The 141,216-nt window shown below is 47.3% G+C and overlaps 4 protein-coding genes across 12 annotated transcripts in view; 3 read left to right on the forward strand and 1 right to left on the reverse strand.

Moving 5' to 3' along the window:
• Window positions 1-8,711: 8,711 nt before the first annotated feature.
• Window positions 8,712-36,849, forward strand: RAVER2 (ribonucleoprotein, PTB binding 2). 3 transcript variants are annotated; one of them, XM_015870748.2, is made up of 12 exons: window positions 8,712-8,934; window positions 15,009-15,075; window positions 18,262-18,731; window positions 21,833-22,024; window positions 22,619-22,745; window positions 23,637-23,722; window positions 27,169-27,273; window positions 27,470-27,581; window positions 28,683-28,948; window positions 31,082-31,193; window positions 31,555-31,700; window positions 34,884-36,849. In XM_015870748.2, the coding sequence occupies exons 1-12, from the start codon at window positions 8,749-8,751 to the stop codon at window positions 35,028-35,030; spliced, it is 2,016 nt and encodes a 671-aa protein (XP_015726234.1). In that variant the 5' UTR covers window positions 8,712-8,748; the 3' UTR covers window positions 35,031-36,849. The 3 variants fall into 3 exon arrangements, with proteins under 3 accessions (XP_015726234.1, XP_015726235.1, XP_015726236.1); XM_015870749.2 differs by having other exon boundaries at window positions 28,710-28,948; XM_015870750.2 differs by having other exon boundaries at window positions 28,713-28,948.
• Window positions 36,850-37,140: 291 nt separating this feature from the next.
• JAK1 (Janus kinase 1) lies at window positions 37,141-87,971 on the reverse strand. 4 transcript variants are annotated; one of them, XM_015870746.2, is made up of 26 exons: window positions 87,818-87,971; window positions 63,882-63,969; window positions 61,922-62,001; window positions 60,678-60,876; window positions 58,325-58,448; window positions 53,913-54,066; window positions 52,623-52,786; window positions 52,044-52,386; window positions 51,754-51,927; window positions 50,890-51,047; window positions 50,068-50,191; window positions 49,296-49,482; window positions 47,334-47,440; window positions 46,231-46,377; window positions 45,730-45,817; window positions 45,063-45,190; window positions 44,716-44,851; window positions 44,226-44,377; window positions 43,020-43,170; window positions 42,051-42,145; window positions 41,349-41,541; window positions 40,953-41,077; window positions 40,098-40,270; window positions 39,548-39,665; window positions 39,108-39,218; window positions 37,141-38,872 (listed from the first exon to the last, which is right to left on the reverse strand). In XM_015870746.2, the coding sequence occupies exons 3-26, from the start codon at window positions 61,925-61,927 to the stop codon at window positions 38,771-38,773; spliced, it is 3,459 nt and encodes a 1,152-aa protein (XP_015726232.1). In that variant the 5' UTR covers window positions 61,928-62,001; window positions 63,882-63,969; window positions 87,818-87,971; the 3' UTR covers window positions 37,141-38,770. The 4 variants fall into 4 exon arrangements, with proteins under 4 accessions (XP_015726232.1, XP_015726230.1, XP_015726231.1 ...); XM_015870744.2 differs by having other exon boundaries at window positions 63,878-63,969; XM_015870745.2 differs by lacking the exon at window positions 63,882-63,969 and having other exon boundaries at window positions 61,922-61,997.
• A 10,286-nt stretch (window positions 87,972-98,257) lies between these two features.
• AK4 (adenylate kinase 4) lies at window positions 98,258-108,803 on the forward strand. Of its 2 annotated transcripts, none has more exons than XM_015870813.1 (5): window positions 98,258-98,489; window positions 103,389-103,508; window positions 105,013-105,185; window positions 106,033-106,151; window positions 106,768-108,803. In XM_015870813.1, the coding sequence occupies exons 1-5, from the start codon at window positions 98,345-98,347 to the stop codon at window positions 106,880-106,882; spliced, it is 672 nt and encodes a 223-aa protein (XP_015726299.1). In that variant the 5' UTR covers window positions 98,258-98,344; the 3' UTR covers window positions 106,883-108,803. The 2 variants fall into 2 exon arrangements, with proteins under 2 accessions (XP_015726299.1, XP_015726300.1); XM_015870814.2 differs by lacking the exon at window positions 98,258-98,489 and adding an exon at window positions 100,425-100,552 and having other exon boundaries at window positions 106,768-106,882.
• A 1,064-nt stretch (window positions 108,804-109,867) lies between these two features.
• Window positions 109,868-141,216, forward strand: part of DNAJC6 (DnaJ heat shock protein family (Hsp40) member C6) — a 37,281-nt gene continuing 5,932 nt past the window's right edge. Inside the window, exons 1-16 of one of the 3 annotated variants that reach the window (XM_015870812.2) lie at window positions 110,085-110,208; window positions 117,062-117,182; window positions 127,010-127,160; window positions 127,999-128,048; window positions 128,156-128,304; window positions 131,730-131,852; window positions 132,977-133,110; window positions 133,964-134,158; window positions 134,526-134,643; window positions 135,564-135,643; window positions 135,814-136,007; window positions 136,114-136,194; window positions 136,958-137,389; window positions 138,340-138,492; window positions 140,011-140,079; window positions 140,609-140,743. In XM_015870812.2, the coding sequence (XP_015726298.1) occupies window positions 117,170-117,182; window positions 127,010-127,160; window positions 127,999-128,048; window positions 128,156-128,304; window positions 131,730-131,852; window positions 132,977-133,110; window positions 133,964-134,158; window positions 134,526-134,643; window positions 135,564-135,643; window positions 135,814-136,007; window positions 136,114-136,194; window positions 136,958-137,389; window positions 138,340-138,492; window positions 140,011-140,079; window positions 140,609-140,743 (2,077 nt within the window). In that variant the 5' untranslated portion in view covers window positions 110,085-110,208; window positions 117,062-117,169. Of the gene's footprint in view, window positions 110,209-116,981; window positions 117,183-127,009; window positions 127,161-127,998; window positions 128,049-128,155; window positions 128,305-131,729; window positions 131,853-132,976; window positions 133,111-133,963; window positions 134,159-134,525; window positions 134,644-135,563; window positions 135,644-135,813; window positions 136,008-136,113; window positions 136,195-136,957; window positions 137,390-138,339; window positions 138,493-140,010; window positions 140,080-140,608; window positions 140,744-141,216 lie in introns of those variants that run through there. The other 2 variants (XM_015870811.2, XM_015870810.2) reach the window with 2 other exon arrangements.

A 141,216-nucleotide genomic window follows, 5' to 3' on the forward strand; every position in this document is an offset into this window, starting at 1 on the left:
CAGCAGCTGAACTCTAACCCGGGTTGTGCAGAACTCCAGGCGTTCTCATTGAAGCTCAGAGGTGAGATGTGACGCTGTATCCAAGGCTTGATTTGTTGCCATCAGTTGAACCCAAAGCTGTCACAGTGTTACAACAGCGTCCTTGGAAGTTACCAACTTGCAAACAGAGCCCGAATGTTACCTCCATCTGCCTATGGAGGAATCTCAATGCAGTGGTAGCTCCCCAAATTGAGTATCTGCTCCCCAGTTGTAGTTTTTTAGGGCAAAAAAGATTAGAATTGTCCCCCTACATGTGAGGCAGCAGTAGCAAAAGTGAGGGAACACCTCTGGCTTGATTTATACTTGGCTGTCTGCTCTGCCGCCAATTTTAATATAACCCAGATGAGATTGTGGAGCACATTTGTAGTGAGAAACAAATTAATTCCAGCTCTAACTAAATGTCTCAACGGAGAGATGCTGTTGTTGTTAGAATTATCTGCTGGGCAGAAACTGCCTGCAGTGCTCTGTGTTGCAGCTCTGCCAGAGAGATATCTAAGTGCTGTGTAGCACTGCTCTTTGAACAGCTATCAAAAAGTCCAAGCAATCACAAGCCCCTTGCTTTTATCTTGCTTTTATTTTTTTATGAGCTGCATCTCATTTCTGCCTCACCACTTCTGTTCTAGGACATACAAAGTGTTCCTGGTTCATGGGATCTGGACAGCCTTCCTTGTGCTCCAAGTAATGAGAAGAGCCAGAGCTGCTGCTATTAAGGAGTAATCAAGGAAGAAAAAGCTCAGACACCTCTCTAAAGGTGTGTCAGGTGGTAAATTCAAATGCTGACTGTGTTTCAGCACAAACCAATATAATGCTGATAATGAATCTAGAGTTCATTTAGAGCAAAACCTGATAAATAACAAAGGGAGCATTGACATAGTCAAGGTTTATAAGAAGCTATGTGATAGCCCTCCCCTTTTCATTGCAGGTGCAGTCCCACGGCCTTCCCTCCCCATTATTATTTTACTGTGTTGACTGTGGGACAAGATCACAAATGAGCAGTTGTTTGCCTGACTTGGATTTGTATCCTGTATGCTCCTTGTTTATAACAGGTAGCCTTCATGGCCATGAGTTACTTAGTTGTTTTAATGTCCTGTGTGTTTTCTTTCATTTTTCTGGAGGAAAAAAAAAAGTTATTTTCAGGTTTTTGCTTTTTTCCCCCTAAAGATGACAGTGAGCTTTGCCTTTGGTTTGCACACACTAGTGTTAAACAGACATAATGCTTTCAGTCAGAGCACTCTGAAGTGTATTGACTTTTCCTGTACATACCAAGCAGGTCACCCATCCATTTGAACCAAGCTAAAGATGGAAGCTGTTCATGTGTTTGGAGTATGTTGCTTCAAAGTGGAGGCTTTTTTTTTTGTTTTGTTTTGTTTTGTTTACATTATTGCCTTGATAAGTAATGTGTTTTGGAAAGAAGAGTGTGTTACAACCGGCCTATAAGCATTTAATAAGGCAGCTTACACCATGAAACCGTGAACCATCTTTACCCTTGGCGTGGAGAGAGAAGGCAGATGAGAATTTATCAGGTGTTCCGTGTGCAGTGATTGTGACTAAGACTGGTCAAAAGGAGACCTGTAGCTTTCATAGGCTTTATTTTGTAAAGTCGCCCAGAAACGGAGATGAGGAGAGGAAGTGTATTTGTCATTGTAGGAATGATTGCAAAACTGGCAGCAGGCTGGAAAGGGGGAGGAAATAGGATGCAGAAGTCCTGGATCACCTTAGGAGGGTGTAGGTAATCCAGAAGGCTGTATGCAAATGTAAAGGTTAATCTGCAGTATTCATAGCTCTTAGATAGCCCTTCCATTTGTTTTCTGAGAAAGAATCCCAGCTATGGCTGAGGTTTTAAAGGAGCCTGTGCTAAAGTTTCCCCTCTTTTGTCATTCAGTGCTGTTTGGGGTATAGGTTCCTGCAGCAGTTTAACTCTGTTTCTGTTGGGTTGTGGTTTTCCACACACTGTCCATTTTGCCACTGATCCCAAGCAGGAAAAAAGTAATATAGACATCAGAATATTTAAATTACTTATTTGTAGCTCATCTCCTTGACGAGGGGTGATTATTTTCTCTAGTTTATTTGCTTTGAACTGAGTCATGGAAGGACCTTGGCCCAGAAGGGCTCGCGTTTTGGAGCCAAGGCTACAGTGGAATTTGGACACTCAAGTCCAAGAGTGAAGTCCTCCAAACCCTGCCTTGTTAGCAGAGTGCCAAACATAACTGGTGTGTGTGCCAGTGTTTGTGCAGAACTGCTGCCAGTTCTATCTCAGTAGATGAAGCTGATGCTTCCCTGCCCTGACCAGCACCTTCTCCATAACCTGCTTTGGACCATGTGTTTTGAGGCTGGGTCGCTCCCATCCTCTGCCTTGGAGCCCAAAGGAGCCTGAGCTGGCAGGAGTTCAGGGCATGCATGGACAGCAGTTTCCAGAGTGATTTACTGACTGTGTAGCAGCCCACACTGTGACATGCACTTAGTGCCTGCTCAGTCCCAGGGTCAGGCTTAATTTCCTACATCTCTGCTGCAAACTTCCATGGAGATTTTCAGTGAATAGTGATATAACGAAAGAAAGCAGGTATCCAAAGTACATAAGGAAGAGTTTCCTTCAAACATTCAGATCTACTCTGTTTAACCAAGGCTTTTGTTGTAATGCAGAGCAATTGTGTGCCATCAGAAAGCGGTGATACCAGACTGCAATACTGATGACCTGAGCAAGGAGCAGGAGTTGGATGGCAGGCTGAACATTCATTAGATGTGGAATTTGTACTTTCAGCTCAAAGACAAACCATAGTGGCCTCATCTAAATTCTGCGGGGAAAAAACAAACCAATTTGTATTCCTGGGCTGGTTCCATCCGTGGTGATGGTGGTAGATGGCGTTACTCTAAAAACTCAGGAGCAGGTGGATACTGTTGTGTTTTGTTTTACATTTCTGTAGTTGACCCTGGAAAAAGCAGGGTCTGCCTGAACAATTGCTCTCTGCTCTTATTACCACATATGGAGTAAAAACAATGATAGCAAAGAAGGGAAACTGTTGGCCAAAAAGCACAGCCCAGGAACCTTTCTGCTCTCTACCAGGCATCAATGTGTGACAATGTCTGCTTGCAGATGAAGTGAATAACCTCCACTTCTGAGACCATCCAGCTGGTAATTTTTACAGGCAGAATGTCTGCATGAAAATAATGTGAAGGAAGAGCTATTTCCACACCACACTGAAGTTCTGGTCAAGCTGGCAGGCTGCTCTTTAAGCATAGGCAGCATCACAGCGGTTGAGCAATGGGTTGGCCTTAGATGAGGCTCCTGAGTGTTTCCAGTTTGGTCAGCACTGGTGTTCTCTAACTTTAATGCTCTTCCACCACACCTAGGGGTATAAAATCAGACACACTGGGAGAGGTTGGCACTGAGAGCAGCAGGAAACCAGGAACTTGGTTGGATAGTTTACTTTCAGTCGGCCTTTCTGTCAGGCTTCAACATTTGTTCTGCTTCAGCCGTCCATTCCTCCTGGTACAATGTATGCAAATCGCATGCAACTGGGAGAGATTAAACGCAGAGTAATTAAACTAGATTACCTAAATTCTGCAAAATAAAATCAACCTCTTTAATATCTTAATTTCATTCGCAGCTTAACTGAGGAGATCTCTATACACAAAGCAAAGTGTGCTATTATTCTAACAGGCAACCTGGATGGCAGGGAGTGGAGGAGGTTTTTTTTGCTCCACATCAGAGCAGAATGACCACGCACAAGTTAGTTAGAGCACTTCAGTGTGTTTATAGCGCAAAGTTGTGTTGCGTGACTGTTTCTATGGGAACCTTTTTATAACCGAATGGCAGAACACTTCAAGCTCATAAATTTTTTTAAGAACGTATTGGGAAAGTTGAGCCTGCATTGTGTCCTCCATGCCAGTTTTCCATATTTAACAAGTTCACTGTGTTTTTTAAGGAGAAAATATTGTGGTGGTATTTCAAACTTCCAACCTCTGCTGGCAGGGATAAATCATGGAACAGTTCATTGAGTCAAACCAAATTGCTGATGTGATGCCTGTTCCAATACACACCAGTTATTCAGTCGCTCACCTCCAGGATATTCTTCAAGTCTATAATCTGTAGAGGCTGCAGATGAGACAGTGATGGAGGTGGGTTGATTTCCACAGCGGAAGGCTTTGGTTTGGTGCTATGATTTTGCTGTGTTTTAACACGGAATGATTTCATGTTTTCCTGTGAGCACTCAGCATTCATTTTCAGCTCCTAGAAAATAGGCACTTACGGAGAAGCTGGGACACAACGATTTGAAATGACCATTTGCAGCACTCCAATAAAGGGCAGCCAAAAAAAAATACCCTGTGGGAGTGCTGGGTGGGCTGTACCTGCTCTTACTAGAAACCTAAGAAGCCTTTTTATTTGCACATTACCAAAACATACTTTCTGTCAATAAGCTATTACTAAATTTGAAATTGGATCTGGATGAGGGAAAATAAGGGCTGTGAAAAGAAGAATGGTGACATAAAGCAGTGGGAGGTTTGTTTGAGGAGGAGGAGTTGCAGAGGTCCCAGCCCTCAGGGCCAGAAATGAGCGAGGACTGTACGGACAGCTCTTTGATCTCAGTCTTCCATTCTCCATTACTAGTCAGGAAACTGGCTTTGTTTCATGGTGGTTTGTTGGCCGTTTTACTACACCTTTGCTGTCTTTAGATAAAACCTTCACGCTGGTTTGCTAATGATACACACGAAGCAACAAAGGTTATAAATTCTACTGCAAACACTCTGATTCCTAAAACAGCCCCTTGCATTATATTGCAGTGTAATGGTTTCCTGACAGTAGACACTCGCTCTGTAACCTCCATTATCTTCTGTTTACTTGCAAACCACTGTGCTACGGAATGGAAATGGAGATGTTGCTAACCAGTCTCTGAGTTAATCCATCATCCCTGACTCTCTTAGGAGCAGAGTTACACTGAGCTTAATAGCTATCAAGTCCCACTTAAAAAGAAAACATTCCGCTGTGGGCAAAGTCACTTGGAATGTTTCTGTGTCTATATGGAAGAGTGTTTCTAGAGTCAAGAAACAGCCCAGCTTTGGTCACACACTGCAGTACCTGGCAAATTCCAGTGAATGGGAGCTACATACTGTACAAATAAGGCATAATTCAACTGGGAATATCTGTTTATTGACTGCATCTCTGAGCGAAGCATGTGGCTGCTGCGAGCTCTGGAGCAATCTGTTGCCCATCTGGCATCTCTCAGACAAGATGGGCACTGCTGGGATGCGATTTGATCACCCTGAAGTCTGATCCTATATTACTGCAATTCCTCAGTGCTTGGAGAACTCAACCCAATCAAAAGATCTCTGGTATTAAAATGAGCTTAGCCATTAATTAGGGAGACTTACCGTGTCACAATACTTGTCTCAACAAAGTGTCAGCCTGGACATGCTGAGCTGTTCTGATGGTGAAGCAGTGTGTTGTCCAAGTGGGACACGCAGCTCCAGCATCGCCTCAGCTGCCAAGGGCAGTGGTGAAGGTTTTGTTCCATCAGGGCGCTGCTGGTATCAGTTACTTGTTGTACTGTGCTAGGTCGGGAATTTGATACAAAGTTCCATTTGTTTCTTAGGGATCCAAGCAGTTATTGCATGAATGTTACACCAAGAATGCCAAACGCATTCAGATTTGTAAGAAACAGGGCAAAACAAATTTCTTTTGGCATATTTGTTGTATTCTAGAGGTAACTGATCTGGAAGTGTGAGGTAAATGTGGGAGCTCCTTGTTGCTGTCACACCTGTGTGGTCGTTGCAGAACTAATATTGATGGCACGTGAGTCTACATCTTTGGGTTTCAAGATGTTGGCTTTCAAATGAAACAAAAGGAGCAGCAGGAGGTGGTTATAGGTTATTTGGGATAGCACAGGCTGAAGAGAATGGTATTGCTTGCACTTCGGCCATTAACAAAACACTGCTTGAAGTGATGCTAGCAATGGGGATTTTAATAGGAGTGTGGAATTTGCAGCTACTGATGGATTCCAGACACCTGCTATAGGAAAATGATTCAGTTTCAGGTTGTAGAAAACAGTTTGGATTCCTCTTTCATGTAAGAAATCCATTTTCTGAAGAGCTTACAGGTCCATTCCCTGTACCCCCCATACTCAGCAATCCAGCAGAGACTAAAAAACTTCTGCTTTTATCTGCACAGATCAGAGCCTGTTGGTCCATTTGAACCGTGCTAAGTTAATCTCCAGCTTAGAAGAGCTGCAAAAGCCACTCCTGTGGACAGGGCCGTTATTCTTAATTAACAAAGAATTTAGTGAGCTACAAATGAATTACTGCAAAGTGGCTTAGCTGTAATAGCATCAAGCCAGCAATGCAACCAAAGCTGTACTTACAGATCACTCTAGTTTTCCACAATATTTAAATAGTGCTTTTTAGCTTATGCAGCAGTTCTGAAACCTAATGGAAGTGCATCGGAAAACCAAAGACTGCTCAGAGTGCAGAGCATCAACATGTAGGACTTGTTTTGAAAGCAGTGAAAAGTGAGTAATTGTACTCATAGAAACTTATGTATACAGTGTCTGCATCTGAAGGACAGTCTGTAATCAAGAGCAAATCCTCTAAGGAAAATACATACACGCGTTGGACCACTATCGTCCTCCTGTGCTGGGTGCAGTGCTGCTGGTGGGGCTGTATCACTTGCACTGTGTGGTGCTTGCTCAGCAACTGGTAGCAGGCACAGAGAACAAAGCTGGGAGCTACAATGGCTGGTCTGAAGGAGCGATGGCCAAAACCAGCCCCCTGGGCAGAGGGAGGCTGTGCCACCAGCCTGGGCTTGGTTCTGCTGGCAGGAACCATGTGGTGAGATGGGAGAGTTCCTGAGGGCAGAAGATTAATTTGTGGACTAGAGGAAAGGTTGAGGGAACTGGGCTTGTTCAGCTTAGAGAAGAAAAGAATCCACGGAGACCTCATTGTGGCCTTCCACCGCTTGAAGGGAGTGTATAAAACAGGAGGGAAAATGACTGTTTGTGAGGGTGGGCAGTGATAGGACAAGGGGGAATGGTTTGAAACTGACACAGGGGAGGTTTAGGTTGGATCTTAGGAGGAAGTTTTTCACCCAGAGGGTGGTGACGCACTGTTCACAGGTTGCCCAAGGAGGCTGTGGATGCCCCATCCCTGCAGGCATTCAAGGCCAGGCTGGATGTGGCTCTGGGCAGCCTGGGCTGCTGGTTGGTGACCCTGCACACAGCAGGGGGTTGGAGCTGGATGAGCACTGTGGGCCTTTGCAGCCCAGACATTGTGTGATTCTATGATTAGTCCACCTGTGCAACAGCAACAGCTTGCAGACAGACAGAAATGACAACACTTGGGGAAAAGAGAAAAGAAATATGTTTTTAACCATAAGATACCGACTTGTAAATATGTATCACTAAGCAGGACTGATTGCTGAGTGTTTCTGGAGCTATTTAGGTATTTTATTTCTGCCATTAATACTGAACTGTTAATTCCTGAAATGCTTATTCTAGCGATGCACCACAGCTGGGAATGAGTTGCACTTGGGTGCCCTGCAGCCTATCAGATGGAGATGACAGCAGCTGTTGGGAAGGTAATTGTTATAGGTGTGATTAATTACCAACAACATACAGGTGAACCAGCATGTCCACCTTCAAACTGGAAGAATTAATGTGGTAATTAATTACTCTGCTTTCACGGCTTCATTAGCTTCATTGAACACACAATATTTGGGCAGATTTCTACTCTAATCGCTTCATCTGTTGCATGTTTCTGAGGAGGGGGCTCGTATTTGCACCGAGCACTGTGTCATAGGCCCTGAGTTGTTTACATCTCCTAATCTGAAGTGATTTGGATGAGTTTAGAGAAGGCAGTTTTTAGTGTGGCTTCCTTGGTGCCATAGTTTGAATCAGTTTGTAAGACTCATGCAGTCTTTAGCTTTTATGTATGTCACAGGTCGGGTTATTAATGGTTTATCCATCCTTAGGCACAGGTTATCCGTACCTCAGCCAACACTCATCAGCCTCACTGGGTCCTTCAGACCAGCTCTCACCCAAATCACTTGGTACAATGTGTTTTCCTGCTTCTGCTTCATGTAGGAAGGTGATGCTAACAGCATTCAGATAGCTTGAACCTGGCTGTGAGTGCACCAACACTTTGCCATGAGCAATACACAAACAGTGAGGCCCTCCTGATAAGGACGTGCCCACACACACCCCGTCTGCATTTCCAGTTTCCTTCTGACTGTTTTTCAGGCCTGGCTTTTCTTTCTCCCACTCTTTGCGGTCTGACCCGATTCTAAAACTGGACGCGTCTATTTATTCTTCATTCCTTTATCGAACTGATGACAGCGTTAAAAATAATAATAATAATAATAACAACCCGGAATTTACAGCGCTGTGAAAGCAGCGCGAGTAACTTGTGTGAAGCAGTGAGCTGAAGGGAAGCGCGGCTGTTTCAGCGAGAGATGCTGCTCTGTAGCAGCAGGGCGCCCATCCCGCTGCCATGGCCCTGAGGGAGGGATTTCAGCGGCCGGGCCGCTCTGCTCCTCGTGCCGTTTGTGATGAGAGGAGCGGCCCCGCTCCCCATCCCCGCCATTTGCGCAGCTCGAGGGGCGGCTCGGCCTGCTCCCTGCCGGCCGTGGGCAGGCCGAGGGCTGCGGGGCGGGGCCGGGCCCGGCTGCTGGTGGCGCCCCGCGGTTCCCCCCCCCCGCCCCGCTCGGCCGGGCGGCTCTGCAAGATGGCGGCGGCAGCCGAGCGCGGAGCGGGGCTGCCCGCAGAGCCGCCGCCTCCAGCGCCGCGCGGGGCTCGGCCGGCGCCGCTGGGCAGCGAGGAGGTGTCGAGGCGGCTGGCGGCCACACGGCGGGAGCTGAGCAACCGGCGCAAGATCCTGCTGCGGAACCTGCCGGCCGAGAGCAGCAGCCAGGTACGGCCGGCTCCGGCAGCCGGGCGGGAAGCCGAGGGGCTGCCGCTGCCCTCCGCAACAAAGAGCGGCCCCGGGGCTCCGATCGGCTGCTCCGGCCGCTTCGGGACCGCATCGCTTTGGGCGGTTCGGTGCTGCGGCGCGAGGCAGCACGGAGCGCATCGCGGGGTGGATGTGCCGGGAGGGCGGGGGGGGCGAGCGGCGGGGGCGGCTTCACGGAGCCGGAAAGTTCCGCTCGCGTTATTGGCGCTTTGTGGAACGATGGCGACTCACTGCACCGCTGTGTGCTGCGGGTCGGGCCGCGATCAGCACCTGCACGGACCGCTCCGAGCCGCCCTGCCCTCCGCCCTGTTCCCCATCGCCCCGCAGCGAGGCTCCGTCCCTTCGTTTCGGTGACCATGTGCCGCAGCGCAGCGCGCTGTGCTCCGCTGCTGGAGCCTTTGGGTTGGAGGCGATGGCAGGTGTGGAAATGAGGATTTCACGAGGTGCCGAGCGATGATTTACACGTAGAGCTTCACCTCTATTTATAGCAGCCCGAGGGGGTTCGCCTGTAGGAAGGGCTCGGGAACTTGCGGCTTGAGAAACGCTGTTAATCCCCGTGTCTCCTCGAGAAGCCGGCAGGAAGCTTACCGCCCTGATCGGGGTGGGAGCCTGCTGCTGGGCCATGCAGCCCCACCTGGGATCAGCGGGTTGGGATGGAGCCCCGAGGCCATCCAGGTGTGTGTCACACCAGGGGAGGCTGCTCAGGGCCCAGCTGTGGCATCGCAGGTATCCAGGGATGGGGCACCCACGGTTCACTGTGCTCTGGTGAAGAAATACAGCTGGTGTGCCTGGAAGCCATCGTGGTGCATGCTGCATAGTCGCACTCTCCCAAGGGAGCGGTGGCAGGAAGGGACAGTTTGGCAACCAGGCATTTGGGAAGCTTGGCTTTCTGTTTTGGTGACTTGCAATGAGTGCTGAGGGAGAAGCTTCTGTCCTGGCACAGCTTAAGTGCATCCCTGTCCTCAGCTGTTGTGTGCTACCACAGCTTAAGATTGCTCGAGTCAAACTAACACCCCTCGTAGGTGCTGTGTGGAGGGCTCTGCTGGGCTCTTTGCTTCTTGCTTAGCCAAGTAGTATTTTAGAGATAAAATACTGCCACCCAGCCGGTTTGTTCTGCAGCGTGGAGGGGGTGAACGTCGTGAAAACGCAGTCAGGTGTTCCAGAATGGGATTTCATCACTGTAATTATTCACCTCCACTCAGTGGGATGCTGGGTTTGCTGTCGGTTGTTGTTGCAGTGTGAAAGGTAAGGCCGAGACTTAGCAAAATAGTTTCCAAGTGAGAAGAAACTCTTTAGCTGGTGTGGATCCGATTGGAGGAGGTGCCTTTTGTCACAAGGTTCATCATCTTCAGTGATACAACAGCGCTCTGATTTTCCTTCCAGGTGAAGTTAGATAAGCCACGATCTTGTGCCAATTGTAGCTACATATTAACTTCCTCATTTATTATTGTACTTGCAATTTTCGGTCACCTCTGGAGTTCTGTGGGAGTTTAATAGTTAAAAAGCACTAACAAAATGACTCAAAGCTGCAGAATAATGTGCCTTAGTTGTCAGGTCACAGACAGATCTGAGGTTCAGGGTGGCTGTCCCTCAGCACAGCTAAGGATGTCCAGGACCAAAGGCAGAATCACACTGAGGAGCTTCTTTCTGCTTTGGGTTTTATAGTTCAGTTTGCAAACGCGTTCTTGGCTGGGTTAGTGTTGTTCCAGGCAGTTCTCTTGCGGAAGAAGGTATTTCTACAACAGAGCCGTGGCAAGAAAAGCTGCACTACAACTCGGTGTAGTGTTTGTTGTGCTTACCAGGCATTCTGTCTTCTCTCAATCTGGTCTTCCTGCTTGGGAGACATGGAGTCTGGTAACAAGCCGTGCCATGGGGTCCCCAGGGATTGTTCTGAATGCAGTTCAGTTCTAAAGGTACTGGGGCAGCAGAGGCTGCCAGTCCAGACCACAGTTTTCCCTCCTCCCACAGCCTTCTACAACGTGCTCCACTGGCTTCTATTTCTTCTTGCAGTGATGGGGAAGTGCTCTCGTCCCTTCACCTCCCCAGTAGGATGAAGGGCAGTAGGGAGGACCCAGGGAGTCGTGGCAGGGCGCTGGTTTGTGATGCTCTGTGTTAGGATGGGCAAGATTGTCCCAGTGGTGTCAGGCTTCTCAAGATGCCAATGGAGGGTCTGTCCTGGTGGGCATTGGTATTAGCATTAGATGCAGCGTTGTGGTGGGACAGAGGTTCCAATCAAGGATCTTTGCAAAGAGACTCCAAGGTAGGCTTTGCTGTAGGTGCTTGTTTTCGTGCTGCTCAGTGGCCAGCTGGCACCTCCCTGAGCCATCAGCTGCGATGAATGGGCTAATGCACGTCAATAACAAAAGCTACAATTGCAAAGGGAAGGTCCTTGAAGCTGTGTTCCACTGCTCTGAGTGCCCTGGGTCACAGCAGGAGGGAGGGAAGTGATCACTTCAGTACTTCATTGTGAAAGAGATGCCCGTAACTTCGGCCTGTGCAAGTGAAGGTGGGCCATACTAAACACAGGCAGCTTCATTCTGTTGGAGTTTTGTAAGGTAAATCAGCTTTTGTATATTTTGTTGTTTTGGATTATTCTGATTAGAAGAACTGTTCTTGATCTCCCCAACCCATTCATTTTTCAGGGTCACTGCTTTGCCATCTATGTCTGATTAACTCCCAGAGAAGCATTAGCTTCTAAATGAGATAGAAGCCAGCAGTGTGTCCAGTTAGAATCCCTTGGAACTGCTTCTAGAATTAGCAGGACGATGTTCTCTCTTCTCTGCTGGGGGTGGATGACCAAAAGGACCCTTTGCTCTTTGATTCCCCCTTTGCAGCTCAGGAATCAGTGGCGTGGAATGAGGTTGCACCTGTTTTCAATCAGCTCTTGGCTGCACCTGGTTGTCTTTGAATGCAGCTGTGTTTTAGTGGGGTTCTGCTTTTCTCCTTTAGTGTCTGAGGACACAAAGTGAAAGAGATGTTCTGCTGTAGTGCAGGACAGGAAGCAAAGTGGAGCTGCTCAATTACTTTCATGTCCTGTAGATTATGGTATGATGGAACCTAAGGAGGAATAAAATGTGTAGGTATTGATAAGAAACTGATGTAGTCCAACCCAGGTAGAGGTTTGATTTGTGTTTGGGGTGTGATGTTTTTGCTTTCCTTTAGCACCCATACACCGTGCTGTGCCCAGGATGATGACATTCATTTCCATTCCCATAGCATTCCTCTTATCAACACACCAGCACAACTCCTGGAGATTGGGAAAATATTCATTTCATTCCCTGCCCATCTCAGGTCTATGAAGTTGCTCTTCTCCTGTCCTAATGACCATATTTGTGTATATTATAGCATTAATAACCTTTGGAGGGCCTGGTCTTACTGATGTGGAAGTCAGTCCTCAAACAAAAAGGCCATTACCCCTTGTCCTGTCACTGCACAGCACTGAGAAGAGCCTGGCCTCATCCGTGTGCATCCCACCTCCCTTTAGGTATTTATAAAAATAATCAGATCCCCCCTCAGTCTTTTCCCCAGGTGAGCAGGCCCAGGTTACTCGGCCTTTCCTCATGCAGGAGATGCTCTGGGCCCTTTATCACCTTTGTGGCCATGCACTGCATCCCCTCTAAGATATCACTGTCTGATTTGACATGGGGAGCCCAGAATTGGGCTCAGTATGGGTACAGTATACAAATGTGGCCTCTCCAGGGCAGAGTAGATGGGGGGGTTCACCTTCCTCACCCTGCTGGCCACACTTTTTAATGCACCTCAGGATACCACTGGCCTTCTAACATATCATGCTTTAACTTAATTTGCATAACTTTAAATAACATACTTTAAAGTGTGTCTAGCCTATATTTATGGATGCTTTCTCTTAAACCCCCCTTGGATGTACTTAGCTTTGCTTTTCCTGCTAACTCTGTTTATTTTCTTATTACGAATGTGATTTTTCCCAGTGCTTAGATCAACCAGCTTTTCCACTGGTAGGGAAGCTGAAGGCTCAGTGACAGCTGGGTGCTGTGGGGCTGCCTCTCAGCTCGTGGTGCAGAGCTCCTGCCCCTGGGGACTGGCTGCCCCATGCCCTGCTCACTGCTGGGATGTGGGACTGGGACAAGATGCTTCCCCTGGGGGCCTTTGGTGTGTGCCATTAAGTGAAATTAAGATGGAAACAGCCTCCGTTCCTTTCCAGTTGAAAGACAGGGTAAGATTTAGAGAAGTGCCTGAGCTGCTCTGTTGCATTGGCCACAAGCTGTAAAGCTGGCTTAGTGCTTCAGAAAATATTATGAAGGATCTTAAACTGTGTACGCTGATATCTAAATATCTGCTGAATTTGAAGGAGCACGTATTAGTGTAAGAGTTTTGTTTGTGCCTTGTCTCACATGGTCCAGATGTGCGAAACACCTTTGCTGGAGTACTGCATAGGGAGGGAGAGCTGCTGTGCCCCCACCTGTGCATGTCACCCCTAAGTCCTGCCAGTGCTTTCTTTACATTCTTCAGCTTACTTTGGGTTCTCGTTTTAAGGCTTCATTGTGCTCTTGTTGTTTTCAACACGGGAGCTCACAGTTATCCCATGCAGATAAGTTTGCTGCAGGCTATTCTCCATCGCTGTTTTAATTTCAGACAGTTTTTGGGAAATCATTGAGCTCATGAAAGACTCACAGGGGTGCCAAGTTTCATATCCACCATATAAAACGTTCCACGTTACTCTTGTAAGAGAAGAAGTGAGAAGAGATAAACACGTCGCCCTTTGTCTGAGCAGGACAGAAATACTTGCTTGGCTGCCTCCAGTGCCACGGTGGAGCTGAGCTGCACGAATCTTGGTATGCAAAACCATCTCTGCTCACGGCTGAGTCGGGCTGCCCTCCAGTTGTCAGTGGGGCAGCCAAGCCTCCCACCCACCATCATCAGTCTCTGCAGTCTGCCTGGCTCGTTTTGCTGTTCAGAAACTGTATCCTCACCACATCTGATCAGGATGGCTGGTGGCTCAAGAAACACTCTCCTGTTTTATTAATGCAGAGCTTGACAGCTGTTAGCTAGTGAAACTAGAGACCGGCGTTCCCTGGACTAAAAGGTGTGCACCTGATAGCAGTCAGGAGAACCCAATTAACCTCCAGGCTGCAGGTATTGAATTAGTGTGCTGGCGGGCAGGCTGCTGTCCTGCCAGGGGGCTGCAGTGGAGCTTTCAGACAACATTTGTTGATTGTTTTGTTACTCAGCTGGCCTTGCTGCAGTGTAGGAGACCCAGTTGAAGCAATAAACATGTCTGAGATGCTGCTCATTTGGGGTGATTCATGCCCAAATCTGCATTCTTGCTGCTGAGTGTGGCATTTGTGGGGCATGTGAACTTCATGCTCATGCTGGGGAGCAGTGAAATCAAACTAACACAGCTCTTAGGGTCACTCCTACCCCCTTCTCCCTCTCCCCCGCTCTTTCCCTTTTATTTTATGGGAGCAAACAGTGCCCTTGGGGTTGATTCTCCATCAGATGCCTGGGCAGTAATTGGCAGAGGATCCTTTACACAGAGTGCTCTGGCCAGGATTCACTGCTGCTTGAAAGAATATTCATTATTAAGTGAGCAAAAAACTCCTGAGGTGAACCTGAGCAGTCAGAGGAAACTAAAGCAGCTGTTGCGTTTTGTGGCAGCGTTGTCTGCCCTTGGTAAGCTGCACAATGTGATGTTGCTGATATCTCATGTCTGCCTGAAACTGTAAAGGCAAAGAAAGACTTTCTCAAAAGTACAGCTGGTTAATGAACTGTGGTGTTATATGTCTTTACCCAAAGGCAAATCAGCACCTTCTGCTTATGTGACTGTACAAGGGAGAGAGATTCAATCACATCCAGTAAGGCAGCTCTTTGCAGGAGATAAAAACATTGCTGCAGAGCGTAACCAGCTCTTCTGCAAACAAATATTTGATAGCGTTTCTATGGTGAGATTTTATGTGTATTGGGAAAGTTTTGTTTAAAAAGTGAAGCTGAATTTGTACACTTATGCATTTGATCTGGTGAATTATTTAGCTGATGTTACTTGTGCTTTTCTCTTCCAGGAAATCCACGACTTATTTAAAGATTATGAAATAAAGTATTGTTATGTGGACAGAAATAAAAGAACAGGTAAGAACTTGAAATCTTCCAGTATAATGCATTTCAGTTCTGTGATGGAAGTAGTGAGGAACGTCCTCTGCTGTGTATGGAGCCACTGATGTGTCTGGTGGCTCACAGCCTGATTGCCTTTCTGGGTCATTTTTGGTTGAATGTTTTTTCAGCCTCTTCTGAATCCACTGAAGAATTGAAAACTCCACTGGTGGCAGTGAGAAACAGGTTGGCCCATTGTGGTCCTTCTCCTCAGGGCTGCTGTCAGGCTGCTCTCTCCCCAACCTGGATTTGTGCTTGGGATTGTTCCATCCCAGGTGCACTTGGCCTCCATGAGGTTCATATGGGCCCATGTCTCCAGCCTGTCCATGTCCCTCTGGATGGCATCCCCAGCCTCCTGTACCAATTGTGCCGCTCAGCTTGATGTCATTGGCAGAATTGCTGAGGGTGCACTCAATTACACCATCCATGTCACCAACAGGGATGTTAAATGGTACCAGTCCCAGTACTGACCCTTGAGAGACACCATTTGTCACCAGTCTCAATCTGGACATCGAACTGTTGACCACAACCCTTAAAGTGTGGCCGTCCAGCCTTAGCCATGAGTGTTCCATCCCTCCCATCCATCTCTCTCTAGTGTGGAGACAAAGATTTGGTGTGGGGCAGTGTCAGATGCTGTGCACCAGCCCATGTAGATGGCACCAGTTGCTCTTCCCTTGTCCACCAACACCATAATACTGTAATAGAAAGCCACAAGGCACAGTTTGCCCGTAGTGAAGCCATGTGGGCTGTCACCTCTCTGTGGTGATGGATGTGCTTATTTAGTGTGAACTGCTTGTGTCTCACTGTGTCCAGTGAACCTAACTGGAACCTTGTAGAGCTCTGTAGATGTTCCCCATGAGATCTGAGATCTTCCCAAGTAAAAACAAAGATTTTCACGAGAAAAACAAAGCAACGTTTTTAGCTCAAAAAAGCTAAGAGCAATTTTAAAATTAGTTGTCTTTTATCCCTATCTTCTATGGAACTGTTCCTAGAATACCAGGTATTGTGCTGTTACAGAAATATGTGATGCAGTGTCAGAACACTGGCTCGCAGAGTGATGTAGATTGCCAGGGAATGTTTTAATCTCTTTGAGAGCCAGACTGCCGATTTCCACGCCACCTCATCTTTATCTGATTACCAGTACTGCAAATTGTAAAGCCCATTGCAAATGTATTGCTCTGTTTGTTCAAGCTAACAGCTTCAGGAGGTGTAACCACGTTCCCTTGGGCTGACATCTCAAGTATTACATTTGGCACCTTTGCCTCACGGGTGTTTTCTAGTTTGTAGTTGGAGCTACAGCCAGATTAGAGCTTGCTTTAGAACACCCTGTGAATGTTTACATTCTACTTAGAAACCTTCCTTTAGATGGTTGTAACTCCTGGTTATTTAAATAGGAAAGAAAATATTAGCATTTCTGCCTCTGAACAGTGCCATCTTACAGCTCATTTGGGTTGGCTTTTTTTTCCCCCGCAAGTGCAGCGACGATGGTAGGAGAAACAGATGATTAATAGGTGATCTGGAATGAAAGATGTTTTCTGTTTAAAGAATAATCTTGCAACCAGAGCTTCCTGGAGTTGAATTTCAGGAAGCGGTTGTGTTTCAGTGCGGTGTGTTTTGCTGTGACTGGCAGAAATCTGCCTGGAGTCGCAGTGTGGTCACGGGTAGGAAAAGAGGCAGAACATTGTACTTAAAATGCCGTCTTAAAGAGGAGAAAAAAATAACTGAAAAGTATCACCTCAGTAACTGTGCTGGGAGATGTGATTTACAGCAATGAACTCTGTGCTGCCCCGAGGTTTGGGATCGCTTTGTGTTTTTTTGGCTTGTGTTATTCTTACAAAAGTGATAATTGTGCAGTGAGGAGGAAAGTGTTGTTTATACTCGATTCAGGACAACAGACTCCAAATTTGGATGTAGAATCAGAAAACGTGGTTAGCGCAGTTTTCGGGTTGTGGTTTCAGACAAGTTTCCTGGTCTGAGTATTGTTACTGTTGTTTCATCTCTTTGGACCTTTCTGACTGGGCTCCTTGATTTCCATCCTCATCCTGAGTACCTGCAGCAAACTGCAGATGGAAAAAGCTTCATGCTCTGTCTCCAAGAGATGCAGGGAGGGTTGTGTTTGCACCAGTTTGGATGCATTTTGGTGGCCCACATCCCACCAGTGCAACATTGGTGCTTGGCAGGCTGCGGGCCACCCCAGCCTGCAGCAAGCAGAGCTGTCCTGTGGTGTTTCTACCCCCAGTGAAGCTACTTCCAGGACCGTGGTGTTTCTTTGGTGTGGCACAGCCTCTTAAAGGATGGTATTTGAAGGATTGAGAATGAAACCTGAGAGGAAAATATGAATGGATAACCATTGATGCCTTCTGTGGGTTAACTTTCCCATTTCGATTCATTTTCAGGCTAGAATGTTTTAAAAATGTGGAGCTCTTCACAAAGAAGTTCATTCTAGACACATGTGCAGAATCAGCTTTCCATTTTATGCATCCAAAGGATGGGAAGTGTAAAATGTCCTCAGTCTCCAGCTGAGTGGTGAGGAGTGGGGGGATGGAAGCATTCTGCTGTGCGAACACATCCACATCTGAGGCTGTGGCTCTCAAAGGAAGGAGAAACAGCAGCCTGATTTTGGGTGCAGCCCGTTACCCTCCCAAAGGCTGTCCCAGCCTTGTGCCCCAGCTCCCCATCCTCTGTTGCCTTCACGACCAGTAGTTGGACAGCAAGGACCACGTCATCCATCTTGGAACATCCATGCCAACAAGGCTTAGCAGTGGTCAAGGTTGTCAAGCAGGCAGAGCAGCCACCCCCCATTGCCACAGGCAGCCCTGCTTCTCTGCCCAGCATTCCCCAGCCCCGTGATGAGGAGGCAGCCATCCTGGGCCAGCATCCAGCCCACAGCAGCATGGCCACATCACCAGGCCTTATGCCAGGAGCCTGTGTGTGGCTCATCCCATGGCTGCCCAGCAGAGAAGGGTGCTGACCTGCCTTTGCCCATGGCTGGGGAACAGGGGACAGGCAGGGACATCTCATTAGATCTGTCCAGTAGAGTGATGAGGTAGGGACAGGATTATGACTTCCGCTGGTGTGGTTTGTGTTGGCTTTTCTTAGAGGAGGTGGGCGACGGTGTTTACTTTCAAAGTAATAAGTAATGCAACATTTCTTGGTCTCTTTCAGCATTTGTTACTCTGTTAAATGGAGAACAGGCTCAAAATGCAATTCAGAAGTTTCACCAGTACTCCCTTCGAGGAAAAGAAATATCTGTGCAACTGCAGCCAACAGATGCTCTGCTGTGCATTACCAATTTGCCTATTTCATTTACGTTGGAAGAGTTTGAAGAACTCGTGCGTGCTTATGGCAACGTTGAGAGGTGCTTTTTGGTCTATAATGAAGTTACTGGCCATTCCAAGGGCTATGGATTTGTGGAATACATGAAGAAGGACTCTGCTGCAAAGGCGAGACTGGAACTTCTGGGGAAACAGTTAGACGAGAGCACTCTCTTTGCACAGTGGATGGATGTGAACCAGCTGACTACAAATCTAATACACTCCAAGTGCCTTTGTGTAGATAAATTGCAAAAGGACTGCTCTGATTCAAAAGAACTGTTGCAGGCTTTCTCTCTACAGTATAAACCTGTATTCTGCCAGGTATGTTGAGTTTATGCCTTTTGGGAGATGAAAGTTGTGATTTAAATCTCTCTATTTGCATCCTGCCTTGCTTTCTTGTCTTGTATTTTTTATTTAAGCTGTGAATGAGTGTGCATTGCAGTATGTGGAGTGGTACAGACGTTACTGGAACGAGCTTGCATTGACTGGATGTGCCACCTGGGAATTGTGCAGACCACTCCTGCTAAGCACCACTAAAATGTTTCTAACATCCCTCTCCCATATATTTTATTGAATATCATTTTAGAAATATTTTAAAGGGCTTTTAAAGTGAATATTGCTGATGGTTTTATTGTTCAGTAAAGCAAGCCTGAGAATGAATACCGTTAAGTGCAGTGTTTCGTGTAGGAGATGCATACGTGTGTATGTATGTATCCAGAAAGTGCTTTTCCCTAAATGGGAAAGCTGGAGTCTTGGAGCCACTGGACTTGCCAGTGATGGAAGTGCAACTTGCAGGCACAGAAGAGAGAGATCCTTTCTAGCCTTTGCAAGCATAAAGGTTTTCGTCTGAGATACTAGACCATGACATGTTGCTTGTAGAAGTGTTGCAGGCCAGAGCAGCATAGACAGGCCGTAGAAAGAAAGCTTTGTCTGTGGTCATGCACTTGGGTATGATTTCACTTGTTTTTTGTTTCCTTGAGTGTCTTGGAAGGCTGCTCAGGGATTAGCTTCAAGGATCAGTAACTAGAGGCTTTCAGTGTCTAAGAGGAGAAGGCCCATTAGGCTGTCTAGTCTGACCACCTGTTGGCCATCACATTTCCCTAGAGCTGTTTTGAGCCTCAGTCAGTTAAAGCATATCTTCATATTTGTTTGATGCAGATATACCAGGAGGTGAATAAATGGCAAATAACTGCCCATCCCTTGTTCTTTTGTACTTCTGCATGTTTCCACGGTTGAACATTTCCAGCTTCTGCTTCACTTCAGTGATTACAAGGTTGAGGAGCCTTTGCTCCCCACTATTTTCTTCCTGAGAGAATGCATAACGTGCTGTAATCCAGTCACTTGCTCAGCTTTCTTTTAATTAGCTGAACATATTGATGCTGTGAAGTCTTTTAGTTTGGGGCATATTTCCAGCCCTCAGATAATCCTGAGGCTGTTATCAGATCCCCCGGCAATTTCTCAATGTTCTTTTAAAATGAGGAAATTCAAAGACAAATATGCTTCTTTGATAAAGATCATCTTCAGCAACACCATTCTGCTGTGCAGCTAAAGGCAATTGACAATTGACATTTACCTTCTCTCTTTAATTATAACAATACATGAGTCACGCTTCATGTAGATGAGGAGCATATGCTTGCGTTTATACTATGTCAGGAAATGGCACTAAAAATGTGTTTCTATAAGGATAGGAATTAACAGGTATTTATTTCATAAAATAGACATCCAGACAGAAATATACCCAAGAAGGTATGTGTCATACTACCTAGAACTTGTATAAATTCACTGTGTAATAGATAGATAGTAGAAGCAGATAGCAGAAGAAAAGTAGTTACTTATGATGGTTTAAGATCTATTCCCAGTAACTCTCAGAGAATGGATGTGTGGTGTGTTCTGAGCTGTCCCTCGTGTCTCCTAGCACTGCTGATAGGTGAGAGCGGCTCTGCCCTGGCAGGGGAAGCAGCCCTATGGAGAGGGCAGAGTGGAGGGTGAAGGTAGAGCAAATAGAACAGATAGGTTGAGGTGAAAAACTATGCACTGAGACAGAAAAGGAACGTAATAGAAGTAATAATATGTATAATAATATACAAAACAAGAGATGCACAGTGTGTTAGCTCACTACCCACTGACTGATGTCCAACCAGTCCCCAAACAGCCCCTGGCCAGCTCCCCACAGCCCTGTTCGCTGGATGGGATGGAATATCCCTTTGGTCAGTGTACGTCAGCTGCCCCGGTTGGGATCTCCCAGCTCCTCGTGTCTCAGCACCCCCACTGGTAGGGCAGCACAAGGAGCTGAAAAGTGGAAATGTCCTTGGCTCCGTGCTGCCCTGCTCAGCAACAACTAAAACATTGTTGTTGTTTCTTTCCTAAAGCCAAAGCATAGCGTCCTACCAGATGCTATGAAGAAAATCAGCTGAAATCTGGATAGCTGTTTTTCTGATTTATTTCATTTTTTTCCTAAGCTATCATTTTTGTAGTCAACTTGATTTCTCCTGTGTTGCAAATAGAAATGTCCTATGAGGAGCAGCTGAATCCAAGTGCTGATATCACAGTTCTGTGTGATTCTGTGTGATATGTGGTTTTCAGACAACATTTCCTAGGACTTAGAGGAATGTGTTATCTTCTGCTTTGCTTCAGCAAAGTGCACAAGTAAAACTCATTCCTTTCTCTATAACTGCAGTAAGTTCTGTAGTGGCAAACCAATGTTTTCGTAGATGCTTGGTGTCTTTACCAGTGAAGCTAAGCTGTGGGCTGGATATTTTTGCCTAAGCTTTACAGCCTCCCTTTTCACCCTCTTGTTTTGTTCTGTTGGATTTAAATCTGCTCATTCTGCTATAAAAACTCTGCAAACAAAGGGCAGAGCATTGTTTGACAAGTAAGCCTCTTTGCAGCCTGCTTGATTACTCAGTCTGGCATCTTCTGTGTTGGCACTGTGTTCAACCACAGACTTCAGACCCTCCTACAAGGCAGAATACAGCAGCAGAATGCGCAGCGTTGCGTGGTTCAGCAGCTGTCATGTAGTCTAATGAATGACATTTCTGTTAGTGTAGTAAAGAGTCTGTCATTCTTCTCCTGCAAAGTGATAATAATAAAACCAAACAAAAGCCACGTAGCACGTGGCTGTGTTGAAATTCTCCTTCTCATCTTTTTCATTATGTAAATTAACTGTTTCATAACTCAGGTTCTCCACGAGATGAGATGAAAGTTATGGTGGTAATTCAAGGAGACACAACAAACACAGCATGTCTAATGAGAAGCCATGATGCTTATCTTATGCTTAGAACGTTTCAAAAAGAAACAGCACTAATTTGGGCAGATGTTATCATCCCTCAGCTGTTAGCAGAGCAGTCTGCAGGTGAAAACATTTCAAGACAGTTCCTGAAATTCTCCGCTTTGTTGAATCGTGTTGTGAAATGTTGTTGCAGTTTGCTCAGGATGAAGATAGTTGCATTGGTGACTTTGCAGTGATCGAGTATGAAACTGCAGAGCAGGCCGAGAAAGTGCAGGAGGCGATGGATGGCACGGTGATCAAAGGGAGGAGAGTGCAGGTGTCATACTGCGCCCCAGGAGCGCCGGGCAGAAGCACGCTAGCAGCGCTTATCGCAGCACAGAGGATGGTAAGGTTTTGCACAACTGTTTTCAGGATGGGTTTGTTACACCTCGAGCAAGCTGGGCTGTCTCTAAGGCGTTCAGCTGCTTTGCTTTAGGAAACGTAGCCAGGCCTTTGGAAGTGTTAGCTGCTTGGGTTTTGTTGTGTGTTGGCTTCTTTTAACCAGTCAGCCCAGTTCAGTCTCCTTCCTAAGCAAAACACGGCCATCTATTGCAAGGAGGCAAAGCTGGAAGATATATAAGGTAATACTTGCAGAGCTCTGGGATGTTATTAACTTTAGTTTTCTGCCAGAGAAATTGTTCTTATTTGGCTACTCCAAAAGACTTGAGATAGAGCGAAAGCATCCGGGTGCTGTTAGGTCTGTTAGAGAGCGATGGAGGACATGTGTGAGTAGAAACCCAGAGAAGTCAAGGCAGTGCTGATGCAGCATCAGTTAGCTATGTGGGACAAAAAGGAAGAGTGAATTGTTCAGGTGTGGGATGTGCATGTCCAAACTTCCCTCTTTAGGATACCTTGTTCAAGGAAACAGCATTTATTCAGGGATGTTGATGGATGCGTTGCTGTCTCCCGTTTTTAACATCTTTCTATCTCTCCATTTGAGATGAGGAACAATAGGAAAGGATTGCTTCCAGAGCCGAATCCGGTGCAGATTATGAAAAGTTTTAACAATCCAGCAATGTTGCAAATCCTGCTGCAGCCCCAGCTGCGTGGACACGCTGTCAAACCTGGTAAGCTGTGTTACAGTGGGTTTAAAACAAAACCCCGTTTTTAGTGAAAACTTCCAGCAGAGGAGGGAAACAGCAGCACTTTTAGAATCTGTGCAGACAGCTTCGGGGTGTCTGTGTAGATGCCAATTCAGAAGCCAGAGGTGGTTTTGGTACACTATGCTGTCTGAGTAGAGCAAGTGTTACCTAGAAAGGTCCTCACTGTCACTCTGAGGTCTCCCAGCATCAGTTAAAATGAGGCTTAAAACAAGCATCCTTCACAGACATCGTTACGGTTGCATGTTTAAATCTGATTGGAGATCTGAATGTTGCAGCCTGAGTGTTTCTCTTCTCGATTCAGGTCTAGAGGCCATTTCTCACCAGTGTGCTGCCATAGCTGTACCCAGCAGTAAGAGCAGCAACAGCCAGAATCATTTCCCTGCCTTCCATTAGGGTGGCTGTGGGCAAATGTAGTAAAAGCAGTTGCCATATTGCAGATAGAGAAAGTAGGAGGGGCAGCATAAGGAACAGGAGCAGATAATTTGAAGTCTCAGGTGGCGGACAGCTGAATTTGTTCCAAAAGCACTGTACTGCTTCTGCTTTTCCATTTTAACAATAACATCAGAAGATATAAAAACAAAAATAGCATGGGGAGTCCCTGCCTGGCAACCAGCTGCAGCAGTTCTGCCTCTCTGAGCAAAACATTAGCTCCAGAGTTCCATGCAAGTACGTTTGATCTCTGATTGCTGTTGACTGCAGATCAAAGATGACTGTATGGAAAGGTTCATTGTAGTGACCCTTAGTGTGCCAGAAAGTTTTGTAGGAACCAAATGTAAAAATTACAGAATAACTGTTACAAAGGCGATTACTTGCCTGACTTATAAAGGTGCTGCAACTCTTGTCTTGTTTCTGAAGGAGTTCTGGGAGCAGCAGCAGGTTTGCCTCACCTTATGAACACAGCAGTCAGCCCTCCTTTCCTGCAGCTGAACAAAGTCCACCAGGTAGGTGTCAAAACACACATCTCCAGAGATCTCGGCATGAAAATGAGTATTTCAGAATCTGGTTTCAAAAGCTTCCAGCTAAAGTCAAGCTCTCTTACTAAAGCAACCTTTCAAAACACGAAAGAATGAATGAAGCAACAACTTGCTGTCTGGTGGGTGATGTTAGAGCAGACTGTGCTTGCTGTCCACAAGTGACTTGGTTTATCTTACCTGATGCTTCTATCTGCTAACCCCTGCTGGCATAGAGACCACTGACAAAAAGCCTCTTAATTCAGAGGTCTGGGGTCTCACATCCATTTCTCTCCCAGCTGCCTGTATGTGCTTCATACAGAGACTGTTTTGTCTTCAAGCCAAGAAGCTTTGCATCGCTGGAAGTGTTTTTATTTTAAAGCTTGAAAGAACTGAAGTGTGCTATGTAGGCCATAAAAATAGGAATTGCAAATGTTACTCCTCAGTCTAAAAAAAGAAAATAAAACAAGGCTGCCGGCTGCTTCAGGTGTTTTCAGAGTATCTGGAAGTAGTGTAAATTAGATCAGACTTCCATACTGACTCCAGAAATTTTGCAAGGGTCATTGGGGATGAACTTATGATTGGAGCAGCTCCCACAGGCACAGCCCGGCCCTGCAGCAGTTCTTGTGGCCAGCAGGCTGCTTCAGGCTCTCATTTCTCCAGCTCTGCCAAGAGCCAGCTTTACCTTCAATGCCAACAGAGGGGATTGTTTTTAAGTACCTTTGAGTACCGCTTTTACTTACTCTTTCTGGTGTTTCAGAAATTCCCATTTAAAAGTAAAGTCTAGAGCCATATTAGTTCTTTTGGCAAACACAGCACAGATCTTAAAGAAAGACTTTTGTCCCATTGGATGAACTGTGCAATGAAAAATACCACCATGATTTGCTTGTACTTCTTGTATGTAAATGGCATTTTCCATTGGTATATTTAGTTACTGCAGCCCTTTCTTGGAGAATCTCTGCTTCCTTGGAAGGCAGTGTGAATGTTTTCTAATCACAGCTGGAGAGAGGCATGTTTTACACAGCTAACAGTGTGATTGATGATGATCCAATGGTTTTGGCTTAGAGTTCTGCAGCCAAACAACTTAGTGCTTTCTCTTTGGATAGACTTCCATGTCTTAATTCTCTTCCAGGGGGCTCCCTGTCTATTAATTATCTCCAAACCTGATCTGGTAATCGGAATTTTATTGGCAGTGATTTGATTATCTCAGTCCCTTCTATGAGACACATTTTTCTGTTATTCAGTTACTTATTTCAGAGTATTCTCAGTAGGCAAAGAACCAGGTCACTGTTGTTACTGTGTTGAAATGGAGTGTGCAGCATGCAGGAGCAGACACTGTCCTGACTTGACTCTCCCTCCACCCCCCCCCAGCTACACGCTGGTTGAGTTTCCTCTGTATCTTGTTCTTGTTTTGTTTTAAGAGCTGTGTATAGCGACTTAATGGATGGGTACAATATTCTTAGCGTATCTCTAGAACAGCTTTTTAGAATAGCTGATTAAAAAAAGAGATTGAATGGAGAGAAATGTGACCAAGTGGGTTATTTGTGCAGTACTTCTTCAAGCCCAGAGGTAGCGCGACTCCTAACTGGTTTGTTGCAAATTCTCTTAGTTCTGGTTATCGTGTGCCAAAACGATGCGGTTTGAACTTTCACAGTGATGTGTTTTCCAAACTCATCCAGCTGTTCACTAATTCCTTGTTAACCAAGAGGAGTCTGAGGGATCTAACCGATCTGATCCTTGTTTCTGAATGTCTTCCAGTTGAACTAATATGTCTTTATTGGTGTAACGAAGTTTAGAAGGAACATGCATTGGCATTGGTGATAGCGATCAGCCTGGAAATCACTGGCACAGTTAAAATAGCAGATGCAGAACTAATGTATATATGGGCTCTTTGTGTTAAACTACGTGTTTCTTACTCCAGTATCCAACACTGTAGCTCATAAGATACTGTATTTGGTGTAATGTTACAGTTTTTAAAGAGCTGAAGAAATTGAAGGATTTTTTTTTTTTTTAAGAGAAGGCTAATGGAAAGATTTGGCCTCATTACACAGAGATACAAGCAGAGCATGAAAGGAGTGTTGCAGGAGACCATAAGATATGCAAAGCCCGAGAGCTTCTTTTTGACTTTAGCTTCTTTACCTGGTCATGCTGAACATGCTGTCTAGGAAATTTTGGGCAGCAAGGAAGGCTACGCTGGTTGTGATTTGACACAGTCATGCACTGTCATACAGAAAGGTCTGTAGAGCAGCTCCTGTTCTGCCTGGCAGATCACTCTTGGGAGCTGCTGTCAAGAAATTCCAAGGCTGCAATACTGTGTGTTCTTGGGATTCAGAGTGGGCATAAGTTTTCCTTGGAGCCTAAGCACAAAGCATGGGATATAGCAGTGGCAGAGTCTGACCATGGTGCCCCCAAGGCTATCGGTGAGGTGTCTCAGCTGTGATGGCAACCAGCATTCCAGGAATTTTGACTAAAAAATACTAGTATTTTGTGAACTGTATAAATCATAGTGCTAACAAGTTGCCATCTTCTGAGCTGTTTATTGGAAGACATTCTTTTTAATGTTTCATGGAGAAGAGGTTTATGTAGGTAGGTCCCAATAGAAGGGGGAAAATAAACTTGTGGCTGTTGCTCTTTGAAAGTAATGATACTGTTTGGCAGCAGCAAAGTGAGGATTGAGAGTCCCTGCCAATTGTAGCGGAGTCCTGGGAGCTGTGCAGATGTTTGGTGGAGATTATGTATTAGAAACGCAATGCAAGGCACGATGCAAACATTAACAAACAATGAAGTCCTTATTCATACAGCTCGTAATCTGCTGCAGTCCTTGTCTCATCTTTCATATTGGCATGCTGTAGGTAGCTCTCCATCTCTGCTTTGTCTGTCTGCACAGGCTTCAGGCATGGCTAGGTTTCCTTGCTGGCTTAAAAGGGCATCAGTGGAGTCTAGATTCTATTTGGAGTACACTCTTGTTTTGTTAGAAGCCATCAGAAGACGTGTTTGTGTTTGTGGTTGTAAGGTGAAAAAAGAGCTAAGAGGCTGAAAGAACTTGAAGTCACTTTGTGTGAATGAACCAGGAGGGGCAGGTCGGGTGTTAGGAAAAATTTCTTCTCCAGAGAGTGGTCAGGCACTGGAATGAGCTGCTCAGGGTGCGGGGAGTCACCAGCCTGGGGATGTTGAAGGAAGGTGTGGATGTGGCACTGCGGGCCGTGGTTCAGTGGGAAATTCTGGTGGTAGGTGAGCGGTTGGGATGCTGGGGGTCTTTTCCAACCTCAGTGATTCTGATTTAGTTCTGTGGAGGAAATAGCTGCTTCCATTTGTTGTGTTCATTCAGAAAATAATTTGAATTTCTGTTAGCAGAACTCAAAACTCCCCATCTGAAAATGTCTGGGGAACATGCTGTTTTCCACAACTGCTAACTGACAATTGTGCTCATTTCACAGAATTCAATTCTGGGCAATACGAGTAACTTGCTACTGCAGAGCCCTGCTCACCTCCCATTGCCACAGCAGCAGCTGATGAAGATGGAGAACATCCAGGCCAATAGTGTAAGGTCATCACTTTAATTGCAGCTGTCTTTGAGCATTCTTAGAATTGATAAATAGTTGTATTCTGTTATTTTTTTCCATCTAGTAACATTGAACTGCTTAGTGTATGTAAAAAGATTAACTGAGTGTGAAAGTTGTAAGAACTACCTGCAGACAGGTTTTAGTCATTTACATGGCTTTCTATTCTTCCTTACAGAAACCAGGTTTGCTGGGAGAGCCTCCAACGATGCTGCTACAGACAGTGCTGGGAATAGGGGTAATGCCATCAGTGAATTCAGGCATGGGAACCCGTGGAGAAGCTCTCAAGTGTAAATGACCTTTTATTTCATACCAAATCAGTACAAATGCTCAGCTTGAAATGAAGCACCTTCCTTTCTCCCACACTGCCAAAAGCAAACTATGTTTGAACCTTGTTACTTGACAGGAAGGTAGGCTTAGAGCTGGACAATAGTCCAAGTCATCTAGCTATAGAATTACGCAGGTTAACAAGATATATTGCTATACAGCTGTCTTCTGCCTGCTGATCCAGCAGGTTATGGCCATTTGAACTTGAAATGCCTTGCTTTGTTGCCTGGATTCTCTCATATGTTTACTCAGGGAAGAAAGAGTACACTGTTGCATTTGTTGAATGTTTGCAGACAGTTGAAAACTCTGCTTGTTCAGTTACTACAGGTTTAGCACACGTGGAATATGCTTTTATTCAAAGTTCTGGGGTTTTCTGTTTCGAAGAAGATACGCCTGAGTAGCTGAAGGAGCACTGCAGATAGTTGTCTTGCATTCAGTTCTTTAGGCAGGAGAGCTTTAATTTCCAATCTGTGGCAGATACCAGCTCCGAATGCCACTTCCTGCACTAGTGATGCCCTCAGTTTCTATAAGGAAAGATGAGTTATGATTAGAACATCTTTCTTTTTCCTCACTGAGAGCCAGATACTCTGCAGTTTTACAGGCAGCTTGATTGATGGTAGTAGCCAGGAGCAGGGAAAAGCTTTCTTCTTTGGGAAACAAGAAGAAACACATTCTGCATGCCTGGATTTTAATCTCAGAGAGTGTGTTCTAGATGTTCTATGTGTGAAGAATTGTACTAACACAGGTCAAAGTTGGAGGCTTTTCCCTGCATTCCTGCACAGGATCCTCTAAGGATGTTGTTCCTAAGTTTTTTGAAGGAGTGTAGCTGGTTCTGATAAGCATTAATGAGAGAACTTGGGCTTTTCTTTTATGGAATTAACTTTGGATACAGTTTGCTCCTGAGATGGCGGAGGGATAAGGGCTGTAACCAGAAGTCAGTGTTCTGTGATAGCTGTAAAGTAGATCTCTACGTGTTTTTTGGATCACATAATAAAAACCACCAGCAAAAAGTACTGATGAATCCTGTCTAACAGAAAAGTTTCTCCATTTATGGTTGACTGCAGCTTCTAATCTGCCTCCAATTCAAACAGCAGCAGCAGCAGCAGGGATGGGCTTGTTGCCATTCTTTCCAAATCAGCACATTGTTGGACAAGCCATAGCAGGGCAAAATAATGCCCCGGATAAAGCACTGACTGCTGAAGGGGTCGTCTCGGGATCGCAGCCGTATCATCAGAGTGTAACCAACATCGCTGCAGGAGCCTTGCGGGCCGGCCACGCCAAGCAACAGAATCAACTGAACCAACTGAAAAGCACTGACACAACTTTGGGGGTAAGGAAGGCTGCGTACAGATAGTGCTGGTGCTCTTCTGCTGCTTCTCATCTCTTAACTTCAAGTGCTCTTCTTAACCTTGAGTGTGAACTGCAGCTCCTCCTTGTATTTCCTCACCGTAGAATCTGTTAGATCACAGGATCATTCATGAGACATTTTGAGGTCATTTCAGTTATGAATTATAGAGAGAGAACAATAATGCTCTTTGGTGGTCCAAATGAATTAACAAAGGAATCTTTTTACAGCGCTGGAGGGTTTATTTTGTCCGTGTGTATGCTTCCTAGTATTTGATGATGAAATTATCTCAAGGGTGGTGTCCCTTTTAAACACTGAAAACTGAACTTGTGGTTGAATTTCATGACTAATCAGGAGCAATTGCACTGGCACAGTGTAGGACCTTTGGATTTCCAGATGGTGTATATATACAAATGACTGTGTGTGTATGTTAATTTTCCATGTGAGCTCTGTATCCCCTAAGCCACAGCTGACACCTCCTTCATCTAAAATTAGTTTTAATATTCATTCCCATGAAGGCAGGGGGGGATGACACAGGATTTAACCTGAGCTAAAATGGTCCTCTGATGTTTTATCAGCATATCCTGTCATTAACAGAATCTGGTCTGTGCAGTTACATTTTTTCTTAATGATATACATGTGTATTTTGATGTTTTCTTGCTTAATTTGCATCCTATCTCACGTTTCCTTTGGTATTTTTGACACAACTGCCATGATCAGACTGGAGGCAACATTGGTGTCAGTTAGACTGCTTTGATCCTACTTCAGAAAGGACGCCTTTAAAATCCCGTTTTACCGTAACAAAGTGGAGTTTTACCTATGGTTGGATACACAGGGATAAAACACGCAGCACATATAAAATCAGGATGTTAGTTCAGTGCTTCCTTTAGTGAAATGGGAATGTGGTTAATTGATTAGAAGTCTAGATATCCCTGCCTATAGCTTGGGTGTGGGACTACGTCATCTTCAAGGACCCTTCCAATCCAAACCATTCTATGCTTCTATATTCCAATTGTTTCAATGAGCAAATACAGCATTTATCAGGAAAATCCCTGTAGATGTGATAGTTTCTTTTCTGCATCAGTAGAGAGGTGGCCCAATTAGCAAGTATCTCTTCCACAGCAAGTCACCCTGGTCCTGATCCTTGATACTGAGCCACCATCCCACCCCAAGCGCCTTTTTTGTGTTTGGTTTTTGAGATGGTGATTTAATACCAGTTTACTGAAAAGGGGTGGATTGTTTTTTTTCTTTAATGAGTTTTGAAGAAAGGAGCAGGCTAAGTGTAGGTTAGGATGCTGTGTAAACATCTCGGAGCCATGTCATCCCAGGCAGGCTATGCAGCTTGCCATCGCTGCTTGTCTCATCCTCATTTCTGCTGTTTTCCTGAACGCTGTGTGATTAATGTGATGTTTTGTCCCACCCAGCCGCTCAGTTATTGAAAACAGCAGCTGCTGGCAATGGTTTTTCCCTCGGAATGAGCTTTGCTTTTCTCCCATATCGCACTGTTTGTCTGTAGCTGCAGATGATCTCTCTTCTGAGAGCCCTTCCCTGGCAGGGGGATGCAGTGCTGGTGGGTGCCCTTAGTGGCCCCTCAGAGGGAAGAAAGCACTGCTGGCGGCATGGAGAAGTGACTCAGTTCTGATGCTTCATTTCCACTCATTAACATTTCCCTCTTTTCAAGTAAGGGTTTATAAATAGGGTGATGGGTAAGATGTGTTATAATGGCAGATTGAGGATGGTGTCATCTCTCCAGTCTGGGGTTCATTTGTCCTTCACTTGCTTTTGACTCCAGGTGACCAGAGCTGACTTTGTCTTGGCCACAGACAGAACGCTGCCTCCCTAATCTGGAGTGATTAGTGTTCATTTATTTGAATGCAAAAGGTGGTGGTGGCTGTTTAATATCCTTCAGTAACTTAGAGTCTGAAGGGAAACATTCCTACACAGTCATTTGTCAAGAAAAACATGTAGGCAGCACGTCCAGATTGTTGTCCCCGGTATTTGTTTTAAAAGTTTATCCAGAACAAGCTGAGCTTTGTTCAAAATCATGCTGGGATGCTTGTCCTATTTCTGACAGATGTTAGACTACAATGTGTACTGATCTATTCCATTATTTCACAGCCTCCTTCAAAGAAACAGACTTCTCTGCTAGGAGAACCGCCAAAAGAAATCCGCCTTAGTACCAACCCCTACTTGAATTTGGCAAGCGTGTTGCCTGGTATCTGTCTTCCAGGTAAGCAGACATTCAGCAGTTGTATTGGAACGTTTCCTCAACCAGAATGTGGCAAATCACTGTTGTGTTTAGCAGGCAGTTCCAGTGGCCACAACATAACAAAATCTTGAATTCTGCCTTAAAATTGCAACGTGATCTGTCCTGTCTCTGTGAGGAGGGGACATTTTCAGAGTTGATGGACAAGCTGATGTAGATAACCTTCTAGAAATCCTTTAAATTATTCATGGCACTGATTAGTTTTAAGCACAGTCTGATAGGAAGCAGCAGATTGCTGTTATAACCCCAGACCATTGCTGTATGAGAGTGCAATCCAATTTGTGCTGTTTGCATGAACTGTGCCTGTTCACTTTGTTACAAACAGCAATTGCCAGCAAAGCCTCGAGTCCACCACAGCAGAGCGGACTGTCCAACAACATCGTGGATGCTGCTGTGTCTCAGGGAACCGCATCACAACATGCAATGGAAAATTACTTTAATTACGCTCAACAGCACGGGGAGTACACGCAGGTACGTTGTGTTGCAGCACTTCCTTCTGATGAGTGGTTTGTCACCTGGAGCTGTGGCAGCAGGATTTGTGACAGGCTGCTCAGAGATCCCTGCCCGAGCTGCTCCGTACTCTCAGTGCACTCCTTTGGTATGTGTGGGCTGACAGCCCTGCACGCAGTTGAACAGCATTGCCCAATGCCATGAACCCCACTCGAGCTGTCCTTAGGCTTCCCTGCAGCCAAACCCACCCTTTTCCTCAGGGTGAACGCTCTAAGTCCTCATCGCTGATGGCTTCTCCCTTTTAGTGGTGTAGATTGCAGTCAGAAAAAGCCTCAGTGCATTCTGCTGCAGGGTCGTAACTGTGGGAACTTTGCTTCTTAAGAACCTGAGTTCAGTGCAGTCAACTAAACAGTTCTCATAAACCTCCTGGTTTGGCTTTTGTCTCTCTTCAAAAGTTTTTCCCTTCCCAAGACAGTTTCAAAGCTTTCTTGAACTTTGGCTTGATCCCAGAGAAGGGGATGTTCTGTGTGGCAGAGGTTGTTGTGTAGCTTTGGGAATGTCTGTAGCCTTTGCCTGCTGGATTCACAGCCTGGATTACTTCTTCATTCTTACCATTTGGTGATCAGAGCTGTTGTGATTGGAGGGCTGCTCTGGAGATCATTTTGTCCTAATTCTGAGAGCAATGCAGAATCACGGTGTGGATGAGGTTGGGAGCACCTCTGGGTTCATCTGCCCAGCACCACATCCAGGTTTGGAGATGTCCAAGGAGGAGACCCCAGCACCCTTCTGGTCCCAGTACTGCCCTGCTCAGCGGTGCTGCAGCTCACCCCCTGGTGAGCAGGGATTGCTCCAGGGCTCCAGATTTTGCCAACTCCTTCTGGGCCTGCACAGGGCACAGCTGGCAAAAGCCTGGCTCCATCCTCATTGTACCCTCCCTTCAAGTTCTTATGGACATGGGTGTGATCTGTGAGCATCCTCAAGATCCTCTAGTGGGATTTTGCAGACATTGGTACACCATGGAACAACATTTCTCTATTTTCATTGGCCATCACTAGTCAGTGTAGAGATACAAATATAGGTGCTCTGCATAGAAGTCTTGGGTGTGCAGTGAGATCCCCATCCTGTTTGTTCTTTGCTTTCCTCCTGCCCTGTCTCAGCACCTCCTCCCTTGAGTTTCTGACCCCTCGTTAGGCAAGCAGAAATGAGCTCCACTCCTTGGCTGGTGGCAAGGCAGTCTCTCACCCCAAACATTTTGGGGGTAACAAGTGAGTGGGCTTTGTCTGTTCTGTGGTAGGAGGGAATAACGTGTCAAGGTAGACACAAATGGCTCCAGTGATGTGGCTTAGGTCTAGAGATGCCACTTGGCATTGTTCACCTCTGCATACTGCCTGCCCCTTCCCTGTTACAGCAGGGATGTTGCACTTAAACCCCCTGCCAAGGCAGTGGTGCCTTGTGTATCTCCAAAGCACTTAACTTAGCTTTAAATGTTTGAGTTGAGCTTTATCATTGGTGTTAAACCTGCTTTGATGCTTCTTGGAGAGCATTGCCTCTGATTTATCCTCACGTCCCATGGGGCCATAGAAATTGTTTTCATTTGAAGTGATCTCAGTAGATAGCTAACGGGAAGAGGTTTTCTCCTCCTTTATAGGAGGCTGTTCAGCAGTGGTGTCAGCATTATGCTCAGGCATGTAACTCTGCCCAAGCAAGAGTCAATGAATTAGAAAATGAAGCCTTTGAGGTGAGAATTACTTTGCTTCTCTCCCTGTCTGTGTTGGCTGCTCCTCCCATTGGCTGTGTGGTGCTTCAGGACCCTGTGCTGGTGGGGTATGAAATGCTGCTACCATGAAACAGTGAGCCGGTGCTGCTGGAAGTGCTCCCTGTTTGTCTTATGCTGCCACCGAGTGGCTGCATGGGAACCAAGAGGCTCCGAAGCCCCAAGTGGGCCCAGGGAACAGCAATAGGCTGAGAAGTGATGGCCCCAAGTTCACATACAAGTTCTTGGTGGATGTGATGGATAAAAGCCATGGTAGGCAGGCCAAGGAGCTTAGGCTTGGTGTGAGGTTGTTGTACTTGGAGGAGATACAGAGCAGCTGTGGCAATCTGTGGCTTGTGGGTGGCCAGCAAGGCCTGGTGGGCTGCCTGGGGCACCTCTCAGGATAGAGGCAGGCAGGGCTTGAATGGGTGAAACTCCCCATGTGCAGGTTGTGCTTTCTGGTTTACAATGGTTGTGATGTGATGGAAACTGTTCTAACAGCATCACGGAGAAAGCCTGGGGTGAGAACAAGCTGCTGCCTTCCCATTTGTTTCCAGCTGGGAAGGAAGGCCTGCACTGAGGTGATGCTGAGCAGCTCGCTGTGCAGCCCCAGTGCTGGCTGCCATACAAGGCAGAGCGAGAGCAGCCCTTGGCACAGGCAGAGCAGAAGTATAACTTACAGTGAGGTGCTCCTCTCGTTCCTAGAACTAAAACATAAATCTTGGTGAGGAGGGCACACAGGCTGCTCCCAGACAGGCTTGGTGCTGTTAGGACTGTGTGCTTTTGTGTGTGATGTTGTAATATCCTGCTGTGAGACCTCCCAAAGAGCTGAATGTGAGCCTGGTGTCCCTGTGGGGCACTGGGCCTTTACCTACCCCAGAACTCTGCTCTGGGACATCAGTGTAAGGCACCTCAGTCCAAGTAGTGATTGAAAGCAGTATTACTGTTCTCTCCTTCTCTTGATTTCCACATGTAAATTCCTGCCTGCAAGTGGCCAGCAACACAAACCCACTTTGGCATGGCTGCACAAGTCCTCAAACACCCTGCTTGCAGTGCTGGGACACCTTAACCTGTTCAGCTCTTCTTCAAGAAAATCAAGAGAGCTTGGGGTGCCCCACTGGCAATGTGCTTTAAGGGGTGAAGATGGCCAGAGCATGGCTAGGGGGCTGCTGCCTCTCAGCACGCATCCTGCAGTGTGGGCACCAGCCCTGCCAGCCCTTTGCCCTCCCCGACATGCATGCGCAGCCAGGCACCTGTGCATTTACGATCGGTTTTTAGGGAAAGGGCACAACCACTGACTCATGAGCTGTGTATAACCAGACTGAAGCGAGAGCAGCGGGCATTTGGAGCTGGTTGCTGGCTCCTGATCCTTGCTGGTTCCCAGACCGAAGCTTTATTTATTGATGCCGTTGCTCTGGATCATGTGTCGCTTGTTTTCTTCTTGCCCTTAGGTGGCTCCTGCGAGAAGTGAGAAGCGAGGCTCCTCGTACCTCGTTGCCTCCCCAGAACCTGGCCCGGTGGAGTACCTTGGCCAGCACGCTCAGGGCTCCGCAGTCCGATACGCAGAATCCTCGCTAAAAAAGAAGCGCGTTTACTGAGACCCGACGAGTCGGCCCTGCCTTGAGAGGCGAAGGCAAGCCTTGCGTACCTCTGCTATTTATTGCTGCCTTAACTTCAGACAAATAACTTCTCTTTCTCCGTGGGTTACGAATATCCCAAGAGGAGCAACCCTGTGTAACAGGCAGGTTTGCCAAGTGAGCTGTAGGCGCCGATACGCCGTTAGCCATTTCTCAGTAGTCTGACTTGCCTTCTGGAAGGGTGGGGGGTGTCCTCCGTCTGCCACCAAAGCGAACAGTGGGGCTGAAGCCGACCCAGAGAGGTAACTCGCTGACTCAGCCATTCCTGGCAGCGTACAGCTGAAAGCAATAAAAACACTGAGGGGGGAACGCGGATCCTTTCTCTGGTCCTCAGGCGGAGGAAGTTAAAGACAAAGTCTTAATAGTAATTCTCTTTCTTATTTTTTTAACTCGAGACTGTGGGGTTGTTTGTTTTTTTTCCCTCAATCTTTCTTATCCCAGGATTAAGATCTCTGCATTTACAACCTTTATATTTTTAAGATTTCCTCTTAATCCTGGATGGAGATGATATACCAAATGTATTCCTAGAGTCGCTGTGATGTTTTCAATAAACGTTTGGTAGAAGCGCGATGCTACGCAGCGTGCTGCCTTGCAGAATGAGGTTTTATTCGGACAGCTGCCATTTGGCCAATGAAGTAACTTTTATCTGCTTTGGGCAAAGAAGCCGCAGCTTTTCCTTGGAGTAGTTTGGTTTGTGAACGGAGCTGTGTTACACAGCAAAGCACCAGCTCAAAAGAGCAAAAAGCAGCGGTCTCCTGAAAGCTCTGGAAGTGCACTTGGTGGTGTTCTGCAGCCGTCCTTCCAGCAGGAACGTGGTAGGTGATGGGTGGAGGTAACAGAGAGGGGGGAGCATCCACCACCTCTTTGGCTTTGCCTGAATGCGGATGAGCCACACATAGAGCAGAAGAGCCCCTACAGCTCTCCTTGGCTGCCTTCTTCAGTTCTGCCTGCTCTCCTCTCTATTTATTTTTTCCAGCCATCTTTAGACATTTGCTGCAATCCAAGCTCCCCTCAAGTGCAGCATCCTGGCTCCAGTTCTCTTTGCTTCTCCCATCTCTCCTGCTGTGTGAAGTTCTTGTCCAAAGGAAAAGCCATTCATGTTCAGGCATTATGGCGGTAGGTGCACGGCGCAGGCTCAGCCCTGCACTGCTTAGCAGCCGGGTGGATCTCATTGTCTTTTTATACTTAAAAATGACTCGGTATTTTTGGCTCATAAGTGAAGCACCTCCGGCTGGCCTTTCCTCTTTGCTGTTCCTCCTTGTAGCTGAAGAGTTAGCAAGCATTATTTGAAAACCACATGATGGGCAGGGGGCCCTTCGGAATCCCATTGCAGATTGATTTGGACCCGGTGCACTCACTCAGCTCTGCCATTAAGACTGAAAAAGCAGGCCTGAATCTCTAGTTTGGTAGACAGTACTGAAGACATATTTTTTTAATACTGATTTGTGTTTATTTTTTATGAACAATTTAAACTGTATTTCAAGCTTTAGTGTGTGACCAGAAGAGAGATTTTTCTTGGTTTTCCTGTTTGTTTTTTAACATCAAAATCTCTCCTCCCTCACCGGTGTTGGATGGATAATGGTGTGCACTGCACACAGGTAGTAAATGCCTCAGACAGCCAAATAGCAGCACGGTTAATGGGAGACACGACGTTGTGGGGGGTGGGATTCTGTATGTATTGATAAGTTCACTTGTAATATTTTGTTCAAACTGTTTGTATACGCAACTTTCTTAATTTGTTACCCTTTTCAGTGAAAATAAAGTGTTTGGTACACGTTTACAGTGGAGGTCTGTGGAGGAGAAGCACCTCTGCCCTGCCTTTAAGTAAGTGACCATTTAATGTAGGGAAAGGTTGTTTTGAAGGCAGTGTGGGTGTGTGGGAGACAGGCAGAGGTTGTGCTTGGGGACAGGGTGAGTGGGCACAGCAGTGAGGGCTGGGGTGAGGGGGCTTAGAGGTCCCTCCCAGCCTCAAGGCTGTTCTCTATTCTGTTCTGCTCTCCCCTCCAATACAGGTCACGTTACGAAGCCTTCCTGTTTAAAGGTAGAATGCAAAAAAAAAAAAGATATTCACTTGGAGGAAAAAAATCTTTATTAAGATTTGTTTGTATAAAGAGTAACAAAGTGCTTATGGATTTAAATCGGGGTCATACATGACATACATACAGGAAAAAAAAACAAGTAATACTGTAAAAATAAATCTGACCTGGTCGCCACTCTTAATTACAACTTCTTTTTAATATATATATATAGATATAGATATTTAAAGACGTCTTTCTGTTATTGCCAGAACTATTTCCACTTGAAAAATCCAAGTTTGGTGGAAAAACAATTTTGCGCAAAGGGTAGGACACGGGTCAGCCAAAGGTTTCCAGTTAAACCAGTGCTCCTCGAAGAGCCCAGCCTTACAGAACGGGGCCGCAGTGCCCTCACGCGGCTCAGTGGCGTTTCAATGCCAGCTCTGGTCCTGACAACACAACACGCGTGGTCCCAGGGAGCCTCACAGGGCTGTGCTCTCCTGCTGCTCAGCGGAATACTTCACAAGCACGGGGCTGGAGACTGTAAGTCAAATTAGACGACGGCCAATGCTATTATTTAAAGCAGTCATCTTACGCCAAGGGAGTGGCTTCACAGGAACAAACTGCTAAGATGCACGAGCATGCTGGCCAAGGAAGTCACCGACAGAAAACAAGGATCGTGCGCGCTCCTCTCCTGGCACTGCTGAGAGTAAGATGGTGTTTTTAGGGTCAGAGTGTCCTTTCCTTCTCCTAGGTAAGCTTTCCTGGTGCTCAAAACTCTGGGTTATTCTTTGCTGGGGGAGTGTTGCCCCTAAATCTGTACATGGCTTAATTGACTCCTCTCTCCCCCCCAAGTTAATGACTTTCCCACACACATCTCACAGCACTGTAGCTTGCTTAGTTGCAGTACAAGATCAATGTGTTCACACATTTAGTAGCTACATCACGGGCGGGACAGTTGTGTGGGGAAGGAAAGGTAAGGAGGGCGTGGAGGGCTGGCTAGGAAAAGCAAATACATTTATCCAGAAAGTGGACTTCTCATGAAATGCATACATATACATGCTCGTTCATGCCTTTGGTTTTTCTATTTGAAGTACAATAATCAACCAACACTTGAAAAGTATCTTTAAGAGCTGGGAGCTGCAGCTGGCTTCCTATCATCGTTTTCTTTTTCTCTAGATTTGTTTTTAAGCCACGTTGGTTTTTTGTTTCTGAACTGTAAGTGCGTGCACAAGGAGGGGATTCACCAGCCAGGATTCTCTCCAGACTTCCACAAAAAGTGAGGATGATTCTGTTCCATCCACTGCTTCACAGAATAAGGCGTGAGCAGCAGACTTGGTTTAAGTGCTGCAGGCTGCACCAAGAACTGTAGCAATTTTTGACCCTGCTTTCAGCTCCCATTCAGCAGGACAGTTGAGAGTGGAGCGAGACCATAAGGAAGAGAAAACCGTCTTGCAGTAACTGGTGCAAGAGGAGTCGAAGCTATTTTTTTTGCCATATCTTGCAATTAATTTGATCCAACTGTTGACTAAATTTGAAGAAGGAAAAGGAAAACTGCTGGAAAAAATGATCCTTTGAACACACAATAGCACAGTCAGAATACAAATTACAGTAGTTAAAAAATGAAAGGTCTTGGGCATTTATATTTGGACAAACCGTTGAAGTACTGACAGTATAAAAACTGAATCACATCTTGCTCATAATCGTTTCAAACCCTTGAATCAGGTTGTGAAAGGTTGTCCGCTTATCGTGCTTGAATATCCAGCATTTCCTCATCAGCTGGTCGATCTGGAAGAGGAAAAAGAGAAATCTCTAAGGGTCGAATGAAGCCTTTTTCCCTGCTAAGTACAGAGGGAAACTCAGTGCTGAAAAACATGCATAGATAACGCTTAACAAAAGGTGGGAATGCCTTTCTGCCAGCAGCCGTGGAGGTCTGAGTGCATTCACCCACATGTGTCCACTGCTTTTACTGCTTATTTGCTATAAAAGGAAGAAGGCAGTGATAAAAGTAGAGCTGTGTTACCTCCTCTGGGCAGTTGGGTGGACGTGGCAGACGCTTCTCTTCTTGTAGGACACGCACGAGTCGTGCTACCGTCATCTGTCCCTGTGTGGGGCCGATCATCTTCAGGAACTCCTGGGGGAAGAGCAGGAGTCAGTTGTGCCACCCCAGCACTGAGCCACGCTGCTGCACTTTGACACTGAGATGCCATTGCAATCTCAGTGTGAATGTGAGCAGCAGCTGTTTGTCACCACGTGCACCATATACACACACTGCAAGGCAAGAGTAACATCTGTATGTTTAGTTTCCTCCCTAAGATGTGTAGTTACCACAGTCTATCTCTGCACAGGGTCTTTGGTGAAAGGCAACCATAAGGGTTGTTTTGAGAAGATAAATTCTTTGCATTTCTTGTCTCCACAAAACCAAAATCATCTTTAACAGCACTTTCCTCCACAACCACTTACTGTCATTGGGCTGGACTCCGAGTCGCAGTAGGTGAGCAGTTCGTACAGTGTCACCCCGAACGACCACACATCTGAGGCAATGTAAAACTTACTCTGAATCAAGCATTCCGGAGCATACCTGTGGGCACAACAGGACAGTGTTAAACTGCATTCAGAGCTGCACAGATTTACCCATAGGTGCACAACCAAAGTGCATTGAACGTAAGCAAACTGGGGAGGCACACTTAGACATAAATGTGCCCATAAGGCTTGGGATGGCACAGCAAGAATAAACAAGGAACATCCCTATGCAGCAAAACACTCTGAGATTAAGGGAGACCAAAAGCAAATCATGGGGAAATGGGTTATTGAGTGCAGAAGGACACTAAACACAAAAGCAGATTAGGACGTGCCTCTTCCTTGCCAGGCCACTGTACCAGTAATTGAGGCCTCTCAGTTAAATGGGAAAAGCCTTCAGGACACCTAAAGGCAGCTTCTAAGCCTTGGAGAAGTGTTATTCTCACAGTGTGGTTAATGACAATGAGTTAAAGGAGTTATAGCTTCTTATTACCAAAATACAGGGCTGTCGAGGTCGTCCTTGACAGTGTAGTACTCCTTATCAGTCTCAATGGCTTTGGTGAGACCAAAATCCCCAATTTTCACTCTGTTCTCACTCTCAACAAGGACATTTCTTGCTGCTAAGTCACGGTGCACATACTGACGGGAGCCCAAGTAGTCCATCCCCTGTAACAGAAGGAAGCCTTTTATGTTAGTTTCTCAGATACTTCATATCACTGTTTTTCTCCCACCCTCCCTTCCAAGCACCCCCTTTTTCCTGCAGTAGGACTCCATCCACATTTCCCATGGTGAGTTCTGCTGGCACTTTCCAGGGCCCTTTTCTGGTCCGGATCCTTCCTCTAATCTCTGCCTTTGGGTTCCCCACCTGCTGAGTCAGGTTGTTGTTCCTGTGCTGCACTTTTTAACTTACAGCTGAGCAACAAACCAACTCTCTCAGAGCCTTCTCTCCATGGCAACTGCTCCTCCGCATGCTGCTAGGACTGACTGATATCTGTCCCTGTGCTGCTTCCAGCTGCCTCGTCCACCACTCACAAAGCTACAGGCTCTGACAACACACAGCTTCATATGGTCTGACTGCAGCGTGCACTTGCCTCTCATGCTGTCCTCCCTGTGTAATGCTTCCAGTTCTCTAATGCTTTCTTCTCATGGTCACTGTTTATGCAAGGGAACCTAATCATTGCTCCTTTTATAGCACCTGCAACACCTGTGAGACTGCTTTTTGGGGACAAAGCAATGATTCTGACCATAAAACAAGCCTCCTTTCTCCTCCTCCCTTACTCTGTTACATGAATACCAAACTGATCAAACACAAAGGATAGTTACAAGAAAGCTCTGGTTCCAGGCTCACCTTGCAGATCTGAACTGCGTATCTGAGAAGTTGTTTGAGGTTGATTTTGTTCTTGTTTCGTGGCAGATACTCCTTTAAGCTCCCAGAAGGAAGGAATTCCATGATGAGTTTAATCCCATTTCCTCCTAAAAATGAGTGCGTGGTTAATTTACAAACATGACCCTTCTCACATTATTAACATGGATTTGGTGAACAACTTCAGTCGCACCAAAGTTAGCTGAGAGTGAAAACGGGCAGTTGGGCTTCAGGCAAAAGTTGCTGCTTATTCCATGAAGAAAGACATCTAAATCCACATGATAGAACTGAGACTGTTTGGCTTTTTAAAATGCTTAATTTTTAAAGGAACATTTTTTATACTGTTAGTGTATATTTTTAGCATTCTTCCTGAAGACTTACCATCTTCCGTGCAAATTCCCTTATACTTGACGATGTTCTCATGATACAGATTCCTCAAGATTTCTATTTCCTTCTTGAGGTCGGCGATGTGATTCCCTCCACTCTCTGGCTTCAGAGATTTAACTGCCACTTGTTCTCCTGTATTGTCGCCTTCTGGATCGTATCTGCAGAGTTCAACCTTCCCAAAGTGGCCCTAATGGTCAAAGGAAAGAGCATAACTTAACAAACCCTTACCAGAGTGTCCCTGATGCTCCACTTGAGGCATTTACAACTCACACCTTCCTGAGGTGTTCAAGGCCAGGTTGGATGGGGCCCCGGGCAGCCTGGCCTGGTATTGGACATGGAGGTTGGTGGCCCTGCCTGCAGCAGGGGGGTTGGAGCTTCACGATCCTTGAAGTCCCTTCCAACCCAAGGGATTCTATATAAACCTCTTTTTTCAGCAGGATTAACCAAGAATTCCCCGGCACCTTTGTCCATCCCTGAGTGCATACACACCTCCTCCTCCTTCTCTAACACCTCCATCCCCCCCCCCCCCCCCCCCCCCCCCCCCCCCCCCCCCCCCCCCCCCTCTCTCCTTTACTGTGTTAAATGCTCAAAAATTATCACAGCTGCACTTCATGCTCAGTCTTAAGTCAGTCTGATATGGGAAAAGTCATAGTTCTCATTTCCAGTGTAGGGACCTAAACCTGATGTTCCTCTTACCTCTCCCAAATCACGGATTCTTTTTAAGAATCGTTTTTCAAAGAGCGTGGGATCGACCTCTGTAACAGGTTTCTTCTCTGAGACAATATCAGGGTCTGAGAGTGGAAAAGCACCAAGTTAGGCAGATTCCTGAAAGGACACCTTGGGTTTGATGGACACTTAGAGTGTCCTTGTTCATCTGCTGCTGTCAGTGCCTCTGTCCCTCCTGTCTCAACTTCTTTTATTTAAGTCTCGCCCATTTCTTGATAGGGAATTTCTTCCATTGCTATGTACCAGTCTACCACTTTCCAGACTGATTCAGTCTCATCTCAGCACTTCCCCCCCTGCAGTAGTTATTCAGCTTCTGTGGTATGTATTCCTACATATACAGAAGGTATGGTTTTGCCCTTATTATGTGCTGATTTTCTGGTAGCTGCTCTTTGTAACTACAACATCAGATGAAGCAGGAATGCTGTTAATGCCCTGATTCAGTCAAGAATCCTGTGGTAATGTCATGGAGCTCAAAGACTGCCTTGAAGCTGACTTGAGCTACTGGATAGTCTTGTTTCCTACAATGCAGGCAACACATTCCTTCTAATTTCTTTGCAGACATTAAGGGTGAGAATCTTATTCCACAGAGGAGCAGCAAGTGGGTACCTGACAAAGTATCTGTACATCACTGTGGAGATGAGACTGTTTTGTACTTAACATGATATGTTACAGTAAATGGTTTCTAAGAGCACAGCCCTGGGCTGCCAGGGCTCAGAGAGCACTTGGGCTCCACTCTCAGAGCATTTGAAGTTGGGTGGTGCTGAGTGGAGCCAGGGCTTGGGCTCAATGGTCCCTGTTGGCCCCTTCCAACACAAGATACTCTTTACTCTTTTGACACTGTCACTGTGCAAGAGTGCTCCTGTAAGATGTCTGATTTTAGCCAAATATCCCACACTTCCCTACCCAACTCTCCAGCCAACCAGCAAAACCAGGACTTACTTTGCTCCTCCAGTTTGTTGATGTCTCTCATGATAGCTCTGAAGAAGGGTCTCTGGTGGGGGTCGTAGTTCATGCACTGTTTCATTAGGTCAGCCAGTTCCTTGCACGATGGCGTTATCAACATGAAATGCCCTTCATAGAACCTTTCCTTCTGTAAAGCACAAATGAAAACTCCAGCATGAATTTGAGCTCGTTACTTAATCCACCTATGCTCTACATTAGAAAGGAAGACTCCTTTTTCTTAATTTCATCAAGTAAATTTCAGCGTTAACTCTAAATCGTCACCTGCCAGTAGAGAACTATTATTAATGATGAGTCTGGTGCAGCTCAGAGCAGCCACTTCCAACACAGCTTCTAGCAGCTGCTGAGCATTTTACCTTCCAGAAGTTATTTTTCTGCCAGGTGCCAGACTCACCATTTACTTACACACTGGGACAGATGGCCACATGGAAACATCTACCAAGGAAAGCCACCACAAGACCAGCTGCTCTTTGCAAACGATGAGAAGAGCATTGGGGCATAGATGGCATGAAGGTGGCTCTGTGCATTTTCTAAGCTCAGCAAAACCACCCCGGTTGTCTGCCATATGCAGCCAGGGCAGCAAGTTCCCTTCAGTTACCTCCTGTTAAAACAACTCAGGCAGTGACTCAAGTACTCAGTCATTTCCTTTACACAAACCTTGCTCCATTGCCACCCCAACACAGCAAAACTTCAAGAGAAGAAGCACATATGGAACCTATGCTGAAGGCTCTGTCAGTGATGAACAAAAACTGATTGAGCGAAGCAGAACAGCTTTTTTTCCCCTCTTTTAAGCTTCCAGAGCAAGCAATATGCTGCCCCACAGGAGAGCAGTTTGGAACCAATGTCCAGAAGAACTGAAGAACCACAGGAGCTTTTAAGCTGAGCCTCAGATAGTTTATAACTGGACATATGGATTAGGAAAAGAGAGGTGTGACAGCCTCCGAATTTTAATTGTTAGCGATTTTCAAAATGATTTTCAAAATAGCAAAGTAATGATTAGCAGCTCTGTAGTAAGGACAGGAATTCCTGCTGCAATCTGTGGCAATGCAGATGGAATCGGCCCCTTACCAAGTACAGCTGAGCTGGGATTGATACAAGACAAAAGCTACTTCAGTTATGGAAACTGAAGAGCTGAAGGACATGAATCTGAGTTGTCAAGGTAAAGTTTAAGCAATACAGTTTTACCTCTGCCAACGTCTTGTCCTTCAGCGGCGTTTCTCCATTATAACAGATTTCCCACAGCGTTGTACCAAAGCTCCACTTATCTGCTGCAATGCTTAAATTTTTGGAGTCTTCAACACATTCGGGTGCAATCCAGGGGATTCGCTCCACACATTCTTAGATGAAACAAAATCGAAGCAGTTTGGAATTAATATGAAAGTACTTAAAAAAAACAACAAAAGTCTTCCAACTTGTTCTCACCTAACTGCTGCTTAACAACAATAAACCCAAGCTGAAGTATTTGTCCAATTTCAGGCAATCTCAATGACTCCATCACCTCCCTGGGCAGCCCATTCCACTGCCTGACCACTCGTTCAGAGAAGCAGCATTTCCCCACATCCAGCCTGAACCAGAAGCTTTTATTCTAGAGTCAGTTCCAGTTGGTACAAACGGTACTTTTTCCTTTCCCTTTCTCAATCACAATGTAGAGAGAAACCCAATTCTTGTACCATACCTTGTCTGGACAGCACAGTTATTGGTATTCCTGGGTCGCTCAGCTTGATGAAAGGACCATATTCGGTGTCAATTCCCTCTCTTGCCAGTAGGATGTTTTTAGTACACACGTTTCCATGTACCAAATCCTTATCCTCCTGTAGTAGGGTAGGAAAAGAATACAGAGAGTGAGCAGTGCTCTGCAAGTGCCCCTGTGGTACCAATAGCATCAGGGAACATAATACTCCACACTGAAACCCAAAAATACAGCATTCCACCGCCCAAGGAAGGAGCTTCATTAGTAATAATGCACATGATATCTAGCTAACATTAGATTGCAGCAAGCTATAGGCGATGCTTGTATCTTACCAGGTAGCTCAGCGCACTTGCAAGTTGTTTGGCTACATTGAATTTCCAGGGAGTTGTCAGGAGTTCACTCTTTCGATGCATAAACAAATCCAGAGGCCCAAATTCAACGAATTCTTCAACCATGATATCTACAAAGCCAGGTGCACACAGAGTGAATTGTAATCCCCAGTGTCTGGATAAATCTAATAAGCTCGTTGCCACCTTCTTCCACCCCCACCCCAAGGCAAGCTGCTTCAAATGTCTTTATTTCACCTTCTTTGAAGTTTATTTCTGTGCTCAAAGACTCCACACAGAGAGACTTTACATAGAAAAATAGCAGTAAACCAGAAGCAAAGAATTTCCAGAGCCTTGCCAGGGAGATGACTGCTGTTGGAAGGCTGCTTTGTACTGACACTACTGCCATCCCTTTGGCTTTCTGACCTCAAGGATCATCCTGTAAGACAAAGTATTCAAAGAAAGCACTGCAAAGGAAATCTGATTAATGGGAAGGACCTTGCAGCTGCCTGGCTGTTCCAATTCTGCTTCTGTCTGCTCTGAAAAGTCAAGCAAGAGATGGCAGCAGTCAACCACACCTCCCTTGAGGCCAGCTCTGATCTGAATGGCTGTCTTGTCCTTACTGAAGCCTGCTGCTTAAAAATCCCACCAAAGAGATGTTAACTGGACTCACTTTCTAAGTCACGGACGCAGACTCCATGGAGGAAGACAATGTGCTTATGAGAAACCTGCCTCATCATGCTTGCTGCTTCAAAGAAAGCCTGTTAGAAAGGGAAGCAGATTAGCCATTAAACTGCTGATCACCGCGGCAGCCATCCACGCCATGAACAAAACAGAATAGCAGTGACATACACATTTGCAAAGGTAACTGCTTTCCACAACAGGGTTTGCCATCCCACCATAGCAACAGGGCTGTGGTGAGCTGCCATGGATGCACTCACTGGGTCACATAAGCAACCAGTGCTCCAAGAACTCAACCAAGCAGTCGGCTTTCTAGGTATCTCAGAGGGCTGATCCATGCAATTAGACTGTCTAAATTGCTGAGAGAGACCCCAGCATGTTCCCATTCTCCTATTACATTCACCAACCCTGTTTCTCTTAGGCACTCCGCAGTTACAATGTGGTGGGGCCCAGTGTTTACAGTTCAAGAGGAAAAAAAAAGAGAAACACTTGCCAAAGAAATATCTCTGTGACTGGGGTCCAAAACCTTGAGGAGCACTTTAATCTCTTTTTCGTTTTGATATCCTTCATTCTCGTCATCTTTGTAGTTGAGAATCCCTGAGTAAATCTGTGTCCTTGTCCCTCTGCCAAGGTGTTCACCCTAAGACAGAAAACATGACATATTTTGAAACCAGGGAGCGAAACAAACAAATGTAGATTTACACAAATAGTTGAACCTGCCTCTATTCTGCCCCTCAGAATTAGCCCTACATACAGGCTTAAAGTTATTGCAGAGTGAAAAACCAAGTGACAACGTGTTATGCTTCATTCTAGTAGTCCTTGACAGTTTTTACCACCGTAAACTCACTTAATATTAAAGGGCTACTGCATTTCCACTAACATCAAGCAGCTTCAGTGTAATTTAACGTCATTAGACTAAACATCAAATGAATAAATAGCAACTGGCCTCTGATTTACAATAAGCTGCTACCGAGCCAATCTTTCATGTGTTTCCAAAAGTTAAAGGAAGTAATATTTCAATAGAACACTTTGTTTCAGAATGTAATTTCCTCCTAAATACCAGAGGACTCTGTCTTGGGATATTTTTGCAGGAAGTCTGAGTGCTGACTGTTAATATACCGAACTAAAAACAATTAATGTAATCCATAGCTGCCTTCCTCAGTCAGTAATTCTTCTTTGCTTTAAATAAGAAGAGCTCATTCAGGTGAGCTGTCCCAGTAACTGCAAGTGACTTATCAGAAGATTTGGCAATGTGCTCCATCAGTTTGGCAAACAAGGTTTTGAATGCCAAGACTCTTCAAATCCTTTGGATACTTTGCTTTTATTTCCCCGTAGGAAAAGCTTCTTGTTGCTCCAGTAGGTCAGGATTCAAGAGATACAGGTATGTTCTGTGGCACAATCCAAGCAACAAGAGCAGCTCCTAAGACTTCCATGATTCTTTAAGAATAACATTACAAGCAGCTCGTTCCAAAAGCATTAGAAAATTGCTTCTATATCCATTTGTGCAACATCCAGCCAGCCAGAATGCGGTGATTTTACACAATCTGAGTACGGAGGGCTGCCACAATGGGGGGATTTTAAGACGCAAACACCCACCTGCATTATTTCTTCTTTGCGGATTCGATGGAAGCTCAGCTGCCCCAGGTGATAAGCAGGCTGGCACTCCTGAGCCTTCTTGGTTGCAACCAGCAAGTTGGAGATTTCTGGAAGGTGAGGAGAGAAAATGTTCTGTAAGGTCTGACAAAGAGAACTCCATATATTCACCTTTCTCAACCAGTTTCATTTCTGTATGTGCACACTGCAAAGTAAATCCCCAAATGAGAAGGGAGAAAGGAAGAAATCAGCTGAACTCCTGGTCAGGTAAATTCTGCTTATCCTTCCACAGAGAATTCACCAAAATAGAGCTATGTATTTTGTACTGTATATATACAATCTTATAGACAATATTTAGAGCAGTGGATATTGTATATAGTACACAGCTACTGCAACAGGTTGGGTAAAATAACACACATCTCCCTCTACCTACAGGTATGGCCCTTCCCAGTGTGCAGACAGGGATGAGATCACTGGAGCCTCATTTCTTTACCTCCTTGAAAGTTTCTTTAAAGTGCTCAGGGAGACACTAAGATCCAAGTTCAAAGCATCAGACTTAAATTAGGCAATGGGAAATGAACAGGAAGAAAAGACTCAAAAGCCTGCTGCTGCTTCCCTGCACGGCTTCTGGTCAGGGAGAAGCACGGTTAGACCTAAACAATTCATTAATTAATTGTTTCTTCCTGTTTTGGTGGCTGACATTATTTATGACAATATAATGGCTTCAATGTCTATGTGCATCTGCTCTCCTGTGACTGGGAGAACACGTGCATCTGGACTCAGAACGCAATCAGTAACAGACCATACGCTCAAAGCACCGTTTTCATACGTGTGAGAAATATATTTTCATGCTTGTGGAGAAGAGACGGAACATGGAACAGCAAAGATAACACCCTGAGTCCTATTGAGGTTCAGAGGTGCCACTGTCCTGACAAAGGAAACACAATGTGCTGACAGAACACTGAGGGGGGCAGAAAACTCCTTGGTCTGTTGCAACTATTCCAAATACAACTGCCACAGTTTAATCATCAGGTCAAAGTGTTTCACCTCTCCAGGCCCCACACAACTGTCAGTGTTCTTCAGAAGTGTGGAAAACTCACATGTGTAGCTACAGAGTCCTCTGCTCTAAGACCTAAATGAGCAGGTAATTAATGCAGCTCACTTATTCCCCTTATTTTAACAGGAAACCGTTATCTGATCAACCCAACCATACCACTGCATTTCCTCTTTCATACAACATACAGCTTCAAGACAATTGTGCCTTACAGAAACAGTTCTAGTAGGTGTTGGCAGTAGTAGTTGAATGAATGCACATTCGTCATCTAAAATCTGATCTCATAGACAAATCCACTGATGTGGGGCTGCTCTGCTCAATAACAGCTGCAGCCCAAGTCTTCCTCACTGCTTTGTGAACATTAATAAAGTAAATATCACATCACTGTAACAACAAGCAAGCTCTAACCCAAGGCTGCCACAGGACACACTGCAGGCCACAAGCCTCCTTTGCTGTAACACAGGCCGCACGGCCATGAGTACGTGATGTAGTGAAGAAGAGGAAGAACCTTATATGGGCTTCACTTTGACACAGCACTGCAGCCCATGACTCAGTCAGCTGTGACATTTTGGGTTTAAACAGATCTAGAGTTCAGCCTCTGCCATCGATACTGCAAGGGCCAGTTGTGAAGGTGCAAAAGGGGAAACCGCTGTCATTAGAAAGTACACACACAAACAAGGCTCTTGAGAAGCACCAGCCCATGAACATCCTGTGCTGACCTTATAACATTAAAGGGAAACCTCTAAAGCCCAGTTCACAGTGCTCGCTTTTGCTTTTTGACAAGGCTCCCGCTCTACAGAGAAGCAGTAAGTAATATAAAAGAGCTTCACCCACGAATAAACATAAGAAAAGACACTAAGAATGCTTCCTGTTGCTAAAGCTTGTTATTTCTCTTAAAGGGGAGAGGCTACCTCTTGGCTTTGGTTGGCAGCACCTCTTCAGTGTAAAGCTGATATTGTCTGTGCGAAGGATTTGTCCTTTCAGGTGATCCATCAACTCCTTTAAGGATGCAAAAGACCTGTTTGAGCCATGTAGGAAGTACCCGCCTTTCTTCACCTCAATCTGGAAGTTCTTGTACTGGACTGAATTATTTATCATCTGTGATTAAAGAGCAGAGGGGAGAAAACAAACAAAATACTGATCATTGAAGTGAAAGAACATCTGTAGGAGTTAATAAATCTATAAAGCCTTTGAATTCACATCCGGGACCAGTTAATCATTTGCTCCTATACTGGGCTCCTCTAAAGCTCCAACAGCGCAGGAGAAGACTCCACAATTCCTGCAGCCTTCAGTCCCAAGAAGGCTCACAGATGGAGTGGGAGAAGAGCAACATGAAGATGCAAACCTCTAACAAGACCAAATTTTACTCAGTTAAGAATTGCCAAATTTGGAGCATGGTTCCAAAATCTCAACTTAAAAACAACAAGAGGTGCCTTACACAGCCTGGGCTGCCCAACCAAGAAACAAGATTTCAGACTCTGGACGTAATCAATGATATTTTCAGAAAGAACACAAAAGTAACAAAACTATGAGTACAAATATTCTCCACTTGCTGCATCCACTGTTGGGAAAAGCTAAGAAGAACTGCCCTACACAATGCAAAGGTAACAATATGGATGATGGAGAACCTCCAGTCTTCAGCTCACTGCCACATCACTACTGGGAATTCTACAGCCAACGTACCTCCGGGCCTTCAAAACAAGTCACTGTCATGAGGATGTGGTTAAAGTTTGTGCAGCTCCACCTCAGCACATACATTCCTGCTTCATTCCCTTCCTGTCGCAGTTTGTTGATGGCATATTCAGTGCTGAAAGAGTCAACATGAAATCGAGGAAAACCATTAAGAGAGCAGAAAAAATTGCATCCAAAACCTATTAGTAAATTACACAGGAGAGTAACCCTATATTTGGAGTGGAACCATACACCCACAATTCAAAAATATTTGTACTATTATTAAAACATAATTAGAGTGCATTACACAAACTCATATATATATATATATATTTTTTTTTTTACATGAGAGAAAAGAAGATTTAATTCTGCTTCCATCACAGTGTATACGCAAATTATATCCTAGTTTTCTATATGCTGCATCTAAAAACGTAACAGCCAAGAAGTGGACGGAAAGGAGAATAATTCCTTCAGTAAAAAGATAACATAAGCATTGCACATCCAGCCACTTAATCCTAGAGCCAGTGTAAAGACAGATTATGTTTGGTTGCCTAAAATATTCCTGTCTGCTCCACTGATGATTAATGAAATGAGTCTGAAAATAGTCCTGCATGAGGAAGCATTGGCTTGATAGATAAGTTAAGCTGATGAGGAGAGGACTGGTGATTTTCTTGATGGAATCAGGAGTAACAGTAAGTTGTCTTACAGCCTTTTGATGACTAATTCTGGTCATTACAGAAACCTATCAAATGTCAGACTTCCTCAGTGTATTCAACATGCAGTAGAATTAGAAGACTAATTATTCAAGTGGGTAAAATAAACCAGTTCACTAACCAGATGGGTCCGTGGCAACCATTTTTTATGTTGTGTTCAATCAGTGGGGGAGCCACATCTGTGCAGAGATAGTGGTGGGCATCGGCTGTAAGTCTGAAGTATCCATCTACTAATGATGCAAATGACAGAGCTTCATCATGTGAGGACAGCTTTAATTCCTAAAAGAGAAAGATATTCTAGTCAAGAACACTTACAGTTCTGTTAAAGCATTGCAGGAAGGTCTCAATAGCCAGCAGTTTTTTTAGTGTGTACAAAATTGCCCAGAAAAATGTGACAGAAAATCACTCAGGAGGCCAACAGTGACCATTCTCTACCCTCCTTGCTTAATACTGGCTAGAAACCTTTATTCTCCTATGAGAACATGAGTCTTATGTGAGATCTGTAATGCAAGCTCTTGTGCTAATCTTTGTAAAGTCTCATTAATATCTTATATAATAAGAATAGGGCACTCAAGTAGGATGTGAAGTCTGGGGACAACCCAAGCAGCAGGACATTACAATTGGTTATCTATGAACTCACTCTCCCTCTCTCTCCTGTGGTCCCTCTGCCACCCTCACTGAGCTCATCTTCAATCTGCTTTTGGTAATCCAAGCTGTATCTAGGAAGGCCACAGGTTGAGAAACGTAGCTAAGGTCACCAAAAGCTTGGGAAGCTGATAAATGCTGATGGTATACAGTAACAAGGGCAGAGAAATAACCATCCTCATCAAGTTGCATTTGTACAGCGGTGCAGACACCATATTTAACTGTTATTCAAGAGTCTCATCAGAAAATGTTCCCCAGAGAGGCTGTCACCTCCTGCCCAACAATACCACGTCACTGGAGCCGCCCGCAGGAGGGAAAGCCACCCAGGTTTGTTTCTTACCATCTTTTTGTTGTCCTGCTTGTTAATGCTAACTGTAGACTCCTTGATGACAATGTGAGTGATTTCAGGAAAATAGGAGAAGTTGTTCCACAGATCTCGGGTTTTGTATCTATCTTCATCCTTTTTGACTTTGCCATCAGACTTTTTCTTCTTCTCTTTTTCTGTCTGTACAGACTGCAAACACATTTGGGATAAGAATACATTAAGAAAAGCAGACCAACTGTGTCTGAAAATCACTTTTAGCAGTTGTTTTGCTCCCATGATAACCCTCAAATTCCAGGGATACTCACACTTGGCTTGAGCCTCCACTGAATTCCATTGTTTCCCGTCACGATGACTTCATACAGTGGAATGATCTCACCATCTCCACAATTAAATCTGTTTATTTCACTCTCCGATGAAATAAGCAGAGATGAAGTCTCAAAAATTTCTGCTCCGTAATGTTTCGTCAGAGTCTCCATTGTTGATAAGTATTTAACTTTCAGATCGCGGGGAGAGACACTACTGTCACAAATGGTTTTATTGTTGAACTCTTTAAGGAAATGCTTGAAAACGTTATTTATCCGAATCCTGGTTAAGAAATTCCTCTGCCTGATGGTCTTGTTCAAAGTTTCAGGAATATAATGTTTATAACTAGAAGGAAAAATAATGCTAGGTGTTAATATGGTTGTTTTCTAAGTTTGTAATTCTAAAGCAAGCTAATTCCTTGCATTTTGAAAGTAATTTACAGAGCACAGGGCACAGCAAAACCCATGCAGTCGGTGTGCTGGAGCTTCTAACCCTTGCACAGTAGACCTTGGAATGTAAAATGCTTAAGATCCCTTTTGGAAGCCAAGTGCGGCATATCCAGCAGTGTTATCCCAACTGACCTGACATCTTTGGGCAGCTCTGGCAGCTTCACATTTTTATTGATAGCATAGTGAGAGATCGCAAGCACAGCCATTCCCAGACACTCGTTTTCAATTTCATGAACTTCTTGATCATTTTTAGGGTCACGGATCGGTGCCAGTCCCTTCACTAAGTCATACTGACCCTTCACAGGAAGCAAAAAGAAGAAAAAAGAAGTTAATTCATCTGGCGTTTGTCATACTAACAACCAATGGCACAATAAGAGTCATCCAAAAACTGAAAGTCATGACAAGAAGGGGCAGGGAAGAGCGTTGTGCAAGAGATGCCATCTTCTCTCAGCCCAGTCAGCGTAGCCAAGAACTTGTCACCCCACAAACCTCTCTGTGCCTTGTACCAACACGAGCACTTTTCTGTTTGTCTATTTTAGAAAGCGTGGTACCCAGTGATAACACTCATCCTGATCCAACACTGCGTGGAAATACTCATTTCTTTACTCATTGTGGATTCACAACAGAAAAACAGGTGTTTGCAGGAGCAGCTCCATGCCATCTCACTGCTGAAGGACACAACCGTATTTCAAAGCCTGAGAGCTCCATAGCTGCTGTACACAGAACTAACTACAATCATGTTTTTCTCTAGTGCATTTAATTTGCTCATTTCACAAGCCTTCATCAACTTTAATCTCTTACTTCCCTTCCCTTTGCCGAAACCACAGTGCTTGGTTTGCAAAACCATTGGTGTGTACGTAACCTTTGTTTTGATGGGGAACACAGCTTTCTGATATAGGAACCCCATGCGTCTGGAATGAGCAGCATGCAGCCAGCAATGGGGAGGCACAGCAGGAGAGAAGAACTGCACGTAGGCAGGCTGTGTGGCTGTGGCATTATGAGTCAATTCTTTAACACCACACGGTAAAATAGACTCATTAAACAGGCACAAAGTCATGGATTTAGTAATGATACCGTTCCTCTGTCCGACTATAGATGTCACAGTCACACTGAGCAAATATTCCACATAGGAAATAATAGCATTTCTATTATAAAATAGTTAATATTGAAGAAAGCATGCTGTAAAAACCTAGCCCTTCTTACACTGTAAGGCAGTTTCTTTACATGTTGCATTTAGGGTTAGATTGTTCTTCCTGTAGCAAATTTCTCCATTGTGGAAGTAAACCCTTACCATCACCAACACGTCAGGTTAAACACATTTTACAGTTGGAAAACAGCTTTTTAAAGAAGAGAATTCCTACTGGATCAATTAGTTTTCATGGGGGTGGAACTGCACGGACCCCCCTGCATGCGACCCCTTACCTGTGCAAAGATGTATTCCAAGGAGCTTGCATCGAGGATTGGGGTTCCTTCTGGCGCCAGCTTCTTGTCATAAGAGTTCTTTGACTTCCTTGGGGAATGCCTCCACACCGAGGGTTCATTTTCATTAGTCCCATGCCAGTTTGTGAAGTAATATCTTGCAAGAAAAAGAAGGATGAGCTTTAAAAATCATAGTGGGAAAAACCTCTATTTACATTAGATACCTATTTTAAACTTTCAGAAGAAAATCAGGTACACATCAAAACCCTTCACTCTTCTGCCTCAACGAAAGTCAATATGCCTCTATTGAGCATTGTTTGGTGTTTGTATTCCAAGATAAATGGCTCAGCCGAAGGATTAACAGGGCTTCAAACCTCTTCCTCTATAGACACTGAGTGCCTCCCTCTGGGCTGCAGCTGGAAGCAGCCATACACTGGAACTTCTGATTTCCTTTGGATGGGATGGAGATGGTGAAAAAAGAAACTAACTCCAACCATCCAGCTTTTAAGTTACAGTCAATCTTCTAATTGTATTGCAAATAAGCCTTTTGCTCATATCTGCACACAAAGCAATTTAATTAAAAACCTGCTAAAAGATTTGGCATCTGCTGCGAATTAATGATATTGTTGAGATGAAGCCTCTGTTAGAGGCTGATGAAAAATCTTTGCTTAAATTACTCTAGAAATTTGTTTTTCTCTGGGTTCTATTAAGATATTAAATCAAGTGAACTTCAGTTAAATCTGCTTTGAATCAATGTGCTTTTAGAAGAGTTCATGCCCTGCGCATGATGGTGACGTACTTACAATCTGCAGATCAGATTACTCAGCTCTAAGTAGGAAGGATTTCAGTAAGAATATGCCACTCTCACTCCAGAGAAGTACTCAGCAGTAGTGAGAACAAGCAGTGCAGAAGGACTTTAATACAATGGGGGGTGAAAAGGAGACATGCATAGAATTATAGAATGGCCTGGGTTACAAAGGCCCACAGTGCTCATCCAGTTCCAACCCCCTTCTTCCTATGTGCAGGGTTGCCAAGCAGCAGCCCAGGCTGCCCAGAACCACATCCAGCCTGGCCTTGAATGCCTGCAGGGATGGGGCATCCACAGCCTCCTTGGGCAACCTGTGAACAGTGCGTCACCACCCTCGGGGTGAAAAACTTCCTCCTAAGATCCAACCTAAACCTCCCCTGTCTTAGTTTAAAACTATCCCCCCTTGTCCTATCACTGCCCACCCTCACAAACACATTATCTATATGGAAAATTGACCAGTGAAAGGAAGCATTATGGATTAAATACACTGTATTGTGTTTTTGTCCTTTCTGTTCTTTTGAAGTCTTTCTAAGTCCCACAGAAGCACATACACAACACGGGCAGGAACACCAACACACAACTATGCCAAAACTCCCAACAAGGCACTGCAGAAATCCTTTGGTTCAAGCCCAAAAAGCAAAGGAAAGCAAATCTCTGCCTCCAGGAAATAAGTTTGATTTCACGTGCTCCTTTATAAGATGGAAGATAATTATTAATTCAAATTCTTTTGGTATTTCCTGAAAATAATCATGGGCATGGTCGTGTGTATTGTTTATAACCAAGTGGAGAACTTGTTCCTTTACTATTAAATGTCTTGATTAAGACAACCCTTATAAGTTGCAATAGAAATTGCCCCATTGTTTGTGGAACCACATAAACAAAGCAGGAAAGTCTCTGCCTTGAACAAACTCGTGGGCTTGTGGTAAAGAGGACTAATATTCCACTTTCACAACCAGAAATGGGAGCACTTCCAAATTCAGAAGTCCTGCAGAAGACCTGGAAAGGAGATCCGGGATCCATTCAGTCTGACCAAGGAATGGATCTTCTCTATTTCCTACAGTGACTCTGAGGACTCTTCTTTCCCACATGTCCAAAAACAAGCCTTAGGTCCCTTTGACATGCCAAGAAACGCTGCTACCACTGGCTTAAATAGTGTCCAGCTATGAGATAGTTAAACTCCTCCATCAGCCTGTGTGCTAAGGAGGCAGGATGTTACAAAATACTGTGGTTTCTTTTGTTGTAGACTCCTTTCTCACTCAATGCAAGTGAAAGAAACATGGGGCTTGTTGCAAATATTCTAGTGGAAAAGCAAAGTCCTTTTAAAATAAAATGAAAAGCATATTGGTGGGCATGGATTTAATGGGGAGAAGAGAGTGGGAAAAGCCCACACAACCAGAAACCAAACATCAAGCTTTCAGCAGTGGAAGACAAAACGAACATCTAAAAGCATTTCAAATACCTTCAATTTAGAGATCTATAATATTAACAGAACTTGGCTAAATCAGGTCTGTCAGTGCAATGACATTTCAGAAATGGGCTCTGAATGACTCCACACAATCCCATGCGCTGTTAAAGAATCCCAAGCTGTCTTCCTTTCTCAACAGGAATTCTGCCTCTCGCAGAGCTTTGAATCAACAACATTCATTCAGAGCAGTTTCACAATCCCGTGCTGTTCCTCATTTCTCAGCCCTACCCGGCTCAGGTGCCCAAGCCAAGGCACACAGTGACCATAAATGAAAGAAAGGAAAGCCCCACTTCACCGATGCACTACAGCACTGCTGGAAAGACTGAAATACTTAGATTTTAGCACCTTCATTTATATAATCTCTTTCTAAAAGCATGTGAAATTACTTTTAATATAAATTGTTGGCCCAGAGTTTGCCCATTTTCATGCATGAAGTACACCAGACAAAAGAGAGTCCCCTGCCAAACTTCAAATCCCAGCTCCAGAGCTTAAAAAAAGCAAACCACCAGAATTACAAATGCATTTTCCATGGCTTCACTCTGTGCTAATGTAGAATTAAAAACTAAAAAGATCCAGAACATGAAGTTCAGCGTCAAGCAATTCCACCCATGTCATTAACATCCGATAGGGCTATAACAGCTGCAGTGCCAATGGAAGGACCTGGAGCCAGCACTCCTCACCCACCTGAAGCAGAAACATGCCAACACCAGACACAGTAGAAACCATTCAATTAAGAATTAAGTGAATCAAAGCATCGAGTTCCTGATCACAGGATTACAGTTACATGTATTCTTTTTGCAGAGCAAAGCCAACCGCATCAAACATTTCCGTATCATGGAAAACATCTCAGATCCAGAATGTACCAAGAACCTTTTTTATTATCAGTACACTGTTAATCTGACTGCTCTTAAAGCAAGAAAGGGCACTTAATGCTCCGTAAGAGGCCATCAGAGTCCTCCCAGCTTTCTTTAGTGTCACTCAACCCCATTACTGTGTGCTGTTTATCTGCCAAACTTAATCACAGCTGTTTAAATCCAAGATTAGCTGAGATTAAGTCATTAATGCTGCTAATAGACAGTGGGACAGAAAAGGAAAAGACTATAGTATCCTCTTCCTCTTTTAGTGTAGGTATCAGCACCATCATTATTTGAAATGCAAAGATCCATTTGTTAACTGTGGGTAATTTTTCCCTGTAGCAGTTCATCCAATAATAACAACAATTCCGGCCTAGTACAGATTGCAATCAGCATTGGAACACCTCGCAGTTAAAAGACCATGACTACAAAGCTCTCTGCGTAAGGAGAGGGGCTGTTATCCTCTGACAAGCCTAAAGAACAGCTTGGATGTACAGCCTGAGTGTTACAGCATCCCATGAGGATATCAGGTACAGATGTACCTCCAGGAACAGACAAAGATATGATGGCCAGTGGGAAGCGCTTTAGGAAGGTGGGCAAAGTTTCTAGACTAATTATTGCTGGAAGAAAAGCTTACCATATTTCTTGCCTACATCACACACTTAAAGCTCATAATGACGTAAGAAGGAAAAGTCAGAATACAAAAAGGCAGTGTAATAATTGCAGAGTTGGATTTCTAACAATAGTATATTAAAATAATATCAAAAAGGAAGGAGAGCTTTCCTTTAGCTAGTGCATGTGCCAGCATTCAACAGCTGTCACACTGCTGCTTTCACTTCCCAGTGGATGATTCTGCCCCGCACATCTCAGCAAGGCACGTGCTATACTTTAACTCCGGAAGTTCAACCTGACAGTATGCATAAAGGACAACGATCCCACCAAAAAGGGTTTGGATTTTCTGGTGCTTTCTGCAGTCTAATAACTGCCACCCCCAGTTAGGCCACGTGGATTCCCCTACAGATCTACAGGAGAACATCAGAAGCGACAGCATGTTGCTTTCTCCTTTCAAGTGAATAGCAAAATTCCCATTGACTTCAGGAGGAGTACGGCTCGTTGTGAGTCCTTCAAATGGGAACAGAAACACTAACATGTAAAACATTTCTGAAGGACAAGCTGTCGCTTCTGGGTTTGCTTTTTAGCTTCTTTGGTGAGCTCAGTAGTACAAGTAAGAGCAACAACACTCTGTTAAGAAAAACCTGTGGTCATGTTCCACACGTTTTGCACTTACCTCATTCGATAATAGAGCCGATGTGATGTTTTTTCATCTATCTTAAAGACCTGGTTTGGTGCATACCAGAGCCTCCTGTTCTCATCAAACAGTGCAAAGAGATTATGGCACAGGGGAGATATAGCTGCCAGAGGAAAGTAAAGAACCATGTCAGTTCACAAGGCTACCAAATACACACACACACTGAAAATACAAATGCATAATGCAACCATCTGACTATGCAACCTATACCACACAAAGAAACCGACACTAGGATGAGCTTAAAACAAACATGAGAAAGATATGACTAAAGGGAAGATGCAAACTGCACACTGGCTGACTCCGCTGCTTTTATCAGGTATTAAACAGTCTGACGTTCCAGCTACTCCTGGCATGAAACTTGTATTGAAGTTGTGATTTTGCCAAGGTCCAAAGGTGAAGAGAAGTCTTAAAAAACTTCATCTTTTGCAGGTCACAGAAATGGGTGCTTTAAGAAAACTACAACTTTGCTCTCAGTTTCACCTGATTAATAAATTCTGCTCCCAGATAGAAACTGATAGAGAAGCTTCTAGGGAAATATTCAAAGCTGCTTTCTCATCAGCAAAGAGGCACAAAGCAGAACATGTCATTTGTCTATTCACTGCTAATTCAGCAGAGGGTTTTCCAAGAAGGAACAGATTTAACTGGTATGTCTAGGCTGACCTGCCTTAACCTCCGCATTTACACCATCCCAGAGAGAAGCAGGCTATGCTTTCCTTACAGAGGTATGGCTGTTCCAATTCCTTGCTCCTGTTTCCTGTTCGATGGAGGCAGTGCCTTTGTGCAAAAGCCCTGTCTGGGCAAGCAGCTCTGCTCCACACATGTGCCTAAGAGCCTTTCTGAAATGGGGCCAATGGCAGAGTCCTGCAGAACTCAGTGAAACCTTTTCTGTTTCAAGCTGGGGTCAGAGAGTGCGAAAGAGAAGAAGACAAGGAAATCCAACCTGAATAACTTAATGGCAAAGGTGACAGCAGGTGGGGCTGGGCAGCCGTGGCTTCCTGCAGGCCAACCAGCAGCATGCAGATGCCAGCAGTGGTGTAAGTACCCAAGGTATGACTTACAGCAGAGACCAGCATCACCAGCTTGCTGAAATGGGTGAAACTTCTGCACCTCACAGCATCTGCCGTGGGCTCAGCAAAGGCCAAGAGGAAACAGGTGGCAGTTCCCTTAAGGAAAGCTCACCTAAAGTCATTTCTTTAAAGGTTTTAAATTTCTAGCAGAAATTACTGGCAGCAATTGCACAGCGTATGGGTTGACAGCTCTATAAACAGCAGCAGCTCATAGATCTCACACACTGATACAAACAGGTGTGCCTTAAGCACTCCTCATTTTCATTAAAACTATTCAAAAGCAATACGAGGACTTGTTGGATGAGATCTGTCCTTCAGATTCCCATCATTTTTGGAATGGAGGAGAAGTAACTAGGGACATAAACTGGAGGATACTCAATGTCAGAAGAACCAAGGAGACAAGGGAAAGGAAAACACTGGAAGCCACACACACCCAGAAGCAGGCAGGCAGCCTGTTTGTATGGCCACCTTTACCACTCCCAGATCACTGAATAGTATTTGGTGTTCCAGGAAGCTTGGGGGAATATAACATTTGGACCTAGGGGGTAAGGGGGAGGAGGAATGACACAAAGAAAAGAACCTCAGGATTGTAAATATAAAAGCACACTGGAAACTTGATTCATAAGGTTTAAACATAGATTAAATCTGCAGATTGCAATCGAATAATTAAACATCATCTTGCTGGGTCAAGGAACACGGTGACAAAGCAAGACATTTTCATTATGTCTTTCTGCATGAGCACAGCTGTACAAAGTTCAGTAAACCTTACTGGAGAGTTATTAATATTGGAGATATTGTAACTCCACAAAGGAGCGTTAGGCAACAAATGAGAAAATTAGAACTGGGAAAGCAGCAGATGGATTTATTTTCTCTCATTAACCCTCTCCAAAGTAACACAGAACAGACCTCACAGGCTGACCAACTTGTGCCACAGGTAAAAACATCTTTATGTAACTTATTTGTATACCGTGTGCTCCTAAAAGAAGCCTGATCCCATCCCACTAAAAGAAAAACAATACCAATATCTGCCAGAAGCCAGGCTGGGAGATAATAACGTTACATGAATCTCAGGACAGCCTCTTCCATTTCTCCTACACTGAACAGCTTAAGAACTGCCAGAGCAGCCTTTGGCAAAGATTTCCATCCTAAATAATATACCATGCGTGTTTTTCCTACGATCCCTGACTTATGCTCAGAGAAGGATGTATCACTTGTAATACTGCCAGCCTTGACATTGAAAACTCATACAAAACCCATATACTCACAGCACTTCTGGGCAGCTTCAATGCACAGCTCCTCCGAGGTAAACTCGCCACTGGTGTAACAGATGGGGCTTTTATCTTGCAGGTAGAAAAGTATTTCTAAGCCCTGATGCTGAGCTTCCAGGTTTACTTCGCTCTTCTTTGTGCTCCTCATTTTCGCACAGAAAGCCATGACTTTGCAGTCTTCTTTTACGTTTAGATACTGAAAATAGAGGAAAAACAGTGAAGGAAAACATGATGAAGGAGAGTATGATTGATTTGGTTCCAAGCTTCTAGTTATTAGCTCAATGGCAAGTACTCCATGTTAAACCAAAGACAAAAGGAAATTAAAAATGGGACTGAAAATAGACTGTTCAAGTCACAGAATAAATAAAATGCAATTCATAGATAAGAGATGGCTCAAAGGCAAACAAATCAGAGCTACATTTGGCTCTAAGTTTTGGTTCATCCATGTCAGTGCACAAATCTGGTGCTAGACAACACTGTGACAGGGCAGGCAAAGCATTCCTCGAGCTTCTCATTTTGGTAACCTGATTATCCAAACCCAGCCCTGTTCATAAATGAGGGGAAAAGTGAAGCAAGAAATCTCAGTGGCTGTTCTGTTTCTGTTAACATTTTCTGGTAACAGCGTAAGTTCTGGCGGTTCCACAGCTATTCTGAAAGGTTTATTTTCTTACCATAAAGCAGGAATAACTTTCACATCCTTAAGCACCTAAACTGGCTGAAAAACAATTACTGAGCACTCCAGGCTGGCTAATATAAACAGTACCACGAACATTTCCCTTAAAAAAAAATCTGCCTCCTGTTTTTACAATCTGCTCTAACATGCAAATATTTCTGAGAGCTTTCTCCCCTCTCAGCCTTTGGTTTTTATTTTAATACACTTGAGATATCGCAGCAAAACGGGCTTTACTGGAGAGCTGTTTTTATAGTTCCTTCTCTCCCCCCAGTAGGTTAAAGTAGCACTGAGGAGGTTTAATGACATCCCTTTTACACTGCCAAGAAGGATCCAAGGGAGCTGTGACTCGAAAGGAAAGGCGCGTGGCATTTTGTGTCTGGTACTTAAATAGAAAGAGCAGAAAGGAGCTGGATGACCACAGACTTCAGCTATTACGGGGTCCGTGTTCCACTTTTTACTAAACTTCAGCTCAATCAGTAACAAAAGCCCAAGCCACCAATTCTGCAGTTTACAAACATAATCCTCCCACCGAAAAACAAGCAAAGCCAAACCTCAGAACCCAACGCACCTGCATTTATGTGTCTGTCTGATCCTCAACGCAACTGAAACAGATTACCTTCACGCTCTCCGAGAGTAACTTGTGTCTGTCTAGGGAAAAAAAGAAGCCAGGAATTAGTTTGCACAGAATTTGAAGCACCAAATATATGGTCAGGCTGACAAAAAGCCACCTGCAATACATTCAATGGGATCTTTCCATTAATAGACTCGAGTCAGGTTGGGTCTAATAGGGTGCATTCTGCAGCCCACGTATATCTGCTCTCCTCTTTTGTCTCTTTGGAGGCACAGATTGAGAGGCAAATAAACCCATTGGGAAAGCATCCACCACTTTAATATCTTCATATTTTCAGAGCATCAGCAGTCTGTTCGGTGCCATATCCACAGGAGCCCTCAGCAACAGCTCAAAGGAGCATTTTTCCCTTTGCTTCATGGCTTGACAAGTCAACTCCTTCTTCCTACTTTTAACTGAATACTGATAATTGTGATTCTCCCCCAACCCCTCCTTCCAAAGCATTGGGTTTTGTTCTTTACTGTTTCACTCTCCTTCACCCTGTGGATGATGCAGAGCTCTGGTCAAGTGATGGAGGATGATGAAGTATCAGTGCAAGGCTGTCACCTCTCCTTGCTCACATGGGACACCGCAGTAACTCCTGTGCTTCGGGCAGCAGGAACACCTTCCTGGGGTTTTTAAGCCTTTTCTAAGACCACAAATAACCTCAGTATTCTGGAGCTGGTTTGCAAAACTACTCCCACCCAAAGTTACAGCTCACTGCTGCTGCCTGATGTGAACCAGGGAAATATCAACCCGACAGTGACATTTTAATGCTAAATTTGAGGTTCCACACACATTTTCTTAGCAATGATATGGAGAAGAAGTAATTGTGAGTGTAATTACTGGAACCCACAAACAAGCTGGTAATTATTTCTGCACAGCACCAGAAAATTTAAAGGCAAAAGGTTGAGAAGGGAGCTGTAAACTAACTGAAAATGCTCCCTTTTAACCAATGCATCTATCTAGCAATTCAAACTCACTGCATTTTAATGTCTGTGTGGGCATAACATCACAAAGATTGCTTAGAGGCTTTAACATGCGAAGGGAAATGTAAAACTGCTGCCTTCTTGCAGATGCATAAATCTAAACTGCTGCTTTTCAACACAGCGCCCTTTGGGTTTGCTTAATAGCTGGTGCTGCTTCCCAATCACAGCAGCAGTTCCCAGAACACAAAAGAACCACGGGCACTGCTTCATCCCAATATTCTTCTGAGGATGAAGAGAACAAACCAATGTCCAATTTCTAGTTTACTGTTTACCAGCAATTCTTCCAGATAGCCTTGTACCCAGTGCCAGGAATGCGTCTTTTAACAAACAAAACCTAAAGAGAGTCCCAGGAGTCTCCATTGGGAAGCTGTGCTCCTTCTCTGAGCAGCAGCACATCCCCAGCCCCAGGCATTAACCCCACCATAGGCTCCCCTCGTATCCTGCTGGTGAGCTTAGGACAGCAGCCCCCCCAGCCCTCATTTCAGTTCATACCATGCCCTGTGGGCCTCACCCTGCATCTCCTAGCAGTCCCCACAGCAAAAGGCTGCTTTGGCCATTGGAAATGGCGATCAGTGCATGCATACATACTCATCACCCTTGTGAAATGCCCTATTTTGGGGGCAGCACAGCAGGGAGAGATGATTCCCAGCTTGGTGCAACCCCCAGCAGAGCTGGACAGCAGTCTGTCCTTCTTACATGGGGATCAACCATATGTGAGTGCACAAGCACATAGAAAACACCACAGCTGCCCAATGCCAGCACTGACATTTCATTTCTTTGGGCTGGGTCATCAAGCAGACCTGGACCCCATACAAATATTTTCTCCTCATACACAAATGAGACCCTCACAAAATTCTGCTATCAGGCTGCTCAGAACAGGTTTGCTTCTGGTCTTAAAGTGTTAAGACAAAGAAAAACTGACAAGTACCCACTGAGAAATTCCAGCTCCTCCCTACAGCTTGCTGCAGCCAGTTCTCCTCAGTAGACCAGAATGGGTCAGGTCCAAAACTCCTGGCATTTCTAAGGAAAAAAGACAAACATACAACACTTGAATTGCACCTTCCAACCTCTGCATGCCTCTGAAGTCAAGGACAGGAAAGGGAAACAAAAACAAATTAGTCCCTGACCAGAAGAAGACGTCCATATGCTGGCATGGATGGGGAAAAGCCACGACATCTCCTGCCAAGCTGACGTGTTCTGTACCTGCTGAGAGCCCACACCCTATCAGAACACTAAGATACACAATAAATCTCTCTTTCCCTTGAATAAGGAAACTGGAGATTAAGTTGTTGGCTGAGAAGCACTTCAAGATGCCAGACACTATATAAACCAACTCCAAGCTCCACTGAGCATTAAGAGATCTCATCCCACATGAGTTCAAAGAAAGCTATAGATTCCCATAGCTCCGGCTTCCTACGTTAGCAATAGATCTGTAAATCTAAGACAGGCCCTGGCAAAGGAAGCAAATGAAACCCCCACAGGCTTTGAGAAGTCACCCACCCAGTTCACGTCCACATGGAGGTGAAGCTGTGGTCTGAGATGTACTGGGCTCAGAAACCCAGGTTTGCTTCCTACCCATTTCGAGGAGCAAACAGGACACGAAGCGCCAGCATCAAGGTGAAAGCCTCTAAAATGCAAGGAATGGAAAACCTCAAGAGAGTGTCTGCCTAAACCAGAACCAGTTCTGTGCACCATGTTCACATTCTTCCTCTTTTTCTCTCTCACAGTCCGTGCAGTTTCTTGTTTCATGAAGAGGACATTGCAGGGGGTGTTGGTGGCTGCTTACGCTCGGAAACCAATAAGTAGGCAGTCCACAAGTGAACGGAGTGTGCCGTTTTGTAGCAATAATAGTTTATGTCAGCTGGAAACTTCTCAAATTATTCTTCACAATGCAGCAATGAAGAACCAGAGCACAGGCTGTACAGCACGGGGCATCCTGCTCATGTAGCATAAGCTATTAGATTGCTCTACGTGACGCATCTAAAACAAACCCGGGTGTTCTGCTTAACCACAAGGATAAAGGACAGGAGTACAGGCCAAAAAGCAGTGATCAAGCACATTGAAATCCCAAATCTGGGTAGAGCGCTGCTGAGCGCCATCCTCCCTGGACAGCCTTTGTCCTACAAACACCCCCAGCTCCCCTTGGGTTTTTCTATACCATTCATTCTGCGATATGACTGATGTATGTTGTACATTTTGTTTTAAACATCGGGCTGACGGAGCAGTGGAAATTTTCAGCAACATGTTAACGTTAACGAGCAGCAAAGTTCTTAGAACTGAAAGAGAAGGTGCCCATCATGGGGTACATAGGCCAGCCTTCACTACACGCACACTGACATTACCAGATGTTCTATATTTCCATTCTCAGCCATCTGCCTCTGAACTCTCACTCCTATCAAGTTCACATCATAACTCCTTCAGACCAGACCAAGCGCTTTATGAACCCACTCAGTTCACCGTCACGCTGAGAGCCAGCCGTGCTCATTTCCTGTGCTCTTCCAACTCAGTTTCAACAACTTCTCTGAATGTTGTGACCTCACGTACGTGGGAAGAACTTGTTCAGCTCGCCCATAAAGCTGTGTGCTCGTTTACCACTGCTATCGTCCTGCCTGTAAGTGCTGCTGTACATGTGTGTGTATGCACACAAATCAAGTCATTTTCTCTCCTTCCAGCCTAAAAACCCTTTGGAGACCCATTGGGCATGCACCGGTACAGGCTGGGGGAAGAGCTGCTGGAGAGGAGCTCTGCTGAGAGGGACCTGGGCGTCCTGGTGGACGACAGATTGACCATGAGCCAGCAGTGTGCCCTTGTAGCCAAAAAAGCCAATGGCATTCTGGGGTGTATTAAGAAGAGTGTGTCCAGCAGGTCGAAGGAGGTGATTCTCCCCCTCTACTCTGCCCTGGTGAGGCCTCATCTGGAATATTGTGTCCAGTTCTGGGCTCCCCAGTACAAAAAAGACGGGGATCTCTTGGAAAGAGTCCAGTGGAGGGCCACTAAGATGGTGAAGGGCCTGAAGCATCTCCCCTATGAGGAGAGACTTAGGGAACTGGGTCTGTTTAGCCTTGAGAAAAGAAGGCTGAGAGGGGACTGGATCCAGGTTTATAAATACCTGAGGTGTGGGAGCCACAGTGGTGAGGCTGGTCTCTTTTCAGTAGTGTGTGGGGATAGGACTAGGGGTAATGGGATGAAAGTACAGCATAGGAAGTTCCACACGAATGTGCAGAAGAACTTCTTTACAGTGATGGTGACGGAGCACTGGAACAGGCTGCCCAGGGAGGTGGTGGAGTCTCCTTCTCTGGAGATATTCAAGACCCGCCTGGATGCCTACCTGTGTGACATGGTGTAGGGAGCCTGCTTTGGCAGGGGGGTTGGACTCGATGATCTCTAGAGGTCCCTTCCAACCCCTACAATTCTGTTATTTAGCATACTGGACTACCAGGATCCTTCCGACCCTTCAAAAACTATCATTCTAATTCGCTCATTAGTTCCTGGTGGTGTGGCTGAGCAAGATGGCAGACTTTCTCCTGGAGATCGGCTTATGTTTGTCAATGATACCTGCTTGGAAAATGGCAGCCTGGAAGAAGCAGTACAAGCACTGAAAGGAGCCCCAGCAGGAACAGTTAAAATAGGGGTTGCCAAACCTCTGCCTGTGAACTCCAGTGGAGCTGGTCTAGCTGTTGAGCCCATCTTTGAATCTCAGTTTGCTACAGAGAATTTGAGATTCCCGACTTCGACTTCACTTTCACCTGCAGCCTTCTGTAGTGAGGATTTCAACATCAGCTTCCCTTTTTTATCATCAATTCCCAAGATTACTGGAAATGAATCTTCAGATTATGCAGATGATAATCATATATCTACCGAGGGGTCGTACACTATGGATCTGAGTGAGAGAGGGGCAGAACCAAGTACAGCAGAGGACAGAAGTCTGGAAACTACCTCTGTTTTTACTGACGTGTCACTTCAATCTGAGGATTTTATGATTCCCACGCATGATGCAGGAATGTTAATGGAATCTACCCTCTTATATCGTCTGCGGACAAAACTTCAGCAAATGCAAATACGACGAAAAACATATTTGAGGAAACCATCACTATTGCAAAAGGCAATTCAAATCTAGGGATGACAGTAAGTTCTGATAAAGATGGCACAGGAATGATAGTTTGTAGTGTCATCCATGGAGGATCAATAAGTCATGATGGAAGGATTAACGTGGGAGACTGCATCCTGTCCATTAATGAAGAATTGAGTGCTAACTTAACCAATGCACAAGCCTGAGCTATGCTAAGGAGACATTCACTTATTGGACCAGAAATAAATATTACATATGTGGTAGCAGAAAATTTACCGAAGTACAGAGCCAGTTTGGAACAACAGTCAGAGGAAATGGGATGAAACTACAGCATAGGAAGTTCTGCATGAATGTGCAGAAGAACTTCTTTACAGTGAGGGTGACAGAGCACTGGAACAGGCTGCACAGGGAGGTGGTGGAGTCTCCTTCTCTGGAGATATTCAAGACCCGCTTGGACGCCTACCTGTGCGACGTTGTGTAGGGGGCCTGCTTTGGCAGGGGGGTTGGACTCGATGATCTCTAGAAGTCCCTTCCAAACCTTATAATTCTGTGATTCTGTGAATCTTATGGATTAATTTTATAAAGAAGCACAATCAGCTTGGGGATCAGGCCTTCCTGCAGTGTGAATGGTCAGAATAAGCCCATCAAGTCCGTTTTTTGCTTGGTTTTGTTTCATTTTCTTTTCTATATTATCTGGTACGTTTGCAGATAATGCCCAGCTGTGTGATTCTGTGAAAACGTGGCAGTGATTTCTTCCTCACAGTCTGCCTCCATCAGGGAAATTCCAGAGCTTCCAGAACGTGAAGAGGGGGAAGGAGAAGAAAGTGAACTTCAAAATGCAGCTTTCAGGAACCGGAACCAACCCAGAAAAGTTGAACTATGGAGAGAGCCTGGCAAGTCATTGGAGATCAGCATTGTTGGAGGACGAGGGATGGGCAGCCGCCTGAGTAGTGGGGAAGTGATGAGAGGGATCTTCATCAAACACATCCTGGAAGACAGCCCAGCTGGCAAAAATGGAACACTGAAAACTGGAGATCGGATTGTCGAGGTGGATGGAATTGACCTCAGAGATGCCAGCCACGAACAAGCTGTGGAAGCCATACAGAAGGCAGGCAATCCTGCAGTCTTTATGGTACAGAGCATTATAAGCAGACCAAAGGCTTTCGGTCAGACTGATTTAGAGCCAGAAAAGACTTCGTTCTGTAACTTGCCTCTGCCTCCTCTGTCTGCATTTTCAGGAATAAGCTGTGATGTTGCACAGTCATCGTCCAGCCAAATCACAGAGGATATAAAGAAGGAGGATGAGTTTGGTTACAGCTGGAAAAAGATCACACAGCGCTATGGAAGTCTACCAGGAGAACTACACATGACTGAGCTAGAAAAAGGAAGGACTGGTCTGGGATTTAGTCTTGCTGGTAACAAAGACCAATCCAGGATGAGTGTCTTTATAGTGGGCATTGATCCAAATGGTGCAGCTGGCAAAGATGGCAGGTTACAGACCGCAGATGAGTTACTAGAGATAAATGGGCAAATACTCTATGGAAGGAGTCACCAGAATGCTTCATCCATAATCAAATGCGCTCCACCTAAAGTGAAAATAAAATTAGAAATAAACACCTCCCAGCTAAACCAATATCAACTTCATGGAACCATAGAAGAGCTCAGCTTGGAAGGGATCCTACAGTTCCAGCCCCTGCTGCAGACAGGGCTGCCTACCAGCAGACCAGGCTGCCCAGGACCCCATCCAACCTGGCTTCAGGCAGCTCCAGGGACGGGGCATCCACAGCTCCTCAAACCAACGTCACTATGCCTCAGGCCTCCTAACATCTAACCCAAATCTTCTGTTTTAAAGCTCTGCCCCTTGCCCTATTAGGCCATATATTAAAAAAAAAAATCAGTCTCCCTCCCACTGATGAGCTCCTTTCAAGTACTGTATCAAGTTCTGACCCATTTTGGAAAGCTCCCACACAACAACATGAGTTTTGTGTCACTACAGTGTAAGCCAATACTCCCAAACTTTCTACACACAAACTAGATATAAGTTCTCTATTTTCTTCCCATAGAACAATCACTTTTAAAGAGTTTTATTACTAAGATTGATGCTGATGGATCTGGAGGGGGATTCCAGGCTTAAAAAGGATGGACAGCTTGTTTTTATTTCTGCCTGGGGAATGACATTAATGATCCCTTTCCTATTTTATGCTCCCTTCCCCACCGCTCACTGCTGTCCCTCTGCCTGCACCTCTCAGAGGTGATGGAAGCACTCTGGCAAGGAGCCACGCCATCTTCCTAGCAATGCAGCACATCTTCAGGAAACTCAGCCTCTTCCTGGTGACACGGCACTGACTGAAGGGGTTTCCTGAAGTTCAGTTCTGATGCGTGGAAAAGCTTGCATGGAAATCAGTTGGCGTGGCAAAGATCTCCAGATCTGTGTTTTCTTGGGTGAGCAAGTAGTAAGGGCGTGCTGCGGAGGAAAACACACTGTAGGTGTTGCACAGATCTACCAAAAAAAGCAGGAGTGGAAATGTAAGAAAGAAATAAAGAATGGAAGGAAAGCCACAAAACCACGTGCAGCATTCCCTCTCTGCCAGCGGAAAGACTACAGGGCCAAGGTCATTGTGCAGCTCTGTGCTGTGGATGTCAGGGCATCTCAAAGGTACTGGGGGTTCCCAGTGCCCAGCAACGTGCTGGAACTTTTATAGACCTTCAGCGCCTCCCTGCTTCCTGCAGAAAGCAGCCTGGCAATCCAGGGCCCTTTTGCTCTGGAATATTGGTGTGGGAACAGCATTCCTACACAGCCACCAAGACGGGGGTGAAGCACTTGGGTTGTCCATCACCTCCAGATGGCCATCCCTTCATGGCCACCTCTATGATCCACTGGTGATCCTCAATAGGGAATATAACATTTCTTTTGTTTTTAAAGAAAGAAACCTTAGGTCTACAATGGCAGAAGCCAGACACCCGATCCTGCCTTAGATCTGTAGTAAGAAGCAAACCAGAACAAGGGAACAGCTGATGCCTAGCAAAAGTAAGACTGGTTTAACAGCATCCAAAAACTATCAGCATGCCTCTCCTGCAAGCCAAAAGAGGAGAAATTAAATTACCAAGGCAATCAGCACCTACATTAGCAACTAGAGTGGGTCTGCAACTTGGCTGCCTCTAACACAAGGCAGAGTTAGCAGCAGTTTCTCCAAACACCAAGGAGATGAGTAAGCAGGCTTCACACACGCTGCAGCTTTCTGGTTCGTGAGTACGTAAAGCATGCAAAGAGGCTGGGACTTAATGGTGACCACAGAGCTACTGCAGAGCTGCCCTTGGCCAACTGCCCCCGGCTGCTCTCAGTCTACTCAAGCAAAGCTCCCAGCGCAGGAACCACGCTGGGTCACTTCTCTTGCGGCCAGCCCTGTAGCCACTTCCTTGAGGCAGCTACAGACATTCTTAACCTTCTTCATTTTCAAGCCACAAAATGGAGCCCCTCGTCCCAGTTCTCTCAGCCCCTTCCTTCCTCCTGCCCTGAGCTTGAACTGCACATGGGGGCACCAAGGGGTACCAGCCCCCCCACGCACCAAATGCACGAGGGCATCTTAGATGAAGGGGAATTGCCACAGCAAGATGGATTTGCCCAGCATCATCCTTCAACAGGGCTGAGGTGCCCAAAAGCACCTCCAGAGAAGCAGGAATGGGCAGCAGGAACTCCTGGCAGCAAGGAGCAACCTCAAGACAATCATAGCAGCCCTCAGAAGGAACTAACCCATCAGCAACCCTTTGCATTGTCACCTACTGCAACTAAATCACTAATTAAAGCTTCATCAGTTTTAAATATCTGGTCAACAGCTGTTCTGCACATAGCAGGAACTCCCCAGATAGTTTTAGTTGCAAAGATTTCTGGTACTCACAGGCTTCCTGCGGTGGCTTTGCACTTTACTCAGTGTGTTTTGATGGTTGGTTTTTCTTTATTTTTTTCTTTTCTCTTTTGTTTTAATGTGGTGAGAAAATTTTAAAGCTCACTCTTAAGGGCCCACCATTCAGAACAGGCTATAAACAAAAGCAAACAAAACATTACTGGTTATCTTTGTCCTTCTGCACGGAGCAAAACCACCAACAAAGACATCTACAAACCAATAAACATTCTCTCTATAAAGCACTTGCAAAACCATCCAATTTCACAGCAAACTTTGGATTTGCTACCAACAGATAGAGTAGCTTGGCCTGAAAAGGCTCTTACCCCTCTCTGCGTTCTTTGCTCTCCTGTTTTTAAGCAAAAATCATCTTGCTGTAATGGGAACCCCAAAGATAAATAGAACACAATGCGCCAATCTGGATGGAGAAGACAGAACCATAGAATCACTTGGGCTGGAAGAGGCCTCTGAGACCCTCAATCCATTCCCACCTCACCTCTCTCCACCCTATATGAGCTGCATAATAATTTCTGTTATCTCATGCAAAACTACCACCTACGTTTGAAAACACATTTGCTCCACAACAGATTATTTCTGCTGCTGCTGAGATAATTTATACACAGATGTTTGCTTGCAAAGTAGCCCCCAAGAGGTGCTATGGGAACTATGTTAACCATCATAACTATTTGGACAGTGCATAGAAAAGATGTTCTAAGTTTAGACAAGCTGGAAGAGAGGGCCTGGCTTAGCACTCAGTGTTATAAAACACCAAAGCTAGGGACAGGGCCCAGATGCAGGGACAAGAGAGTGCTGTGCTGTCACAAAGCACCCACTTGCCATGAGTGACTGGAAATGACGGTCTGAACGCTGTTAAGACACCATTTTAATGAGTGGGAGATGCAGTTTGCTATTGCTCACCTGTTGTGATAAACACACACGTAGCAATTACTGTTCTGCCACTGACTGATGAGCAGAGTACATCTGTGAAATAGCAGTGAATGCTTTCATTGCTATTAGTCAGAGAAAGGAGCTGATGGGCTTGTCAGAGCAAAGTGATGGACAACACCAAGGTCTCCCTCCTCCTCCATCCACTGCTTTGTTCGTGCTCTCAGCCCTTGGCCTTGTTGGGGAGCACAGAGAGCGACTCAACCCCAGATCCCTGGCAGGGCTGCAGTGCTACATGCTGTAACCCTGCATTAAGGACCTCTCCTTTGAATAAGGCATTACAAGGGCCAGCCAGGGCAGCTGCAAGCATGGGGGAAACAGGAAGGACAGAAAACAGTGCAGAAAACGACCATTACGAAGAAATGTAGCTCCCTTTAAGAAGAGGAGATAAGTCCCAAGCATCACCTATAAGGGTGATAAACAGCTACAGATCTCGTTTCCAGTCCTTATTCTCAGATCCAAAACTGTAACAAAGAGTTAAAACTGGGGGGAAAAAACAAACACATTTTACACACATAAGATTATGTCTTACTAAAAGAATAAATACAAGTAAATGAGCAGAAGCCAGTTAAAATAACTGAAGCTCTGTTAAAACTTGAGCTTTGCCAAGTAATAAGGTGACCAAAAAGATGAGCCCAACCCGCAGCGGCTCTCTGATATTGATATCTCCATATCTCCAGTATGGAATAGCTGTGGTGTTATGAAGGCCAGGCTGCCAACAGCTGCAATTAAAGGCTCATCTAACAGTTGGTGTCAGTTTGAAGTAGTTGAACACCCTGCTGCTCACCTAGGGCTGTTTTAATCTCTCAGGACAACAAAAGCAACCAACAAATTAGTGTTTAAGCTGAAGCAGACCTTGCCACAAGCAGCTTGTGAGGCAGGAACATTGGCTGGAAGGAACCTGTAGATCAAGTCCACTCCCCCACCATCACCAAAGCAGCTGATGTCAGCAGCCAGCCCGCCTGCACACACCTGGGCTGATCAGTACCTCAAGATATCAGAGACATGGACTCATTACAGTGAAAGCTGCAATGAGTTTTTTCAGCATAGAACTTGATGAATGTCCACCATCCAACTGCACTGTGAGCACTGTGGCTTGGCAGGGTGAGCTTGTCACAATCAAGAGACTTGCTGGAGCACAGCTTTTGTCAACTACCAGCCATATCCCAGCATTGCCCTGTCAAGCAAATAAAGTATTTGCATTCTGATCATTCAATCTCTTGAACAAATACACGGGCTATTTTTAACTAGCCAGATAAATGGGGTAAGTTTTACTTGTTGACCTCAGAGTTGTGTCAACAGCGGTTCAAAGGTAGTAAGACACGTCACTGGCTCTGGTGTACAGCGCTGAGCTCTGTTTGAGCCCCGTCTGTGTTATGGATGTTACAGCTCACACTGCAGATCTCAGAACCATCTCATTGATGGTCTGGTCACAGAATGACCGAGCCTTGCCATTACACTTATTTGTGCTCAGATGGGCTCTACTGTGGCCAGCACCTGATACGGAGTTATATGACAGGATCCCACCCCACACAACAATCTCAATCTGGCAGCCTAATTATTTTCCTGCCTAGAAGGTCTTCCACATCTTCTGGTTTACCAATCCAATTTAACACTTCTCCCAAATTTTGGTAGGGCTGAATCATCTCACACTTACTTATGAGTCACTGATTTATCTCTTTAGGGAGCATCTGCTTGTCCCATTTGCATTGCTGTTGCATGGTAACTTGGTAGCCTCCCTATTAGCAATGAAACCATCCTACTATGAGTATCACACAACTTACAAAAGCTGTAAAAGAAATTGAGTCACATATACTTCATACTTCTGAATAACAAGTGGAACTCTTTGAAATCTAATGAGATAAGGTCTGTGGAAAGTAAAATACAAAGGAAGTTATATTATTCATCATGTCATAGTACGTTTTCAGGAGTCTACTAGCATTCCTAAGAGTACCTTTATAATACAAACATTTACAGCAGCTTACCATCAGCAGGAGCAATTTCATAACAGTTTATGGCCAACCCTCACTATTCACTTTCCAACCATAGCTTTGTTTCAGCCCTTTAGAAACACACAGGAGCAAATGTCACTTGGCTGCAGCCCGTCCCTCCCTCTTTGGAAGCTTTGGTTTTAGAAGCATTACATTGCTGCAGTGGTTTGACACCAACAAAGCAGCAGGCACTGCTTTGCCTCCTCCTGCTGAGGAGTCCCAAGGCAGAGCACACACAACAGGTCAGCCTTGCATCCCTATAGGCCAACAACCAGAAGTTATCTCAGTTTTCACAGCCCAAACAAACCCATCTTAATCAACTTCTTCCAAAAAAACCTCCAGCCTCAAGAACTGTGACCAAACCTCGCTCCTTAACTCCAGTGCCAACACACAGCTCAGTTAACCTGGCCCTGCATTGGGAACTATTGTGAGCAGCACAATGAGAGACTGCCAGCCAGCACAGGGGTTGCACTGCTGCAAACAGCACCTACACTGCAGCCATTCCTGCAGCCATACCAGGAGCTGAGGACGGCAGGGGGGCAGCAGCTGCAGAGCTGTACAGCAGCAAATCCACGGGCCATGCTCTTGCCCCTTTGTTGGCTGAAGCCCCAATCCTCACTGAGCAGCAGTAAACAGGAAGCCAGCACTGAACTCCATGACACACACATGCACCCCGAGCAACCTCCCTTACTTCTTCCTCCTGCAAATGCAGCTGTCAACATCTGTACAGAGAATACTTATGTCTGGCAAGAAGTGAGTCAGGGCTGCACCTTACTGGAAATAGAAGCTGTCGAGGTGAACGTGCTGCTTTCCCAGGAAAGGCAGCACTCAAAGGATAACATCAACTGCCATCAGAGTTCTCCTGCAGAAAAGCCATAAATTAGACATTCACTGCAGCTAAAAGCCAGAAACACTTTTAAAATAGGTCACACCCCTTACAACAGAGCTCTACCCAGTGAGGTGGAGAAGCATCCATAGGAACCAGCACACAACTCACCACCACCTGCCTTGTACTGCAGCTGAGCCTCTGCCCACTGGCTGCAATGACAGGTCTCAGCACCAATTTACACCTGCAGGGCCAGACTGATGCTGTGAATGCTGGGCTGCAGGACTTCGGAAAGCACAGTGAGTACAGAGATGATGGCAAGACCTAAACATCTCACAAGAGGCAGGACTGAAGACATCACTCCAAATCAATAAAATAAGCCATTGCTATGAAAAACAGCTCGAAGATCTAACTGCTTTTAACTACTTTCCTGTAAAAAAAAAGCTTAGTACAGTAAATGTGAGTAAGCAAATATTAAAAATAACTAAGCAGGGCAATCGCTGTTAGCAGTGAGTCAAACACTATGACTCACCCTGAGCACCTCCTCCATACCTACCTTCCCAGAGCTGCTCTCAGTGTACAGACTGGACATGTCACTGCCAGCCCTGGGACCTCAGAGATGTTGTTCCCACACCCCACACTCCCCCCTGTTTAGGTTTCATCAGAATTCTGTACAAATTCATTCCACCTTCAATGATCACTGATAAATAAATGACCCATGGGATTACACTATAAGGGACTAAAAGACAGCACTAAGAAGGATGAAAAGTTATTTAGTTCTCATAATTAAATCACCCCCCAAAAGTTCTACAGGCAACTACCAGGCACCTCAGTTTAGCAAATACCTTCCAATCCCTCCTTCCTCTCCAGCTGCAGCCATGCTGAGTTACTGAGCTGCTCTAACACAACCTCCAGAGAAGTCCTCACATTGGGAATGTGAATGCAGTGTGAATGCAGCACCTGTGGCAAGCTTTGTTCAAATCACCACAACCAAAGAAACAAACTCAAACAGTTAAAACCCTTTTAAAGCACATCTCTGTTTTACTTACAGGAAGTACTGGTCAGAGATGGGGAATTTCCATCTAGTGAAGTTCGTAACCTCTATGCTTTGACTGTACATTTACGATCAAAACATCAGAGGAGAAGGGAAAAGCCATCCCAGGAGCTCAGCAGCACCTGTGCAATCAAGGCTAATCAAGCTATTCACATCTACAATCCACTGCATGCACGCTGTAGGTGGCAATATGTCATTTGGACACTTAGATACATCAGCATTCCTCCACAGCTACCAATGTGCTAAAAGAACATACATACCAAAGCCTGATTTGCAGTAACATAGTGATGTGTTACGTATATTTTGGTGTATTAAAAGACCGCTAATAAAACAACAAGGGGAAGAAGAAAGAGGGGTCAATGGCAGCTAAGCAAAGCACAGTAAGTCCATTGGTATGCAGCCTCCAGAAGTGACATTGGGGTTTTTTTAATGGCATCCTTATTTCTCACTGACAAACCAACCATAAGCTTCACTTGAGGCTGAGCATTTTGTGAGGGGACAACATCAGGGGAGAAGCAAATGCACAAGTAGAATCACAGCCCTAAGGCGTGTAGGAGAAACACCCTTAATTATTTTAGGGAAACACAGGCTGTGGAGTGCTGTATCGGCACTACTCTGCCAGCTACCACGTACATTAATTCCTCCTAGTGACTTCTCCATCATACCGTGCCCATCTTAAAAATGACTCCTTCCAGCTCTTCTCCACCAGGACAAGTCTAAATGACCTGGTCTGGGGGCATCTTTGCTCAGAGGAAAGTAAAGACAGACAAGTATTATGCCCACACTGACCCATTAGCTTTGCTATCAAATGGCATTTGTCTGCTTCCAAACCTAACCGAGGCTCACAGCGATAAACTCTGAGCTCAGGCTGTCGAGTCAGAAAAACAGGAACTGAGCTCAAGAGCTGGGGTTTCGTATTTCCCCTTTTCTACTTGATACCAGAACTAACAATATATTTGGCATCTAGGACACCACTAGACAAAAAGCATCCTGAGTTTAGGGAGGGGAGGAAGAGGAGCACTTGAAATCAGCTCTGTGCTGTGAAGTCAGGGCTCTAGTTTTCAGTAGAGAGAGTGGATTCACACAGTGCTTACTCCTTTTTATAGTTGTATGATAATAAAATAGTTCTACAATAAAGCAATACACAGAAGAGTGAACACAGCCCCAAAGCAGGAGGGATGACGGGGAGGTCTTCCCATCTGAAGGCTGGGAAAGGGGATTGAAGAAGAGGAGTTAAGTTTGAGGAGGTTTCCAGCACACTTCTCCCCTGTTTTTGTATGCTGTGGTGCAACTCTATGCTTCACAATTACAAAGCCTGAATTTCAGAACTGAAGACTATTGAGAAAAGGGACTGTTAGCAGGCAGCTGGGCATCGCCTGCTTCCCTCCAGGCCTGCAGGCAGACAGCATGCAAACACTGCTGGGCTGCCCTTCTGGAGAAAGGCATTTCACTTAATGCTTCCTACAAAGTAATGCTCAGGGAAAAAAGCTTAGGGGTGCAGAACAGGCTGCACAAGTGCACTCCTGTAGAAGCCAAGAACTAAACCAGGAGGTGTCACAGAACACGTGGCACCAAACCCAAACTCAGCGCTCTAAGATGGCCACCTGAGAGTCAGCAGTAAACACTTGTAACCATAAAAGTACTTCCTTTTTTTCTGTCTTTAGAATTGCAGAATGGATGGGTGTCATTGGGAGGGACTTTGAAATCATCTCACAGCAACCCTCCTGCTTTGTGGTTGCCAGCCACTGGGTCAGGCAGCAGCTCGGGTGCCTTGGGCACCTCCAGGGATGAAACACACACAAAAGCAGCTTAGAAATTCAATTGTAATTAACAAAGCTGTCACATTCTATTATGCTGCTGGTTTATTCTAACATACAAATATCCCCAGCCCTACTTTGCTCAGACTCTACAAGTACCTGCCATCCCATACCAGGTGTTCCACATCATCTGGAACATGAGACAGACCAGAAGCTTCACCCCAAACCACTGTGCCAATGGGCTGCCACCCCCTGTAAAGCCAACTCGAAATGCATAAAGACTTTAAAAGGGCCATGATGCTGGACTAAATTCAGAATGTAGTTAAGAGTCAACCAGCCATAAGGACTGTCCATCTGTAACCTCATCCAGTGCTCTATGCTTCAAAAGGTTTTCTGACAGAGAAGACACACAAACACCATCTCTGTCTCTGGACACTGTGCTGGATGCTCCTGATACCACTGGCTGAGTGTCCTGGGGACCACAGGAGTCGCGTGCAAACCCAGCCTTATAAACCTACAGAATACCAACACATCCTTGCAGGACTCCAAAGCTGAAAGTGCTGAGGGAAGAGGGGATTTCAGTACTTCCCACAGCTTCTCCTTCCCACTCCAAAAGCCATCTTACAGCAACGTGCTGGGGGGAGTCACAGGCAATTGTTTCTGGGGATGTACCTGATGGTTTTGGCTCCAGCAGGACCGTCACCCACGTGGGATGAGGGTGCTCATGCAGTGCCCACCCCACCTTCACATTGCTCTACTCCATGCAAACCAAAGCCTTCGGCAGAAAAGAGGGTCTTGATAATGCTTGTCAATAGAGCTCATTAGCAATGCTGTTTCTTTTTTAAAGCATATGATACCCACAGCCATGAGATCATCAAATTTTCCCTTTTGTCACTGACCCTCAGCATCTATTTGCTTCCAAACAGTCCTTTTGTCCTTCCCAGCACTCAGTGCACAATTAGCCTCTCAGTATTAATCTCTTCTGAAAACATGAAAGTCTTGTAGAATAAGATCATAATCATATCATAGAACTACAGAACGGCCTGGGTTGAAAAGGCCCACAGTTCTCATCTGGTTCCAACCCCCTACTATGTGCGGGGTCACCAACCAGCAGAGCAGAGCCACATCCAGCCTGGCCTTGAATGCCTGCAAGGATGGGGCATCCACAGCCTCCTTGGGCAACCTGTGCCAGTGCTTCATCCTTTGGCAGAAGACATTCAAGAACAAATTCACCTGAATGCAAGGAAAAGACTAAGAGCTCTCTCCACAGAACTACTGTGAGAACTCAGTTCCTAACATCCGCCAAGAGAGAAACCTGCCTGCTCCTACTTCACTGCCAGCCATAACAAGGAAGGCCAAAGCACACCCAGAAGGAGCAGCTCCACACTTGTTTCCTACAACGAGAACAGAAGACCTCATTTATTGCATCAAATACCAGATCACTGCCTTTCTTTATTGTTTTTTTGCAAGTAATTTTGACAGCTAATGGGCTGTGACCAGAAGTCACTGAAATCAGGGCACAGGGTTTCATCTAGGCTGCTTTTTCTGCTTGCTTTTACTGCATTCTTAACCCGGTCACCAGAAAAATGCTCCATCAGAGCCTCTGGAACAGCCACCCTGTCATTTCAGCTACGAATGATGGAACTTTGAGAACTACAGAAGCCACAAAAAGTATTTTTAGCTCTTGTTGATTCTTTTCTATTTATTATAATAAGAGAAAAAGCAGGTGTGGTATGGGAACTGAACAAGCACATCCCAGACCAGGCTGTGAGCATCTGATGGAGCTGTGGGAATACCTGATCATTGCAGGAGAGTGGGACCAGATGGCCTCTAAAGGTCCCTTCCTTCCCTTCCAAACCGTTCTGTAATTGCTTTTTTAATAGATATTCCAGCACAAAATCATTCCTTACTCGCTACTAGCACTGATTCTTTTGAGGACTGCATCAAAAGAAACTCCAGCAACAAACCCAACTGCAGAACTGCAGGCTTTGTTCTGGGAAGGAATTGGGTTTTGTTCACATGTCAAAATGAAAATAGAACTGGTTGGTGCACAAAGGAAGCAGAGCTTGTTTTCTGAAGCATAAAGGTGGCACAAATGCCATTAGCAAAAATGTATCAGAATCAAATTACGGTTTTCTTTGCCAACATTGAGGGCCTGTGCCTTATAACTAAACCATAGCTACAAAATCATTATTGGAAAAGGGAAAGAGCACAGAACCATTGCAAAACTAATTGGTGTGAGCTCTTCCCTACCGCACATTACTCACACAAGAAAAAAATACATACAAGTTCATTTTTTCAGGTCACAGCTCCTGGAAATGAACAGGAACCAATTCAATCCGAACCACAGTTCACCTCAGCTGTAAAACACGAAAACCTGACGTGGGACTCGGGATGCAAGAAATCAAAACAAAGCCCTAAAACAGCATTGCAAAGTCAAAAACAGGTTGCAGAATGCTTTCATATATTCACAGAACGGCCTGGGTTGAAATGCTCATCTCATTCCAACCCCCTGCTGTGTGCAGGGTCAGCAACCAGCAGCCCAGGCTGCCCAGAGCCACATCCAGCCTGGCCTTGAATCCTGCAGGGATGGGGCATCCACAGCCTCCTTGGGCAACCTGTGAACAGTGCGTCACCACCCTCTGGGTGAAAAACTTCCAACCTAAGATCCAATCTAAACCTCCCCTGTCATAGTTTAAAACCATTCCCCCTTGTCCTACCGCTGTCCATCCTCACAGCCATTCCCTGTCCTGTTCATACACCCCCTTCAAGTACTGGAAAGCCACTATGAGTCTTCTCTTCTCCAAGCTAAACCATCCCAGTTCCCTCAACCTTTCTCCACAAGAGAGCTGCTCCATCCCTCTGATCAACTTAGTGGCTCTCCTCTGGACTCATTCCTTACCGAAGGACCCTCACCACACCAAGTTTCTCCACATTATGTGCCTTCTCAGGTCAAATTCCCAATGCAGCCTCTTTACCACCTGCTGATGAGCTCTGCTATCATGGCTTTCAGCAGAGCAAATGCTAGTGCCTGCCAGCTGTGCCTGTCTGTGAGCACCTGCTCCGTGCAGTGCCCTGCTAGAACCCGGAGCTGTGCAGGGCTCAGGAGTGCACTCATTAACAAATTAGAATCAGATGGTCCAACAGTGCTTATTAAACTACCCTCAGCTGTAAGTCACTATGAAAAAGGATTTTCTTTTAAAGCATAATGCAGTTAAGGCAGCAAAAAAAACAAAAAAAAAAATATCACACAAGCTTGTATCAAAGCTTTATCTTAAGGAGAAGAAAGTCCTCCTTATTTGGAGGCAATGCTCTGGTCCTCTGGAGCTTCATTTTCCTACCTTGATCATTGCACAAACCCCAACTGCTACAGCAGTGCAGCTGCCCACGCTGGAGCTCCCTTGACCTTCAATGCAGAACCAGCACTGCTGGAAGTGCTTTAAAACTGTGAGCTGAAGTGTGTGGTAAGACTTACTTCTAGACAAAGCCATTGGAGAAGATGCTGCAGTCACCAGCTTCAGCAGAATTCTCAGTTAGAACTGCAGTTTGCATCTCAGCTGTGCTTTAAAGGCTGAGCCCACTCCAAGAACTCATGCCAAGCTCTGTGGTGTGTAATTGCTCTGCAGATACACACCGATCTGCTTTGTGCTGCATTTGCTTCGAATTCTAACGCAAACAGGAGTTAGAAGGGTGTATGCACACAAGCAAGTATATCAATTCATTGCTAATTAAACTTTACCATGCAGCTAAGTAACAAACAATGGGTTGAAAAAGTGCTAAGGCGTTTGTTCAAAGAAAGCAGGAAACAATCTCCAGGCATGCAACCGTGCTGGCATTGCCTCCAGAGGGGAAGCTAATCCGTGCCCCAGAGTTCTTTCCCTATAAAGACAGTCCTATCACTCATTTACAGGTTGGCAGGTCTTGACCTCGTCATATAAAATTAATTTAGCGTACAGAGCAAGAGGGTGGTTCCGTGCACTTCCCTGCATGCTAAGTGATGCACTGTGTGTACATGGGTGCAAGTTAGCTCCAGCAGATACTACCACATGCATACAGGGCTACACAGAGTTGAACTGCTTCCACTTCAGGGCATGCCAGTGCCCCAAAAGCAGGATTTTCATGACACAAAGAGTTCAAGTTCAAACAGCTCTGCAGAAAACAGGGGAGGGAGCTGATGGGAAACCATCTGCATTGCAGCAGGCATCCATCCAGAGCACCTTGCTCAGCTGGAGGGGTGACAAGTCACAACAGGAGAGCATTAGGATAGGACCCTGTGACCTGCAATGTGAAACCAAGGTCTTACCAGCAGCCCTACAGCGCTGCTTCCCTCCTCCTACACACACAGCAAGCCAAGAAAAACGTTGCCTCATTTTTCTCTTAATTCTACAGCAAACTTGCAAGAACGTGGAGCAATGAGACCTGGAGACACCTTTACTGCAGGGAAAACTTCCAGTCAATACCAACAAAGGCAGAATAGTGAATCTGTACAGCAAAGCAACAGACAGGATCTTGGGTCTGAGGCAGTGCTCACATATACTCAATATCCAGGGATTTTAAAGTTGCTTTTCATTATTATTATTATTACTAAAGAGAAGCAAGTCCTCTGCTTGCCAGAGCCTTACTTACACAGCTTTAACTTGCCTGTTTTGCAGTCACACATACAGGAAGTTAAAGGAACTGAAAACCCACCAGGACTTTTTTCCCCTGTCATCTGGCAGAAGATTGCTGTTCTTATACTGTAAAAATGAGCATTTTAAGTCAGCTATCCCCAAGCCAGATATCCCCACAGGTGTTTCTAATAGAGAAACAGTTACAAGGCACGAGAGCGCTTGACTATTTCAGGTGGTGGCCTCTAGCACCTGTAGGCAGCTCTAAGAGCAAACCAACTCCAACCACTCCAGCTTTGGACGTGGTGAAAGGAAGAACGTGTTGAGTTCTGGAACTGCAGCCATTACTGCAACACAACCATCAGCTGCACCCTTCTCTCTCTTCAGTTTAAGTCCCTGATGTACAAATGCCATAGACTCTGAGGGGGAAAAAAAGACTGGATTAATGGGAGAAGAACAACTACTTGAAGTTTCCACTAGGAAAGCCAGAGGGGGGGATGAGGTGCTGAGGGGTGTTCACCCTCAGGGTGCTATTAGCACCCATTGCTCAGCTCTAAGTCAGCAAAACACCAGCTGGGGCAATTCAAACCACAGGACGGCACCATCAGCCAACACAGCTAAATGTAGAGCTCAAATCTAGGATAAAGCACAGCAGGAGCAAAGCAGCCAATTAGCTAAGCTGGGATTCAGAGCGAGGTGGCCGTGGCACCTGATGCTCTTTGTGCACATACTGAAAAGGCATCACAACGAGCAGAAAACAAGATTTCCCATGGCAAGATGAAGTCACCGTGTGCTTGGGAACTCAGGACTGCCCTACTGCAAACACTATCAGAGGGAAGAAAGGCATCAATCTTAGATGGACCTTTTGGAGGAACAGATGCCCCCATGGGGCAGAGAGCTCCAGGCAGGGAGATGTAAAGGGACAGGAGGAGCAGGTGCACACAGGTCAGACACACCAACTTACCCAGCTGGTTTCTTTTGAACTTTTAAACTCTCTGAATACATGGGCTCGGGCAATTTCAACATTATTAAGTACCTGTTTTGCCAAGCTCTGAGGAAAAGTGAAATACAGAAACACTCAGGAAGTGAAAGGTTATGCCTTGTGCATCTGCAGTAAACACAAAAGAGTGTACAAGAAAACAACGCTGTGAGCTGTAAACTGCAAATGGCAGCTTGTAAATATGCTTGATCAAGTCTCAGAACTGAGACTTCCCTTCCACACAGGAGACCATGGACTTCTGATGGGACAGACACTGACATTCTTGGGCCAATAAGGACAAAATTAAAGCCAACAAGAGAAGATCCATCACTCGAACCAGCAGGTTTCATTATAAAAGCGTGAGTCTAATGCGACACTTGAACTTGTTGGTACCTTTTGTATCTTTTTTTCTCCTTTCTCTTAAATAATTCATGCCCCACAAAGTAACAGAGCACCACCAAAAGCCAAAAACTTGCTTTGAAAGCATTAAAATGCTGGTAAAATCCAGAGCAGTGAACAGACGGGTATCTGCGGATGGCAAGCAACAGGAAGCTGCTTAGACTGCACAAGTGCCAAGGCCTGGAAGGTTTGTTTTGTTTAATTTATTGCTTTGTGCTCCTTCTGTCTCAAAACGGGTATAAAAGTTGGGCCTGCCAAATTCATTTCCTGAAGAACTGAATCAACACACAAACACATTTCTCACAGTGCTCCCCCTGCTCCCTCCCTCCCCCAAGCTGCAGATGCAGTATCTTGCTCTGCTCCATCCTCCTTAATTAAGGCACTAAAAGGCTCACTTAGGGGGACAGGAGCGTTTTTTAATATTTCAGAGTGAGCTGCTGAATCCCAGACCAAGAGCTGCATTAACAGTGATCCAAGTCTATACAGAAATCACGATGCAGGAGGTCTGGAACTACAAAAGCCAGCAGGTTTCAAGCTCTCTGTCTCTGCCTGCAAGCACCTGTGTACGCACAGCAGTCCCAGAGCTGGGCAGAGCTGCCCTCTCCATCTCAGGTGCAGCAGAAGAGCAGTGCTATGCACTGCCTGAGGCACAGGCCTCTCTGCTGGAGCAGCAGCCTCCAGAATCACGGCTTATAAGAAAGCAGCAGGTCATTGCACAGGAGGAAATGACAAACCTCTGTACCACTCCTCCTTTATTTACAGCTGGAAGATGTTCAGTACTTTGATCTGCAAGGAGCTGTGCTTGCCGCACCACTTGGGAGGTAATCCAGAGGCAGCAATTACTGTTGGACAGGAATTTTGACAAGAGTCAGTATTACCTTAATATAAGAAGAAGGAATTCAGCACATCCATGCAAGTCTGGGGCAGAAATGCATTGTAGAAACAAACAACCTGCTTAGCCAAAGTTAGAACCAACATAGAACCATAGAATGTCCTGGGTTGCAAAGGCCCACAGTGCTCATCCAGCTCCAACCCCCTGCTGTGTGCAGGGTCACCAACCAGCAGCCCAGGCTGCCCAGAGCCACATCCAGCCTGGCCTTGGATGCCTGCAGGGATGGGGCATCCACAGCCTCCTCAGGCAACCTGTAACCTGCATCCTTGGGCACAGCTGAAATTAAAACAAGGGACTGGGAACCCACCCAGGGCTCCAAAACCCTGCAATGCTGCATTATATGCTTGTCCACCCCATTCTTATCTCCCTGAGCCTTCCCATCTCCTCCTTGCATGTATGCATATAATGCAAGTCTTGACACACGGTAAATCTTACATGCTGCAATACCCAGAGATAATAGTACTAAACACTGAGCTGATTCAATTTAACGGCAGATCCTCCTTTAGGCAACAGGGCAGCTTAACATAGAAGCCTAGAGCACCAAAACTAACCAAAAAACCACATGTGATGGCTATTTCAAAACAGTGAGCATTAATAATCACCGCCACATAACACACACAGAGACCTTAGTTTTGCTATCGATACCAAAAGGATGGCAAAAGGAAAAGCAATATTATCTCTCCAGGCCACCCTGAGTAAGGAGCACTTTTCAAAGCTGTCTCAGTGCTTCCAAAGGATCAGGTGAGTGAGAAAAACAAAACGCTGGATGCTATACCTAGAGCCATTGACTGACACCACAGCAATAGCTTAATGCAACAATTTAGCTGCCAGCCACTCCAAAATGATACACTTTTCCTCCTTGATGAGGTGCCAGCATCTTTTGTTTCCTCCAACCTGCCCCAGTGAGCATTATCGGCCCTTGGAAAAGCTTTCCTTGCACAAGGCAGGCTGACAGAATCGTGTGCTGTGCAATAAAAGCCATTTTCTGTCAGTTTGGCAAGCGCTGGCCATTATCGATACCTGAAATCCAATTGCATCTTAAGTGCTTTAGAGACTCTGAGTGCATTTACAGGAACAATGCCCCATCGGTAAGAAACAACAAACTGCTGGACAGGCTACAAAAGAGCAAATTGCATCTTGCCACTTTATAACAAAATGTTTCATTTTGGATCATTTTTAGCTCCTGCTGTACCCGAGATGAGTCAGGAACCAAAACCAAGCAGCCTTCTGTCCACACCCCCATTTCTTTTCACATTCTCTGCTTTATGGGTTCTGTTACCGACCCTTTTCAGATCCAAATACCAGCCTCAAGGGTTTGCTTTCATCGCTAGAAGTTTTAACTTCTCAAAGCAACTCCAACACCTTCCTCTTCAGGTTAACACGCAGCTCTTCCTTGTGCAACCGATGCCCAACACATCACTCAATTGAACTTCATGTTGTGTTATGAAGCTCTTCCTCCAGGTGCCAGGAAACCCAAGGCTGGGTCTCTGCAGGGGAAAGCCGTGCTGCACTGCAAGCCAAGGGAGGACGGGGAGGAACAGGGTAGGAAGAGTGTGTGAAACCCTCCTGTCTGCAACAGCACATGTCATGGCAGGATGCAGCCGGGGAACACTCAAAGGTTTTGCCCCCCTGCACAAGAAGGGAAGCTGCCTTCTGTGCATTCAGGTGTTTATCTGCAAGGCTGAACCGCTAAAGAAGAGTTAGTCTAAACTGACCCCTCACTCCACCAGCCAATAGGCCTGGGTTACCTCCAGTCCCTCCAGACGTGAGGTAGAGTGAGTATGGACACGCAGAAAGAGCACGTTCCCAAACAGTTGTAAATTTACACAATCTTCTCAAAAAGGGCCAGTTCAAAAGATTTTCACAAAGCAGAGACTTGCAGGAGTCAACAGATTCATTCCAGCTCCATGTTTATATTCCAGAGCAAATTCAGACCCACTCAGTCTGATTTCTTACCAGTTTGTCACCTAACCATTCCCAAAGGTCAAACGCTTGCAGCTTTGCTCTGCACGAGCACAGTATGTGCTCTGTTCCACGGGGCTATGGGGCAAACAGCTCACAGACACGTAGACAAGCGAGATGTTCAAACAGAACAAAATCTCCACAAATAGATTTAGAGAAGCATAAGATCTGCCTGTGATCGCTCGCTTATAGCACTGCAGATGCTCCAGCATGGGCCGGCTGCAACCTGCTGGCTGCTCGGAGCATCCTGCCCTCACACAATGATATTGAACAGCCCAGGTTGGAAGGATCATCTCCAGCCCCCAATGCCACAGGCAGGGCTGCCAACCTGCACATTTAATCCTAGACCAGGCTGCCCTGGCCTTGAACACCTCCAGGGATGGACGGGGCACCCACAGCTGTTCCAGCACCTCACTCTCATGTTAAAGAACCTGCCCTCAGCCCACTCCGTTTCAAAGCACCTGTCCTGCCCCGTAGTGTCACCGAGCACAGACCCAGATCGAGGTGCGACTTCCTGCACGTTTCAAAAACAAGTGGCAGAAGGAAACGCCTCCCGCTCCTCATATATGGGCAAAACAGAACCCAGCAGCGATCTCCTGCTCTGGCGATCAAAGCAGCACCGGCACACACACACACACACACGGACATCTCTGAGCATCGCCTCCCAACAAGAGCCAAACCGGGCGGACTGGAGTTAAATATAAGCACTGATGCAATTTGGGAGGACTCCCATTCTCCCGCACACAACACGCTCCAGCCCCCAGCAGCTCCTGCTTTATTTCCAGCAGGGACATGAGGATTCGTTCCAGCACAGCCGGCCCGGCCTCACCCCACAGCGCCGTGCGGTCGGTCCTTCTGCTTCCACCGCACTGGGCCCGGAGGTGGTTTGGCTTTCGGACCCCTAATTCCCGGTTGTCCCGTATAAGAGCTCCGCACAGCTATTGTACAACCCCCGGCACCACAGGACGCACACAGACACACCGGGAAGGAGCACCCGGGGGTTTGTCAGCGGTCCAAGAGGTGCCTCCACCTCCGCTACAGCCCGAGGCCGGGCCGCATCGCCCGCCCTGAGCTCGCACGGAAGCGCAACGCGGCGTTATCAGCGGGGAACTCCGCTGGGCGCAGCGCGGCCCGTTTGTGAGCGGGAGCACCCGGCGATGTGCAGCCGGACTCAGCCCCAACCCGAGCTGCCCCCACCCGCTTCTCTCCTCTCCTCCCCCCCCCGCTCCAACACAGCCCGTTCAGCGGGGCCGAGCCCCCGGATCGCGGCCGTGCGGCTCAGCGGGGCCCGCCGCCCCCTCGCGGGCCGCTCCCCTCCCCCCGCACCCCGCCGTCCGCTCTCAGCCCAGCGGCCCCGAAGGGCTCCAGGGGAACCGGCCGCCATGTCCCGGCAGCCCCGCGGGGATCTCGCCGCCCCACCACCACCACCCTCTTCCCCACGCCAGGCCCGTCTGAGGGCCGCGGATCCCCCCCCCCGGCCCCACTCACCGCTCCCGTGGCAGCTGGGCCGGCCGTACCCCTCAGCCTCTCGCCCCACGGGGCCGGGGGTCGGCGCGGCCCGGGCTCGGTGCTCGCGGCTCCCGCAGCGCTGGCTATGGGCAGGGCGGCGGTCCGGCACGGCTCGGGGGCCGCCCGCGGAGCATGCGCCGGGCCCGGCCCTCCCGGGGGTGGAGCGGGGCTGATCCCGCCCCCACAGCGGGACCGGGGGATGCGGCACCGCGCCGCCATTTGCTGCCTGCGGGGAAACAGCGGGGCCGCGTCCCGGCTGAGTTTAGTGACTGAACGTCGGGGTCAGTGAGAGCAGAGAAGCGCTCCGAGCCCCCCAGCCCCAACCCCTGCCTGAACCCACCCTGCTCAGTGCCACATCCCGCGGCTCTGGGACCCCAACTCCCCCGGCATCCTGTGCCGGTGTCTCGCTGTGCTCCGGAGAACACGTTCCTCCTAACACCAAACCCGTTTGTCGTTGCTTGGCCTCAGAGTAGCCCGACCTCCATCCCAGGTCTGTGTGTATCTTCCCTGATCCCGACAGAACATCACAGAGCCATAGGATGGTTGGAAAGGACCACGGTGATCGTCCAGTTTGAACCCCCTGCTGTGTGCAGGGAGCCCAAGCAGAGCCTGCCTGCAGCCTCAGAGCTCCGTATCATCAGTGTTGGTGTAGATCTGTGTGTGTCTGAGCTCTAAAGCCCAGCCCCATCTCCACATACACACACACACACACACACACACACACACTGCGGTGTTTCAGTGTTTACACACCTTTCTCAGCACTGAAAAGAAATGTGTTTCTTCGTTGTGGTTTCAGACTCTCAACTCACAGGAAACAGGACGATGGAAGCAATGTCAGCAAGAGAACCATCCCCCTTCCCACGGCCACTCACCTACTTGATATTTTCTTCTGAGAGAAGAACCAGCCCACTGCTGTGCTTTGGGAGAACAGCCCTGACAGAGCCATCATTCATTGCCAGCCCTGCTGAGTGTGACAGCTTCCGACACAGCGGCAGTTTCACGTAATTCACGTCAGTTTAATCAGAGCCCGCTGATAGCATCTCTTTGTCACAGTCTTCTCATGCACCCGCAGCACGTGGGTGTGCAACACCCGGCTGCCATGGGGTGTTCAAACACCAACACGTGTCACTCCCTGCATCACGCCTGGGCTGTCCTGATCCTGCAGCCTTATCTCCTTATGATCAGTTTCCTGCGGTGGGTTTCCATGCTCAGTAACACACCAGATCTGTATTGGTTACGCTTCACATTCAGGACTCGTTTCCTAGAACACCTGTTGGTGCTGTAAATGTCCTTAAATCCAGCTCGGAGCTACAAATCAAACCACAGCTGAGGAGTCACAACAGCAGCGCTGCCCATATTCCACGGCGCAGCAGCACCCATTTCCATCCCTCTGCTCTTCCCAGCTATCAACGTCACAAAAATCTTCAGGAATTCAGTATTTCAATGCCTCTGTCTCACTGCTGAGCTGACTGTCCAGTTCAAAAGCTGTCAGTGAGGACAGACAGACCCACAGCAGTTTCAGTTTTCCTTGGGGCTCAATGCTCCAGGCCTGCACTCAGTGCAGCATACACCGTCCTATGTGAAGGATGTAATTTTGTATTAAAACATTTCAAGTCGTTTTCTTTGTGGAAACAATCACACATCTTTGTAGCTGAATGTGCTTTCATGTCTATGAAGAGAGCAGGCTTGCAAAGAGCTGCAGAAAAGGCCTTTGAAGCAAAGCCATTTTCCCTCACCCTGTAAGCAGCGTATGGGGTTGGAGTGACAGGTCAGAAGAATCACCAAATATCTCCTTATTTCTTTATTCTGCAGCTTCCAGGAAGCACTGACGTCCTCCAAGGAAAACAAATACAGCAAAGTTCCGCTAACAGGACTGTTCTTTCTTGGTATTCGTGAATCAAAAATCAAACAAAATTCAAGCAGATGATTCTCACAGAAGAGGGCAGGCAGCTACGTACTAATTTTCCCTTTGCCTACCTGTTTTGCAGTTCAATTTTCAAGTTTCCACAAGCCAAACTCCCCCTTGCCATCAGTTTTCTTTAGAAAAGGCGACGTTTTTCACATGGTTTCCAAGTATAAACGTTCTAAAAGCTTTTTTGTTTTGCTTTCACGACACTGCAGACTGCAGCAAATAGCCCTGAGTACGGTAAAGTGCTTTAAATCACGGACCCCATCAGCTTGGAATTGACTGGACCTTTACACAGATGTGATTTAACACCATCTAAGTGGTCTCAGTCTGTCAGCAGTCTGGTTCCTGGCAGTCTATCTAAGGCCTGGTTCTTCTCCTGCGTGCTGGTGAACATCAGGAGGAGGCCATTTAGTCACAGGAGCTGTGCGAGGTGGAAAACGGGCTGCAGCCTTTCAGTGATTCTTGCATCGCAATGGTACTACAAAGTACCCCAAGTACTCACACACTGCCCTGAGAAGCTGTTATTCTGCACAGGATGGAAGTATTTCCAAAACAGAACTCTACATTTTTTGTCACCCTGGGGACACATAGACAACATATTTTATATATGAAATGCACCAAACCTGCAGGCAACCTCAGGCACTCAGCAGAACATCAGCATGGAGCTTCACACGTTGGCTCTGCCCATTGGTGCCCAGCTATGGTGGGAAAGGCACAGACCCCTCCGCACCACCTCCCTGTGGAAGAACCACTTATATTTGGTTCCCTGTGGAAGAACCACTTATATTTGGTTCCCTGTGGAAGAACCATTTATATTTGGGTGCTCCAAAATAACCTCAAAAGGCACCTTTGAGTCCATGCCTTTGCTTCGCACCACCCCCAGGCAGGTCCCAGCAGTGGGGATAGGACCCACAGCCGATGTCCTCCTGAGAGCAGCGACATGATGGTGTTGGGATGGGGTCTGTGTCTGCTGTCCATCTGCTGGTACCTCGAATGAGAATTGTTTTCTTTCTCACAGGCTTATTTTTAGCCAGGAGGAATCTGAGGCTTGTGCAAATGTTTAAACATGTCTCCCTTGAATTATTCAGTGTACTCTGCCAGCTCCTGGAGTTAATTAAAATGGAGGTCGGTCAATAGCGAGCTCTCTAGCTCACCATGGGGAGAAGGCTAAGAACAGCTGTGGGGCCACTGATAACCACCTGCCTTCTCCTTCCCTCCCAAGCCCCACACAAGCACTTGACTTAACAGCAAAGTGTTTTTGCCTGGAGTCAGGAGCGACGTAACCACCAGCCACTGCCAGAGGTACCACCAAGGGGCTATTTTAGCTCAGAAGTTGGAACTCACAGAGCCAACACATCTCTGTTTGCGGGGTGCTCCAAGGACTTAGGCAGAAAGAGGCCCCTTCCCATGCCTACCTCCAGGTCACACCTCTTGTTTACCTCATTTCTGCTGCAGTTGAATGAGGCTTTTCCCACAAACATCCTCACGTAGCTTTAAAAAAAGCCCAAATGCAGCCCTCATCCTATTGATGACAATGAGGAAATGGAGAACAGAACCAGAATTTCACCCATCACCTGAAGAAAAGCACGTGTCCGAGCTGGAGCCAAAGAAGGTCTCACCTGTGGCTGTGGAAAGTGTAATACTGGCACAATCCAATCGCATGAGCTTGCATTGGAGTGTATTCATCCACACACACCTCCATGGCCCTCTCCTATTCTTGAGAACTGTTAGGAGCAAGTCCCACACTAAGTCACCCAGTGCAGACCTTATCATCTGCCTGCACACCACCGATAGCACTGACTCTGACATTACACCGCACGGAAGCACACAGTTCCTGTTGCACAGTTCTGTCCCCAGATCAGACATCAATTAGAGTCACCATTTCCCTCTGTTCATCACAATACTGCCCCAAACCCAGGCTTTGTTTCGACTCAACAATGCTCAGCAGCACCCAAAATCCTCCCCACCACACACACACACGGTTTTAGCACAAGCAACATAACAGAAATACTGTATGGAGAAGGGAAAAATGATCACAGCGTGCACCTGGGGGCTTCTTTTCCCAGCAAGAGGCACCACTCAGCAACTGTCTGACCTGACTGAAGCCACGTTTGTCATCATTATGTTCTGGTATGTCCAAGACTTGCCAGTACCAAGACACTGTAATTAGGTTACTTGATATACAAAGATGTTTAATCAAGATGTCCTGGACTAAAGTTCACGTGGGGTTGCTCTGTGCTCCTCAGAGACAATCTGAATGAACAGTAACTAAAACAGTGTCTGATTCACATGTGGCACTGCTGGACTTTGGAACAACAACGGCGTGCTTGGAACCCTGTTGGGAAGGAATCTTCTCCCTCTTAGTATAAACAAAATGGAGCCTTTTGGAACCGACGCTTCCTGCTGTATGGTAAGAGAAGTCACACCAACAAATAAACTGCTTTAACAAAATGGGAAAAGACAAAAGCTCCACCTGGTTCCAAGGTTCAGTGCTAGCAGACAATGGATGCCTTTCATCCCGAGCAGGTAGCAGCTTGCTTCCCTCCTTAGAAGGATGGCTGATGGATGAGAGCCAGGTGCAGAGCTGCTGCTCTGGGCTGCATAACCACAGCCCGGAGGAGGTATCACAGGAGCAGAACTGCTGCTCCTCTCAGGCAGAACGTGGGTGGGAAAGCAACAACCTCCAGATGGGAAAAGGGACTTTCCTGCTGAAAGAGCCTGAGAACCATCAGGGTGGAACAAATCCATCCAGAACGACAGCTAAGGCACGAGAAAATGAGCTTTAGTTGGAATCAAAACCAAACGTTACAAAACACTTTATCAGAAAATGGACCGTCTTAGGAGGGCTTCTTTTGGGGCAGAAAGCGGCGTGACACGTCACTGTGTGCAGGTTGTTTACATCTCGCTTTAACACAGTTGGTGGGAGGAAGCGTTTCACTGCCAAAAAGGACTCAGGAGCTGCATTGTTTGCATGCAGCAATATTTAGACACGGCAAACCCACGGGTATTTCTGTCTGATGATGATACCGGTAGGAAGCTGCAGGAAAGACGGACTCTGTGTCCATTAAGCCAGAGAGAGATAAAGGCTCCCATTAAATCTGATCACAGAGGTGCTGTTTTGAGGCACAGACGGCGTTTTCAGTTCCTGTCCCATGCCAGAACTCAAAGCTGTACTTATTTCAACAGGAAATGAGAATCACAATCTGAAGCCCAGAGCCATGTCATTTCAACCCGCAGTTTTGCTCCCTTCCACCAACATTTGGTGCGTGCTGCAGTTCTGATGTCTCATTAAGCAGCCCAGGTAGCTCATCACCCCAGAATCCCATCCCAAGCTAGGAAGGTAAGGAACCTTATTCCTCAAACCAGGTAGGCAGCAAAGCTCGTGTCTGTCCCTCCCACTTATCTGGATGCTCACAGGGAACAGGACCAGCCCCAACCAGCTGCTCCACGCTGCAATGAGCACAGCATGACAGACAAAGGGCAGCGAGGGCGCTGTGCTGCTGGGGAGGTGACCCCCATTTAGGGGCTGGGGGTTCCTCCTCTCAGGCTCTGGGAGGAGGCAGAAAGGAAGTCGAGGGTTGGCTCTGCTGTGATGTTAATCTATCTAGAACGTTTAACTCTTGGTAGCAGGATGGCTTTTTATCATCTGCACATCATCCGTAACAACACAGCCCTCCTCCAGATTCCAGCAGCCATCAGCACCAGTCATTTTCCCTGCTCAGATGATGCAGGCTGGCATGATGCTCCATGGCAGTGGTGCAGCACTGACTCTGTTGGCTCACAGACATCCAGCAGCACGGCCTGGCAGAGCTGCCTTCCAGTAAAGAGCAGAGAAAACATGAACTACGCAATTGCTGCTTGAGAGCGGCCGTGGGCTGAGGCAATCCTTGTCCTCCCTCTTAGGGAAGCACAGGGCAAGGCCCCGGCAGTTATGAATCACCCAGCCCTGAAGGAAGAGCTCTCTAAACACTGAGGGGTTAAAGAACTCAGTTCTAACTCCAGTTCAAGACTAAACAGTGAGCTCTGCTGAGTGCTGCAGCTCCTCCAGGCCTGCTGCTGCCCTGAGGCTGAGGAGGGGGAGGGGTGCAGTGCTGCCAAGGACCCCAGAGCCTTTCCTAGAGGTTTGGGTGGAATTGTGACAGAAATTACCTGAGGGATTTGCAGTCCCAGTCACAACCCCAGCCTGTAACAACCCAACTGCAAGCTGCCTGCAGCCATACGGCCCCAGACTGATGAGAGACTGGGATGTGAGCCCCAACCCAGAGTCTACATCCACATAACAGAGGGTACAGTCAGCAACTTAGGACAATGGTCAGCCAAAACCATGCTACCTGTAACAAGCAGCATTAAAATGCATCTAAAAAGCAGTTTCCGTACATCTACAGAGTAGCTTCCCTGTCCTCTCGTACCAAGTATACAACCCACACCTCACCTCCTCACCTCCCCACCCCAGTGCTCCCCAACCTGCACAGGACCCTCTCAGAATCATTTTTTACCCTTTCAGAACCATTTCCGAAGCTTCTCAAGCACAGCGTTTCTGGAAGATCTCACACACCAAAACATCTGAGTAAGAAGCAAACTGTCAATAAAGTGTAATCTTTATTCAAATAAACCTTTTCTTGACTTTCACATTATGTTCAGAACAGGGACACCCACCTCAGCAGGATGCTGTGCTGAATGTCCATCCATCAGCTGCAGACAAGGGCCTCTGAAGCTCAGATGGCTGCCATCCTTCAGTTATCACAGTACTGTACCTTTACAAGAGACAGCATCAGCACTGTGATAACTGAGCCAGGGCAGCCTGTCAGTCATCGTGGCCCTTCAAAACGCTGCCAGGCCCAGCAGGCGCTTCCTCCACTCCCCATCCCTTGCACGTCTCAGAGCCTTGGTGGGTTCCCCAGCTGCCAGGTGAGAGGCTCGAGGAACATCTAACAGAATTGCTTTGCATCTGGGGCTTCAGTGCAGGAAATTATCATGAGCATAGTGCTACCCAAACAGCCTTGCTAACTTCTGCTTGAATCACCATTAAAAATCCAACTCACCAATGCTAGACTGAAGAGAGAGATGTTAACTTATCTCTCTACAAATAACTAAAGAGAAAGAAGGCATCCCCCTCTCCCCGTTAAATTCATTGGAGCTTGAAGGAAGCATTTGTTTTCTGCTACTCAAGTGCTGAACACCACGAGCAACACAGCGTGTACACCTGGCTGAGGGCCAGGTGAGTTAATGCTGCCACACTGCAACAGCCAAGGGCTGGGATCGCTCACAGCACGAGTGTGAGGGCAGCACCACACCGTGACCAGGCTGCATACTGCACTGAGCGGGCCGGGCTCTCACCCAGGCAGCGGAGCAGGCTGGCGGGCGGTGGAATTTTACAGAACACATTCAGCTGGGCTTAATCAGAGCTGGTCACATGTGCTCAGAGAGCTGGGATGGCAGATATTCGCTCCTATGCCTGCTGATGGAGCAGCTCTGAACAGCAAGCAGCCAGCTGTGCTGAGAGACTGCAGCTGGAATGGGCAGAAGAGGTGCCTGCAGCCTCTAGGTGCTTCACTATGCAGCTGGTGTTGTTAGGTGGGGAGATCCCAACATAACATTGGGAAAAAAAACACCAGGTAGGGTGCAAGCAAGTTGAACTTTTGCCTCCCTGCATTTCCCAACTCCCCCCTCTTTGTTTTTTAATGGGGATTGCTGAAAAGATGGTGGGGCTCCATTCTATGTACACACACCTGGGGGAATCAAACACACTGAGCTCTGAACTAAGCAGATTTAAAAGGAAACGTGGAACAACTCATTTGCTTCTAGCGTATTATAAAAGCTCCGTTTACGATGCAGATGGACTCCATCAGTACAGGATGCTCCTGTATTTCAAACAGGAGGGAGAGGAAACTCCAGACGTGGGTCACTGCTGGAAGCAGCCCACTTACCTGCAAAGGGCACATCCAGAGACGTCAGGGAGACTGGGTGTAAAAGAGAAAGACTCATAGCACTCGGGTGGACCCAGCCATCAAAACGGTGCCTTTCAGCTTTCTGACTGAAGAGGGCAACAGAGAGGCCAATATGAAAGAGCTGAGCAGAAGCACGCAGTGGAAAAAAATATTTGTACCTTTTAAAACAAACTACAGACATACATTACATAAAAAGGGGACAGTCAACAGATTATGCAATGCTGATGTCAGACGGTGACACGAAAGCTTAAACACATCGCCTGAAACATGCGGGTTCGCCATCCACTGTAATTCATTACATCAGCAGCTGCTGCAGGAAAAACAAGCAGAACTTTGTAAGAAAAAGCCCCAAGCTGATGAAATGCTGCACGTAGAGCCACGGCTCCTGACAGGGAAGCAAGAAATAAGCTATTGGTTCTTACTCTGTGATGTTTTCAGGTTACCATTATTATCCCAGCAGGAAAACTCCACCGATTTCAGCTGAACGGAATGGAAGGAGGAAGAGGAATCCTGCATTTCAGAGGCCAATGTGACGGGAGAAGAAGCTGATCAGCTGCAGGAGTCCATCCCGTGCTCCAGCAGCTGCTGTTACGCTGTGCCAAGGGAGAAGCACAGCAGTAAAGGTGAGCTGCCGCTCCCAGCACAGCCACCATCCCACTCCAGCTGCACTAATGCTCACGGCCAATGCCATTTCCCCCAGAGAGGAGCTCACTCACTCCAATAGAATCCCGGCCCATAGCACTCACTGATCTCACTGCCTCAGCCAGGCCGGCTGCACATAGCTGTGCACAGACACACTGCTGAGCTCCCTGCTATTACCTGTGGGGCCCTCCCTTGTGTTGAAACGCCAACCTGCACAGCTCAGACCCCAGCACAGCTCTCAGACCCCAGCACAGCTCTCAGACCCCAGCACAGCTCTCAGATCCCAGCACAGCTCTCAGATCCCAGCACAGCTCTCAGATCCCAGCACAGCTCTCAGATCCCAGCACAGCTCTCAGATCCCAGCCACAGCTCTCAGATCAGCAACAGCTCTCAGACCCCAGCACAGCTCTCCAGACCCCAGCACAGCTCTCAGACCCCAGCACGCTCCAGACCCCAGCACAGCTCTCAGACCCCAAGCACAGCCTCAGAGTCCCAGCCCAGCTCTCAGACCCCAGCACAGCTCTCAGATCCCAGCACAGCTCTCAGATCCCAGCACAGCTCTCCAGACTCAGATTCTGTTGGAGCACTCCATGTTTCCATACGCTTTTAAAGGCGCTGGTTCTCAGCCCCATCTCACCTCTCCTCGCTGTCAGCCCTGCAGGCCCCTGTCCCAGCTCTGCTGTCTCCGCGGTACAGCTCCGTTGTGTCACACCGCGCTCCTCACACAGGTCGGTACCCGGGGCCGTAGCGGAGCCGACCCGCGATGGAACCTGCGGCAGACCCAGCATTGAGCAGCACGGAGCGCACCGAGCACATCAGCCCCCACAGCCCGATCCCGCCCGGCGGCTCCTCACAACAATTTCCCTGTAACGGCGGCGGGTCGGCCCGGAGCCCACGGATCCCCGCGTCCCCTCGGATCCCCCGGTTCCCCCCGTCCCCCTGTGGCCGCACCCCGCTCCAGGCCCCGCCCGCGTCAACCGCGCCGCTATCGGAAATAACAGTGCGCAACGCGGGAGACGAGCCCGTCCCGGCACCGCCCGGCACCGCCCGTCGTCTGCTCGAGCCGGCCCCTCGGGAGCGGGCGGCGGGGCCGGGCCGGACCCACCTGCGGGGCGCTCGGCGGGCCGGGGGCGGCGTGACGCAGCACGGGCGGGCGGGCGGCGTGAGGGCCGCCATCTTGGCGTGTTGATGGCAGCGCCGCGCGGCCATGTGACCGCGACTTCCGGAGCGGGGCGGGGACCAGCCTTGTACACACACACACACACACAGAGTTACACGCACATACACGCACGTACACACGCGTGGGTGCCCCATGTGTGTGTGTAGGTGTGGGGTTATGGAGGCTGCCTGGAGGTGCGGGGTCGCTCCGTTCCGTGCGGGGTCTCCCCGGGCCGTACCATCAGCGCAGGGTCCCGTCGGGCCGATCGGACCCAGCCCGGTTCGGTCCGACCCCCCCCAGCGCCGCCATCGCTGCGGGAACCGTCGGGCAGCGCCATAAATCAACACAAATCACACAGAATTATCATATACAAATCACCAGAAATCACTACAAATCATCATATACAAATCACTACAAATCACCGCAGATCATCATATACAGATCACTACGAATCACCATACACAACCCGCCCCAAATCACTACAAATCCCATGGTGCCGCGGCTCTTGGGGCCGTGCTGCAGGCGGGTTGTCTCCCCGTCTCTCCCCCGGTCCGTCCCTCCCTCCCCGTGCTGATGTGTAAACCGTGTGCGGGCGGGGGGCGGCCCGACGCGGCCGGCAGCCCCAGTGCTGTGGTGCCGCTGTGTGCGCTGTATGCTGGGATGCTGGTGCCGTCGGGGCGCTGCCCCCCGTCTCGGCGGGTTCTCCTCCTCCTCCTCCTCCTCCTCCTCCTCCCACATTTGCGGGCTTCCCCCGCTCCGCAGCTCCGCGCTGCCGCCGCGTAACGCGCCGTGCCGCCCCGCACGGACCCCCCCCCCCCCTCCAACCCGGCCGGCTCCGGTAGGCGGCCATGGCCTCCAAAGTGCTGCGGGCGGTGGTGTTGGGCCCCCCCGGCTCGGGGAAGGGGACGGTGTGCGAGAGGATCGCCCGCAGCTTCGGGCTGCAGCACCTCTCCAGCGGCCAATTCCTGCGACAGAGTCTGCACGGCGGCGGCGGTGAGTGCCGGGGGTCGGGACGGGGCCGGGGGATGATGCTCCGGGTTGTGTCCGTCCCGTTGAGCCGCGGGGTCCCCGAGCTCCGCCGCCGAGTCGGGGCCGGCTGTGAGCTGTGGGCTGCAGGCTGTGGCGTCGCTGGGTTTCGTTTATCGTCTCCCCGCTGTATCTTGAGGTTATGGGGTGGCTGATACGATGGAGAGGGTTCTGTCCCAGCCCTGGGCGCTGCTGGGGCTGCACCGGTGCAAATAGAATCCAAACAGATCCCGAGTTGGAAGGGACCCGTGGGGATCGTCACGTCCAACCCCTGGACTAACCCACGCGGGAGTATTGAGTTCGTTGGATTTGGCAAGAGTAAAATTAGCCATTGGAGCTGTGTGATCTTTCAGGTGCCTTCCAGCCCGAGCCGTGGAATAGGAACGTTGCAGTTTGACAGAGGGCGGATGCTTGAAGTTGTGCAAGGGATGCAGGCGTTCATAGGGATCCCATTGGGACGCAGGGTGCTGCAGCTGTGCCCTCCCTGCAGGAGGGCTGGGGAGATGCTGCAGGGTGCCCGTGTGTGCCCCCACTCATGAAGCTATTTCTACGATCAAGGAGTGTGGGGGGACAGCAAGCCTCAGCCCATCCTGCATTTCATATCCTAAACCTTTTGCAGAGCTGATAGCGTTCACTGTGCCCGCTCTATCAGATCCCCCAAACTTCAGGTGCCAGCAGCCGGTGGGGTGGCTGTGGTTGGGCAATAGCAGCTTGCGGCAGCTCCTGTGCCCTGCTGCTGAGCGAGGGACCGGCCCAGGAGGAAGCTGACTCAGAAGAGCCGTGGAGTGGCATCCATGCAAAACAGGAGGGGGGGAAATAGGAGCACTTTCCCTTTTTAGAGGTGTGACAAGAAGGGAGGGTGAATGCTGGGAGCTGTGTGCGCCGCGGGGCGTTGCTCACCACCCCGCCTCTGGTCACGCAGTTAAAAAGACCCAGATTTCCTTCTGTAAATAAAAAGCACAAAAATATTTCCTTTGGAAAAGAGGCTGAAAAAAAATCAGAAAGTCCGGCTGACTTTTGGCTGGGCTGCAAAGCACCTGAGGGCAAAGCAAGGCGGATTTGCAAGGTGTGGAGGTTTGGCCGTGGGTGGGAAATGCTCCCGTGGGCATCAGGTGTGCAGCGCTGAGCTGTGTGCGCCCACAGGCTTCCCTGGGTTTTGTTTGCAGCTCTTTGTGTAGGTGTAGGAGAGCTCAGGGGATGCTGCAGGAGGAGGGAGCTGGGAGCTGGGTTAGCCAAAGCCTTCCAAAGTAAACTTGGGCTTCCAAAGGAGACAACGCTGAAACGTGGATAAAACTGGCCAGAAGTAAAGCAGCCTCAATTTGGCACAGCTGATTGTCCTTTCAGATGCCACCTCTGGCGTAGCCTCTGGTCACAGCTCTCAGTAAGGTGCAGCTATTTGCTTTTTTTTTCCGCTGTTTGCTTTGGACAAGCTGTTACATGAGCGTGCTGCCATGTGCCAGCTCTGGAGGAAGCTAAATGGAAGTAAATTCCCTCCCTGGGTTTATCATCTGTGTCCTGACATTGCACTTCAGGGCAGAGGAACCACGTTACAGCACCTAAAGGGCTGTTGGGGGGGACTTAGAGCAAGGATCATAGGTGGTTTTTGTGCTTGCTGCTGCAGGACATGGTTCATAGGAAGCCAGTTAATCAGTGTCTTGTTTAGCGACTGCCCTGTTGTACAGAAGTGCTTTTTGTGGCTCTTGGTTGAAGAAAGGTGCTTTTGGTGCTAGGCAAGGCGTGACGGAGGATGCTGACTGCTTTATTCATCCGGTTCAGGCCTCAGTGCCCAGGGCTTTATTTCTGGTCTGTGCAACATCCTGAGGTCACAGCAGGACCCAGTTAATTTGCAGTAAAACTGCTCCAGGCGATGCCCACGTCTGTCCTCTCTCCTGCTCTGTCCTCTCTCCTGCTCACTGTGCTGCTCGGGATGCAGCAGTGCTTTTAAGAGCCATCTGCCTGTGGATGTCCTCAGATGTGTGGCTGTGCCAGGCTGCAGCTCCCCAAAGCTGGGTCCTGCCTGCAAGGATGGGGTGAGTGCCCTGGGCTGGGGAAAAGCACCGGGGCTCTGAAAACTAGAGGGAAATATCTGGCCTTGGATGGCCGGGGTTGTTATAGCTTGGTGCACAGATAACCGCGCTCAGTGCCGCATTAACCACTTGGAGCTTCTCCTTCTGTTAACTCCAGATTGCTCTGTTGGAGCCTCTGTAAGAAATCATGCAAAAGGTGGCCCCAAGGGACCAAAAGTCCAAGGTTATTTTGTAGTGTCTGGTCAGGAGCTGCTGGCCAGCAAAGCTGTTGTGCTCCATGCCAAATTCCTGCACCTTGTGCTTGGGAACAGCCTTTCCTTGAGCCCCTGCAGCCTCTCTGCGAGCCCCAGATTGTGCTGCTGCCATTGCAGGAGGTGTCACAAGGCTGGGACCTGCCATGTCACTCCAATAAGAGTTGGGAGGCACAGATGAACTAGGGTTACAGCAGGGGCTGAAGTCCTGTGTTAAACCTGCGGTCATTAACTTAACAGGATTAAGTGATAGCAGTGTGGATTTTGGCCCTTGTTTTGGAAGGATGAACCCCAGATCATCACACAGCGGGATGGGGATCTGCAGGGATATCCATGCGTGGGCATGCCCAAATCCTGCTGTCTCTTGGCTCAGGGCTGGGGCAATTTCACCACAGAAATGCATAGGATAGATTGAGAAAACTGGAGACAAAAGTAACCCAGCAGGGTTGTGCTGCAGGGGGGATGTGATCCAGCACATCCCAGGTGCTGGGGGCCAAGGACCAGGTAGCTCCATGCATCCTTTGCAGGAACTATTTGCCCATTCTGCAGTATGAGCAATGCCTTGAGAGCTTGGGAGGAGGCTGAGCAGGGGGTGGACTGGCTGAGGGGCTCCAGTAGAGTCTGAAAGCATTGCAACCCTATGCTGGTGCATTGCCCCTCATGTCAGTGCATGCACTCCTATGGTGGTTCGTTGCCCCCTTGCTGATGTGTCTCCCCCTGTATGCCAAAGCACCAGGAGCAGCAGAGAGCTGTCTGTTTGTATTATAGCCCTTTGGTGCAGAGCTATGGCCTTAGCTGGACATGTGAGGTGCATTTCCAGCCTTCCCAGCTGTGTGTTGGGGTGTTTGTCATCAGCAGCTGGTCCTGTAGGTCCTTGGGACAGGACTAGGACCTGCAGCTACAGCCTGGGCTCTGCTCCCTCAACCAGCCACAACCCTGCAAAAGCCTTCTGGCAACGTGCAGGCCACATGAAGAAATATTAAAAAATGTAGGTGGATGCAATAATATTTATGCCCTAGCAGGTCTCTGTGCTGGTTGCATAAGACATAATGTATTCTTTTCATCCTCGTGTGCTTTCCCGAGCAGGAGGATGACATATGGGCAGTGACAAAGAGCTTGTCATTGAACAAGGTATTTTCTGCAGCCCTGGGGATGCAGTGAGGCTACATTGGTTGCAGAATGTTGGTGGAGCGGAGGGAGGGGACCACCATCATGCCCCTGCTGACTCATTCCTGCAGCCTGGTGACTCAGCGCTTTGTGGGCAGGTTGCCAAAGGGGCAGCCCCTTTCATGCCCTGCTTCATCCACACACGTTGCTCTGGGGAGGTTCCCTGCAGCCTCACACACCCGGAGCTGTGCTGCACAGGCTGCTCCAGGCTCCATCCTCTAGGTGAGATGGGCTCTCTGGGAGCCGTGCTTCTTGTATCAGACCCTTCTGTGTGTCAGCAGTTCAGCCTGTGCTCTGATGCAGGTGCCTGACCAGCTTCTACATCTTGCTACAGTTTGGCCAGCTGAGCCTGGAGAGTCCCTTCTCCTTCATCCAGCATCTTTCAGCTGCTTCGTTCCAAAATCCACCAGTGAGGGGTACTGAGACTGTGTGTTGTCTGGCTCAGACAGAAGGAGGTGGTGGGTCCCTTCTGGAGGGGGAGATCAGCTACAGACGGTCCCACTAACAGGAGGATTCTGCAGGGAACTTTGTCCTGCTGTGCCTCCCTTCATGCCCAGCCACCCATGCAAAGCCCCAGCAGCTTGCCCTGAAGGTGCAGCATGGCTCTCAATACTTCACACAGAGAGAGGACTCGTGCTCTGGGAGGGCTAAAATCTGCTGTCCAAGTAGAAGACTTGCAGAAATGGGCTGCAAAACCCACTGTAGTGACAAATGCTGTTAGGTGCCTTGGGAGGGGGGGGGAGGGGGGGGATATACTCAGATTTTCTTACCTGAATGTATTCCGAGTTGAGGCTCAGAAACCTGAAAAGCCCGTGGCTGGAAAGCCATGTTCTCCTTTCAGCAGCAATAGCAGATGCTCAGGGATGTGGGTTTTCAGACAAGCTTTCTGATGATGCCTATTTACTGTTGCATTTTACACGTGACATTGGGTAATGTGTGCAATGTGTGCATCCCTTCAGATAACTTATGAAAGATGGTGCAGTGTCTCACAGTGTACACGGAAGCAGGAGGAGGCAAACTTGGTTTGTCTCAGTCAGGTTACAAGCATTACCCAAAAGCATCATTTGTCCCTATAACTTTATGGGAAGCTCCTCTGAGGCACAGTGACTGCAGATGTAACATTGGGTATATAGCAAGGGATGTTATGATATACAGTGTGCAGAGCAGGAGGTGAGCCTGGCTGCTGAGCAGAGCTGCAGCCGTGCAGTGTCTTGGTGACATCTGATGCAGGTGACCTTGCTCATGTTACCCCTCACCACACGTTCCCCAGCTCCAAAGGAGCTCTGTGTTCCCTGATGTGCTGCATGAAGGGTGAGCGATCTCTGAGGGCAAGCAGAATTTGAGGGGGAGCGATACTGTTTCATGCAGAAATGTCATGCAGTTTTAATTCCCCTTTTCCCTTTTTTTTTTAACATGAACAGAAGTTGGCGTCTTGGCAAAGCAGTACCTCGAGAGAGGCCTTCTGGTGCCCGACCACGTCATCACACGCGTGATGATGACGGAGCTGGAGAAGCGGCGAGCGGAGCATTGGCTGCTTGATGGTGAGTGCATCTGTGTGGGCAAAACACAGCCACCTTTACAGCATTGCTTTGCTCCTGATGCGTTTGGGAAGACCAAAGGTGCCTCTCGTGGTGCTGCTGGCAGTAGTAGTGCTCTCAAGGATAGCATGCGGTACGCCTATTAGTTGCAGTAAATCAAGAGCTTGAGGAAGGACTCCATCAGTTTGAAGCTGCAGAGCTAAAAATAAGGAAAGGCCCTTACTGTGTGTGGGTGCCATCAGCTGGGCTCAATGGTCCTCTCTGGCTCTGGCAGCAGAGCAAGGAGAGAAATGGGTTTGTGGCTGTTGTTTCCCTGAGCCCTAAGAAGCAGCATGTGTTCATGCAGTTGAGCTCATCATGTGCGTGGGGAAGGGAGAGAGGTGTTTCATAAAACAGCCCCCGAGGGCAGCGTGCAGAGCGGGGCTGGCCAAGAAAAACTCCTTCACAGCTCCATCTGCATCTGAACGAGCTGTGATCCCAGGCCATGCATCCACCTGGGGTAGAGAAATGCTCCAAGCAAAGTGTGGGAGGTGAGCAGCTCTGAGGGCAGCACTGAGAGGAGCTTGGGCTTTGGGCAGGGGAGGGGATGGCGGCACTTGGTGGGGGGCAGATACCTGGGGTTTGGGCAGAGGCGGGTGTGACATGGGGAGGAGCAGCCGATCTGGCTGCTTTCAAACAGCTTGTTACTAATACACTTCAAAGTAAGGACAGGAGAGTTCCTTGTCTTGTTTTCTAGTTACTAAGTTGCAAACTGAGGAAAGTAGGCGGGCAAAATACCCCAAACTCCATCTCCACTGTAACATCTCATTACTTTGATAGTAGCACTACTCCGTTCAGTGGAAACACAATGATTGGCAAATGTTACAGCAAGTAGCGCTGTGCAGTGTTTCCTATTACAGCTCTACTGCTTCTGCATTCAGGAGTGTTTGTAGCCCAGCTCACTCAGAGCCAGGTTTGCCTCCAGGGTGAAGCGTGTCCATGGGTTTTGGGCATGGAGCTGGGGAGCCTCCTGCTTTGCACAGTGACCTCTGACAAGGAGCTTGCTTATTTCAAGCAGTCCGTTCAGTAACACAAAGAACAGCCCAGCTTGACTTGGTAAAGCAGATAGTGTGTATTCATTCTCATGCTGACTAATCCATTAGGTGTGATGACATCCTGGTGAGCTCGCAGCTAATAATGCTCAACTGGGAAAAGGCCTGGGGTGTCTCCTGGGGCTCTGCAGGTGTTTGCTGAGCTTAGTGGTGGCCTGGAGAGGTGGGGAAAGTCCTCGTGCTGGGCGCTGCCTCCCAGGAGAACAGGAGCCTGCAGAGATCTGTGCTGTATTTTGGGAGCTGGTGCTGGAGGAGCTATTTTCTGCAGCAGCCATCTGGTGGATGGCTCTTTCGCACCACGAGCGTTGCAGCGAGGAGCTGTGCTATCTTTGCAGCATCTCTGCAGCACCTTTGCAGCAAGCGGCCGTGTGCTTTCCTTCCAATCACCCTGCCGTGCTGTGGGTTCATGCCTGCAGGTTTCCCGCGGACGCTGGGGCAAGCTGAGGCACTGGACAGGATCTGTGAGCTGGACCTGGTGATCAGCCTGCACATCCCCTTCGAGACGCTGAAGGATCGTCTGAGCGCCCGATGGATCCACCCAGCGAGCGGACGGGTCTACAACATGGAGTTCAACCCTCCTCATGTGCACGTAAGAGCTTGGAGCAGCCCTCTGCTGCGTGAGTGGGATGCAAAAGCTTCAAATACCACTGGGGAAAAATCCTATGTAGCAAGACCACATCAAAAGCAGCATAGCCAGAGGATCAGGGTAGCTGATCCTGCTTCTCTGTGCTGGTGAGATCTCACCTCAAGTACTGTTGTCCAGATGTGAATTACTCAGTACAGGCATTGACCTCTGGACTACCTTCAAAGGAGAGCCACAAAAATGCTTCCAGGGATGGAACACCTTCCTATGAGGACAGGCTGACAGCTGGGGCTTGTGCAGCTGGAGAAGAGAAGGCTCTGAGGAGAGCTGAGAGCAGCTTTTCACTATCTAAACAAGGGATGTAGGAAGGAAGGGGACAGACCCTCGAGTGGGATCTGTGGTGACAGAACAGGGGAAATGGTTTCATATTAATGAGGGGAGATATAGATTGGATAGAAGGAAATAGGTTGTTTCTGTTGTGGTGGTTTTGTGTATGTATGTGTGTTATATATATATATAATGTAATAATATAATGATAAGGGCAGTAGAACACTGGCACGGGATGCCCAGAGAGGCAGTAATGACCCTACAGACCCCCGGTGTCAGAGGACGAGGCTCTGAGCACCTGATGGAGCTGTGGGTGTCATTGCAGGGAGTGGGACCTGATGGCCTTCAAGAGTCTCTTCCAACTCAAACCATTCTATGGTGCAATGAAGACCCTGGAATGTTGGGGCCCCAGATGGCTTTGGTCTTTAAAGCTGTTCTGCAGAGTTGTGCACAATGCCTTCTGGTAAATGAGGGTTATGCTAAGTGCTCAATGAAAATGCTCTTGACAGTGTTTGCCTTTCTGCAGGGCATTGATGACGTGACTGGTGAGCCGCTGATCCAGCGTGAGGATGATAAACCTGAGGCTGTCACTGCCCGGCTCAGAAAGTACAAAGATGCTGCAAAGCCAGTGATAGAGTTATACAAGTGAGTTCAATCATGTGAATAAAGCACAGCCCTGCTGCATTCTGAGGGCAGATTACTGTGCAGTACACCCAGGGCCATGGAGGTGGTGCCCTGCAAAGGAGGGTTCGCTTCACTCACCAAACCCATAGCAGCTTTCTGTGCTGCTCCAAATAGCATCAATGAATGGGTTTATTAAATAATCCCCTGTGCTGTGCGGGTCTGAAGTGGTATGTTTGCCTTGCAAAAAGCAGTCTGAGGCTCCTGGATTTGGCTTCTAAATGAAGTACTGGGCAATTAGCAACAGGGCAGAGGAAGCAAGGGCAAAGGGTGGTAGGAAACACATGTATACACCTGAGGGGAGATGAGAGGCATCCTCCATTCCCCTGCACACAGACACATGGGGAAAAAGCTACATTGTAAGCATCTCAGGAGCTGCATGTCTCTAAAGCTCAGAGCTGTCGCCACTTTGAGCTGTGCATTGCTGCACTGATGCCCCAAGGCTGGCTGGGGTGGGTGTGCTGTAAGCAGATGATCACACTTCAGGATCTGACCCTGCAGTCCACGCTGTCACTTTGGAAATACACTGAGAAATGTCTTGTTCTTACCCTCTTGGCATTAACTGCTTGACTCTCTGCAGGAGCAGGGGTATCCTGCACTCATTTTCGGGGACAGAGACCAACAAGATCTGGCCGTACGTGTACGCTCTGCTGTCCAACAGGATCCCTCCCCTGCGCTCAGAAGAGGAGCACTAAGCAGCTTGGGCCAGGGACCAGGAGTTGGTGTGATCGCTGCTTGGTTTCTCTGCACGGTGCTGGAGCTGTGCTCAAATTAGGCAATCATGCAGTACCACCCCCAGGTGTGCTGGGAAACAGCTGTGGGAACACAGTTAGAACCAGTATCCAGCTGAAAAGATCTATGCTTATAAGGTCAAGACTGCTAGAATAAGTGTTATTTCTTCTGAGGCTAGAAAATATTCCTGCCTGTGATCCAACCACACAGATCAGTGATGCAAACCTAGGTCATGATTCTTTCAGGTTTACACAACTTGCTGTGATCTCCCTGCCATCCCCGTATGAAACACCAGCCTCTAAGCCTACAATGTGCCATTCCATTGCCCGACAGTACTGTTTACCACAAATCTCTCTGTCGTCGTCTTTTATTAAGAATTATTTTCTATTAAATTTATTTCTTAGAGAAATAAAGCTCTAAAGTGCAGGGCTTCAGCCTGGTGGGAACTGGTGAGGAATACAGAAAACATTTACAGATCAGAATGTGAAGATCACGTTTCCAATAACAGTAGAATAAAAGAGGGAAAACATAGGAGGTAGAATGCATACTTCGTGCTTTTCCCATAAGGAGAGATGAAGAGAACAGTAGAAAAAGCTGCTACATGTTCTACTTGTCATGAGCAGGTGTGATGTAGAGCAGGAAGGTGAGCAGGCCTTGTGCTTATTTGTGCTTACCTTGTCCATAGCTTTCTATACCACAAAATATGGTCCTGTTTCAATAGCTTCTCCCAAAGATTTTAACGTGTTTTGGTGAGAAACAAAGTCATTCCTTGTTTTCTGCTGCCTTTGTCCTACTGGGAAGGGGCTGTCCCAAGGACGTGCCTCCTGCGGGGGGTTCACCTGCAGCAGCTGCAGGCTCTGGCAGTGCCGTCCTGCTGTCTGTCCCTGATGTCTGTGAGGGCTGCCAAAGTGACCGCACCCCTTTCAGCAGTGCTGTGTGTGAACCTGCATCTGTCTGGAACAGCTTTAGAGTGCTCCTGCTGCCCAGCAATTGGTTTGCAAACAAGATAAAGGCCGTGCTGGTGCTGTTCCAACCCCTGCACACAGGAGCTCTGGGCACAGGTCTATGGGGACGCTCCCCCGGTCTCCTCCAGTTGCCTTATTTTATAGACTCTATATTTAAGAGAATAAAAGAAAGCAAGGTGTGTATTTTTTAAAGTTTAAAAACTAAAACTGAATTTTAGCATCTGCTTTGGAGAACGCTTTGCTGAGCTGCTTGCTGCAGTCTGCCAGACCGTGGGCAGGGATGCAGGGAAGCTGTCACTGTCCTCTATCCGTGCAGTCAATTAGAGCAGCCTGGGCAGGTTCCTGTTGCTGGAATGTCGCTGTGTTGTTGCTTGGAGAGCAGCTCCTGAGCAGGGCAGGGCGGACCAACTCCTTAGGGAAATATTTCTTTTAGGATTTCTTTCTTTTGCCCTGGGAGTGCTTCTCTGAGCCACCAGCAGTTCTGCTGCTCACTGCTTGAGTTGGAGGCAGCTTTGCCCTCGCTTTCTCCTGATAACACAGCCAGAATCCATTGCAGTCTCTCGCAGTGACATCTCTGCCACTTGAGCTCTTGTTTCAGAGGCTCCGAGCTCTCCTGTAGATGCAGAACCCCGCGGCCACGCATCCCTCCAGCCCTCAGGACAGGTTTTTCTATGAGTTGTACTGTGCACTTTGGTGGACCAAACCCTGGGCAGTGCAGCCCTCGCTCTCCCCTGCCCCTGTGCTGTGAATCTCGTGCTTCCCGCAGCCTCAGCCGCACTGTAGGGACCAAAGGGCAGTGGGTGCCCACATCCCAGTGTGTGACACTGAGTTTTGCCCCTGGAGTTTCCTCCCGGGGATTCTCCTTTGCTGTGCTGCCGCTTGGAAGATGTAAATAAATTTTTTCTCCTGCTTATCCTCAGCTTGGTGGTGTCTGTTTGTGAGCTTTGCCCTGTGGCCACTGAACCTTCCCACACACTGAGGCAGCAATGGGTCATATTTGACCTAGGGTTTGTCCATGGGAGGCTGGCACCGGTGGGCACAAGAAGGATGGAAGGGAAGAAGAGCTACAATATCCAACTCAAACTGGAGGAAACATCCCCTGTATGGCTTTTGGTTTGAACATGATGCTGCTGTTTGAGTGTTGTCGCAGCCATCTCCTTTCATAGAACCATTCAGGCTGGAAAAGCCCACTGTGCTCCCCCAGCCCACCTCCCCACCCCCACTGCCCACATCCCTCAGTGCCACATCCCCACGGCTCTGGAACAGCCCCAGTGACAGTGACCCCCCACCCCGGGGTAGCTGTGCAGTGCTGAGCACTCTTTGGAGAGGAGATATCCCCTAATATTCAGTCTTCATTTGATACAATCCAAAATTAACAGAGCTAACCCAGGCAGCTCTGAGATGCTATGGGTGAAGCTGGCTGTTCCTCTCCTGCCCTCACTGTGCATGGAGCAGTTCTGGTTTTCCTGTTTAATTTCCTCCAGCAAAAGCAAGGCAGGGCATGAGGCACCGCAACACACACAGCTCTCTCTGGTGCCCCCAGTAATCCATCACGTGGGTTTGGGCACAGGGAATTAAGAGCTGGAGGTGCCCCCGCTCATGGCTGCAGATCTGATCACTGGTTCTTTTTAATTACCAACCAGCAGCTCTGGAGGCTCAGTCTGCCCTGGACTCCAGGGTCCAATAGGTGACACTGTCCCATAAAGCGACATTACCCCATAATGTGACACTGCCCCAGAATTTATCACTGTTTTCTCAACTGTGGGTCTATAGAGGGGAAAGCAGCCTGGGCATCCCTGTAGATCCACAAGCAGAGAGCAGCTATGTGTTCCTTTGAGCCTCAGAGCACTAAAATCACTACAATTCCAACCTTTCTGTACAGTGCCGTATGTAGCAGCCCAGGCCGGGGGCAGGCAGTGGCTGTGTGTGCGGCATCACCTGCTGCCCAGCTCCCTGGCGGCCCCAATCCCTGCGCATTGCTCCTATAACCTCCCTGGAATCGCACCGGTGACCGACGCGGTGTTTGGCGTGAGGCTCAGTGCAGAGCCAGGAACACAACAAAAACAGGGGAAAAAACAACCAACAACAACAACGAAAAAAAACAGAAGGAAAGGAAAGGAAAACGCACCAAGTTCCCACTCGCTCCCGCCCGTCGCTGACTCCGGATCCCGCTCCGTGCCGCATTTTGGGAGCCGTGTTCCGCCCGCCCGCACCCTCTGCCTGCACCCTCCCAGATCGCTGCCGCCGCCCCGTCTGTCCGTCTGTCCGTCCGTCCGTGCGTGGCCCCACCGGGCGGGGGAGGATGGAGCCGGCCGGGGGCCCAGGTGAGCAGAGCGCGGGGAGAGGGGGCTGCGCCGGGGGGGTCTGCGGGAATCCCCCCCACACGGAGCGGGGCTACGCGGGGCTCGGGGCTGTGCGGAGCCGCGGGGTCGGCAGCATCCCGCATCCCGCATCCCGCATCCCGCATCCCGCATCCTGCATCCCGCATCCCGCATCCCGCATCCCGCATCCCGCCTGGGCATCTTCCCAGGCACCCCGACCCCAGCTCGGCGCTGCGGGAGCCGTCGGCGCGCGGTGCCGTCCCCACAAGGGAAAGGGAACGATTTTTAGGGTTACAGATCAGATCTGGAGCCGAGCTGGGAGTGCGGCTCCGCTGCCCGTTCCCCGCAGCGGGGTGCTCGGGGGTGCGTGGGGCTCGGCCCCGCCGCCGGGCTGACCTTCAGCACCGAGCCACGCAGCGCTGCCTTCCCCTTAGCAAAGCTCGGGGAGAAAATAAAAGGGTGATTGCGTGGGGTTCCACTTGCTTCAGCGCTCCGGGGGCAGGCAGCCCGCTGAGGGAGCAGAGCCCCGCTTTCCTGGTGCGCTGGTGGCCGGCATTGCTGCAGCCTTCATTTGGGTATTGCTGAGGGAAAAGCAGCAGCAGGAGGAGGAGAAGGAGGGATGTTTTGGTCAGGTCCCCGGGTCTGCGAGCTCCAGGCTCCTATCAGCTCCTGCTCCCTGCTGAGGGCCTCCATCTTCTGCCATCTCTTCCCCAGCAGATTCCTTAGTCATAGCCTTCCCAGAGCGAGAGCAAACCAACCCCGGATCGCTGCGCCCGGCGATCCCATGGCACAGGCAGCGCGGAGACAACCCGGCTGCTCTATATTTAGACAGCAGTGACACAGCTCATGGCCCCGGCAGCGCTGGCAGCCCATGGATGCAGCATTTCGGGGCATTACGCGTCGCCCTTGAAGCGCTGCGCCGCTCTCAGCGCCAGCCCCGGCGTTTTGCTGCTGACCCCACTAATCTGCCCCGCTGCGCTTAACCTGAGGCCGTGCTGTGCCCGGAGCAGGGCACGCTGTGGGCTGCCCAAGGGCTGGATTTGGGGCTTTGGGGTGGGGGGGTTTGCTGCAATCCGACCCCGTGCGTGCCGCCCCATAGCAGCAGATTGGGAGAATAAAGCCCCGGGGCTGAGATCCCAGCTGGCACCGTGACGCTGCGGCTCCCGAGCGCCGCAAATGGGATTATGGGCGCTTCCCAGCGGCGGATGGAGCGGCCCTGGGGAGAGCTATAAATATCTCCTTAGATTTCTTATAATAAAATACGAATATTGATCTAGGAACCCTTATGGCAGTTCACCTTACGATAGTGGATGGAACCTTGTGTTGACAGGTAGACAAAATACAGATTTTTGCCTAAATAAGTTCTTTCCAGGAACCTAAAATAGGAAGGAAAGTGAAGCGGTGCCCGCTTGGGTCTGCATCCCAGCTGGGAAAGTGATCCAAGGCAATAGGATGCGCTAACAGACCCGCAGAGGGGCACAGGGAAGCAGGGCCTGCGGTGGGGATATGCGTCCCCTGCCCACCCTAGCAGCTTTGGGAGAAGCAGCCAGGTGCCTTCAGCCTGCTCTCGTCCTGCAGGGCTCAAGCTTTTGGCTCAGGCTTTTCATCTTAATCTCTATTTCTGCAGCGTTTTTATTTCCTGGTGAAAGCAAAACCCGGCCTGAGCCGTGGTGGGGGTGGACGCAGCAGCTCCCGCAGCACCGCTGTGTCTTTGAGGAGCTGTCTGATTTCCCACTTGGAGATGTCTTTTCTAACCTTAACGATTCTGTGCTCCTACCAGTTTTTCCCCTTTATTTACCACTGGCCTTTTTCAAATGCAAACGGTTCCCTTCGGAGCAGAAATGCTGGCAAGCACTGGGTTTTGCACAGAGGATTTTTCTAGGGCTGTTGGGCAATGGGTACAGTACCACTGCCATGGAGTTCAGTGTGTTTCTGAGCTCATCCCTCTCCTTCACCTCGAGATCACACACAACACATTCTGAAGGCTTGCAGACAAGCTCCTAAAGCCCAGATTTTCATGGCATTGGGCTATTTGTAACATACACGAGGATGGGGATAAACAGTGAAAGGGGAGCAATGACAGCAGTTAGGCACCAAAATACCTGATTTTTTACCCAAATCCCCACTTGTTGTCTCCATGCAGACAGTCCCTGAGTGCAGGATGGGTGGGCTGTGCACTGTATCAGGGTGGAGAGGCACAATACAAAACCCCACAGACGCAGCAATCCCTGCCGTGTACCATCACAGAGGGCAGAAGCGGACAGGGAGATAACAACAGTCCCATCGCAAGGCACTGGAAAACAAAATAATGATAAGCTGTGTAGATAAAGGGGAGGAAGGCAGGGAAGGAATGCGAAGGGCTGACTTGTGTGTGCTGGATATGACCCATGGCCAAGTGTTTGCCCCAAAGCAATGACCAGCAGGAGAAAGGAAAAAAAAAACAAAAACCAGGCTGCTGTCTTTCCATCTTCTACGTTTTTGAACCTCCTGGCGAGGTTCAGTTTTCCTTCATAACAACAATCCCAAGCTGCTCTTTTTCCTTCCTCCCTGTGCCTGAATTGCTTTGGTTGGCCTGGCTGCCATGGAAGCTGCTCACTGGGGTTCTTGGTGTGCACCCGGTGAGGCTGTCCAGCCCAAACTCCCCACATGCTCTTGGGATGACTGTGCTTCACTTCTGCTGCTATGATCAGAACTCATGCATTCGTGTGAGCACTGTTATTACCATCAGCGTTCAGGGCAACTGGTGCTTCCTCTCTAGGTGCTCCAATGGGGACCACAAACAATGTGAGTTTATGGCCATTGACTGGCCAATGCTTTTGTATCCCATCCGGGATCTGAGCATTCTGGCCAGGCCTGGCTGCTGCAGGGGCTTGCGGTGCCCTCGGCTGCAGTAAAGCAAAGGTCCTGGTGATAAGGCCATGTCTAACACAAACAAGTCTAAGGCTTTCTCAGGGCCATGTGTTCTTTTCATCAGAGACAAACAAGGCAGGAATCACCAGGTCAGAGGTTCCAAAATAGCAGATGGGGCTCACACAGGGTTGGATCCTCTCACCACCCTCTCTACCCAGCTCCCTAAAGATCCCAGTCCTGTGGCAAGGTACACAGCACCGCAGTGTGACCTGCTGCACTACTGAGCAGGCTGTATTTCTTCATCATGTCTAGGCATAGACAGGAGATGGAACCACATGGTTGTCCTTGACTCCAGCCCAAACATTGCTTATTTATCCTCAGCACAATCCCGACACTGCTCTGAAGTCCTCTTTCTGGCTCTGGACCAAACACCTTCACCCACTTTGCTGTCACATGCCCATTCCTGGAGCAGTGCAGGGGAAGTGGTGCTCCTGACCAGCTCATGGCACTGACCAAGTGATGAAGGAAAGCCCAGAGGTGAGGGAAAGGGGTGTCCTTCCCCCTGCACCATTTACATCCTGATGTCATTTGGAATGGAACCCAAAGACTGAGCCTGATGCTGCAGATAACACACAGGGACATGGGAGGGCCCAGCTACCCCATGCAGGTGTGCCCCACTAGGGACAGGCTGCTTTCAGGGAAGATGGGTGTTTAGAAGAACTCTTGCTTCTGTTGGCTTCAGGGAAGATGAGCAGCAAGGTAAACCCTTTGGCTGTATGCAAGGACATTCACTTGCTACCCCTTGCAGAGGTAAAAAATGATCTGATAATTGCCACATCAGTGGGGAGGTAGGATGAAGCATTGTGGTTCTCAGGCCAAGAAGCAACAAAACCTCAATCACACGGACTCATAATGACCTACAAATCTTTTCTGAGGTACAATTATTTCTCCCAGTTGATCAGTGCTGCTTGCTGATGGGAAGGGAGGTAGAACTAACCCAGAGGTTAGGGGAGGGTTGTTTTGGGGTTTGGTTAGGAGTCAGGTGTTCTGTGGGTCAATGTGATGCTGCCATACATGGTTCTGGCAGATCTTGTAGCAATCCAATTGTTTTTGTTCCCGCTCTCCATGGGGTGCAGGATTTGGTGCTGAAGGGCTCTCCAGAGAGTGGCTGCAAGAGCTTTTTTTCCCTCTCTTATTCTCCAGAAAGCCAATTTTGTAGAATGCTCATTAAAGAGCTCTTGAAGGGAACCTAAATCAGGAGCTCTGTGAATTGAGGTGGTTTGATTGGGATTTGAGTGCTTTGAAGATAGGGAAGGGCAAAATGCTAATTGCCTGGAGTACGTAGTGGTGGGCCAGGGTCCCATTGCAAGGAGCAGAGTGAGAGTGAAGGGGAAGAGGGAAGTCCTGTCCCTGGGGCTGAAGGGCTTTTTGGAAGTGGGATTATGAAGTCCAAGCTCTGTATGTTTATTTACAGTCAGTGATAGCATGATCTTTCTTGGGGGTAAGATTAAAGGAAACTTCTTGATTTGAATTTAAGAAACAAGTAATGAAGTTCTGCTTGACTTTTCTTTCTGGAGTAGAGTGACTTGCTCCCAGGCCCAACATGTGAGGGATGAGGAGTTAAGCTGCTTGAACAAGCCTTGTGTTCCTTAACAATACGTGCATTTTTCAGCCCACGAGAGCAGCCTCAGCACAGCCCTGCTGGTACTGTGTGCCCTCATCTGTGCAGTCACACCTGGCTCTGGGCCTCCTGCAGAAACACTCTGTGCTGAGAGGGTTCATGGTTCACAGTGGAATGCCTTTGAACAAATGTTCAGCTCATTGAGTTTTAGCGGTATCGCCCTGGATGGTAAATTAATTTTCAAGCTCTAGTTGTAGTTCTTACAATGCTGCAATGTGTTCATGGGGAATTAAGAGTTTAATGTTTCACCTTAACTGCTTGGCTTGTTAGGGAAGAGCTGGAAGAAAATGAAGTTGCACCTCCAGATATTTGGTGCTTGATTACAGCTGCTAACACTGACTTTTGCCCAGGAGAGCTGCAGCCCAGCTGGCAGCACAGGGCTGGGGGCTGGGCTACCAAGTGACCCTGGGAGGTCAGCAGTGGGGAAGGAGCTCTTCCCTCCCTGGCCTTTAGCTCCATAGTGTGGATGGTGCCTGCCAGCCTCACCGTGTACACATTAAAAACACCTGGATTATCTGGTAGCATCATCATCCGTGACTCAATAAACCTTGGGGGGTGTTGGATTATTCTAAGCAGATGTTTCCCCTTGTCTTTTTGTTTTTCTTTCTTTATTCATGCTTCTGGAAATCATTCTATATTTTCTTGACTAAGGTGTGGCAAATGGGTGATGTGAGGGAAGGGAGCGCATTCCTATTGGTGAGCATTGCTACCTACACATAGACAGCAATGTATTAACAGCCCAGTAAGGAGAGGGCAGCAAGCTCAAGCTGCTACTGTGAACCATTTATGTCAGGTTAACTCATTTGAGTTTGTTTGCATATAAATCTGCTTGGGTCTATTTACTGAGAAAATTCTGGGTCACAGATGTACCTTGTTTGCAGCACAGTATAAAACTGCTGGAGTTACATAAACAAAAACATGAGATGAGATATGGCTGCACCAGATGCCCGCTGCCCTGCACTGGGGGAGAGGAGAGTTTAATCCAAGTGTCAGAAATATTTCAAGTTCTGGTTATTGCTTTCAAAGCCCTGGTGGGGGATGTGCTTTGTGTTGGTCTGTAGTCTGTGCACATGTGAACAGCTACAAGAATACTGGAGTGCTAACAAGATAAATGGACTGGCAGGATTTTGAGGTGTCTGAGAGTGATAGGATGAAAGGGAGTATTACAGGTTAGGGGCTAGTGTGCTGGCAAGGAACTCTGCAGAGAAGGATCTGGTTGACTTCCCGTGCAAGTGGCTGGCCATAAGGCAGCAGTGTGCCCTAGTGGCCAAGAAGGCCAATGGGATTAGGGGTGCATTGCCCAGTGTGTGGCCAGCAGGTCAAGAAAGGTGATCCTCCTCCTCTGCTCTGCCCTGGGTAGGACACAGCTGGAGTCCTGTGCTCAGAGCAGAGATGCCCAGTTCAGGGCAGACTGGGAACTGCTGGGAGAGCCCAGAGGAGGGTGCAGAGATGGTGGGGGCCTGGAGCCCCTCCTGATGGGGACAGGCTGAGAGCTCTGTGGCTGTTCATCTAGGGAGGAGAAGGCTGAAGGGTATCTGATCAGTACTGATCAATATCTAATGGTGGGAGTCAAGTGGGTGGGGATGGGATCTGTTCAGTGGTGCCCAGAGACGGGACAAGGGGCGCAAACTGGAGCATATGAGGTTCCACCTGAACACTGGAAAAAAACTTTATTCTGAGGAGGCAGAGCTCTAGCACAGATGCCCAGGGAGAATTGGACTGGGAGATATCCAGAAGTCCTTTCCTACCCGTGTTTCTCTGAATGGCTTTAAACCGTAAGAGGGGAGATGTAGGTTATTTGTCAGGAGGAAATGTTTTGCCGTGAGGGTAGCGAGGCCCTGACCTGACACTGCTGCCTGGAGAGCTGTGGGCCCCCATCCCTGGAGGTGCCCAAGGCCATGCATGGGGCTACGGGAGCTGTCCATGACAGGAGCTGGGACTGGATGGGTTTGAGGTCCCTTCTTACCCATCCGGTGATCCTGTCTCAAGAACCTCCTGATACACCCTCCTCCTCCGAGCGTAGCGGTCGCGCTGGGAGCGGGCGGTGCTGCAGGGTGTACGAACGCACCATTTTCCGCTCAGATCTTTCTTTCCACGGCATCCCGGATCGCGGCCTCGTCTCTCCGATTGCTTCCGGGCCCGCGGGGGCGGGCAGAGCTCAGTGGCCGCCCCGTCCCGCCCCGTTCCTCCCCTCGGGGCGGCCGGAGCGCTCATCTTCCGTCCTGCCCGCGGCGGCACGGCAGGCTGCCCGCCCGCCTCGCCCCTATGAGCCTGCTCGGCGGCTACCGCAAGAAACCCGGAGGTGACGGCTATGAATCTTTGCAGCTGGTGGAGAGCGGCGCTGAGGGAGGCGGCGGTGGGCCCGGCGCGGTGGGGGCGGGCGGCCGGAGCCCCGCGAGGCAGCAGCAGCAGCACCGCGCCGACGGCAGCACCATGGACAGCTCCGGTAAGGGCCGCGCGTGGGGACAATGGCAGCGCGGACAATGGCAGCGCTTTGTGCCGGCCCCGCGGGGCTGAGCGGGTGGTCGGGGTGGGTGGAGGGAGAGACGGGGGTTGCACAGCCCTTCCAGCTCGGGGTGCTCTGTGAAAGCAGCTCTTGGTTTCACCCTCGTTGGAGGAAATGGTTATTTGGAATGTAAAACGGATGAAGGGTGTTGGGGTCCTTTCCCCCCGGTGCGACCAACTGACCTATTTCCTGGAATTGTTGGTTTTCTTTCCCTCACCCAAAAAGCATCATCCAACCAAGGTGTGTTAATTGTGCTGGGGGATGCAGTGCATGCAGCGTTTTTATTCAATCAGGGAGCAGGGGACCAGATGGTCTTCGGGGCTGGTAATGGGATAGAGAGCTCTTCAGCTCTGTATCACAGGTCTGAATTTGCCTTGGTCACCAGCCTTCGGGCATTCTCATCCAATAGCTTCTCAATGAGCTGCTGGATGGAGCAGCTCTGCTTCTGGTTACTCAGAGGCGCCCATCCCCACCAACATCTATAGCCCACGCAGGGGGCTTCCAAAGGCCAAACCTGGGCAGGATATGCCTTGTCCCATCGCGGGGGACCGACCCATTGTCTATCCATCATAATGGAGCGATGTCGCAGAGATACCTGCACTGCTCCATGAAAGAAAGGCGTGGGCCTGGGGCACTCAGAAGCATTCCATTCATTGCCTTTGTTTTAACATGGTAACCTCCTCCAGTGGGAAATAAATCCTCCTGACCCATGTCTGGATGTGGGTGAGGTGAGCCATACCTTGTATTCATTTCACGTTTTCTCTGATACAACGAGAGTAATGTTTTCCTCTTCCTCATTGCCATGTAAATGTGCTTTCTAAAGATCTTCTTAAGGCTGTCTTTGTTTTTTGTTTTGGTTTTTTTTTTAACTTTTTTTTTTAAACTTTTTTTTCTTTTTTTCCCCACTCCTGGACTTTAGAACTGCATTTTAATTTGCTGCTATGATACCTTTGCTATAGTAGCTTGTAATATTAGTGTTTGTCAGTAGATTCTTATTCGCAGCAGGCTGCCGTGTTACAGTTGTTTGGATCTATACAGTGGCATATCTGCTGCACTGGTTAGATATTGCAGTTGGTTTAACCTCTGTCATTAAGGCAATTATCTGAATGAGTTTCCTAGAACTTTCAGAACCACTTACCCCCAGCCAGGCGTGGGCTCACGTCAAGTCACAGCTTTTGTCTGGTGTCAGCTCGTGGTGTTATTTCAGTGTTGCTGCTGCAGTCGTTCTGTTCTGTTTCTTCAAGCCATGCCGCTCCCTGCTGAGCCAAAAAGAGGTGTTTATGGATAGCCAGACAATACCTTTATTTACGGCTTCTGTGCAATATTCACCCATTCCAACAGTTTAGCTGCAAATACAAAGACATCCCAGAGTGTTAATTGTACTAACTCCCCCAGCCTGCTTCTGGGATGCTCTGCTCTTAAATACATGGGGCTGGGAAGGCTGTGGTCTGTTTCATGCTCTTAGTGCTCTGGATACCCACCTCAGTGTCTCTCAGTCTGCCCAAATCTTACAGCCACGCTCTGGACAGCAGGGAGTCACAGGCCTGGTTGTGTGGCCTTTGAGTTTAGAGAGTTTTTGGTTATTGTAGTAAACTTGAATGTTGTGCATATAAGTACATATTTTTGGAGGGTGCCAAAGTCTTCACGTGAAGTTCAAGTACCCAATGTGATGCTCTGTTTCAAATGTGAATTCCCAGCTGGTATCTACCTTGTTCATTTAAACACTGGTTGCTGATAAGTGGCAAATTATCAGAGGTTTTTCTTTGCCAGAGGTGAAATTGTAAAAGCTTCAAGAGCCGTATCCATCCCTCAGGTGTGCTTTTGGCTTCTGATCACTTAGGAGTAGAACTGTGGGGCAATTTATCTCCAGTGCTGTGTGAAGATGTGTCATTCTGGGGGGAGATTAGGTGGCAGTATAAGGGAAAGACAGGGCGATAAAGTGGCTGTGGTTTTGGTTTACTAGAGCAAGGGGGGGAAAAAAAAAAAGAAAAAAAAAGAAAGCCACAACATTTTTCTTTAATAAAAGAGACTCCACCACCTCTGTGGGCAGCCTGTTCTAGTGCAGTCAGTCTTATTGCAAAGATCATGTGTTAGTATGAAAAATTCTCTGTGTTTTATGCCATTACTCCTTGTCCTATTGCTACGCAGCACTGAGAAGAACCTGGTCTCATCCATTTGCCTCCCACCTCCCTTTAGAAATTTATAAACATTTATCAGATCCCTTCTCAGTCTTCTCCTCCCCAGGCTGAACAGACCCAGGTTATTCAGTCTTTCCTCATGTGGGAGATGCTCTAGGCATCTTACATTTAAGTTATGTGAGGCACTAACACTATGTGTGACTTCAGTGTGTTCCTCTAGCTGCTGAGCTCTTAGCACCTGATGCAGTGCTTTTCACAGCCCTGCCACGTGTGCTGGATGCTGTACAGTAGCAGGGTCTCAGAGCCTAGGTTCACCCATGCACTGCAGCTCACTCTTCCCTAAAGCTGCAGGGTTCAGGGATGGAGGAGAGGTGAAGGGAGAGTTGTGCTGGAACTGGCAGGACACAGAACACTGCATGTCCAAAACCAGAATCCCAAGAAGAGCATCTGTGTGGTTCTCCCTTTGTCATTTTAACCTGTTAATTTCTGAAAGCGCTCAGAAGAATCTCAGCAGTGGAGATTCAATCGATTTTGGCTTTTGCTGTGGCATTCAATCATGCTTGCTTAGCAGCTTGCTGTGTGCTGGAAGAGGAGGAGGGGGCTCGAAGAAACACAGGGAGATGAAACCTGTTACAAAATGAGCCAAGCTTTTCTGTGCCCCTCTGGGATGTTTACAAACTCCCTGATCTATGAAATGGCTTTGGGATAGCCCGACTCATGCTGCAAACTACCTCAGGCAGCCTAACTGCAAAAGAAAATGGTTTACATCAATTGCAAGTGTACCAGTCGAGGTTTCTTCCTCTGCTTCACACCTGCAGACCTGACCTCTTGCACATTGGTGATTGCTTTTCACTGAGTCAGGAGAGAGACGTCTCCATGTCACTGGCATGGGGACAAAGGCCGGCTCTGACAATGTTGTCTTGTCTTCTTTTCTGCCTGCGTTTTCAAACAAGGAGGCTCTGCTTAATGGTGCCTTTGTTTGGTTGTGTTTGGGACACTTGAATGGTTTGGTGTTGGCAGTAGCTTTTTTAATCCTTTTTTTTCCCTTTTCTTTTTTGGCAGAGGGAGAATGTCAATTCGAAGAGCAATTTCACAGTTGTGCTGAAATTTCAGTGCTCCAGCCTCAAATACATTTTGTCACCGTAGTATTACTTTCATAAATAAAGGAGACCATATAACAAATGGGGGAAAAAAGTCCTGAGGAGGGGATATTCCTTCCCCTCCCACCATTACATCTCTTTTAACTGACAAAACAAAGTTCCCTTTCTTCATTGTAATATTACCTATTGCTTTGTTAACAGTATGAGCAGTATTAGTTAATTTCTCAAGCAATAGCAGAGATAACGTAATTCTTAAATCTCTGTGAAGTTTGCATTTAGGCAATCTCCAATGAACCTTAAACCAGGAAGCTTTGTGCTCCCACTCTGTTACCTCCAGAACTGTATCCAGAAGGACTCAGAAGGGGCTCCTGGGCTCCCTCCTTGTTCCAGGCTGCCCCAGGCTCTGAGAGCTTCACCACTGTGGCTGATGGCCCTGTCCTGGCCCACGCACAGCAAACTGAGCACAGAGAGGGACATAGTGCTCGTGGGAGGAGGAATGCAGCTTTTCTTTGCAACTCTGAGAGGGAGGCAACGGTGGATATTTTGCCCAAGGTCAGCAGAAATGCACTGCAATGTCCCTGTGCCAGTGATCCCTTGTAATAAAGCCCAAAGCTGGAACTCTACAAAGCATCTCATGTTAGCATCCTTACGGTTCATAGACTGACAGTGTGGTTGGGTTGGAAGGGCCCTTAGAGCCCACCCAGTCCCACCCCTGCTGTGGGGGCACCCATCATCCCCTCCCTGGCCATGGGCATCTCTGGGCTGAAGATCCATGTGGGTGCAGTGCCAGAGGACTGCAGGAAAGCTGCAGTAAGCGAAGAAATGAACAATGAAAACAGCCACCACAAACAACTCTTCCCTCGCTGGAATCAATAATTAAGATGCATCAGTCCCACAGCCCATCCTCTCCCAGCTTTGGCTGCTGTGCTTGTACACTTGTGGCGGGGGTGTTGCTATTGATTTTGCAGACAAACACTTGAGTTTTGAGATACCTGTGCTCACTGTGGGAGGGAATCTAATGCAAGCAGGAATCTGAGGCAGCTGTGAGGAGGGGGTGAAAGAGCCTGGTAGCCAAATATTAGCAGAAGCATCAGTCTGTGGGGCCTCTGAGACTCTAAAGATCTTTCCAGTGGGTTGTGCAGGCAGCAGTGCCTTCCATCCTGGTGCTGTTGGGTGCTTGTGCCCTGCTGCTCTCTCCTCAGCCCTTTCTATCCCCCTGGCAACCCATGCAGTTCTGTTAGTAAAGATGAGGCTGCCCTGGCTCTCTGTGGTCTGGGTATGTGTGAGAGCAGGGATGCTCTGGAGTCTATTCAGTGTGCTGGGAGGAGTGGGGAAGGTGGCTCAAGGCTCTGGGGCTGTGCTTTTCAAAAACACAGCTGGCAAGTGAAGCACTCAGTCCTGAATGCTATTGATTGCCACTAGATGCAAAGGAGCCACCTGCCTGGACATCCTCCAGTAGAAACTTGATGCTTCCCCCTTGAAATGGGAGCGTGGACTCTTCCAGTGATGCCTGTGCATTGATTTCAGTCCCTGTGCTGAGTGTGGGGATAGGGCAGCGTGACGCTGCGGAGGAGCTCCTAAACCCGAGGGAGTCTGGGCTGGTGTCCCCTAATGCTGGTGTTAAACACGTCCTGCCCTAGGCTGGCTTTGCTGAGGGATGAACGTGAGCAAAACAGCATCGTGTTTTGCTGGGTGCTCCTTAAGAACAAATAATTTTTAAAAAGCCATAACAATTTAAGCATTGTTGCTGAAGCCACAACAACAGCGTCTCAGGCTCTCTCAGATGGGAGCCTTTACAAGGGCCCTTTCTGCCCAGCTCAGGGTGCCTGCACTGTGTCTCTGGCTCCCCACTGTGCCCCACTCCATCTGGGGGGAGCGACAGGCAGCCCCGACCCAGAGCTTCCAGAACACCAGGAGGAGGCTGCGTATGAGGCAGCTACAAGCTTCTTCTCAGTGTGCGGTCAGGCTCTTGTGGCACCATGGAAGCAGAACACAGAAGAGTATCTGATGTTCCCAAAGCTGCCCCCACTGCTTTGACTTGAAGGAGAGATGAAATAATGGAATTCTGGAGTGGTTTGGATTGGAACAAATCTTGGTCCCTGGTTTGGATTGTGCCAGGGGAGCGTCAGGTTGGATATTGGGAGGCATAACTTCTCTCAAAGTGTGGTCAGCACTGGCACAGGCTGCCCAGGGCTGGGGGCTCACTGTTCCTAGGGGTGCCTCAGAGCTGTGGGGATGTGGCACTGAGGGATGTAGGCACTGGGCATGGGGAGCTGGGCTGGGTGGGCTTTTGGGTCCTGGAGGGCTTTTCCAACCAAAACGGTTCTGTGGTTCTAAAGGAAGCACAATCAGCAGTAGCTCCCTAAGCAAAAGGAGTGTGACCTTGGAGATTGTGTTGCATAGCATGGGCAGGCTGAGGCGAACCTGCTTTCTTTCCTGTGGTTTCATGTCTGCATTTTGTCTGCCCTTGGCATGAAAAAAGGGATTGTTTACCCTTGCTAAGTAACCTACAACACATAGCACTTAGCTGCCTGATCCTCCATTTGCAGACATCTTGCTTTCACCTCCAGCTCTCAAGCCAAGTATTGCTTCATCAGCACCGACTGACAGAGCCTTAAATGCCTCTTAAATGTCGGCTCGATTCCCGGCAGGGCTGGAAGTCACAGCCTGTGGCTCTTAGCAGTGTGGATTGCTTGGGGGTCTGGTGCTTGGAAACCCAACTAACAGTTCTGATGTGCAGGATAGGCTTCCATAACAGGGAAGTGAGCAATGCAGTGCCATCCATCAGCTGTCTGTCTGGATGCAGTTTAGTTTTGTAGTGTGGCTAATAGGCTCCTGTTGCTGGTTTTGTTGTGCTGAGGGCAAACAGACTGCAGAGGGTCTCTTGGTGGGATTCAGTCTCTCCTGATGCATCAGCTGATGTGGTGTTTTGGCTGTTTGTGCTGGGAGAAGTTCTCCTGCGCTGCTCATCCTTTTCCTAACGCTCTGGAATTAGCTGGAGGACTAGGAGAGATCTGAAGTACTTTAATAAAATATCAGTGCTCTCCAACTCCCATCCATGCTGCATGAGCCTGGTGCTGTGCAGCAGCTCCTTCATCTGCAATCTGTCCAGATGTGTGGAATCCTACGAGTGGCTGCTGATGAGATGGGGCTGTGGCAGAGTGCTCCTGCCACTTGAGCTCTGCAGGGAGGCGCAGCAGGATGGTGCTTTGGTGGTGGTTGTTGGAGGTTTATGATGAACTTCAAACAGTCCCTTCCTGGGGGAGGCATCAGCTCAGAGCAAAGAGCTAATGTGTGAAAATGAAAAGGGGAGAAGGGGAGATTCAGGTTGGATATTAGGAGGAAATTCTTTCCCATGAGAGTGATAAGGCCCTGGCACTGCTGCCCAGAGCAGAGTGGGTTCCCCATCCCTGGAAGTGCTTGAGGCCATGGCTGGGGCTTTGGGGCTGTGGATGGTGTGGTGTCCCATGGAACAGTCCCATGTCCCATGTCCCATGGCTGGGGCTGGGACTGACAGGGCCCTTCTAGTCCAACTCATTCTATGGTTCTGTGGCTCTATGGAAGTTGTCTCGCTTCCACAATGTTCCATTGGCCCAAAGCACATCATGCAGAGATGATTGCTACCATTCCCCAACCAGCCAATGAGAGCCAACCTACGCACCGCAGTGTCTCAGGTGTGCTGTGCTGCAGAAAAAGCCTAATGTGAACCATTCCTTCATTGGGAAATGAAAAGGCCGCAGTTAGCAAGTCATCCCTGTGAAACCTGTGCCACAAATACAGGTCAGAGGCGTGTCTCTGGAGCCTGCTGGGGGATGTCCTGTAACTGGGTTAATAGGGAGTTCTTGCTGCATAAGGAGCAAAATGCATCTCATGCATCAAAAGTAATTCTCTGTAACAAGGCTTCTAGACAGCAACTAACACAATGCTGGAGTTAACTGAGCTGCTGTGCGCTAACAAGATGAAAGGTAGGAAAAGCTGCCACTAAGTCATATCCTGCCCAAATGGTGCTGATCTCCAGATCTGTCTTGGGCTACAAAGGTTGGCCAGCTCTTCCCTTTGGACCCAACAAGTGTCCTTGTGGCCCGGCTTGGGGTTGGGAGCAGACAAGGACAACTGCTGTCTCATTTGCAGCACTGAAATCCAGAGCTCTGCCTGTCCAGGTGCCCCTGTCCCACAGCTCCTGCCTGTGAAACTCCTGGTGTCCTTCAGAAGGGTCTACGGGAGCTCTGAAGGTCCCCATTCTCAAGAGAGACTTAGTACAGAAATGTTCTATTCAGCAAAATCTGCAGGAGCAGGCTGCGTTTTTTTTTCCTTTTTAATCAGATTTTTTGGCTGTTCATGTGGGTTTCTGCATATGCCATCAGATCTGTGTGCTAATGCATTAACGCTTTCTGCTCTGTTGCTGGGACCCATCATTCCTTTGCACATCTTTGTGCTTTGCCTCCTAACACAGTAATGTGAAAGCAGAGTGTTTGAAGAGAGATCAGACACCGACTCCCCACTTGTAGGCAATGAGCTACTTGTTTTTTATTTTTAATCATACTCAAAGTAGATACTTAGAATTGGTTTGGATAGGAAATGTTCCTGTGCCGTGAGAGGGCAGCTTCTGCTTGGAATCGGGCATGGTGCTCTCAGTCTTTTTATGAGTACAGTAAAGAAGAGAAGATATTGCCTTCAACATTCCCAGTTTGCACGTGCGTCACGTGCACATTGATCACAACCACATCGCCATGCATTAAGCACCCTTTGTACACAGCAGAATAAGTAACAGCACTTTACCCGTGGAGTCTTCTGTTTACCAATATATTCTGTATTTATTGATATCTCCCTCCATATTTGAAAGAGTGAATGGCGTTTGAATGGGCTTGGTACTCTACACAGTAAATCGATGGGGACTTTCTTAGAGGTATCATTTTTTATGTTCCTTAATGGTCTTAATGCCCCTAGAATATTTCTCCTTGTAGTGTGGTACTTTAATAGTGGGCATTCTACAGAACCAAAGGAGTTACAGCTGTAAAGTCTCACAGCAAAACACACGATAAGCTTTGTCAGTGCCACCAACCTGCCTTAACCTTGATGAATCTCCCACTTTTCTGGGTGCTGAAGTAATTAATAATGGCTGGAATGTTCTTGTTACATCTTGTCCCATGGCTCTGAAGCAGGACAAATGTTTTCAGACTTCCTGGGTGCTCTGTGAAAGGCAGCTCTTAGTGGATGCAGTCTTACTTATTAAAACTACTTGAGAGCGTGGCACACATTTCCATAGGTTGCTTGTTGCAGCAGTTTTGCTTTCTGACTGATCTGATATAGTAACGAAGTAACAAACATATAATTAATATATATTAATATATATATATATATTAATGTATATACATATATTAATATATATATATATATATTAATATATAGCTTGCTAAGATCAGGCAGTTGGGTCCTAGTGATTTTGGTAGCCAAGAGCTTTGTGTATGGTATTACTGGTTTGTGGCCAACAACTCAGTTGTATGATAAAGCAAAACCATGTTTACTCAAGTCCACCTTCAACTTATTAAACTTTTCTAAGAATGATACGTGCTGTTAATACAGCAGTAGTATAATAAGAGAAGCTGCAGTGAATCGGGTCTTGGTGGAGAGATTGGAATAGTAGTTCTGGCATAATTGCAAAATGCAGCCTTGTGAGGAGGAATGCCACATCACAGCCCATCGAAATCATGATTTGAATGGCTCTTGCTCTGTGTTAGTCTCCTACTGACTTTGAAACTTTACGATGTTTCAGGCTGTGAGAAAAAAGCTTGAAAAGAAAAGGAGATGAGCTCTGCTCTGTTTTCTCCCCATCAATTTGCAGCATTGTTAGTGCTACAAGTCTAGGGATATCCAAAATGGGTCTATTTGTCAGCTAGGGAGTTTAATTCCTGCGCTTTCGTCTTTTCTGTCTGCCATCTTCCATTCAGACAAATCAGACTGGTCTCTTAAGTGACTTGAGATTGCTCTAATGGTTTCTCCTCTGTGTATGGTCATAGGTGTCCTCTATGCATGTGGTGATAAGACAACCTTCAGTCATCCAGCCGCAGTGAAATTGGAAACTATGACTTACACAAAAGAGCTGTGGTATATTGAAATGTCTCTTTCTTGTCCCTGTGGAGGTAGTTGTTGGTTTGGTGTTGGCCACATGCTGAAGAGCTTTGGGCTGTGTTGAGAAGTGAGGGAGCTCAACTGGTGCTTGTCCATCCTGTACCAGCACCAATTAACCTACATGCAGTGCCGAAAGTCGCTGATGGATTCTGTGCCTAGCCAGCAAGGAAGTGCCCTCTGTAATTATACTCAGTAGTCCTGGTAGTCCCTTCCAGCTTGGGATATTCTATGATTCTAGTTTCTGGACAGTCATAACTTTGAACAGGAAAACCTCTTTTGCCCTGCTCAATACGTGACAGTGCACATGAATACATTCAGTCTGAATAGAGCAATGGGTTTGTTGGCTCTGTGAATTTGTTTCAAACAAGTGATGATGGGTTTGGTTCTGTTGTATTTGAAGGTGCCTCATCACCGGACATGGAGTCCAGCTATGGGGGAGGCTTGCTGGATATGGTGAAAGGAGGAGCAGGGAGGCTCTTCAGCAATCTGAAGGATAACCTCAAGGATACTCTGAAAGATACGTCTTCGAAGGTCATGCAATCTGTTGCCAGGTATGGTACAGCTGAGGCAGGCTAATGCAGGTAATATCACGAGCTGCAGGGTGCTAGTCTGAGCTGCCATCTTAGCTAGCACAACAGCTGACCTACTGAAGGGGAAGGGGAAAATCACAAATGACTTCTGTAATTCTGTCTTGCAATTGGGTATTTGGGCTCATGGGAGTAGAAAACCAAAGTAAATATCTAAGCTTCATAATGAATGAGGATCAACATCCAGAAATCTGGAAAAGGCCTTCCCAGTGGCAGTGGGGCACTCAGTCTCTGGTTCCCTCATTAACACCTGTGGGGTCCTTCTGCTCAACCACTGCTTGTTTGTCACTAGAAGTTGTCTTGTGCTGTATGAGGCTCCTCATGCTGATGTAACTGTCCCCTTTGCTAAAGCCACTTTTTGAGCTGAAGAAAGGGCTGAGGTGACTTTGCTTTGGTCAGCTCTGCTGGCAACGGTCCCTGTGCTTTGCACTCCATTGTCCTCTGAGGAACGTGGGGCTATAGTAAATTGAAGACATGTAATGGATGCAGCTCCTCGGAGTCTTTGATACATGAAGTGTTTAATTGCTAGAAATTTCTTCTGAAAACTGCCGCTGAAAATTAATGACAAAAGGGAAAAGGGACTTTACAGGGGGTCCACTTAAAAGGAAGGCTGGGTCACTGCCTACAGTAAGCTATCTATAGCTTCTGCTTAAAACATAAAGATGAAGTACAAGTCATCAGTTCTAAGATCATTCTCTTCCTTGCATTGAAAGTGGGAAAATACTGTTCTCCTGGATCCTGTAATGGGCTGCCTGCTGTAAATATGTGAGTAACATCTGTCTCCTTCTTCGTCTCCTTCTAGTTACACCAAGGGAGAGCTAGATATTTCATACATTACCTCAAGAATTATAGGTAAGTGCTCCTTGCCAGATATATAAAGCTTGTAATATCTCAGGGTTCAGAGGTTCATAAGCATGAAAATGGTGCATGCTCAGCTCAGCTTCTTCTTACATTTCTAGTGATGTCTTTTCCGGCTGAAGGCGTTGAGCTGGGATTCAGGAATCACATTGAAGATGTCCGGACATTTCTGGATTCCAGACACCCTGACCACTACACAGTCTTCAACTTGTCACCCAAGTACTATCGCAGTGCCAAGTTTCACAACAGGGTGAGTGTCTTCCAAGGGATTAACAAGAGTGGGGAGAAACTGAAAGGTGGCAAAAGATCCTGACTCTCCTGTGTGTGGCAGAATGTAATAAGATGGAAAAGGAATTATAGGTGTTTTAAGCTGCTGTGTCATTTTTGGGTTTTAGCTGACACCCAGGGCTGCAGGGATTAAAGGGATGGAAAGTTCAGGGATTAATGAGATGTGTTAGGAGTCTGTGAGAGTGGCATTGCACTGAGATGAGCCTGCGTGCTCTTGGCTCCTGCACTGTTAGATCCCCATCCCTGCAGACATCCAAGATCAGGAGATGAGGCTCTGAGCACCTGAAGGAGCTGTGGATGTCCCTGTTCATTGCAAGGATCTCAGACCAGATGGCTTTTAAAGGAGCTTTCCCACACAAAATAGTTCTGTGACTGCTGTCAGAAGCTGCAGCAAAGAAATAACCTTTAGTTTCTCATGCACTTACTCCTTCTGAAGTTCACCTTTGTTAACGCACAGACTCAAGTGTATGATGTGGGGTGCAGGACTTGAGTGTGCTCTGAGCCCCAGTGTGTTGCTACTGAGACTTCTAACAAATAGCCAAGTGCTGGCAGTGCCTGGAGCAGAGTATAGCCATGGGTTACCACGTGAGATCATCTGAAGGGGAATGAGGGCTTTATAGGAGTTTGAAGATGGCCTTGCAAGGGTTGTAACAAAAGTGCTCTGAAAGAAGTAACTGATAAAAGAAGTAGTAGTAGTTTGTTTTAATGTTGAAGAATCCTCCAGTTGTGTTTAGTTAAGCAGAAGGACTCAGCATGCAAAGCTTGGGGTTGGGAACTGCATCTAAGGCACATTTTTTGGCTTTTTAATAGCGTATTTCATTTAAAAAATACGCCTCCACTCTCCGTCCCACTTTCCTTCTCTAAAACCAGGATGTCATGCGGGAACAGTTCAGGGCTCTGGTTCATCAATGGCTTTTAGAGGATATCTCTAGAAAATAATGCTGCTGAAATACAAGATTAGATCTAATCTTTCAGAAAGCTTCCTATTTATTCCCTATCCCACAAGGGATTGATGATTTTCTTTTTTCTGTCTTTCATTAACTCCAACTAGAAAGGCAGCATCAGCTGCTGGACTGAGCTCTATGTTGGGGTGAATGCCGTGCCTCGTGTTTGCTTGAGGTGTAGCTGAACAAGAAAGGCTAATTAAAAAGGGTTATAGATCTTCAGTCTTGCTTGTGTTTGGTGCAACAGTGTCAGTGGGAGGAGACATCTGCTTTTGACAGCCCAGCATTAAAGAAACACTTGTTAGTATAATACTTGACCTGGCCATTACTCCTTCATCCCCTCTAGTTCATCTCCTACCCTTCCTATGACTTGGCAGCTACTTCATATGTCACTCTTGAAGGCTGACTATGTGCGTGTGAAGGCAACACAAAGCACTAAGGAAATGAGGTATCTTGCAATAAAACATTCTGCTTTCAGGTGATGAGCTAGGAAATACAGACTCCAAGTATCTCTCAAGAAGATGAAATGTGCACAGCAAAATGCATGAGATGAGATGAAACACAAACCAATTGTGAAAACGAATTTGAACCTCATCTATAATGGGGAACAAGATACTAACAGGCCATCAAGGAAGTGAAATCACGTGGAGAGTATCTTCTGTTTTGGATCACCTGAAGTTTTGAGACAGACACTTGTTCTTTGAAGTGAATGGGGTCTTAATTCCTATCTCCTTTAGAACTCCTGTGCTCTAAGTCCAGAGCAGATCATGATGAGCCACAGCACAGGAGGAAGATGACAGTAAATGCCCTGTGGGGCCATTCTCTGCCTCAAGTTGGGACACAAAGCCCTGAGTGCCCAGTCCAGTGCAGAGGAGAAGGAATGCAAGCAGTCAGAGCTCTAATCTGACTGTGCTTTGCTCAGCTCGCTGCCCAGCAGGAGAGCTCACATCTGCTGCAGAAGACGTGAGCAGTTTGAGAACATATAATGCAAATCTAGCATTGAACAAAGTCATGCTTTGGAGTCCCTGCAGGGTCACGTTCCTGGCTGTTTCATCCCCATTGCTGGAATAAAACAAGCACTAGTTGCATATTTCCAGAGCTCCAGTAGAGCTCCTGTTAGTTCCTGCATAGTTGCCTTTCACAGGAGTTGCTGAGGTTGTATTTGAAATAAATGAAATGCTGCATAACGTGCCTTTAATTTCCTAATTGCCAACCAGCAGGCAGATGTGTAATTATAGACAAAGTAAATAAATAATTGTGGACTGTTGGGAAAGGCGTTTTATTTACGTGATAAGTGATAATGGCTTTTCCAAATGCCTGACAGTGTTGTCATGGGGCTTGTTCAGAGAAGTGTCAGTGAAAGGTCGCTGGTCACATTAATTCTAGCAGCCACTCACAATGCGTATTTGGTGTTTTGGTGGTCTGACTGCAAGTGGATCTCGGGCTGCCAGAAGTGGTGCACAAGTTCTTGGGATCAGGAGGAGAATTTGGCCCGATAGCATAAAATAGTTGTTGGGCACCTATACCTCCATTATGGCATTGGTATTTTGGGTCTGTTGAAGAATGGAATGAATGTTTGTGATCACCTCGTAATTCTTGCAGACAATCTGCCTCCTGCTCCCTGGTTCTCTTCAAGCAGAATCCAAATGTCAGCTGAGAGAGAAAAGCAATCCTTTGTCTTCAATGTTTTTTTTCTCCTTTAAATTTCTTCTAGCTAGAAATGATGTCCAATAAAGACATTTCAATTAAGACCAGATGAAGCAGGGATGTCTGCAGAAGGCTATTGATATGCTGTTTGAGACTGCAGAGACTGTTCTTGAGATGTGTCATGACTCGGAGCTGGTACACTGATGAATAGTAACCAGGCATGCTTCAGAGTTTGTGGGTTTTCAGCTCTAAGAAGTCATTCATTTTTCTAGCTCATATCATTAACTGTGCTTACACAGATAAATACACATACATTTATTTATTTATTTTAGGCAGAAGTTTCCCTTTGATCAATCTAACTTCTGTCAAACAGGGTTTGAAATTTCTACTGCTCTGAGAATAACAGATGCTCAGTATCCTTCACAAATCAGGGCTGTAGTTTCTGGGGACAACTTGTTTGAAGGCTTTTTACTGGCCTCAGTGTGCAGCTGTGAGACTAGAGTGCCATGGAAGGCCACTCAAGATAATCTGGCTTGGAATGTAATTGTTAATAAAGTATTGCCAATGGCAATCCATCAGTACCATGTTATTTAACTGAGAATTCCTTTTTGTTTGTCCCTCACAGCTCATGAAAGTCAGGGATCAGAATTACGTATGAGAAGTGATGGAGTAGGTTTCAAGTCCGTAACTTTATGTTGCTGAATTAAGTGTGTTTATTGGCCAAAAGCATTTGCAAAAGCATGCACTGCTTAATACTCTTATGAAGCTGGCTGTGCTCATGGTGCAATTCCTGTAGGTATCTGAATGTAGCTGGCCGGTACGACAGGCTCCCAGCCTGCACAATCTCTTTGCTGTCTGCAAGAACATGCACAACTGGCTACAGCAGAACCCCAAAAACGTGTGTGTCATCCACTGCATGGTGAGTACAGCAGAAAGGAACCACATTTTCAGACCTGTGAGTCGTAAGTCATGCTGCATGTTGCAAATATTATGTCTGTGGGCAAAGATGGTGACAATTTCTAAAACAAGTGTGGTAAAACCAACTCCTATAGAAAGGGAAGCAAAGGCATAGAGAGGAGTTCTGTTTAACTCTAAACCTGGGGTTGTTAAAGTCTCTTATGGTAACTGCTTGTCAGATGTGGCTGAAGATGTCCAGTTGCCTTCTGCCTCGCACTGTGCACCATAGCCCATGGGCTGCTGACTCCTGATAAGGACGGTTCAAGATGGGAACACGCAGGTCTGATGTGTGAGGGTGGTGTCATTCTGTATGACTAATTTATCCCTGAGCAACCTTTGATGTTATCCGTAATGCCCAAGAGGACAGTTCTGTTCTGTTCCTGGAGCCTAAATTAAATCCAGGAGGCTGTCAGCACACATCAGGGTAAACTTGGAAGGAACTGAGAAAATGAGTGCTCCCAAACTGTGCAAACCTTATGTCTGAGTCTGGCAATTCGTGCCTCACATAGTGCAGCCTGTGGCTGCAGGACATGAGCTGGGTTCAGACAGTGACTGGGATGTACACAATGGCTCCAGCCTTAGAAATTTAGCTCTGCTGTCAAACGCCTTTACTGACCTTTGGACAATGAACTTCAGAGTAATGCTGTGAAGGGTAGTGAGTCCTTTTTAACATTTTCTGAGGAGTCAGGAGAAGCCCACTCATTTTACATGAACCCCAGAGATCCTTTCAGAGGCCGTTGGCTAAATCTGCAAAGGCAAGCAGCCCATTAACCTGAGGTAGATGCTGGGCCTGGGTCACCTCTGCATGGTAAATCCTGTGGGACAGTTGGAGGCGAAATATACCGGGTATGGAAGCAAGTCTGAGCCATCCTCAGCTTTGGCTGCTTGTGAATGTCATCTTTGATCCAGGCCACTGCAGCTCACTGAAGCCCCAGGCTGGAAATTCATTGTGGTGCGGTCTCATTACCAGACTTTACAGAGACATTATTTTGTGTAACTTAAGGGAGAGTGAAGAGTGTTTGGGTGGAATTAGAAGGCTGTCTCTGACACTTATGCATTTCTTCCCTGCCCTGCTCTCCCTACCAGGATGGCCGTGCAGCCTCAGCAGTTCTGGTCAGCGCGATGTTCTGTTTCTGTCACCTCTTCTCTAACCCAGGCCCTGCTATGCAGCTGCTAAACACAAAGAGACCTGGAATTGTACTGTGGCCATCGCACAGGAGGTAGAGTACATTGGCTAAATGCTATGTGTGTGTTTTGGCAGTGTGTCCCCAGCTCCTAGGCAGAGACATACATTCCATTTTTGCTTTAATCCCCAGAAATAGCGGGTAAGCAATTAAGGTAGTGATTATACACTGGAGCAGGTTGTCCAGAGCAGCTGTGGGATCTCTGACTTCTGAGATCCTTGGCTGGGGATCACCATGAGCAGCATAATCCAGCTCTGAGGTTGGACGCAATGCTGAAGTTGGTCCTGTGCTGAGCAGAGAGCTGCACAAGACGACCTTCAGAAGCCTCTTCCAACCTGAATTACTGTGTTATTTCACAGAATAATGCATGTGACCTAAAAGATGCATATGCTCCTTGCCTCATCCTGTCCACCCAGTCCCAAAGGTGTCAGCAGGAGGCAACAGAGTTAAAATGCAGGACTCCTACTGCAACATCAGCAGTATTCATGCATTAGCCATGCTACTTAGCTTTGGCAGGTCATAACTGATGTTTATGGCCACTTCCTATTCACCCATATTGTCATAGTAATGGAAGAATAAAAACAAGTATTACAATAGCTTTGTGCTCTGGCTTAGGAAAGCTGACAAGCCTGTAATTAACATGGCCTTGGTGAATCCCCCTCCCAGTGTCAGCTTCATCCTTTTAGTATTTACACTGTAAAAATGTCTCGTTTGTAATTTTCATGAAGCAGAGGCAAAACTGCCTATCAGAGCAAATAGAAGATGTAGTGTTGTGTGTGGGGAAATAATGGTCCATGACTAAGTACTTCGTATGGCATGTGCACATAAAATAGAATGAAAACTGTTCACCTGGGATGAAGTTTTCACTGATGGCTTTCTCTGTCTGCAGGTACATAGGATATATTTGCGACCTAATAGCAGACAAGCCCATCATTCCTCATTGCAAGCCTCTTACTATCAAGTCAGTCACTCTCAGTCCAGTCCCCTGTTTCAACAAGCAAAGAAATGGGTGCCGGCCCTTCTGCGACATCCTAAGTGGAGAAACCAGAATCCTGACCACATCCCAAGAGTACGAGAGAATGAAGTGAGTTGCTGTGCTCTCCTACCACCCTTAGGATGCTTTGCTGTAAGGCGTCTGGTATCTGTGCTGTGGTCATTGCCAGACTGCCTGATAAATCATGGAGTGTGGATATTAATTGAAGGTTGGTGCCTAGTATTCAATTAAACTAGGGTCAGTTTGAAGGTATCTCAGTTGGGTACCTTCACTGAGATGGTTCAGTGCTACGCTAGTTTCTCCTTTGAAGTGTTTCTGTTTCAACTCAACCTCACCCTATACAGAGCGATTCTGTTGGCTCAGCCTGAGCAAGATGGTAATTTTGATGTTGGGGTTGGGTGGTAATGGCATTGTAGAAGGGAGCATAACTGTGGATCTCCTTCTTGTCCCTTTGAAGAGAATACCGCGTGCAAGAAGGGAAAGTCCTAATTCCACTGGGAGCCACTGTCCATGGAGATGTTGTTGTTTCTGTCTACCATATGAGATCAACCATTGGCGGACGCCTTCAAGCAAAAGTAGGAGTTTGTTCAGCTTCTCTTGCATGATAGAGGCAATGTAGCTAACTAAGAGGGGCCCGAATACTGGGCCTGAGAATGCAGATGGCACTCAAGACATAGAAGGCTTCCTTACCTGAGTACAGACATAGCATAAATTTGAGTGGTGCCAAGTGAAAACAAAGAGCATTTGGGGGAGTCCTTGATGCCTCCTGTTTCTCTCTATAGTGTATACTGACAGGGTGTAGGATCCTTCCAGGTGATGCAGAAGATAGAAACCAACACATCAGTATCTAATACAGGGCAAAACGCCACCAAAACCTCTGTCTATGCCCTCTAAGAAAATGGGAGAATATTTTTTCCTTAAGTTTCAGTGAGTATGACTGACTGAGCCATCCCTCCTGGATGCTGTCAGAGCTGCTTGCTGTAGAACAGCCTTTACCTTTTTGAATGTTATGGATAACAGGCAAAAATTGCATTGCGACTGATGAATTTTTCTCTTCTTAGGTCATTACTGGCACTGTTTGCTGTACAGACAGTGCTTTACTGAACTTCCTACTGCAATTGAAATGGTCTTCTGTGTTCCTGGGCTACAAGCCTGTTGCTTCACTATATTCGGTGGAAATAGATATCAGTTTCACTTAAGAGCAGGAATAGGCCAAGTAGGTCCTGTCAATGAGGGCATGTTCCCAAACACTATGAAGACACTCCCCTGTCAGGGCAGTAGCAAAATTAAAGGCAGATGGAAATACTGGGGCTTGAGAAGGGAAAGTTCTACTTTCTATAGAACAAACAGAACAAATTAGCTTATACAGCAGTTATCATTAATCTATGTAGTAACTGGTAGTAGGGTAGACGTAACCATCTGCATGTGCAATATAAACAAATACTTGAATTTCATGAGCTAAAGCCCTTGTTCATTACGGCACTCTGTTTTTCAGATGACCAACACACAAATATTCCAAATTCAATTTCATACTGGATTTATAGCCCTGGGAACAACCACATTAAAATTCACCAAGTGAGTATTTTAAGCTGAACATTAATCAAACCTGGAGCATAAAAGCCTTAAAAAGGCTAAAGGAGAATATTCACAGATGAAAGTCTGTGTGCGTGCATATATATTGAAAGATGACATAGATTTGTAGAAACATGAGTTCCTTTTGAAGTGACCAGCTTCTCCCCATTTAGACCCGAACTGGATGCCTGTGACTCTCCAGACAAATATCCCCAGCTCTTCCATGTTATACTGGAGATAGAAATACAATCTACTGATAGACAAACAGAGTTAACTCCTCCATGGGAGAACTTCACAACAAAAGACATCAATCCAACCATTCTCTTCTCCTCTCATCAGGAGCATCAGGACACTCTTGCTTTGGCAGGTGGGAGCTGCGCAGGTTTACTCGCTTGATTTGCACACTTACATGGGTGTGGGGCTCTGTTTTCCTTTATTTATTTGTTTGTTTATGTTGGCACTCTGTGCTGCAGGTAAAGGTCCCACTGATTCACCCCAGGATAACATCAGGAATGTTGGACAGAGTGCTTTCTTCTCATCTCTCAGTTGGCAAGGTACGCAGCATAGCCTTTAAATCAGGTTGCTTAGAATGAGATAAACAACTTGTTTCTCTCTCCCCACTCCCTGGAGCACGGAGGCCTGCTGAGGAATCTGATTGTAGCATGCCTTATGAATTAGATCACTGTGTTGCTGGTCACGCCCTTATGTTGCAATTGAGTGGAAATTAATTTCCTACAATATTCCCTTCAGAAATTGCCTTCTCACGCTGTACGTGACTGATTATTGACATAGCTCCAGTGTAAACCTTCACCCTAGGCGTCTTTGGCATTGAAACAGCATGAAGCTGCTTTTTGCTATTGTCGTATTTGGGAGAACGTAGCGCTGAGAGTGAGCTGGGTGCCTGTCCATAGCATGGGGACACGGCACTGGGGATGTGCAGGCAGGAACTGGGCACAGGCTGTGCTGGTGTGCAATGCCAGGAAGGTGATTTGTGTCACTGCTATTTGTAATGAGCCCAGGCTCTGAGGCATGGCTGGAGATAGGCTGAGTGCTTCATCCTGACCCAGAAACCTGTGCAGCACTGCTCTGTGCGGGTGGCACTCACTGCTCTTTGGGCTCGAGAAGAGACAATTAGCCTCCCCCTGCGTTCCTGATCAATAACACTGATTGCTTAGCATGCAGCCCAGAAAAGACTTAAAGTCTTTACCACAGTAGCATTCTGAATAGTTCTGTTCTTGACAGCTTTTTGTTCTGCATGTAAGCTGATTTCTATGGGAGCCTTGCAATGAAACTAATGGCTACCTAATTTTATTTTAGATCAGAAATCTGACAAAAGTAGCTCTCACCCCACCTCAGAGGACCGAGCAGCGTTGGTGCATGAGGAAAGCGAACAGTCAGATGATGAACTCTTGTCCCTTTCCAGTCAACACAGCAATGCCAGCGGTGACAAACCCCACGGGACACCAAAACATGGCAAAAAGCAGCAAGAGCCGCCGGCACCACCTCCACCTGAGGACGTGGACCTGCTGGGGCTGGATGGCAGCCCTATGAGCAAAACCTTTCCCTCGCAGCCGGCGGCTGCCCCCTCTAACTCGGACTTGCTGAGCGATCTGTTTGGGGCTGGTGGGCAGAGCACACAGCCTGCTGCCGATGAGGTCTTTCACATGGCAGGGCCTGGATCGGTACAGTCCACTCCTCGGCATTCTGCAGCCTCGGCGTCCCCATCCCCATCACCAAGGGTGGGAGAAGGTAAGGCTGGCTCTGCGGGGGTGTTGCTTTCCTCTTTGGGTGTGCTTTTCATGGAGACAGTGAGGGACCCTGAGAGCCCATCCAGTTCCTCTGCCCTGAGGCTGGAGTCACCAACACCAGCAGATTGGCCAGTTTGTTTCTTTAAGACTCAGGGGTGCTCACCCAGGTGCTTGGCTGGCTTCTTACATTACAGGCATTGGAAGTCACCCTTCTTCCAATGCATCTGATAATGTACATGAGGAGAATATATGCTAATTAAAACTTAAGAGAACCCGGCCACTTGGGTCTTGGTTAGACCTGCAGCGGTTTAGGTTGAATTTCTTTTTTTAACAGTAGGGTTTTGGAGCTAAGATGGTGGTCTTGGGCTGTGAAATATGGTGACACTTTGCTTTGTCTGATCATTCAGCAGACATGATAAGCAATATAAGAAGATTTTTTAAATTATTACTATTTTTTATTGATCCAAAGATTTAAATTGGATTGGTAGAAGGGATGGTTGAATAGATTATTAGGGAGAGGGATCTTTTGGAGGATTAAGTCAATGGAAAAGGGCAAATAGATAGCATGTGTAATTGAACAGGTGAGGGTCTCTGGAATAGGTATAAGTATTGCCAAAGGCAAAACAAGAACAGTGAGCTCGATCTACTGTCTGTGTGGTCTCCCTGCGTTTGGTTTGGCCAAATCCTTTATGTTACAGTTTAAGAGCTGACATGTAGTCAACAAGTACATGATTCAAAGAGCACAGTATGCTCACTTAACTTTTTCTTAGCAACTAATGATTTGAAGTGTTTGCCTTGTACAAAAATGTTGGGTTTGTTTTTCATTTTGTTGAGGAGGGCACTGGCTTGAGCAGTGCTGTGGCTGAGACTGGTGGCACCTACCCCAGGATGGCCTTGCGGCACAGCCATTGTTCAAGCTGGTGATTTAGAGTTCTCAAAAATCTCTTCCAGCATCTGCCTTTGATCCATTTGGAAGTAGCCCTAAGCAAGCCGGTCCAGACCTCCTGGGTTCCTTTCTTGGTTCATCGAATGTCCCCGGTGATCCTTTCCTTCAGGCAACAAGGAGTCCTTCACCAACTGTGCACAGTGATCCCTTCCACGTGGGTAAGAAAGTGAAGCTCTTCCAGTGAATTTGAGCAAGCACAAAAAGCTGCTTTTCAACCTGATGGAGCCATTAAGTGCAAACTGGTGCTTACTATGAAATGACTCTAAACCACACAAACTCCACTAAACAGGAAAGGGCTTTTTGTCTCTAGACTTAAAGTATGTTCATCAGTTGAAGTGCGGTAGGATGAGACTTGTTTTGCTCAACTCATATACTTAATTAATAAGCTATTTGTTTACATGAGGAAGGAGACCATGAAGAATGTCTGCCTGCATATCCCTGTGGTTATGAGGTCTACTTTGAACAAACTGCCACTAATTGAGCTAAATAGAGCATCGCATATTATGCCTGCTAAAGAAAATGCCCATCCTTTGGTGGTTTTGGTTAGAAGTATCTGATTTCTTTAGATCCGATACTGATCCTGGCCACATTCAGCTAAATCTGACTCTTTAAGACTCTCCCTTTGTTTTAGAAAAACGTCCCTTAGTTGTCCCTTTCTCTCCCTGTGCCAAAATGCAATATCATAACCTTCTATAAAACACATTCAGATACGAATTCCTTTGTTTCTCACCATCTAACACACAACACTTGGTGGCACGGTCTCCCTGGAAAGCCAGGGTTACAAAGGAGGGAAGTAGTCTGCTGCTGGCACTGTTTACAACCTTGCTTTGCTAGACTCAGACATTGGGTATTACCTCTGTGAATAAGACCTTTGGGTCACACTCGGAGCTGGCTGCACTAATGAAAGGAATTTAAATGATACCCCAGCATGATGAGGTATTAAGTGACACTGCTGATGCTGTGTTTAATGAAAAGCCGGCAGGGTGAACTGGATAGATGTACAGACTTTGTTTGACACAGGCTAAAGCAAAGACTTCTTTATTGTCTCTATGTGGAGGCTGTTTTGCTGTATCTGTGTTTTCTATCCTTGCCCTTTGCATATAGAACACTTCCTTAGGTAGAGTTCTATTCAGAAACACAAAACCCCACATTATTCTGTCGATAAGGTTTTATAAATATGTATGTAAAGCCTCAGACCAAAGCTGCCATAAAACAAAGACTGTAAATCGATGTCCTTCCCTACTTAAATCAGTACAGTATGAGATCAGAAATAAATGGAAAAAATCATAATGCCCTTTGTGGGGAAGAAGTTCACTTCTAATTAGAAAATGATAGATGGACACAGCCCTATGCTATCTGCCCTGCTCCTTGCCCCCTACCCTTTCTAGATGCTGGATTACCATAGAGGTTTGGGTTGGCTATTAGGAAAAATGTTTTCTCTAGAGATCAGTGAGGCACCAGCACAGGCTGCCCAGTGGGTGGGACGGTCACCATCCCTGGGGGTGTTCCAGAACTGTGGGGATACAGCACTGAGGGATGTGGGCAGTGAACATGGAGGAGGTGGGCTGGGGTTGAGAATGGGGAGCTTGGAGGGCTCTATCAACTTGAATGATTCTATGGTTATGCTGTTTTTGCTGTATTACTCTGAAATATTTATACATAGCCATTCTGCTTAGCTTCCAGCACACCAACAGTTTCCATACAGCCGGATGTTTCAGGTGGCTGGGACTGGCACAACAAACCAGGTATGTACTGTAAAATCTCAGAACAGTTAATGAAAAAGCCTTAGTGAGCCCTGAGATCTGTTTCCTTCCTCAAAAGATCAGGGCCCGAGGTGGGAAAGGTGCTAGAGGTGGGTGTATGTGCTTGTGCTTCATTCCATTGAGGAGCCAGGAGAAGGACATGAGAAATGCTTTATGTTCCAAAGATGCTACTAAATTATAGTATGATTCCTTCTACTCGTGGGGGGGTATGTGTGTCCTACCAAAACTTGCTTCCTGAAGGCTTCCAGTTCTTAAAATATATCCATTTATCATAATTACTCCGTCGCTGCAGACAGTCTGGGGAATGTTCTTATTGCTGAGCCTAATTGTGAGTGGGAGTGCAAGTAGTCTGGGCCAACGCTGAATTGAAACTGCTTAGGAGCCTGACAATAATACGCTTAATTTTAACATCAGTCTTGTAACATTGTGTAACTAAACCTTGGGTAAGAGCTGTGCTCAACTAAAATAAGAATAAAAATGTAGCTATTTTTTTCTCCTTCTTATCTTTAAGGTGGCCTTGGTATGGGAAGTAAGTCGGCTGCCACCAGTCCTACAGGATCCCTCCATAGCACTCCCACTCACCAGCCTAAGCCCCAAACACTGGATCCATTTGCTGACCTGGGGACTCTTGGAGCAAGTTTAGCAGGTTTGCATCCCCTGCAAAATAAAAGTTACCAGCTTCCCCTGGTTTAGAGAGATAGGATGAACAGCCTGATATGTGACAAAGCAATATGGGCTCTCTCAGCCCAGCTGCATGCTAGTGCCACTTTCAAGCATTCCCTCCTGCTTCATTCTATGTAAATTTTCACAGACCTGTGCTTTTGCCCATCTTCCATCAAAAAAACCAAAAACCAATAAAACAACAACTGTTCGTGCCAGCAACAGTTTGGACCTTGTAGGCTGTGTGGATTGTGAAGTGAAACCTCCATCTCATCCCCATCAACTGTTTCTGGCTAAGGATGCTGCTGTGTTTAGGTCCAACTGCAGAACGGTTGCTGCAGACCTTGGAGCTGTGCCTGGGAACAGGCTTTGGCTCCTGATAACTGCAGGGGTCCTTGAGGAATTGTTTAGTCCTTCTGGATTTGGCCAACTTTCCTCCTTTGTGAGGAAGCCTGTGGT

The sequence above is a fragment of the Coturnix japonica genome, chromosome 8 (genome assembly GCF_001577835.2).
Source record: "Coturnix japonica isolate 7356 chromosome 8, Coturnix japonica 2.1, whole genome shotgun sequence".
Taxonomy (NCBI): domain Eukaryota; kingdom Metazoa; phylum Chordata; class Aves; order Galliformes; family Phasianidae; genus Coturnix; species Coturnix japonica.

Excerpts from the sequence above, each read along its gene's own strand:
- RAVER2 (XM_015870748.2), top strand. The coding sequence starts at position 8,749 with ATGGCGGCGGCAGCCGAGCGCGGAGCGGGGCTGCCCGCAGAGCCGCCG. Across the intron at positions 23,723-27,168 it reads AGCTGAACAAAGTCCACCAG|AATTCAATTCTGGGCAATAC; the intron begins GTAGGTGTCAAA and ends CTCATTTCACAG. Across the intron at positions 31,194-31,554 it reads GCCTGGTATCTGTCTTCCAG|CAATTGCCAGCAAAGCCTCG; the intron begins GTAAGCAGACAT and ends TGTTACAAACAG.
- AK4 (XM_015870813.1), top strand. The coding sequence starts at position 98,345 with ATGGCCTCCAAAGTGCTGCGGGCGGTGGTGTTGGGCCCCCCCGGCTCG. Across the intron at positions 98,490-103,388 it reads GAGTCTGCACGGCGGCGGCG|AAGTTGGCGTCTTGGCAAAG; the intron begins GTGAGTGCCGGG and ends TAACATGAACAG. Across the intron at positions 105,186-106,032 it reads TCAACCCTCCTCATGTGCAC|GGCATTGATGACGTGACTGG; the intron begins GTAAGAGCTTGG and ends GCCTTTCTGCAG.
- JAK1 (XM_015870745.2), bottom strand. Across the intron at positions 54,067-58,324 it reads CGGCTCTATTATCGAATGAG|ATATTACTTCACAAACTGGC; the intron begins GTAAGTGCAAAA and ends TTTTCTTGCAAG. Across the intron at positions 40,271-40,952 it reads ACGCAGTTCAGATCTGCAAG|GGGATGGACTACTTGGGCTC; the intron begins GTGAGCCTGGAA and ends CTTCTGTTACAG.